At 38.4% G+C, this 140,045-nt stretch overlaps 1 long non-coding RNA gene across 1 annotated transcript; it reads right to left on the bottom strand.

The window, feature by feature from the left end:
* Positions 1 to 40,475: 40,475 nt before the first annotated feature.
* On the bottom strand, positions 40,476 to 114,718 carry LOC121489775. The gene is made up of 3 exons (XR_005987419.1): positions 114,660 to 114,718; positions 96,596 to 96,802; positions 40,476 to 42,124 (listed from the first exon to the last, which is right to left on the bottom strand). It is a non-coding gene; the product is annotated as an uncharacterized LOC121489775 (long non-coding RNA).
* Positions 114,719 to 140,045: the final 25,327 nt, after the last annotated feature.

Here is a 140,045-nt window from a genome sequence, read left to right as displayed (position 1 = left end):
TTCTGCACTTCAAAGAATACCATCAATAAAATGAAACTATCAACCACAGACTCAGAAGAAATATTTCTAAATTATGTATCTGATAAACAACCAGATTATAGAAAAATATGGAGAACATCTGTAAATAAATAATAAGACATACAATCTAATTTTAAAAGGAGCAAACCCGTGAATTACCATTTAACCAAGAGAGGCATACAAATGACTAGTAGTAATATGATAATGTGTTCAATATCATTAGTTATTAGGAAAATTCAAACTACAACCACTGATCATTTAAAGACAATAGTAATAGTTTTATGCCAATTTTACACACATGCAGAAATAAAATATATGAGAACAATAGCAAAAAGTATAAGAAGAGAATAGCGAAAAACTAATGTTGCATCTTTCATGGTTTGAGATACAAGTTACTATAATAGGCAAGAAAGCATATGGGAATTGCTAAGGTAGCCACTAAAAAATACAAAGAATCTAAAGCTAATAAACTAATAGAGATAAAAAATCAAATGATAAAAATAGTAGTTGATTAATACAAAAGAAGGTAGAGAGAATAAAAGGATAAAGAACATATGGCAAAAATAGAAATCAAATATCAAGATGATGGTCCTAAACACACCTTACCAGTAATTACTATAGGAAATGGAATAAATAAACTAAGTTTAAAAAACAAAAAATAGGGGATCCCTGGGTGGCTCAGTGATTTAGCGCCTGCCTTGGGCACAGGGTGTGATCCTGGAGCCCCAGGATCGAGCCCCAGGATCAAGTCCCACATCAGGCTCCCTGCATGGAGCCTGCTTCTCCCTCTGCCTGTGTCTCTGCCTCTCTCTTTGTCTCTCATGAATAAATAAATAAAATTTTTTTAAAAAAGACAAAAAATAAAATAACATTCGAAAACATGTTGTTATCAAGAGACACACTTAAAACATAAGGGTACAATTACGTTGAAAGAATAGAAACAAAATAAACCCAAGAGAACCAATCAGAAGGAAGCTGGTTGGGCTCTTAAAATAGACTTTAAGAAAAAAGTAACACTTTGTTACTTTAGATGAAAATTTTTAAAATCTTTTAAGCTTGTTCTTTGTATATAGCAGTTGTCTATGGATTTTTTGAATTAGGGGTCAGATGGTAAATGTTTTTAGCTTTGGGAGCCACATGGACTCTGCTGCAACCCACTTAACTCTGCTGTAAAACAGCCACAGAGACCTAGAGACCATAGGTAAACAATAAAACTTGACTGGCAAAAATTGTGGCAGGCCAGGTTTGGCCAATCTGTAGGCTACAGATTGTTGATCCCTGGTACATAAGAAGGCTATGGGTTTTGGTTCAGTAAAGTTACATTTTTTGTCAGTCAAAAAAGAAGGAAAGAAAGAAGCAATGCTACAGAAAAAGGGTGACCTTCATGATACAAGATAATTTTAAAAGGGAGCATAATCATGAATTCATACATAGGTAATAACACAGCTTAAGTGAAAATTATTTAGCTTCAAAACACATGAAGACAAAAATTTCAGCAAGAACATATAAGATTTAAACAATATAATTACCCTATTTGATCTAAGATAATAGATAACCTAACAATTAAAGAACGAATACTCTCACTTTTCAAGTGATATCATCAAGGTGGTACAGACTCTGGCCTCCAGCCCCCCACAAAGATCACCAATTAAACAGTCAATAATGAGCAAAAACAGAGCCTTGTACTCCACTCAAGAAACTTAAGAGAACACAGTTAAATGAAAAATCTGAGAACAATCACACAAAAACAGGAGAACAGATTCATTTTGCCTGCATCATCACTTCTTCCAAGGTAGCATTGCTTAGCACCAAAAAAAATAAATAAATAAAATAAATAAAAATAAATTTTAAAAAAGTTCCTCTAACTGGGAAAGGAAGAATAAAATGAACAAGGAGCTTCCCCAGCCTTTTGAGGCACCAAGCTTCAGTTTCACCCACTCAGACCAGAAAACCAGAGATGGTGTATAAAAATGTCTAAGAACAAGGAAGAAAGCAGGGACTACCAGTAGTAGCCATGTAGCAAGAGCAATCAAAGTTCACAGTGGCCTGCTCTATAACCAAATATAGCAACTTTTGCCACTGAAAACCAACTGCCAGCACAGCTACTACAGACCCCCTGCAGATCTCACCAGCCAGGTATTCTCTTTTGCTGATGTCAGCCTTCCTTATCCCTTCCCATTCCCTCCCTTCAGCCCCCACTGTAAATTCAGAACTGCTCCAGCAGCCAGCCCAGGTTCCTGTGGCTTCATAAGTACAAGACATCATCCTAGACCCCTGCAGCTAACCCCCATCACTGGGCAAACACTCAGCACCAACTGGCTGTGCATTTGCATGTCACTCTCCTGAACTCCTCACAGTGCTCATGCCCAGGGGGCAAATGACACCCCCCTACCCCCCCGCATAGCTATCAGTGCATCCATAGTTGGCCCTGTCCCCTGCCTCTACACAAGCACCTTGGCCTACACACCAAAGTATGTGCTTATCACAGGGTCTGGCCACCACTGCTACCTGTTCTGGTCCCTACCTACTGAACCTGAAGGCACCGCTAAGGCACCTGTAGCCATGGCAGACACCAGAGAGCACTCACAAAGAACTACAGAGCTACTGATGCTGTAGACCCCAGTGGACTGAGCTAAAGAGACATTATGGCTCCCAGGCCCAGTGCCACCCCACACCGCCACACTGAATGCCCTAGATACTAGACCCAGTATCACTACATGATCCCACATGCTTCCACCCATAAGTGAAAATCTTCTCTTACCTAAGTGAGTCTTTGAAGTCTGGAAGACATGACTGCTTTTTCAAATGTGTAAAACACCTAAGCAAGGCAGTAGGAATTATTAAGAATCAGAGAAGTATGACTTCACCAAAGGATGAGAGTTAACTTGTAGTAGCTGACCCCAAAGAAATGAAGCTGCAGGAACTGCCTGGCAAAAAATTCAAAATAAATATTCTGTGGATGCTCAAAGAGCTACAAGTAAACAATTTAATGGTATCAGGAAAATATTATAAGAAAAAATGAGAAGTTCAACAAAGATATAGAAAATATTGAAAAAAAAACAGAAATCTTGGAGCTAAAGGATACAATGACTGATCAGAAGAATCCAGTAGAAAGCATCAAAATCAGACTTGAACAAGCAGAGGAAAAACAAGTGATCTCAAAGACAGATCAATTAAAATTATCTAATCAGAATAACAAAAACATAAAAGGATGAAAAAGAGTGAAGAAAGCCTATGTGATCTATGGGATACCACCAAAACAAACATGCACATATTATTGGACTTCAAGAAGGAAGAACAGGGAAAAAGGGGGCAGAAAGACTATTTAAAGACAGGCTATAGTCTTTAAAGGCTATTTAAAGAAATATGACTGAGAACTTCCCAAAAGTGGAAAAGGCACTTACTTGACAGTACTAATCATCAGGGAAAAGCAAATCAAAACTGCAGTGAGAAATCACCTCATGCCTGTTGGAATAGCTATCAACAAAAAGACAAGAAATAAGGAGTACCTGGGTGGCTCAGCTGGTTAAGCATCTCACTCTTGATTTCGCCTCAGGTGGTGACCTCAGAGTCCTGGGATCAAGCTCCCCATGGGGCTCCTCACTCAGCAGAGAGTCTGCTCATCTCCCTCTCCTTCAGCATGCGCCCATGCACTATCTCTCTAAATAAATAGATAAATATTTAATTTAAGGACAAGAAATAAAACAAAAAAAGAAAAGAAAAATAGATAAATAAAAAGACAAGAACTAACAAGTGCCTGAGAGGATGTAGACAAAAGAAAACCACTGTGAACTGTTAATGGGAATGTAAATTCATATAGCCACTATGGAAAACAGTATAGAGGTTCCTCAAAATTTTAAAAATAGAACTACCATAAGACCCAGCAATCCCATTTCTAAGCATATAGCCAAAGAAAATCAAAACACAGTTTTGGGGGCGCCTGGGTGGCTCAGTCAGTTAAATGTCTGCCTTCAGCTCAGGTCATGATCCCCGGGGTCTGGGATGGAGTCCCGCATTGGGCTCCTTCCTCAGTGGGGAGTCTGCTTCTCCCTCTCCTTCTGCCCTTCACCCTGCTTGTGCTCTCTCTCAAATATAAACATATGAATTTATGTATGTATGTACGTATGTATACATACATACATAACTAAATCTTTTAAAAAAAAAAGCCCACAGTCTTAAAGAGGTATCAGTATCCCATGTTCACTACAACATTATTCATAATGGCCAAGAAAGATATCAAAACAACTTGTATCTATCAACAGATAAATGGATAAAGATGTAGCATATACACAATGGAATATTAGTCAACCACGAGAAAGAATAAATTCTGCCATTTGTGACAAGGATGGCCTTGAGGGCATTATGCCAAGTAAAAGAATTTAGACAAAAAAAGGCAAATATTGCATGATATAACTCATATGTGGAATCTAAAAAAGCCAAACTCATAGAAACAGATAATAGAATGGTGGTTACCAGGAGCTGTGGTGTGGTGGAAACGGGGAGATGAAAGGGCTGTCAGAGGGTTCAAACTTCTAGTTATAAGATGAGTAAATTCTGGGGATCTAATGTATAGCATGGTGATTATAGCTAATAATACTATATTATATACTTGAAAGTTGCTAAGAGACCAGATCTTGAATGTTCTCACTACAAAAAGGAAGTGGTAATTATGTGACGTGATGGCTGCATTAGCTAACACTATGCAGTATACAAGTGTAACAAGTCAGCAAGTTGGACACGTTAATTTACACAATGTTATATGTCAGTTATATGTCTCAACAAAGCTGGGTAAGAAAGGAATGCTTTTCAAATGCACATGAACATTTCCCAAAATAGATCGTGGGTCCTAAAGTAAGTCTTTGACAAATTTTCAAAAAACTGAAATCATATCAAATATATTCTCTCAGCACACTGGAATTAAACGATTAAAATGAAGTAGGGGCAAGTAGCATGTGCCATACATCTAAAGCAATACTTATGGGAAAATTTTTGTCTTTAAATCGACATTTTAGGGAAAAATTTGAGAATAAATGATCTAAGCATCTAACTCAAGAATCTGGCTAAAGGTGGGATGTGTGGGTACCTCAGCGGTTGAGCATCCGCCTTCAGCTCAGGGCATGATCCTGGAGTTCCCAGGATCAAGTTCCATATCGGGCTCCCTGCAGGAATCCTGCTTCTCCCTCTGCCTATGTCTCTACCTTCTCTTTATGTCTCTCCAGAATAAATAAATAAAATCTTTAAAAAAAAAAAAAGAATCTGGCTAAAGAACATCAGTATTAAATCTAAGGAAGCAGAGGGAAGCAAATAGTAAAAACAAAAAACAAAAACAAAACAAAGCAAGAAACAACCAGCAAAAATCAGTAAGTAGAAAGTAGACATACAACAGAGAAATTCAACAAAGCCAGAAGTTGCTTCTTTGTAAAGATTAAAAGTGATAAATACCTAACAAGGTCAGTCTAGGAAAAAGAGAGACTACAAATCACCAGTATAATTAAAGGGACTTCACAACAAATATCAGATATTAAAAGTATAATAAGGAAATACTGGGAGCAACCTTATGCTAATAAATTTGACAACATAGATTAAATGGGAAAATTCTTTGAAAAAACAATATTTACCAAAACTTCTATAAATAATAAGAACTCCATTAGTTTGATATTTATTAACAAAATTAAATTAGTAATCAAAAGTACTCCCACAAAGAAAATCCGGGCCCATATGGCATCACTGATGAATTCCAAAATACATTTAAGAAAGAAATATTACTATTTCTATACATGCTTTCCAAAACCAGGAGGAAAAACTTCCTAATTCATTTCATGAAACCAGCTTAACCTGGACAAGAAAAGGAAATTACAAACTAATATCCCTCAGGACTATCAATGAAATATACTCTATAAATTATTAGCAAAGTGAATCCAGCAACAGACAAAATGGACAATACATCAGGATCAAGGGGGGCCCCCAAATTGTAGCCCTCTCTACATGTTCTAGACTCTGGTTTGCTTCACTCTTTCCTGCCAACCTTAGAGTTTCCAATTTCTATTTCTAGATTATTTCAATATTACATTTTTTTGTTTCTTTAGAATTCTAATGCCTGGGAAGCCAATCATCTATGCTAAGGATACTCTCTTTAAAATACTCATTATTGCCTGTTTCCTAACTAAATCCTGACAGATGTACTTTCTTTTGTCTTTGACACTTGGCATATAATTCTCCCTCTACCTCAAATACCACCCACTCCCTGTGTTCACCAGCCTCCTCATACACAGAGCTCATCAGCTAATACCTACATGTCCCTTTGAACTCAGCTCCAATAGCACGTCCCCAGGAGTCCTTCCTTCCTATATTCCACAGCACCATGCGTGTGCCCCTGTCATAACACTTACCATACTGAATTACTATTACTTATCAACTTGTTAATATAGAGTCTGTCTATCTATAAATAGATACGAGATGGATACATATTTATAGGTATGGGCAACTCTATATATAATATCCATTATATACAACATATAAAACTTAATATAATAATGTACATGTACATTACATATATTTACATACATATTATACAGACATTGTACATATATAGAGAGAAAGATCATGTATGTAACATAATTATATACATAATACTATAAGCCAGGATACCTCAAAGTCCTTCAAGTACCCTGGCATTTAGTAAGGCACATGCCATTGAATAAATAAATGTGTAGCAGGAAGAAAGGAAGATTTGTTCCCAATGCTAATCCTCAGCCCAGTGGACATAGGATTCCCAAGCTTTAATACTGAATACCTAGATTAATGAGTTATATGCCTTCTATGGCTAATTCTAACAGCTGACTTCTGGAGACACAGAATTATTAATTCATTAACTACTGTATGTTAGCATTTGAAATGTGCCTGTTCATTTCATGGAATTTTGTAAAATGTTAAAATACCTACAAATACAAATTATTTTTCTTAATTTAAGTTCAATTAGCCAACATAGAGTACATCATTAGTTTCAGATGTAGTGCAAATATAAATTCTTAAACATAAAGTCCACAGTCACCATGATTTCACAAGCAATAAAGTGAATGAGGTCAAAATTAATTTCTCCTCACCCAGCACACATTGTTAATCAGTCTGGACAAATGGAGAGGTGCTGGCTATTTCCCAGGCTGAGCTAATCCTCTCCTGTAGCACATGCAGTGACTTACCACTGTGAAATGTGATTAAGTGTATTACATTGCCATGCACCTGCCAGGGATCATCAGATGAGTTCTCTGGCAGTGACCAGTAGTCAGGCCACCCTTAACAGCACATTTGCCTTGCCACATGGGAGAGAGAAGAATATACACAACTAGAAGGGTTCTGGACTTGGCGGCTGCTGGTTCAAAACATGAAGCTGGGTACAAAAAAAATTTATTGGCCCAGCCCAAGTCCTTCTCTCCATGAAGTCCTCCTTAGCCACCTCAACTCACTGACCTCACATATCCTTGCCATCTGTACTGTTCCCTTGATGTGCGGATGCCCTCGGATTGTTATTTTCTTGCTGGGTGCCTATTTCCTGCTCCCAAACCCTCCCCATTCATCTCACCTTCCTCAGAGAAGAATCTACTAAGTGACTAAAGACAAAAACTGATGAAAGAGCATGAAAGGGCCCCCATAGAAGTGCTTCACAGAGATGACAACAAAGGCTTAAAGAAACAAGTTGGGGAAAAGCCCCAAACCAGAAGACATTGTCTCTCCAACCCATCCTGCCCACACATTTCAGACTCAGTATTTGTATCTTGGGTGTAGAAAACAATGCCTATGAATCTTATGCCCAATATAAATCAAGTCTTACCCCTATTCTTTTTCACAGAAATCTCATAATACTTACTGGAGCCAATTATTGTGTAATGAGTTCTGTGTCTGCCTCTGCAATAGCTTTCTACTAAACTTGGAGTTTCATGAAGGCAGACTTTGTTGGTACTACACTCCGCAGAGCCTGGCACTTAGCAGGTCTGCTCTATTTCCTGACTATATGAATGGATGCATGTGGGGCGGGGAGGGGGGTGGATTCTAAATGAGAGTACTGTAAAATCTAAAGGGCCTTTGCAGCACAAAGTCTTAGTAGGGCTTTTGATGAGGAGTTCTGAGAGGCTCTTTAGGGCAGAGATGTGTTGGAGGGTCACACTGAGGGAGACAGTTTTCCTAGCAACAAGAGTGTCCAGGTTAAGAATGAGAGGAGATAAGTCAAACATCTAGCTGCTCAAGGATTTTTCCCAGACTTGAGACACATAAGGACTTAAAGCAGGGATATTTAAATTTCCTTCTAGTTTATACAGCTCAGTTAACAGTATAGGGAAAAAAGATAAGGATTCAGGGCAGAAGCTAAAGTCAGGAATAAAGAAAGTGCATGTGGTTAGAACAGTCCTGTATATTTTAAGATTCTACATTTTGAGCATGGAATATAGGAAACTTTACTATCTGAATACATTTTAAGTTTCTTCAGGGCAGGAACTCTGTTTTACACTATATGACCTTCCTTCAATCATTTTGTTTCAATTCACTTCTTATTCCCATAAAGTTACCTATCTATATAACATATGTATTATAATACGTTATATATGTGTATCTGTGTGTATATACATATATACACGTGTGTGTATATGTATATATACACACATATATATATATACTAATTTAAACATAGCTTAAATACTTCAACAATCTATATCTCAAAATATCTCTCCAGGCTCAGAAGTCACTTGTGCCTAAATTACCAAAGACTCTAGAGGAAGAAGTTAGCCAGCACTCAGACAGGAGCTCCCCCATTTTATTAGAAGCGCCTGACAATTCAGGGGCTGCCTGCCACTGCTGTTCCCATGGAAACAGACCCTGGATCTCAGAAACTCAGAGTGTGGGAGCCTAAACTAATCATTGTGGCAAAAAAAATTAAAAAATAATGGCCTATTTTATTTTCGCAGTGTGGAAATGGTGATTAGGTTAATAGACCCTGTTCCTTTTTCCTGTGGATATGTTTTTATAGAAATAAAGATAGTAGTCCATCCTATTAAAACTTTTTCTGCACCTGTTCATTCCAAGCTGCATCAATACCATTTCCCCATCACCACTTCAAAATTCAATAGGATCTCAATCCAAGAGTTAAGTAAGGTTTAGAATATCAAGCCACACAGTCTGGATATATATTAATTTATATTGTAGCACTTCACTAGACGCACTGTTCAAAAGCGAAGTCTGGTACCTAATGAGCCAAGTCTTTAGGCTGTTTGCATTCAGCAAATCAAAACTCTTTTGGAATGTTCATTTTTATAAAGCACATAGAATCTCTCTATATCTCTACATGCTTCAACCAAGCCATTAAGATACAGATAAAACTCTGATCAGACTAAAAATCACAACTACTCTAGATTTAATGCATATTAAGAGTTTGTATTTATTAGTTTTTTACTCTACATAGAATATGCTAGAGTTTGTGGATAAAATATGATTTATAAGCAAGCTTAACCAGCCAACATCTGCACTGCATAAAATGAAAGGCTAGGCATTCGTTTCTGTTAATGCTACTTGTGTAATGAGTAAAATAAGTCATGCTGACCACCTGGCTGACCCTAATTTCACAGGGAGAACAAGGGAGAAATCATAAATGTGTATCTCAATCAAGGGAATAGAACTCTCCAGAATAAAGATACTGCAAATTTAAGGATTATTCTTCAATGAATTGTGGAAAACAGACCAACTTCTGGTGTCTTGAGTGAACAAGAGAAAACTAAACACAAAGTTTCTAAAATTTAGATAAGAAAACTCATATATTTACTGCTTTACTCACCTCATGTCCAGTTCATTCACATGTCACATCCCTTAACCACCAGCAACCAACTTTCACTAGCAGACTTTGAGTGACTATGGATGGTCTCCATCTCTCTTTACCACTCAACCTCATCCAGACAGCCATTCAACTGACAATTATATAGTTTGTAAAAAAAATTGCCTTGTTGGTTTCCATTTTACCAAGTATTATTTTCAATCCTATGTATCCTTAACATATTTATTTGATTTACATTATAGTACATGCTCTTTGCAATATAGAAGAAAGAATTTATTTTTATCCAAAACTATATAGCATTGTCTCAAAAAAACATACAAATATACCCACATATGATTTTATCAAGTATTCAATAGGTACTTAGTGCTTTAAATACTTTAAAATGCTGGTCTATTTCTCAATAGTTGTTTGAGAATATTTTAGTAATATTTGAGTAACTGCTTAGGGCTTTTCTACAGGATAAGAATATGTTATTACTTTCCCATTTAAAACAATGAGATGTGTGCCCCTGGCATTCAAAAATTTACTATCTAAACCATTTTTAAGAAAGATAAATATTCCAAGATACTCACAATGATAATATATGTTATCAGATTATAAATAATTTTTGTTCCTTGTGACTTTTCTATTTTACAACTCTTCCAAACTAAATATTCATTTCCTTTAGAATTGGAAAAATAGAATTTTTAAATGTATAGAACAAAAGTTCTTAAATAATTTTCACTTTTCATACTGTTGACAGTACATATGGCATTTTTATTCTGAAAATATTGTGTGTATAAGGGAAAGGAGTTGGAAATGTGAGTTTAACACATTTGTGTAAAAACTCTAGCCCTGAATTTAAATTTGAAGCATGAGTAGAAACGCTAGTCTGTTCATGAAAAGGCCTAGAAACAAAGATAAGCAGGGAGATATGAGTGCCCATAGGGCCAATATTGCAGTCTCCAAATATTCCAATAAATCAATTAGAAAAATACAACCCACAAATACAAATAGTTCCAAGATGTGAACAGGAAACTTGCAGAAGCCATATAGACATGAACAGGAAACTTGCACAAACCCAATTGGCTAATAAACACAAAAAGATGCTCAACCTTAATAACAATCAGGAATGTACAAAATTATCATATACAAGTTTTGGGGGGGGCATATTTTCATTTGTTATGCATATATCCAGAGGTGGAATTGGCTAAGTATCTCTATGTTTAATCACTTGAGGAAGTATCACACTAATTACAAAGAGGCTGCAATGTTTTATATCCTTACCAGCAATATAAGTATTCCAATTTGTCCACATCCTTGTTAACACCTATGATCTGACTTTTTGATTCTAGCCATCCTAATGCATGTAAAGTGGTATCTCATTGTGTTGGTTTGTATTTCCCTGATGACTGTTGATGTTGACCACTTTTTCACATGTTTACTGGCCACTTGTATATTTCCTTTAGAGAAATGTCTGTTCATACCCTTTATCCATTTTCAATTAGGCTATTTTTCTTTTTTTTTTTTTTAGGCTATTTTTCTTTTAATTATGAAGTGGTAAAAGCCCTTTCTGTATTCTACATAGAAGTCCCTTACCAGATATATGATTTCCAAATATTTTCTCCCATTCTATGTATTTTCCTTTTGCTCTTGCTATTTTGAAGCACAAGTTTTTGATGAGATCCAATTTATCTAATTTTTCTTTGGATGCTCATGATTTTGGCCATATCTAAAACTCCTTTGCTAAATCCAACATTATGGAGATATACTACTATGCTTTCTTCTAAGAGTTTTATAGTTTTACATTTAGGTCTTTGATCCAATTTGAGTTAATTTTTATATATGATGTGAAATAAGGGTCCAATTTCATTATTTTACATGTTTATGCAGTTGCTCCAACACCATTTGTTGAAAAGACCCTTCCTTCCCAGGGACCCCTGGGTGGCTCAGCGGTTTGGCGCCTGCCTTTGGCCCAGGGCGCGATCCTGGAGTCCCGGAATCGAGTCCCGCCTCGGGCTCCTGGTGTGGAGCCTGCTTCTCCGTCCTCCTGTGTCTCTGCCTCTCTCTTTCTCTCTCTACATCTATAATTAATTAATTAATTAATTAATTAATTAATTAATTTTTTAAAAAGACTCTTCTTTCCCCATTGAATGATCCTGACACCTTTTTCTTAAATCAGATGACCATAGATGTATGGGTTTATTTTTTGCACTCTCAATTGTCTTCCACTGATCTCTTTAACTAGCCTTGTTCCAATGCCAATTCTATTACATTGATCTATATTTCTATACTTATGTCAGTACCATACTCTCTTGATTCCTATTACTTTGTAATAAGTTTTGAAATCAGGAAGTATGAGTCCTTCTACTTTGTTCTTTTTCAGAATTGTTTTGGCTATTCTGATTCCCTTGTAACTTGTATGAATTTTAAAATTAGCTTATCAATTTCTGCCCAAAAAGTCAGCTAAAATTCTGATAGGATTGCAATAAATCTCTAAGATCAGTTTGGAGTATATTACCATCTTACCAATGTTAAGTCCTCTGATCCATGAACATGAGATTTTTTTCCATTTATTTAGATCATCTTTAACTGCCTTCAATAATGCTTTAAAGTTTTCAGAGTATCCATTTTGTACTTCTCTTATTAAATTTATTTCTCATTATTTTATTATTTTTGATGTTACTGTGAATTGGAATTGTTTTCATAATTTTACTTCAGTTTTTTCACTGCATGTGTATAAAAGTATAATTGATATTTTTATGTTGATCTTCTATCCTGCAATATTGCTGACTCATTTATACTGTTAATATTTTTTTTTAATTTTTATTTATTTATGATAGTCACACAGAGAGAGAGAGAGAGGCAGAGACACAGGCAGAGGGAGAAGCAGGCTCCATGCACCGGGAGCCCGACGTGGGATTCGATCCCGGGTCTCCAGGATCGCGCCCTGGGCCAAAGGCAGGCGCCAAACCGCTGCGCCACCCAGGGATCCCACTGTTAATATTTTTTTAGTGGATCCTTTAGGATTTTCTATATGTGACATCATGTCATCTACATTTTGAGCGAAAAAAGCACTTATAATGCACATACTATATGATGAGAACTCACTTCAGAGATCTCAGCATCTACTAATGATAATATTTAGCCGGCTAAAATTCAGCATATAGACTAATACTTAAGAGTAAGGCTTAATTATAAAAATAAATACTTGGGACTACATTAAAATAAAAAGCTCCTGCACAGCAAAGAAAACACTACAATGAGCACTGCATAATGTACAGAACTATTGAATCACCACTGTATTGTATACCTGAAATTAATATTATAGTAGAATTAAAATTAAAATTCACACACACACATACACACACACACAAAGAGAGTAATGCTTGATCATTTCAACTACTGTTCGGAAGATGAAAACTCAGTGAACAATTGTTAGTTGGAACTCTTCATTGCTGAGGCAATGTAGTAACAAATCATTTAAAATGAAGAGATTTATTTGTGTGGTTTTTTTTCTCAGAAAAGATCAGAGTCCCTATCACTGACACACAATTTCTTTTGCTAAGACCTTTTCATAGGTTTACTTCTGACCAGGTTTTCTATTGGTTAAATTAATATTGCCAGGTTCCTATGTAGATATTGAGAGATTAAATCATTATTGCAATTTGTCATTTTAGCTGATTGGCTTTTGAGTCTCTCAGCTGTAGTGATGGTGGGTAACTGGATTTCTGCATTCTACATTCATAGAACTTTTCTTTGGGTTGTAGTTGAAATCTCTGAGCTGGCACCAATAAATACCCCTCTTCTTCCTAAACTAGGCTCTGAACAATTTGGAAAAATAAAAATAAAAGACTACAGATGGAAATGAAAATATCAACCTTTATAGGGAAACAGCTGGCTAGGAAAGACATGCTCACTGAATCCTAGCATCAGACACACATTTGACTGCATCCCAGTGAGAAATGGACAACAGGGTAGACATATCCCAGTGGAAAGAAAGAACAGAAGGGAACTTTTGCCCTATCAGTACAGCCTCCCTCCTAAGAGGAAGATGAGCTGGAAAGAGTATACACAAAATAATCTAGTTACTAATTACAATTAATCTAATTTGCTAATCACATGCTATTCTACATACTACCAGGACAGAATGAGGGAAGGGGCAAAGTTAACCTAACTGCACTTTATCAAAAAAACAAACAAACAAAGCAAAACAAAAAACTTCAGAATGAGAGAAGAGGCACTCCCCTCTACGAGCTACTAACAGGAAGAGTGAGAAAAGTCCCGTGCTACAAAAGCTACCTCTCAGAAAATAAACACACACACACTGAGAGCTTGATTTTTCTCTGCCTACTTGCAAACATGATTCAATATATCTAATAAGATAAATCAAACATAGAGCAGCAAGCAGAAATATGTTCTGTGTCTTGTTACTTGTCACTTGTTTTAACCCAAAAGTGTGAGAGTGAATCCCACTGTGATCCAGGACCTCCTCCCCACACCTGCACAGACCCTCCACTCCAGGGCTTTCCATTTCTTCTCATGAGTTTTAAATGCTCAGTAATAAAAAGGAGGCATCCTCTTGACTGCATTCAGCAAAAATCTGAAAGCTATGAGTTTTGGCAATCTCTACACAGCCAAATAAAGCGCTGAAGGGATTGCCATACATTTTCAAAAACACTCACAAGGGAATGTCCTATTTGCAGCTGAATTGTGACAAATAAATCCTTTTCTAAATGTCACAAGCCTAGACTTAATGGAGTGAAACACATGCAAAATGGGTAGCTTAAACGACCAATTCTGCAGCCCTCCAAACCAGTACTTTTCCCTCAACAATTGAAACAAACATTTGGAAACTTTGTGGTATAAATAAATGCTTTGGAAAGATGATTTAGAAAGCTCAGATGCACACAGATAAAATGTGGTTTGTCATGCAAAGTGCTCTTTGGCAAACTTGATGCTGGGTAACACAAAACAGCCAGAAGTTGTTGTATGGTTGAACAGTCAGTGATTCATCACAAAAGACAGACCAAAAATTGCCCGCCATGAAATATACTAAATTTAATTCTGAGGGAAGGGTCCAAATTGGCAATGTAGGAAGATCCTCAACTTAACTTCTCCCATGGACACACGAAATTAACAGCTACCTATGGAACAATTCCTTCTAGAAAAGACCCTGAGAGCCACTTGAACGGCTCCTCCACAACAAAGGACCAAAGGGCCACAGTGAGATGGACAGAAAAGTCAAAGTTGCAGTCTGGCCAACATCCCCATCCCCAGTGCAGGGACCCACAGCTGGGAGGGGTCTCACAAAGTGGGAGCTTCTTCCAGAGGAACAATAAACTTATGACACCAACCCGGCACCCCAATCCTTGGGATCTGCACCAGGAAAATGAATCCCCAATACATTTACCTTTGAAAAAACAATGGTGCTCACATCCAGGAAGCCAAAAGTACAAAGTACAGTAGGGAAATGACAGACCTCTCTTAAAGGGCATACATGCAGACTCACTTGCCATGACTTGGGGCTCAGAACAAAGCAGTAGTTTTAAAAGTACCTAGCCTATTTGTGAAAGAGATCCATCTGCTAATCTTAAAGTGCTGCCAGAGGGGCAAGGGCCTATTGGGACTCTCTAGAATGGAGGCATGGTCGACATTATTTCTGCACTCCTTCTCTACCTTATTGGCACAAGCATGTACACAAAATTCATGCACCCCCCCCCCCATTGATCTGCTAAATCTGGAGGGTGAAAACAGTGCCTGCACTCTCCATCCTCCTCACTAAAGCCTGTAGGTGTGCACAGACCACAAAAGGGACTCTCCTAAAACACCTGGCTCTGGTGGTCAGGGAGGCTTTTATTCCTGCATCCCACAGGACTGTAACAGAGAGATGGTTCTTGGCAGGTTACTACCTTCAGGGCACTATGCAAATAGCAGACTACACACACCCTGTTTTCTGGGAAAAATGCCTACTTACAAGGCCCTTATCCTGAGAAGCAGGCTTCAAGTTTGCCTTGCCTTCAAGAAGCTATGGAGGTTCAGGCCAGGGTACACCATTTTCGTACTTTTCCTTGGCCTCACTACAGCTTGCTGATACCTCTCAGAAAGGAACTTACACACTCCTCTGGAGCCCTGATTTTTATAACTGTCACTTAGGAGACAACTTCAGATAACCTGGTCTGGTGGCCAACAGGGTTTATGGTTACAGTCCTACAGGGATATATATATTGGCATACTTTGAAAGCTGCAACCTATCCAATCAGGCTGAAACTAGGTACTGCCTAAGACCCTCCCTTTGAAACATTGACAGGTCTTGGAACACTTGCAACACCTAGGACTGATCAAAAATAAACCAGGCTGCTTATACAATTACAAAGGTTCAAGAGACAATCAAAACTGTTGAACAACAAGCTTCACCTCCCATACAAAGCTACTCCCTCCACACTAGGAGAGGTAGGTGTTTCACTTAATACATAGAAACAAACACAGAGAGTCAAGCAAAATGAGGAAACAGAGGAATATGTTCCAAGTGAAAGAGTAAGATTAAAAACTCAGGAAACAAACAAAAAAAAAAAAACTCAGGAAACAAACTTAATGAAACAGATAATTTACCTGATAAAGAATTCAAAGTAATGGTCATAAAGATGCTCACCAAACTTGGGAGAAAAATGAATACAGTGAGAATCTCAACAAAGAGAAAATATAAGAAAGTATCAAAGAGAAATCATACAAACTGAAAGTGAAATGATGTTCCAGAAATGAAAAAGATGTTGCATGAAAATGCAAACCAAAACTGATGTAGCTACACTTATATAAGACAAAACAGACTTTAAAACAAAGATGGCAATAAAAGACAAGGAAAGGTATTGCATATGTATAAAGGTGTTAACCCAATAAGACGATATAACATTTCTAAATATTTATACATCCAACAGAAGAGCACCTAACTATAAAAACCAAATATGAACAGAGCAAAAGTGAGAAACTGACAACAATACAATTATAGTAGGGGATTATAATACCCACTTACATCAATGAATAGGTCATCTAGACAGAAAATCAACAAGAAAACATTGGCCTTATAGGACACATTAAGCCATATGGACTTAATAGATATATACAGAATATTCCATCCAGAAGCAGAATACACATACTTCTAAAGTGCACATGGAAAACTCTCCAGAATAGATCATATGTTAGGCCACAAAATAAGTCTCAATAAATTTAAGAAGACTGAAATCACATCAAGCACTTTCAACAACAACCACAATGATATAAAACTAGAAATCAATTATGAAAGAAACCACAATTAGATAACACTTTATACCTATAAGAATGGCCGGAAATCAAAATATAAAAAATAACAAGTGTTGATGAGGATATGGAGAAAAATGAACCCTCACACACTGTTGATGGGAATGCATACTGGTACAGCCACTATAGAAAATAGTATAAAGTTTCCTCAAACAACCAGAAACAGAATTACCATATGACCCAGTAATTTCACTACTGGGTATTTACCCAAAGAGTATGAAAACATTAACTCAAAAAGATATATGTACCCCTATGTTTACTGCAGCATTATTTACAATAGCCAAGATATGGAAGCAACCTAAGTGGCCTTCCATAGATGAATGAAGATGTGGTATGTGTGCTGTGTGTGTGTGTATACACACACATATTGGAATATATATATATATATATATATAAATAAATATATATATTATATATATAAATATATATAAATATATATATTATATATATAATATATTTATATATTTATATATTATATATTATATATATTATATAAATTTATATATATTTATATATATAAATAAATATATATTATATATATATAAAATATATATATATTCCACACACACAAGCACACAATGGAGATATATATATATATCACAATGGAATATTAATCAGCCATAAAAAAAGAATATCTTGCCATTCGCAAAACCATGTATGGCCCTAGAGGGTATAATGCTAAGTGAAATAAGTCAGTCACAGAAAGACAGATACCATATGATTTCACTCATATGTGGAATTTAAGAAAAAACATAAGGAAAAAGAAACAAAAAATTTTTTAACGATTATCATTTATTTTATTTGAAAGAGCATGCACACCTATGTGAGTGGGAGGAGGGACAGAGGGAAAGGAGAAAGACCAGCTGACTCCCCTCTAACCACAGAGCCCAATGTGGGGCTCAATATCACAACCCAGGGATCATGACCTGAGCCAAAATCAAGAGTTAGATGTTTAAATGACTTAACCACCCAGGCATCCCCCAAAACAGACTCTTAAATACAAAGAACGAGCCAGTGGTTGCTAGAGGGGAAGTGGAGGGAGGGAGATGCTGGATTAGATAAAGCAGATTAAAAGAAGTACACTTACCATGATGAGCACTGAGAAATGTATAGAACTGTTGAATCATTATTTTGTACACCTGAAACTACTACAGCACACTATATTAATATACTTCAATTAAAAAACTGGAAAAATCACAAATATGTAGAAATTAAACAACCTGCTACTGAAGAACCAATCAATGTAGAAATAAAAAAAATACCATGAGATAAAAGAAAATGGAAATGCAACATACCAAAATCTATAGAATGCAGCAAAAGTATTTCTAAAGGGAAGTTTGTAATAATAAATGCCTACCTCAAGAAACAAGAGTCTCAGTTTAACTTTACACCTCAAGGAACTACAAAAAGAAGAAAAATGAAGCTCACTGTTAGTAGAAGGAAGAAAATAAAGATCAGAGTAGGAAAAAAATAGAAATTGAGATTAAAAAATATAGAAAAAAATGAATAAAATTAAGAACTGGCTTTTTGAATAGATGAACAAAATTAACAAACCTTTAGCTAGACTCACAAAAAAGAAAGAAAAAGAAAGAAAGAAAGAAAGAAAGAAAGAAAGAAAGAAAGAAAGAAAGAAAGAAGAAAGAAAGAAAGAAAGAAAGAAAGAAAGAAAGAAAGAAAGAAGGAAGAAAGAAAAGAAAAGAAAGAAAGAAAAGAAAACAGCAAAGGATACAGTCAACAAAACTAAAAGACAACCTACAGAATGGGAGAAGATATTTGCAAATGACATATCAGATAAAGGGCTAGTTTCCAAAATCTATAAAGAACTTATTAAACTCAACACCATAGAAACAAACAATCCAATCATGAAATGGGCAAAAGACATGAAGAGAAATCTCACAGAGGAAGACATGGACATGGCCAACATGCACATGAGAAAATGCTCTGCATCACTTGCCATCAGGGAAATACAAATCAAAACCACAATGAGATACCACCTCACACCAGTGAGAATGGGGAAAATTAACAAGGCAGGAAACAACAAATGTTGGAGAGGATGCGGAGAAAAGGGAACCCTCTTACACTGTTGGTGGGAATGTGAACTGGTGCAGCCACTCTGGAAAACTGTGTGGAGGTTCCTCAAAGAGTTAAAAATAGACCTGCCCTACGACCCAGCAATTGCACTGTTGGGGATTTACCCCAAAGATTCAGATGCAATGAAACGTCGGGACACCTGCACCCCGATGTTTCTATCAGCAATGGCCACAATAGCCAAACTGTGGAAGGAACCTCGGTGTCCATCGAAAGATGAATGGATAAAGAAGATGTGGTTTATGTATACAATGGAATATTACTCAGCAATTAGAAACGACAAATACCCACCATTTGCTTCAACGTGGATGGAACTGGAGGGTATTATGCTGAGTGAAATAAGTCAATCGGAGAAGGACAAACAGTGTATGTTCTCATTCATTTGGGGAATATGAATAATAGTGAAGGGGAATATAAAGGAAGGGAAAAGAAATGTTGGGAAATATCAGGAAGGGAGACAGAACATAAAGACTCCTAACTCGGGGAAACGAACTAGGGGTGGTGGAAGGGGAGGAGGGCGGGTGTTGGAGGGGAATGGGTGACGGGCACTGAGGTGGACACTTGACGGGATGAGCACTGGGTGTTTTTCTGTATGTTGGTAAATTAAACACCAATAAAAGTTAATTAAAAAAAAAAAAAAAGAAAGAAAAGAAAAGAAAAGAAAAGAAAAAAAAAGACAGGACTCAAAGAAAATTGAAATTAAAGACAAGTAACATGTGACAGCATGAAATCTTTAAAAAAAAAAAAAAAAAGACAAGAAATAACAAGTGTTGCAGGGTTGTGGAAAAGAGGAAACCTCATCCACTATTGGTAGGAATGTAAATTGGTGCAGCCAGCCACTACAGAAAACAGTTTAGCAGTTCCTCAAAAAATTAAAAACAGAAATATCATATGACCTACCAATTCCACTCCTAGATATTTATCTGAAGAAAATAAAAACTGTAATTAGAAAAGACATATGAACATCTATGTTCACTGCAGCAGTATTTACAATAGCCAAGATATGGAGGCCCCAAGCTACGGTTGTTTTTGTGACTGTGATACTTCATAGAAGATTCAGCAAAAGTTCTAAGAAAGCAAGACCTGTATCTGTCTTCTACATTTTGTATTTCCACAACTGCGTACCAAATGTGGTACAAAATAGGGGCTCAAAAAATATATTCCTCCAACCATTTCCTTTTCCATTTAAAGCCCTACACCATCTGTCCCCGGCCATTCTCTCCCCAACACCTCCTCCTTTGTCCTCTCTGCTTCTGCCACATTACCAACCTGCTGCTGCTCAAGCACACAAAGCACAATCCCATCTCATGGTCTCTACATTCACTCTGCTTTTAGATAACCGCATGCTTATTCTCTCAATCCATTCAGATCCCATTTTCTCATAGAGGCATCCCTGAACAGCCCATCTGAAAGGTCAGGGCCCTCCCATCCACTAAATACTCTATATCCCTTTATTCTGCGTTATGCTGCGTAGTACTTATCACTCTCTAACATATTATATGGCTTCTTTGTTTATTGTCAATACCCCCCCACTATAGCATGAACTGCATGAGGGCAGGGACTTTGATTTTCTCACTAAAAGTCTTTAGAAACTATCTGGCACAAACATCAGCTCAATAAATTAGTGGATAAACCTTTCTCTATCACTTTACTTCAGGGGTACTCTTTAAACGGCTTGTAGTTGGATTGCATTATTTTATCTAACCAAAGAATCTCTTCTTCTTTATAGCAGGTTTAATAATAAACATTGTGTTGTTATTGATATACATGAATTTATTTCTACCATATTATTTTATTTTTTAACTACACAATTTATTTATTTACCCTTTTCTCCTTTTCTAAATTTTTGGATGTACTGAACTTAAAAATTTTCTTTCTTCTACTTAATTTGGATGCTTAAAGTCTCTGGCTTATTTTTTCTTTCTAAATTTTATTCTTTCAAAGTTGGTCTTTGACAACATATGATTATGTAATTAAATAATATAATACCAAGATGAGGAAGTGAGCAGATTTCTAAAATAACTCGCAGACTCCCACCTCTTGGTGTATATGCCCTGTGTGATCCCTTCATCTTGAGTGTGGGCAAGAACTGTGAATATGATGGGACAGTTACTCCTTGGATTACATTTATTGAATGATGAAGGTAATTGGATAGTCACTACAGTAATTATGTGACATTATATTAAAGTCCATCTTAGCAGACTGGAAAATATCAAGCAGGGGGCTCCAAGAAGTAAGTTGCCATTTTGTACAAAGGCCACATGGTTAGGACCTGAGAAAAGCTAAAGAGCTAAGAGTGAGTAAACTACAGCAAATGTCCAACAAGAAAATAGGGACTTCAGTTCTATAATCACAAGTAACTAAATTCTGCCAACCACCTGAATGAGCTTGGGAGAAAACTCCAAGCTCTGGATGAGAATGTAGCTTGATTTTGGCCTTGTGAGACTCTGAGGAAAGAGTCTATATATACCATGCCCAGATGTCTGATCTACAGAATTGTGAACTAATGAAAGGGTCTTGTTTTAATTCAGTAAGACTGTGGTGATTTGTTATGCAGCAATAATAAACATACAGATTTCTATAAGGCTTTTGGCCTGACCAACTGGAAGGATAGAGCTGTGCTGGACCAAGATGAGGAAGACTGCAGGAGATGTCATGGTGTACATCTTCTTATCTAGTAGGAGAGATTAGTGGGCAACCCTAAGAGAGATGACATAAAATCCTCACAGAACTAAAAGATACAATAGAAACAAATGGGTCTCTCCTAGAGAATTCTACCCATAAAAGCTTTCAGAAATACACTTGGCTATCTGTTCCTTCACTGTTCACTCAAAAAGTTGATTCCTAGCTAAATAATGGAGGCGTTTTCTCAAACAAATGGAAATATATTAAGGGCAATGTAAAATTGATATTACTTTTTTCTTAATCCTTAAGCAAATATACTACTCTGTCCACAGAATTAATTTACTCTAATGTGCTCTCAGACAGGTTTCTTTTATTGTCTTATAAATAATGTATGTATGTTGTATGCTTTTGATGCTTAATGGCAACCACCCTCATACTGGCCAAAGGATAAATGCTTCCTGTTGGTTGTCTCAAAACTACCTACAGATCCAAACAGCAGTTGGTTCATCTTAACATACACACAAACCACAGTCCTGTCACCTTCCTGAAATGAAAGATCACTACTCCTACCCAAAAGACATGGGAAGCATCCTTCACTATCCATTAAAGTACTTGAAAAGGTAGCTGTTAAATTTGGTACCATGTAGTAAAAAATTTAACCTTGCCCAATGAGAGGTCTTGCCTTTGCCCTTAACTCCTGGGAAGCAAGTTCTAAACCCTTGGCATGTCCTCTCTGATAAGAGTGTCTGTGTTTATCCAGGGCCCTGGGACACTGCCAATAGGCCAGCACTGTGACTTATGGTATGGGCTTTGGGTCATGTGGTATCAGCTCAAACTCCACAGGAGCTGAAGACTGATGTTACCCAAACACATTATATAACCAAGCCCCAACGAAAACCCTAGACACTTAGGCTCAATGTTGTAGATCAATGTGTAACAATATGCACATAATTGACAATACTATATGTGCATTTTTACACATCATCCCAGGTGGTATTAATGCTGCCCATAACTCCATTGGGAGAGGACAATGAGCAGCTCCACATTGTGAGCTCTCCTGTACTCTGCCCCATGTGTCTCGTCCCTTTGCTGATGTTTCTTTTTGCTGTGATAAACTCTGAGTATAATAGCTTTCAGTAAGCTCTGTGAATCCTTCTAACAAATTATCAAACCTGTAGATGCTCCTGCATTCCCCTAAACTTACAGTTGATGTCAGAAGTGAGGGTAATTTTGCAGACAATTTTGCCAATTCTGCAGGTATGTACATGTAAACCACAAATTATAAGTAGAGAAAACATTTAGTCTTTATAAGGAACAGGAAATGAAAATACTCTCTTGGCAAAAGTTAAAAACAGAGACCTCTTGGAGTAGAGTGCCTGAGTGGTTCATTTGGTTAAGTGTCTGGCTCTTGGTTTTGACTCAGGATCCTGGGATCAAGCCCTGCCTCAGGCTCCATGCTCAGCAGGGAGTCTGCTTGAGGATTCTCTCCCTCTTCCTTACCCCCTCTAAAATAAATATATAAATCTTAAAAAAAAAAAAAACCCACAGACCTCTTGCTTTTTTAATTTAGAACTTAACCTGTAAAGATATCACACTTTGGCTAGTTTTGAATCAGTGTTTATAATGCAAATTCTTATAACAGTTTTTTATTTCTAAAAACATTAAATATATATAATAGAAATAAATAGTAGACATGACTGGGATATAAACAATACCTTCTGAAGCTACATATTTGACTAAACCATCTCAATTTTTAAAGTTCATCAATTTGGGGCACCTGGGTGGCTCAGTGGTTGAGCATCTGCCTTTGGCTCAGGTCGTGATCCTGGGGTCCTGGGATTGAATTTCATATCAGGGTCTCTACAGGAGCCTGCTTTTCCCTCTGCCTATGTCTCTGCCTCTCTCTGTGTGTCTCTCGTGGATAAATGGATAAAATCTTTTAAAAGAAAGGAAAGAAAGAAAAAGAAAGAAAGAGAGAGAGAGAGAGAGAAAGAAAGAAAAAGAAAGAAAGAAAGAAAGAAAGAAAGATAAAGAAGGAAGAAAGGAAGAAAGGAAGAAAGAAAGAAAAGAAAGAAAGAAAGAAAGTTCAACTATTTGAGACACAGAGCTATTTTTTGACTAGCTTACTTCTTAACCTTAATAAGTAAATAATCTTAGACACAATCTAATAGTGCAAAAGCACAATATGACTAGATCTTTCCACTATTCATTTACATTTTCCCAGTATGATTTACATTCCTACACATTATATACCCAGAAAACTGTGTTCAGAATGTTTTCAAGAAGTGGAATAAAATCCCCCAAGAAAAGACACTTTCCGGGATTTTCTGATTCCAAAGATGAATCCAAAGTCACTCAATAACCATCGTCTAAGACTCAGGCAGGGATGAAATGTTATGATCAGTACAGACAAAATGAAGGGCATTGCTGAACTAAATTCACAAGCTTGCTGTGACGTTCAGTCCTTCAATATTGTCAGCGTACACTTAGATCTGAAACTCACATGATAAAAGGCTTTGATGTTGCCTTTTAAGTTTCAAAACAGTGAGAAGCCTAGAGCAAGAAAGAGTGCCTTGCATAAATAGGGACAAGAGATACGAAAAATGCAAAGAAAACAATCTAAAAAGACAGGTAGGGAAAAAGGCAAAATCAATATTAACTTTGTAGTTACCTTCACTTATGTTGGTTCTACTGCACCCTAAAGCTTCCCTTCTAACAGCTGAAAATAAAGATGAAAATATTGTCTTAGTAGTTCATAAACAGTTTGGGAGAAAATTGTTAGTTTAAGTAAGAACCAATATTGTGATCACAGGTATTAGTTTTTAATACTGTTAACTGAGCCACCTTCACCCTTAGTATGAAAGAGAAGTCCTTACATGGCAATGTATCTGTAAAAATGTCATGAAATATCAGTAAAAAATCTCTTAACTCAAACCATGCTATTATTCTTAATAATAATATAAACTATATTGAATTGTTAAGCTACTTCTCTTTATGAACATGGGTTTAAATGTCACTTTGATATCTAGGCTTAAGAAAAATAAGAAGAAAACAGGAAAGTAATTAATGAGATCTAAGTAAGTTGCCAAAGTAAGTGATTCCAGCCCTAAAATATTTTTTTACATTCTAATATCATTTTCAACCATGATATTTAAGTAATTACTTCACTCATTAATGTCCCTGTCAAGTGAAAATCTTAGTAAGGTCTCATGGACTCAGGAACAAAACAAAAATAAAAACAAAACAAAACAAAAACTTAAACACATGGCAATTCACAAAATAATTCTTTAAAACTCAAAATATATGTTAAAAATATAGAATTCTCATAGGTACTATAGAAGTCAAGGAAGAAAGGACATGTCATTTTGAGAAATAAAGTAAGTAGAGACAGTAAATCCATATGAAAGATTAATTAAAGGAACTCCTACTTTAAATAGCAATGCTTCCCAAACTTCATTGCTAAAATACCAAAGAATCTACACTTCTAGTAAAAATAAAAATTGGTAAATATTTTCTGGAGTACAACTTTGTGATTTTTCCATTTCAACTAAAAATACACTGGCCATTAGTCCAAAGTTTTTGCTTCTAGGAATTTTCTAAAGAAATAATTATAGAAATTTTTCTAAAATAATACTAATGATGTGGTGGCAGGTCATTATTCGAAAGAAAAAATAGAAACAAATTAATGCACAAAATGGGGATGATGATTAAATACAGAATAATATCCAAATGGCTGAATTTGTTGGAGCAATTGGTAATACTGTTGTGACAGGATATTTTTTTTTTTTGACAGGATATTTTAATACACAAGAATATATATGCAATATAGTGAACCAATGAAAGCAAGCATTTCGTAGAATGGTGCTGTGGTTAAAAGTTCAGCCTTTGGAACCAGAGAGTCTATGTTCAAATCCTGACTCCACACTTACTGGCAATGTGACTTTGGGAAAGCTCAGTTTCCTAATCTATAAAATGGGGATAATAGTCATACTTACTTCATTGGGTTATTTTGACAACTGAATTATTTAAAGCATGTATAGTGGTCAGAAAATACCTGATACATAATAAAGGATAGTAAATTTTAGATGCCATTCTTATCAATCTAGTGAAATATTTTAAAAGGATGGCATAGTTGATTAAGCATCCAACTCTTGGTTATAGCTCAGGTCATGAGCTCAGGATAATGAGTTCGAGCCCAGCATTGGGCTCCATGCTCAGCACAGAATTTGCTTGAGTTTCTCTCTCACTCACCCCCTGTCCCTCTCTGCTGTGCTTCTCTCTCTCCCGTAAAATAAGTAAATCTTAAAAAACAAAAACCAGTCAGGCGAGAATTTGATTAGAAGAGGAGTGGGGAATTAGCAATGGTATAAACTGTGACATGAGCATGTAACCCAACTAAATATTCTGTATATTACGATACCTTTGTTTGCAAGTGTCCAACAAAACACCATGTGCCAGTTACCAATCCCAGGAGAGGACTCCAAACACTTCTGCACACTGTATCTGGTATCAGACATCCCAAGGAAGACACAATGCAGCCAAGCATTGGATGGAACAATGCTTACTTACGTAGAGAAGAGACAGAGCAATACTGGGTTTAATTGTAGGTCTCTTACAGTAGCTAATACATAGCTACTGATACATAGCTACTAATAGCTACTGATACATAGCTACTAATACATAGCTACCTCTTGAGCTGCAACATAAGGACCTCACCCTTTCCCTGTGGAGTCTGAAATACTGAAGGAATCTGAGGGCATGACTGAAGGCCACTGACATACATCCTGAAGCAGAACAAAGGAGCAAACACTGAACTGGAAATGGAAAGATATTCCCACACAAGGCTCAAGGCCCGCACAGGCTGTATGGGCTCTTTATCTCTTGGTAGGGAAATGTCTCAAGCTCAAGGCCCATTCTTGTATGGCCAAGTGTTGAAAGACTGCATGCAGAAGACTGCCTTTCCCGATAGCAAAGTAACAGAAAATTTGAAATGTTTTAAACAGTAAAGTAGGAAAATGACTACTGTAACTTCAAAAATCCCAAGAGAGGATGCATTTCAGGGTTAATTTGAGTCATCAGTGCAATGGTTTGACTGGATGGAATGTAACCTCAATGGTTTTTTTTCTATAAGAGTCTGATGTATATAGTAGGTACAAAACAAAGATTTTTGTATGAATTAAAATAGGATCCCATTTTCTACTATCTCTATCATCATTCTACCTACTATCATCATTCCATATTTGCTGAAGCAATATGAAGGTGTAACATCTTCAGACATTAGCCAGAAAGGGAAAGTCTTACTTCATAGCTCTCGAAGAAAAGCAATGAAATTTCCCTCTGTATAAAAAGAGGATGATCCCTGACTGCAGAACATACTGGGCCACAGTGTTTCATACAAGATTTATTCAGAATGCCAAAGTTCTAGATCCGTGGTTTATAACATTTCAGTAGTCAAGCTCAGCAATATTAGCTGTGAAACAAGGAATCACTGAGACCTTCAGTAAGAATTTTGAAGTCCATTTGCTGTGTAACTATATATATGAGAAGTGGTTTCAACCATTCTTCAAAAAACAAAGAGTAGTACCACGGGAAACCACTTGCCTAGACTCTTACACACACACACACACACACACACACACACACACACACAGTGGAAATGAATCATTTCTTCTCATTTTAAAAATAATTAAATAAAAATTTTATCTTTAAAATAGTTCCTGAAAATACTACAGTAAGACTTCGCTTCCAGACATGATGAAGTAGTGGTACCAGGCTAGGTTTCCAATAGATGTCTGGACATGTGTGACAACTATTTTCAGACATTGGCTAACAAGCATCAAAGGACTGTGATCTCTGGAGGAAGGGAAATAAACCAGGTATGCCCTGACTCTGTAGCTTTCTATCTGGAGACATTTTTTGGACCTTAGAAATGGGAGAAGAAAACCAGGCAGAGATGAGCTGGCTCTCTGAGTTGAGGAAATGGAGATCAGAGGTGAAGGAGACTGGGACAGCTCATACCCAATGGTGTGGAGCAGTGAAAAGTAAGGAATTATACAGGCTGGGAACTGTAGAACTCCACAGAAAAGCTTCCCTGAATCTTTGACTTCACAATGACCTAACATGTACAAGGAGGATACCAGGAAACTTTTCCAGGAGAAAACAACTACTGGGAAGCAGAGAGCTGAACAATGGGAACATTCACAGAGACTCCACAAAGTCCATACCCCGGGTAAAGCTAAAAACAGCCCCAGAGGAAAGGTTATTCTGCAACTACACTAAAGAAACTTAGAAACACATTTTAAAAGTAGGAAGATGATCTAGAAAGTAAATTAACCTCCTGACATAGGAAAACTCTAAAATCTTTAAAGAAAGGCCCAGGGGGTGGGGTGTCCAGACACTTGGGGGGTGTCCAGACACTTGGCAATGTCCAACACCCAAATGAAAATTATGCCACATGCAAAACAGCAGAAAAATGTCACCATATCCAAGAGAAAAATCAGTTCACAGAAATGGAAAAAGAAAAGACAGAAATGACTGTATAAGCAGCCAGGGACTTTTAACAGTGATTATAAATACTTGCAAGGACTTAAAAAGTAAACATGAACAAAAGGAGGCTGATATATGAATGCTTGTAGCAATTTTATTCCTAACGGCTGCAAATTGGAAACAACTCAAGCATTCATCAACAGGAGAAATGTCTTAGTCTGCTGAGGCTGCTATAACATAATAGCATAGACCAGGTTGCCTAAACAACAGACATTTATTTCTCAGCATTCTGGAGACTGAGAGGTCCGAATCCAGAATGCTAGCATGGTCCAGTTCTTGGTGAGGACCTTCTTACTCGCTTACAGATAGCAACTTTCTTGCTGTATCCTCACATGATAAAGAGAGGGCTCTGGTCTCTACCTCTTCTTACATCAGAGGAGCCCCACTCTAACAACCTCATCTCAACCTAAATACCTGCCACAGGCCCACCTCCAAATACCACCAAATTGGAGTAAAGGGCTTCAACACATGAATTTGGAGGGGGAACATGAACACTCTATCTGTAGCAAGAATGGATAAACATATTGTATTACACGCATTCAGTGAATACTCAGTGATAAAAAGAAGCAAACTACTGATACATGTGACAATATGAATGAATTTTTTTAAATGTTAGGCTGAGCTAAAGTAGCTAGGAAGAAAAGCACATAGGAGATTATTCCATTTTTATGAAATTCTTGAATACACAAAGCTAATCTATAGTGACAGAAGTTATATCAGTGATTGCATAAGATAGATGTTGAGGGTACTGACTACAAAAAAAAAATACAGAGAACTTTTTAGGGAAGTATAAGTATTCATTTCTTAATTGTGGTGTTGGATATATAGATGTCTACAACAAAGACATGGAAGGTCATTTAAAATGAATACATTCTAACAAATGTAAATTATATCTTTATAAAGTTTATTTTTAACATACTGCAAAGTAAAGATCACCCAAAAAATACAAGAATAACAAATTTCTAAAAACGATTTGCTAAAAAAAGAGAAAAAAATTTTAATGTCAGTTTGTCACAGTGAGTAAAATGCATGACTTCTATGAAATAGCAGCATTGAAAGCCAAGATAAAGAAAAAAAAAGCTAAGAATAAAAAGCTAAGTAGAAAAAAAAGAAACACAAAAAGTGGGGTAATATAAAGGAAGATAAAATCATAATATTAGGATTTAAATGCAAATTGATTCAATGAAGCTTAGGATTAAACTTGGAAAAATCAAGTCAAATAGAAATAATAAATTTTTCAAAATACAGAACAAAAAAAATGTTGATGGAGGATAGTAGATAATAATAAAAGAAATAGGGATTGAAGATAAAAGTTGCAGGAATTCTTAGGAAGACACCACAACAACCACAGCAACTAGAAAGAGAAAAAAAAAAACCCAAAATTCTAAAGCTTAATTGAAAGACACCCTCTCAACTAGCAAGGGAACTTAGTGTAAAGAGCTTATCACAAACTGTTCAAAAGTTGAAAAGTCTGAAAAGAGACTCACATAAAGAGACATCTTAAAAATATATATATTATTTTCACTAGATAAAAAATCTTTAAAAAGATTTTTGTAATGGGTTTATTCACAAAAGGAATAAAAGTTAGATTCTCATCAAACTCTAAATGCCAAAAAGGTAACAAAATGAGATTATATTTATGGTTTCAAAGATATTATGTCCCCAAAATTCTGAAATCAGCTACATTGCAACTCATGCATGAATAAACAGAAAGATATTCTAAAATATGTACTATATAAAGACTCTTTCGCTTCCATTTGTCCAAAGACGTGTGCTCCCATCTAGAGCTAGAAAAGCCAGATGGAACACAAAAACTATATTTTGAAAGCAGAAGAGAGTTTCTGAGGCAACAAGATCTAAATGAACTAATATTTTAGAAAGAAAGAAAGAAAGAGAGAGAGAGAGAGAGAGGTTTACTGGCTTCTGCAGTTGCTTTTACCCTGCGCATACTGATGGATTTAAATATGGGCAAGAAGATGAAGATCTAGGACAGATTCCAGGACAACACCTGGAGGAGGGCTGTTCAGAGGAAGAAGAAATCGGTAGAGTTTTTAGTGGAAACTGGGCAAGTTTAATGGAAACTGGGCAAGTTTCAGGCATTTAACAGGCTTTTCCCAAAAAACAGGTATTAAATAAGCATTATAAGGCAGGAGACAAAAACATAAGTGGAAAGCCTCTGGAGAGCAAAATAGAGCTGTCAGTCTCATCACATAAAGATTAGAATCTGAGACCCACAAAACAGAGTGCCCCCTCATAAAAGTACCAGAATTCTAGATGGAAAATGGAAGATCAGGCTTGAGCTAGAGGTAATCTATCCCTCACAAAGCCACGACTCCTCACAGTTCCTTATTGACCACCACTCTGTCTAAAGAAGCGAAAATGAGCTTCTCTAAGAATCTGAAGCCTCTACACTTTTTTTCTTTCTATAAACAATGGCTGACATTCATTCAAATATCCCTTCACTTGTCAAAGAATAATGAGAAAAAAGTGACCTATGGAAACACACCTATAAGTGATCCCAATTTTAGAGTCAGGCAACAAGGACTTTAAAATGACTATGATTAATATGTTCAAAGAACCCAGAAGAACACATAGAGGTTTAAAAAATAGATGCAATTCATCAATACATTTAAACTATAAAGCTGGATCAAATAGAAATTCTAGAACTAAAAAACATATATAAAAATTAAAACATGAAAAAAGGATATCTAAAATTAAGAACTTATTAGTGAGTTCAAGAACACACTAGATAATGCAAAATTTAACATCTACCACATGGAAAACACATCAATAGGAAAAAATCTAACTGGAGCAAAAACGGTGGGGAGGGAGGTTGCAGGGAGCGGAAGAATGGAAAACACAGAAAAGAGCATCGACACAGATGAGACTTAAGAAGATCTAATAAATACATAAGTAAAACCCCAGAAGAAAGAGAAATGGGTTAAATATGTAAGTGAAGCCCCAGATGAGAAAATGGGTTTAAACAGACATTAGTAAAAAAAAAAAAAAAAATCTCAAAACCAATGAAACACTTTTGATAATTTATTATTTCCTGATAGATTGAGCCTTTCATCACTGTAAAATCTCGCACTTCACCTCTAGTAACATTTTTTTTTTGTTTTAAAGTCTATCTAATATTAGTATAGCTATTCTACCTTTCTTATGGCTGCTATTTGCAATAATATATCTTTTTCTATCCATTTACTTTCAATCTCTTTATATCTTTGAGTCTAAAGTGTGTTTCCTTTATAGTACATAGTTGGGTCTTAGTTTGTATGCATTCTTATATTTTTATTGGAGTATTTATTCCATTCACATGTAATGTTATTATATAGTCAGATTTATACCATTGTTTTACTTTTTGTTTTCAATGAGTCTACTGGTTTTTTGTTCCTCTCATTTTCCTTTACTGATTTCTCTTCATTAATCAAGTATTTTCTAATGATGCATTTAGTTTTTTTCACTATATTTTAAAGTTATTTCTGGGGCACCTGGGTGGCACAATAAGTTGAGCATCCATCCAACTCTTGATTTTGACTCAGATCATGACCTCAGGGTCATGAGATCAAGCCCCACTTGGACTCATGCTCAGCGGAGATGTGTACTTGAGATTCTCTCCTGCTCTGTCTGTTTCCCCCACACATGTGGGCAAGCTTGCTCTCTCTCTCTCTCTCTCTCTCTCTCTCTCTCTAAAATAAATAAATAAATCTTTTTTAAAAATAAAGTTATTTCTTTAGTGATTGCTGTAGAGATTACCATACATATAAGAGAAACAGCTTTAGATTTATACTAATTGAATTTCAGTATAGAAATGCTACTCTTATACAGGTCTTTCCATTTTCCATTTTCCCACCTTTTGTTGTATTATCGTTATATACATTACATCCGTCAATATTATAAACTCAACAATACGATGTTATAATAATTACATGATTTAGGGTTTTTTAAAAGAGCTGAGAGAAGAAACGAAAGCAAACCTATATTTTTAGTCTTATTACATTAACCTTCCTGTTTGTCATTTCTTGTTTTATTCAGTGTATTTTGGTTTCAAGTTATCATCTGGAATCATGTCCCTAGCCTAAAAGGTCTTTGTTCCCACTCACTTCTTTTGTGCTATTACTGATAAATATATCACATTTCTTTATGTTACAGGTCCAACGATACATTATACACATATTATTTCATACAATTGCTTTTTAAAGAGAAGAAATATTCATTTACACCATATAATTACCTATCCACCTGAACTCATGCTCTTTGTTTTTACATGTGAATTCAAATTACAATCTAGAGTCACCTGCTTTAACCCTAAAGAAATTCCTTTAGTGTATCTTGTGAGTTTGTTAGCATCAATTTCTCTCAGGTATTTGTTTATCTAAGAATGTATTTACCTCACAGGCTGTTACCTTTCACTGAATTTACCATTCTCTTGCCAACTGCCTTTCACCACAACCTCCACTGTTTTTGAGAGTTCCCTTAGGCTCTGACTTCTCCATGTTTTACTTCAAATGAAATTAATTCCTTTTGGAAAAGACAAAAAGATACCTGTTTTATGACCTTTTCTCTCTTCAGGCAAAATCTTTGAGACAGGGACCTCAGACTGGGGGTGGGGTGAATGGTGTGCTTCTCCCTGAGCACCTCAACTTTAGGAGCTGAGAATTTGGCAGGTACGCTCTGCAAGACCACACAGTAGGTTGATCTTCTCAGCTTACCCTCTGAGCCAAGGACCCACTGCCTTACACGAAGACCTGGGAAAATCAGGGCCCCAGTGCTTTCAATGGTGCCTCATTTATGATAGAGTCTCTGTTCTAAAAGTGAGGGCGAGCAGAAGAAAGAAGCCTCCTTTTCTCTGCCACACTCACTGAGAACTTATTTTCCACAACAGATAGCTAGAGGCATGGTGAGAAATGCTAACATTCTGCTCCTCACAGGAAAAAGGCCCTCTTACCGGATGCTTGGGAAAAAGAAAGCCCTATGTTCTTGGCTGCACCAGTCCAGAGTGGACTTTTCCTTTCACTGAGCTAGGAGGGAGAGGAAGAGAGGAAACTTGGTCCAAATACAGCAGAAGTTCACCTTTCTTACTGCGTGTTTATAGATTTTATTGAATGGATATTTCTTCATTTGCTGTATTGTCCTTAGGATCAACATCTAAATGGTTGGTTGTTTGATTTTTTTTTTTTTTTTTAATAATCTTCACCAGTTTCACCTGGGAGTAGGTCCATGAAGCTTCTCATGATATTCGTCAAAAGTTGGTCTTCCTGATAAAACCCTTTTTAACCCACATCAAAATCTATCAAACCATAAACAGAATAATGTCCAAGAGCGCAGAAAATATACTACCCAATGTGATCATTTTATGGTTATGTAGGACAATTTCATTTTTCAGGAGATACATGCTTAAGTATTTAGGCGTGAAGTATCATCATAACCCAATTTACTTTCAAATGGCTCAGAAAAAATAAATGTGTGTACATGCACATACTCACAAAGAAAGAAATAATGCAAATATGGTAATTTGGTGAATCCAGGAGAAATGTATTTATTCATTGGAGTACGCTTTCAGTATATCTGTGTGATTAAATTTTCCAAAAAGTAGGGGTGCCTGGGTGGCTCAGATGCTTAAGCATCTGTCTTAGACTCAGGTCATGATCCCAGGGGTCCTGGGATGGAGCCCCATGTTAGGCTCCCTACTCAGCTGGGGATCTTGCTTCTCTCTCCCTTTCCTGCTTATGCTCTCTCTCACTAACTCTTGTCACTGTCTCTCTCTCTCTCCCTCAAATAAATAAATAAAATATTTTTTAAAAATTTTTCAAAAAATAGAAGTTGGAAAAGTAATGTTTTTAAAAATAATTGCTTGAAGATCTATCTGTATTGACTGAAAGGTTAATTAAATGTACTGCTTGAGAAAAAAAGCTGTATAATGAAATAATCACTGTATGCTTTGAAACCAAACAATCAGAAACTCTGAAAATTGTTTTTAAAATTAATAGAAATATCCAAATATATCCTTAAAGGAAATTAGTATTTTAAAAAAATAACAACTCAATAATAACAGTTTTTATTTTAAACCAGATTTAGGAAATGAGGAGACAAAATAAAGAACAGTAATAACTCATGTCTTTCATGTTTTTCAGGGGAGACCAGAAATATTGTTTTGTTCCTAACTTTCATAAAATAAAAGTAGTTGAATTTTTTAGATTTCCCAACAACTGAGCCATTTCTCCTGCACTTAGGAAATCCATAGGTGGGAAGAAGAGGTCCTACTTCCCACTGCGGAAGATGTGAAGGGGAGCTGTCTGCTCTAACATGTAGCAGCTGCATTTTGCACATGTTGTCCAAACTGAGTCAATCATTTGCTCCTTCTCAGAGCATATTATAAAGTAGGCTCCATGCCCAGCATGGAGATCAAGAAGACCTTAGCCAAAATCAAGAGTCACATGCTTAATCAACTGAGCCACCCAAGGTCCCTCCTTCCCAGAACTTTAAATCTGCAGATACTAGTACAAAGAAGAAAGGACAGTTTAAAATGTCTTATGACACCTTCTGCGTTCAAGAAAGAGATTGATAATCTTTAACTTGTTGGATTAAGACCCTTATGACTGTGTTAAAAGAATCTCTTATTTCCTATGGCTGTGATACTGATGTAGTAAAACACAAAATACAGTTTGTATCCAAAAGCTGTAATTATAGTTATCGGTTGAATTCTTAGTTTTACTATCTTTTATTTAAAAATTAAATCATTGGCACAAAGTCATGCAGTCTCAAGAACTCTAATGGTGATGTGTAAAATAAATATTTTCAAATAGGTGAACTCTATACTCTGAACCCTCCACTTCAGCAACCCTTCTTTGCCAGTCAAAAAAACCCCAACTTTCTGGCTTAATCTAGCTCTGCATATATTACTTGAAAAATGGCATAGTTCCCTTGCCTTAGTTTCCCCAAGCCTTTAATAAAAATCATACCTAAAAATGTCCTTGGGATCCAATTACAAAGTCAAAATCAAGCTGAGGAGGAATTTGTTTGCTTACACACACATCCACACATATGCACATGTGCTCACACACACACACACCCACTGCAGTGTGTATGTACCTATTTAAATTGATTTTTTTTAATTAGGAATATATGTGGGAATGGATTCAGACAGTATTTGGACAAAGAAGGAAAAAGACATTGGATAAGGCTGTATTTATTAATATAGGAGACAAAATCATTACCGGAATTCTGTATTCTTTGTAATAGCTTGAGCTCTAACTAGTTTTATAATTATTTGTCAAGTGTGTCAACTAAATTCTAGGTTCACATATACCCTTAACAAATGAATTCTAAGGCCTCAAAAATTCCTCGGTATGATATAGAAGAAATCTGAGGACTTCAAAGGTGGGGTGCTGAAATGCCTTTATAATGGGCAACCTGCCTTTTCATTGCTTCATTATATCTACTGAGATCTCTGAGAAGACACCCTCTTTAACTCTGAAAGTTAGAGTCCATCCTTAGGATTTGATGAATGTTGTTTCTTCCAGAGCCAGAATGAAGGTCCAGAATGGGTGGCAGGGGTTGTGATACCGCCAAGAATTATATATAATAATATGTTTGCAAAAACTTTACACATTCTCATCTGTTATCCACAAGTGTTGAAGATTTGTTTGCAAGGAAGAAGATAATCATCCTGTTAAATTGCCTTCAGGCTATTTGTCCTCCCTACACTGAATAAGTAGGTAAAATAAGGTGTTAAAGTATTGCCTGGTAATGGACACTATGATACAAAGCAAATAAGGATGCTCTTTCTCCATAAGGGGAGAAAAGAATACAGTTGTATCCTTTCCCAACATGTTCAATGGTCAGTTCTAAGTGGATGACTACTAAGGCTCTATGTAGACAAGATTAGCCAACTTTCAGGGTTATTCTGAAACTGGGCAAAAAACTGGACTGGGACAGAGCCCAATTAATTCACTTGAGTATAGCTAAAGGGAAAAGAAACATAATTTTATTTACAGATTTGCTGTAATACTGTAGCCATCGGTCATGTATGGCTTTAATTCTCAAAGTAAACAAATTAGAATTAAATATAATTAAAATATTAGTTTCTCAGCTCTACTAGCCACATTTCAAGTATTCCCAGACTACATATAGCTAATGGCTCCTGTATTCCACAGAACAGATACAGAGCATTTCTGCTGTTACAGAAACTTAAATTGGACAGTGCTGAGCTACAGCCATATGACCAACTAAAGAAATGAAAAATCATAACCTCTATCCATATTTCCTTGCTATGAATATATTTTAACCAAGTCCTTTTTCTTTTTCTCTCTCTTTACCCCTGTATTGCATGTAGTGTTTATCAGTGGTAACTAACTTTTTAGTTTAGTCATCATTTATAAAATGTTGAGATTATGCTAAGACTAGAGAGAACTACCCCAGACATCTGGAACATGGTGACTGGTGGAAACAGGACCTTGCGCCACTACTGAGCAGAAAAAGCCAGAACTTTTCCCTCTCAAACATCTTTCAGCTCTGTGATAGGCCGGAGACTTAAGCTCAGCCCATTGTGTGTTCCCGTTAGGGACATTAATGACAAGCAAACGATGCCCGGAAGCAGAGGCCGCCCAGAAATTACCTGCCAGAAGCAGCTGTAGAGTCCAGTGTCCAGAGGGCAGTAGAATGGGGGACCAAGGAAGTGTGTGGTGGCAGAGTCCAGGAAGCACAGCATACCTTCTGGCAGCAGAGGCCTTCAGAGAGCTGCTGGTCCTGGGGTGTGGCCTGCCCTGTGGGCTGGCTGCCAATGGATTCTCTTTGTTGTCCTGCCCTCTTTCCCATCAGTTCTGTGAACACCTCCTTTTCCTTCTGAAAAAAATTCCTTTTCTGCCTAATTAAACCAGAGTCAGTTTCAATTGTTCACAAATAAGAACTCTGACTGAAACAAAAATTATTAATAATAGGTTAAGTATCATTTTCCAAAAACCAATGGACAAAAATTTTAAGAAGGATGTTGATCTTTCAGAACACTGGAAAAAGGTGAAAGCAAACAAAGCATAATACTCAAAATAGAAGCCATAAATCCAGAAAAAAATGAGAAAGAATAAAATGTAAAATTATAAAACAAGATGACAGAGGCCAGGCCAAATGTACAAGTTATGATAATAAATTTAAATTATTTAAATTCCCCATTAAAAAAGATTTTTAAAAAAGGATTTTTAAAATCTAGTCACATGTTGTTTAAGCTTAAAGAAACACATTAAGGTGACAAGAAATGTTTTTAAAGGATAAACAAAGGCTTATCAGATAAATGAAATAAAAAAAGAGCAAGTATGGCCCTTTTTATTTCAAACAAAATTTAATATAAGGCAAAAAGGTTTCCATGGAAAAGAAGGTCATTTTATATTCATAAAAGGCAAAATCTACATAAAATCTGTAATAGCCATGAACCTTTATGCTTCATATAAAAGCATCAAATTATATAAAACAAAAATAGAATCACTGTGTAAGATTGTAAAAATATCTTTCTTCATTTTATAGATCTATTAAGGGGAAAAGACAAAGGGAGAATGAGACTGGAAGATGGAGTACATCTGATAGAATTATGAGCACAGATCTGTCCATCCAGTCCTCTTCAAATCCACCAAAATAGAAAAATAAATAATTTTTAAATAATTTACAATGGTCCTGAAAAACACATAATACAGTGTTAAATCAGTGGACCAGAAATTTTGAATAATCTTGAGAAATGGAGCATCACTGATAGCAGAGTACGAGAAAAAGGATAGAGAAACTCCAGCTCAAAGCAACTAAGAAAAAATAAAAACTATGGACAGAACGCAATTCTAAATACCTTAAGTTAGGTTAAAGCCAACAGAAACAAAAAAAGAAGGGACTGTGGGACAAAGATGATTAATTAGAGATGTGTCATAAAGTGCTGTGCAGGCAGCCTCCTTTCTATCTGCTTCTCAATGAGCAACAGATAAAAAAGGCTTTTGCCCAGGGCACCTGTGTGGCTCAGTCTGTTGAATGTCTGACTCTTGATCTTGGCTCAGGGCTTGATCTCAGGGTTGTGAGTTCAAGCCCCACACCGGACTCCATGCTGGGCATGGAGCCTACTTTTAAAAAAGATAAAAAGGTTTCTACCCCAAGATAAGCATTAAGAATTTTTCCTACACTTATGTGGAAGATCTGCAGGACACCATTTCCTAACACTGTGGCTACCAATCTTGGCTGTAAATTAGAATCAGTTGGGGAACTTTAAGACCATCCCAACACCCATGCTGCTCCCCAGACCAAATAAATCAAGATCTCTGGGGGTAGGACAAAGTCTTCAGTAGTTTATAAAGCTACACAGGGGATTCCAGTGTGCAACCAAGGTTGAGAATCACAGTCTGAGTAAAAATGTTGGAAATTAAGAACAGAAGACCAAAATAATGCTAAGCTTCCACATAGACAACGATGGGAGAAGAAAATGGAAAGGAAGCAGATGGGTCTGGTTTAAGTAAAAGCAGTGAGCACGGTTCACTGGGAGATTTGGACCTCAGAATTCACGACTGGCTCAGTCGGTAAGTACTACCCCACCCCACCATAACTCTCAATTCCTGAGTGATGACACCCAGAAGATTATGGTCTCACACAACTTACCTGGCCACAGACTCCATCTCCCTCCAAAACACCTGAATACAGGTTTCTGTTCTCAAAATCACTAATGGGGGGGGGGGGGGGGCGGGGAGGGGACACGGAGAAACCCAAACCACCAAGAGAATCTCAAAAATACAAGCAACCAAATAAGAATCCCTGAATATTTGAGGAAAAATAATATCCATGAAAGAAAAAAGCCAAACTCAACAAATAGTCTAAAACACAAAGAAAAAGAAAAACAAATTTTTTAAAGATTTTATTTATTTATTTATGAGAGACACACAGAGAAAGAGAGACAGATACATAGGCAGAGGGAGAAGCAGGCTCCACACAGGGAGCCCGATGTGGGACTCGATCCCAGGACTCCAGGATCACACCCTGGGCCGAAGGCAGCCACTAAACTGCTGAGCTACCCAGGCATTCCGAAAAAGAAAATTTTAAAATAAAGACAGTTAATATCCTCAGAGAAATAAGAAAAGGCTTCTATGAAACCATAACAAATGGAAATCCTCAAAATTAAAAAGATTATACTTTAATACTCAATACATAGGCAAAATAGCATAATTAAGATCAAATTGAACCAAAGAATTCTTTCCATAAAGCATTAAAAAATAAACACAACCAAAAGAAGTGAAAAATATGAAATAAGGCTTGAGTTGCATGAAAAACAGATCTACAAGTTCTACAACAGCAGGTAGGAAATAAATTTATATAAAATATACAAAATTTTATAGGCATGTGGAAGGAGGTATGTATTATATTTACATGCATAGAAAGAAAATGATACATGTATATACTATTATATGTGTTGTGTTATGTATTTTATTTACATAAAGAGAATGCTATATATGTGTGTGTGCTATCTTATATGTGTGTATACACACAGAAAACTTCCAGAACTGAAAAAAGGCCCAAGTCTTCAGAATGAAATTCTTACTAAGTACCAAATGGGAAGAAAGAACAAGACTTCTATCTATAAAAAAAATTCTGTGCAATTCAGAACTCTACAGATAAAGAAAAAATCTAAAAGCTACTAGAGGGCAAAAGAAGGTTAACTACAAAGGAATAAAAATCATCTTGACTTGTTCACTAAAAATGAAAAGACAATGAAATAATGCCTTCAAATTTTGAAGAAATAATATTCTAACAGAGGGTGACATGCAATAAATAATACACATAAGTGAGTAAAGTGTATAGTATGTTATAAGGAGAGAAGTAGAGGATCCTTGGGGTGGCTCAGCAGTTTAGCACCTGCCTTTGGCCCAGGGCATGATCCCGGGATCCGGGATGGAGTCTCACATTGGGCTCCTTGCATGGAGCCTACTTCTCCCTCTGCCTGTGTCTTTGCCTCTCTCTCTCTCTCTCTCTGTGTGTGTGTGTGTGTGTGTGTGTGTGTGTCTATCATGAATAAATAAATAAAATCTTTTTAAAAATGTTTAAAAAAGGAGAGAAGTACTAGGGAAATAAAATAGAGCACAATTAAGGAGATTTAGAAATGCATGGGGATAAAGATGGAGGGCAGGTTACATTACCAGAAAATGAGGTCCTGGAAGGACTCACTGACAAGGAGAGTTTAAGGCAGAAGGAAAGGAAGCATGAGAGGATTACCCAGTGGACATGCAAAGAGGAGAATTGCAAAGAATACACTGTTTAAAAATGAACACTAAAATAAAAATAATGGCAGAGAAATGCGGTGAGTTTGAGGATTTGGGAGCTGATTACAGCAAAAATAGGACCACAAGATGCAGTGCTGCACAACACAACAAGCTTTATTAGTTAGTTCTTGGACCAGATAACAGAAGAGAGAAAGTTTCTCTCAGCAGGAAACCTTCCAAAGTCAGTGGAGTGGGGTCAATTCCCAGAAAGGGAAGAGGGTAACAGAAACGCCAAGAGAGGGGGAATCCAAGAGGGGCAGATGTGATTAAGTGATGCCACCCAGCAGCAAGGTGGGAGGTCTCTGGGTTAGAAGAGCTCAAAAGGGCATCAGCAGTTTGGGCTCTTTTAAAACTACATGGTTAGTCTTTTCTGTGGCTAGCAGACTCAGTGTAGTTTTACAGGATGTACAAAGTTGGCAGGTTGTAAATGGCTGAAAATATGCTTATTTATTTGGGCTACTTTAAAGCACTTAGATACATAAAAATTTTGAGTTGGCTTTGAATTAATAGTTCAAACCCACTGTGAAGAAGCAAACTATATGGAGGCCAATACACAAGGGCCATCATGGACTCATTTCTAAAGAACAAATATTCCCTCAGAGTCTTGCATTATCAAACCTTAAGTATAATATAGTACTCAATAAACTAAAATTGAAAGAAATGCACCATACTCAAATATGAGAAAAATACATTATCATAGAATAGAAAAGCTTTACCACAAAATAGCTTTTTATATTCCTAATTTGATATACATCAAATTAGTTTTTACCTCTCTGCATTTTAAACCATAGCATTTGTTTATACATCCACATCCCCTACTGGCCTGTAAGCCACTGAAAAGCAGCAACCATTTCTAGCTCATCTCAGTACAGTAAGTATCCAAAACAAATTTCTGGCACATAATGTATACCCTATCAATATTTTTGAATGGTAGACAAAGAAATGTAAAGAAGAGAATTATAACATTCCAAGTCCACAAAAGAACCAAAAGTAAATCTATTATATGCCATATTTCTTTCAAGGCTGTATACTCATTGTTTGGCTTTACTGTCCTAAAACATAAAAACACCAGTATTTTCCTACATGTCAAATATTTTAATCAACTATCAACTCAAACTTAGGAAACTAGTTTGAAATAAATTATCAACTCAAAATTAGAAATTTATAAAGGTCAGGGATTCCAGTTTCAGCTAACTTGCCCCTCAACGTGTCTGGGTTTCAATTTGGCTTCTGTATAATTTTTTTTGGTTTTTTCTTTCAGAAGTGCAAGATATCATGTCATGATACAACAGCATCCAATGGCAGAAAAGAAAAGTGGAATTTCTCCATGGATCTCTTTCTTTGTCAGGAAGAAATCTCTCTCCCAGAAGACTCGAGCAGATACCCCACCTTAGGTCTCCGTGTATAGATCCTGGTGCTGTATCACACTTCAATCATCAGCAAAATGAAACTGACTTCTTGGGTTCTAAAAAAAAAAAAAGGGCAGGATTAGTGGTTCCAATTCCACTGAGATGGAATAAGAACATTCCACCCTATCTCACAAATTATAGTAAAGATCCTTGGGCAGGATACATAAGCAAGCATCCTGGGACTATGACGACTAAATAATAGCAGGAATATTTAGGAGGGAATCAACTCCTGAAGGTGAATCCAGATGGCAGCAAATTTCCTGGCTTTTTAAAAATTTATTTATTTGAGACAGAGAGAGAGGCAGAGACAGAGGCAGAGGGGAAGCAGGCTCCTCACAGGGCTCCCGAGGCGGACTCCATCTCAGGACAGCATCACGCCCTGAGACAAAGGCAGATGCTCAACCACTGAGCCACCCAGGTGTCTCTTTTTTTTTTCCCCTGGTTTTTTCTAATCCATATCCCCCAGCTCAGACACTAGGGCAACCTGAATCCACTACCTGCACAGCAAGTGTGAAAGAAAAAGCTCCAAGAGAAACCCTCTCTCTCTGACTAGAAGACTGAGAAGAGGACCGCCTCTGGGATAATGTGAGAATACCCAATTTTTTTCCTCTTTTTATTCTCCCTATCCTAAATTAAAGCAAGCCCCACCAGTCTGGAAACCACACTCTCGGTACAGACTGGCCATGGCAGCAACGGTGTCTGAAAGAAAATACTTCCCTTAGACCAGGAGAACAGGGATAAGGGGGTCCTGTGGTCCCACGTTTTCTTCTAAAAGTTTATAGTTTTAAGTTTTACTTTTAGATCTACGATCCACTTGACTTAATTCTGGTGTAAAATTTCCTTTTCTTGCATATGAATGACAAATGGTTCCAACACTATTTGTTCAAAAGACCATCCTTTCTCCACTGAATCACTTTTATACTTTCACCAAAATCAAATGGCCATATTTGTGTAGGTATGTTTCCAGGTCTGTAGTCTGTTTCATTATTTATGTGTCTATCCCTTCACCAATTCCATGTCATTTTTATTATTCGCTTTATAAGAAGTCTTAAAATCTGGTCATGAGATTTCTCTAATTTTTAGCTATTCCACATCCACTGCCTTTGCATAAGAATCAGCTTGTCTACATTTACACACACACACACACACACACACACACACACACACACACAAAGTCTTTCTAGGATTGATTGGTATTTCATTAAATCTACAGATCATTTGAGGGAGAGCAGACATCTTTCTATGTTGAGTCTTTCGATGATGGTCACAGTATGCCCATTAAGGTTTTCTTTGATTTCTTCCATCAGTGTTTTACTGGCTTCAACAATAGGTTTTATACATGTTTTCTTAGATTTACACCTAGGTATTTCATATTTTGGAGCTTTAGTAAGAGATACCATTTTTATTTCTTTTTGGTTTTTTCTTCCAAATTTTTATTTAAATCCAGCTGGTTAATACACAATGAAATATTAGTTTTGGGTGTGATTAGTGATTCATCGTCTACACATATCTGATGCTCATAACAAGTGTCCTCCTTAATACCCATCACCTGTTTAACCCATTCCCCCCAACACTGCCCACTCCTCTCCAGGAACACTCAGTTTCATTTTCTATACTTGAGTGTTTCTTGGTTTGCCCCTCTCTCTCTCTTTTTTTCCCCTTTGCTTATTTGTTTTATTTCTTAAATTCCACATATGAGTGCAATCACGTGGTATTTGTCTTTCTCTGACTGAACTTATTTCAGTTAGCGTAATGCTCTCTAGCTCCATCCACATCTTAGCAAATGGCAAGATTTCATTCATTTTATGGCTGAATAATATTCCATTGTGTGTGTATACACCAAAACTTTTTTATTCATTCACCAATCAACAGACATTTGGGCTCTTTGAATAACTTGGCTATTCTCTGACTGACTTATTTCACTTAGCGTAATACTCTCTAGCTCCATCCACATCTTAGCAAATGGCAAGATTTCATTCATTTTATGGCTGAATAGTATTCCATTGTGTGTGTATACACCAAAATTTTTTTATTCATTCATCAATCAACAGACATTTGGGCTCTTTGAATAACTTGGCTATTGTTGATAATGCTGCTATAAATATCAGGGTGCATATATTCCTTCAAATTAGTATTTTTATATCCTTTGGGTAAATACCTAGTAGTACAGTTGCTCAATTTTAGGGTAGTTCTATTTTTAACTTTTTGAGGAAACTCCATACTGTTTTCACAACGGCTGTACCAGTTTGCATTCACACCAAGAGAGTTCCCCTTTCTCTGCATCCTTGCCAACACCTTTTGTTTCTTGTATTGTTAATTTGAGCCATTCTGACTTGTGTGAAGTGATATATTATTATAGTTTCGATTTGTAATTTCCCTGATGATGAATGATGTTGAGCATCTTTTCATGTGTTTGTTAGCCATCTGGATGTCTTCTTTGGAAAAATGTCTATTCATATCTTCCACCCATTTTTAATTGGCTTATTTGTTTTTCGGTTGTTAAATTCTTTATAGATTTTGGATACCAACCCTTTATTAGATATGTCACTTGAAATATCTTCTCCCACTCCGTAGGCTGCCTTTTAGTTTTGTTGATTGTTTCCTTTGCTGTGCAGAAGCTTTTTATTTTGATGTAGTCCCAATAGTTCATTTTTGCTTTTGTTTCCCTTGCCTCGGGAGACATATCTAGTAAGAAGTTGCTAAAGCCAATATCAAACAGATTACTGCCTGTGTTCCCCTCTAGGATTTTAATGGTTTCCTGTCTCACATTTAGGCCTTTAATTCATTTTGAATTTATTTTTGTGTATGATGTAAGAAAGTGGTACAGTTTTATTCTTTTGCATGTTGCTGTCCAGTTTTCCCAACATAATTGTTGAAGAGACTGTCTTTTTTCCATTGGATAATCTTTCCTGCTTTGTCAGAGATTAATTGACCATACAATTGTGGGTTTATTTCTGGGCTTTCTATTCTGTTCCATTGATCTGTGTCTGTTTTTGTGCCAGTACATACTGTCTTGAAGATGATATCATTTTTAAACTATGGTTCCTAATTAATTGCTGCTAGTGTACAAAAATATAGTTAATTTTTGTATGTTGACTTTGTATCCTGCAATTTTTATAAATTTATTAGTTCTAGGAGCCTTTTTGCAAATTCCTTTAGATTTTATAAATAAGCATGTTATCTGCAAACAGGGACAAGATTTCTTTCTTCCTTCAGTCTATATAACTTTTATTTCTTTAAAAGAATTGCTTTATAATAATACTGGCTATGACATCTAGCACTATGAATTACAGGAGTGGTGAGACTGACATTTTTGCTTTGTTCTTGATTTTACAGATTAAGAACTAGTCTTTCATCATCAATAATGTTAGCTATAGGCTTTTTATACAAGCATTTTTACCTATTACTAGCTTGCTGAGAATTTTTATCAAGAACAGATGAATTTTGTCAAATATTTTTTCTGCATCTATGGATATAATCATTGTGTTCTTCTTTAAATCACTAATACAGTGATTTAAAGTTGCGTAGATTGATTTTTGTTTTCAGTATTGAACCAGTATTGCATGCCCAGGATAAACCCCAATTGATTATCCAGTATCATTGTTTTAAATATTGCACATTCCATTTGCTAATATTTTGGTGAGGGTAATTACATCTATACTCATGAGGGTTTTAGTATAAAGCTCTTTTCTTGTAATATCTTTGTTTGGATTTGATATTAAGGTAATGAAGAACCCATAAAAATGAGTTTTATGTAATTGTTGAAATGGTTGGATTCAGGTCTACCATCTTGCAAACAATTTTAATCTGTTCCATCTGTTCTTTAGTTTCTCTCTCCTTTTTAGCTTTATCTTTTATTAATTAAGTATATTTTATTATTCCATTTATCCCCATTATTTTTGAGGGATTGTCCTAAGTTTTAGAATAAATATCTTTCTAAGATTTTTTCATTTGAAAGACAGAGAGTATGAGTAGTGAGGAGAATCAGCAGGAAGAGAGAGACTCTCAAGCAGACTCCTCACAGAGCACAGAGTTCAACACGGGGCTCGATCTTACAACCCTGATCATGACCTAAGCCAAAACCAAGATTCAGATGCTCAACCAACCAAGCCACCCAGGTGCCCCTAAAATATACATCTTTAATTAATAAGACTCTACCTTGAAATAATACTATTTCCTGCATAGCATAAGAACATTATAATACTATAGTCCCATCCTTTTCACTATTTGTGCTATTGCTATTGTACCTTCTACACTTACATATGCTATAATCACAGAGTACATTGTCACTATTTTTGCCTCAGACAAATTATCTTTCAGAACAAGGTTTTATCCACCTCAGCAACATTAACATCTCAGACTGGATAATTGTTGTGTGAGGCTTTCCTGTGTGCTATAGAATATTAAGCAGTATTCCTGACCTCTACTCACTAAGTAGCAGTAGCACCACCCCAGTGTCACAACCAAAAATGTCTCCAGGTATTGCCAGTCTCTGAGGGAAAAAAAAGAAGGGGATTCCTCCCAATTGAAAACCACTGTGTTAGAGAAATTTTTAAATTTTTAAATAATAAATTTAAGTTTATCATCATTATTTCCACTTTCAATACTCATTTCTTAGCATAAGTCCAAGTTGCAGTCCTCTCTCATACTCTTTCTGCATAAAGAATATCTGTTACTACTTCTTATAGTGTAGGTCATCTGGAAATGAATTTCCTCTTGTCTGAAAAAGAAACTTTGTTTTTCCTTTATTTTTTGAAATACATTTTCAGGGGGTACCAAATTAAGAACTTTTTTCAACACTTTAAAGATTTCCCCCATTATTTTCTGGCTAGCATAGTTGCTGACAAAAAGTTCACTGTAATTCTTTGTTCTTTATATCTTTGTTATTTTGTTGAGAGCGGCCACCCCCCACACCAACCATGTTCCTGAGACTCTTGGATCTGTGGTTTAGTTTCAATCATTCATTTTGGAAAATTCTCAGCCATTATTTCTTCAGCCATTTTTTTCTGGCCTATCTCTCTTTTCTCCTTCTTATGTGGATTCCAATTCCACATATGTTAGAATACTTGATATTGTCCAACAGCTCTTTAATGCAACAGGAAAAATTGTGATGTTCCAGATACAAATTATATAGCCCTCTCCCCAACACACACACACACACATTCACTTAGGGAAATTCTTTCACATCATAAGAAATATTAGTTACTTAGAAATACAAAGTAAGAGAAGAGCATGATTTTGAGGAAGGAAGGACTTCTCTCTTTATGTCATTGGATTAGAGCCAGAAAATATTAAAAGGAAAGAGTTCAGGTAAGGAACCCAGGATGAGTAAAGCTTTAGGGTAGTCAATATTTTAATTTTTAGAAAGCAGAGCCTGAAAAAAGAATTAAAAGGCTGATCCTTTAGTTGGGAAATGAAAAACCAGAATAGTGAGAGCAAAAGGAAAAAAAGCAGTACACCAGTGAGGCAGCAGTCATGTTTGCCCAACACACTGAACTTCTCAAGAAAATACACAAACAGAAATGTCATCCTAGAGCAATTCTTAGAGGAAAGGAGGCAGGGAGAAATCCTACCTCCCATTTCTTTCTGTTCAAGTTTACATGCTGGAAGCTGACTACCCTCTTCACACACACTTCTGGGTTATGTCATCCAATCCTCCAGAGCCTCTTAAAAAACCAGGTCCCACACTCCAGAATGTATCTTCCATTCACATCTAGAAGTAGACAGGCTACTTAGCACAGGTGTGACACCAAACCATAAAGAGAAAGGAGGATGGGAGGCAATCTGAAAAGTGGACAAGGTTTATATCTAATAGGGTCTATCTGCTTGATACTTGCATTGGCTCCAGATAGAGGGTATCCAATTCCTGGCTTGACAGACCTGTTTGGTTACTATTGTATTCTCCTTACCTTTCAATACAAGCTAGCCCTTCCAAATAATATTCCCCCAACCCCAAACCCTACCATGAGGTTGCCTTGTGCCAGCCTCCAGTTATAAACAACATATCACCAGTTACTTTCCTCTTCAAGGCACTTAAAGTTTTTTCCTCTAGCCAAACAAAGTTTCTAGGAGTAAAAGCTCCTGTGTTCAGGCCAGACAAAAGAACCCAAATTCTTTTTTTTAATATTTTATTTATTTATTCATGAGAGATACAGAGAGAGAGGCAGAGACACAGGCTGAGGGAGAAGCAGACTTTCTGTGGTGAACCCAATGTGGGACTCGATCGCAGGACTCCAGGATCCTGACCCGAGCCAAAGGCAGATGCTCAATCACTGAGCCACCTATGAGTCCCCCAAATTCATATTCTGAATATTCAGATTATATATTTAATTTGACAAACATTCATTGAGCATCTACTCTATGCCAGGAACTACTCTGCATTCTAAAGAATGCAAAAGAAACAGATTTATCTTTCTCATTTCTGCTGCTTCCATTTGGTCTATTTCACCACTTCTTAGCAGACCCAAAAGAGGGGGAAATGAAAAAGATTTATTTCAAAGCAATAAGACAGCTTCTAAGAGAGTTCTGAAAAAAGGTTGCAACTTTTGGTTAAAATGAGTGTCTTATTATCGCTATTTCATTGACCCCATCTCCCTTCACCAATGGGTAATTGAAAGTAAACTGCTATACATTGATAGGAAATTATTTGTGTTAATGATCTAAAGACATTTCATCTTCACTTCAGTGTAGAAATGACTTCAGATCTAGGACTAAAGAAGAAAATAATCTTTTGAATTACCTTTAGAGAAAGAAGGGTTTAAAATACAGCTGGTTATTATTTGTTCATCCACATTACTTGCCCTAATGGAGTAATTATCAAACTACTTAGAAGAGTGAGCTATATAGTTATTTCCCAGAGTCCCTAGCTATGGAAAATATAACCCAATGCTGAAAGGGTTGTTTTACTTGATTTTGACCAAGTCACATGTACAAAGCATGTCTTGATTGTTTTAAGCCTGGTTGTCTAAATTCCTTTCAGTCAGAGACCCAAATAACAACAGTGATTCACTTGTAAAAGTGCTTTGAAGTACAGGAGCTTGAAAGCAGTGAGACCAGATGTCAAATTAGGATAGCAGGTGGCTCACAGTTCCTGACTTTCCTGCTTACAAGTTGCTGAAGAAAGTTTAAAAAAATAAAAGTCACTAAATCACAACAGCATTGGAAACTAAGAATATCAAACAATATTCTGAGAAAGAATTATGTGTGGACTTCTAAGTGAGCAGAGACCAGCAAAACAAATAGTCATCTTGGTGACTAATGATGAATAATGTGAATATTTAAAAATTTAGAGACCACAAATCTTCCAGTAGGTAAATGACTTATTGCCTTTACAATGAGCAGGTCAAAATTCCACAAGACTCACTAGGGGTAACGAACTATCAGTTGAGATTCTAAAACTATAGAATTGAAAAGGAATTTCTTACCAGCTCTCTGGACAATGGAAAAAATTGAGAAGCACAATCTGTGGCTCACCTGTCCTATGCCACTAGAAACTAAGGAGGCTAGTTGCATGGTCTATAGGCAACCTCTTCATGGGGTAAGTGGGGACCAGTCTTACGGAACTGGTTAGACTTACATATCAGAATCCAGCATTTGGGTGAGCACATCTTTTACTTGATAACATCTAGCATTGGTGGGTTGTCAATATTCTAAATCCTCTCTTCCTCTATAATCTATTTCTCAGATGCAGCTAAGAGAATGCCATGCTACCCAAAGGTGACAAGAACTAGACCCTTCTGGAAATAAGAAAGAGAAGCTCCTGCTCCATCAGAGTAGCAACCTTTTCCAGGGACTGGGGGCTTTAGGTAAAGGAACATTAAAGTTCTGAAGAAGATGTAAGTCACCTCTTACAAGACCCACGGGGGCATGCTCTTTGAGACATACAAAGAGCAAAACCAGTGATAAGGAGACTTTGCGAGTGTGCTGGTCTGAAGACATACAGAAATGAGAGGAAAGCTTGGAGCTGGGAAATGCAAGGTCATGACAAATGTGGGGTACTTTGCCACCTATGAGAGAGTTAAAATCTGTATTGCTGGAAAGAGCCCACAATTAACTGAAGACTGGGAATATGGGAACACAGGAGTTAATAGAGTTGGGGAAAAAATGAGTAGGGAAGTTGTAAATATATGAGGTGGTCAATAGTAGAAGGAAGAGCTCCTCAGAAAAGTCCTTATGATTGTAGTTGCCTATCACGAATTCCAAGAGAGAAGGCAATTTGTATGGCAGGTGAATAAATGTTTTTCCAACACATGGAAATATTAGTATCACAGTTAACCTATTGATGGAAGAGTTCTCTCTATGAAGTTTAAAGGAGGTAGAACCAGAACAACATGGATTGCCTAGTAATGCTAGCCAAACCGATACCTTAAATTTTCTTTTTCTTTTTTGGTTGGCTCTTTTTTCTGCCCATTCCCTTCTCCAGACAATAGGAAGTCTTGGCTATGGTTACTGACTGGTAACAGTAGAAAGGTTCCAAATCAGTAGTTCCCAACTTTGTTGTTTTTGTGGCACATTTTTTGAATTAGATCATTTTGGCATTTAAAAAACACCAACACTAAGAAGCCAGGAATAATTATAACATAAATACTACTAGAGAATAATATCTCATACTCTTTGAAAGCATCTAGTTAGTGCACTGTTCACATGGTCACACTTCAATACTAGGTTACTTTTTAAAAATAATCCTCTTTACAGCCAGGACCACACTGTCAGAAGGCAAAGTCCTCACATGTTCCACTAAATGCCTACTCCTACTCTGACATCAACCTGACAAGGGGCTAACATTCACACCCCTAACTTCCAGCATGTAGCCCTATTCAAAAGCCCAGTATATGATCTGTTTAGCTCAGTGATTCACCCAATGAACAGCATCCTTTCAAGATATATCTGCAGTTGTAGCTGAAATAAGTCAATGGCTCATAATGTAACAGTTAATGCAGCACATGACTTGAGAATCTCCATCCTAAATTCACATATTGACTTGCTCAAGCAGAAAAAGATAAAGAACTAAGCAGAAAAGAAAGAGGCTTGAGATGGTCGACAGAGATCAAGAGCCCTAGGCATTAAGGAGAAATGTTCATTCACTTGATGTACCTCCTAAAGGATTCATCTTTCTATGGTATTGGCCTGGAATCAGAAGAGGACTTCTCCAGATATGGCCATAAGACTGGACAAAATAGGGCCCCAGCTCCATGTAGCCTAGCCTAGGGCCAAGATTCTCCATAGGTATTAAAATCTAAAGCTTTAGAGTAATAATAGGGAGAGTTTCCCATGAGAACCTGCAAGAACACTAGGTAGAGGCTGATTGAGGATGATGGGATCCAGGATCCAAGCCAATCCTCCATATTTCTACCTTGTGGAAACAATTAGTATAATGTGGAAAAATTGCCAATTTAAATCTTCTGTGACAAAATGCATGGTTTACATGCTTAATAATTTCCTATGTCCATATATACATTTTTAAACCATAATCACAGCATCTAAAAGCCCTCAAAACCAAGGCTTTGTCATGAAGCAGCAGTGAAAGGAAGCATGTACTAAATTCATCTAATGTAGGTAGAACTAAAAATACAGTATTTCTTTCTTGACTTGGTAACAAGAAAAAGTTTTTTAATGCATTTAAAAATTAGTAGTTAATAACTGAAAAGATTAAAAGCAAATACATATCTTCCAAATAATACAATACATAAATGCAGATAATACATGATGCAGACAGTCAAAAACATTACACAGTGAGAAAGCAAAAAGTAGTTTTTAAGAGAAGGGGAAAGAGTCACTAAAGTAAAACATTAGGACAAAAAAAGTATAGTATGACTCAAAGTTTGTTCTTAAAAATGTTATTTATGGATGTATATATGTATATATTTATATAAACATACGTATTCAGAAGAAAATAAACCAACTATTAGTCTCTAGTTGGTGGGACTATAAGTTTTATTTTCTTTCATTTTCCTATTGTCTACTATAAGCATGCATTGCATTTATAATTCAAAAAATTATCGCGGAATTTTTTTAATGACAATGGTTATAAGGCGGTATTCCCAGGATTGGGTGAGGGGGTACTCAGCTATGTGGTAGACTAGAATGAAGACTGACTTGGTGTTACAGATCGAGTATTTTTATCTCCCCCAGATCCATATGCTGAAGCCCTCACCCCCATGGGTGTGGTAGTGTGTAAAGGTAGAGCCTCTGGGAGGTAAATAATTAGGTCTAGGTGAGGTCATGAGGGTGGAGCCCCCATGATGGGATTAGTGTGATTCTCTGGGGAGGAGGAGACCGGGGCCCTCTCTCTCTGCCAGGTGAGGACACAGCAATAAGGAGTCTGTAAGACAGGAGAGAGCCCTCACTGGAACCTGACTGTGCTGCTGTCCTGATCTCAGTCTTCCCAGCCTCCAGAATCATGAGAAATAAATACCTGTGCTTAAGCCACCCAGGCAGTGGAATCTTAGTATAGCAGCCTGAGCTAAGACACTTGGCACTAGACAATCTGATACAGAGCTCAAATCGCTGCTAACGAGCTGCATGACCTGCAGGTTTCACTTCCTCTGAAAAATGCAGCACTGGATCCCTGGTCTCTAAGCTCAGCCTGTCTCAACAGCTGAACTTTACATTCTCCTGAAGCAAATGTGGTAAATGGCGTCCAGAGCCACGCTGTGAAGTAGATGAACCTGGTCTTCCAGAATGGCATCTGCCAGAACCACAGTTAGGCTAGAATCTTCTCCCGTGAGGAGGGCTAGTCCTCTCCTCTTTGGTGCTAGGCCCGCCGGAGGCAGAGCCACTGACGTTCACAATGTAGCTTAATGAGGAGACGGAGCTTCGTTCTCAAATGAAGACAGGGCACTATTTTAACAAGAATAGAGCTGTGTACCTAAAACTACACAAAACTTACTACAAAATGGCAAGTCATAGATGGGATAAAGCATCCTTGCAGTATGATTTTTTTTTTTTTTTTAATGATAGTCACAGAGAGAGAGAGAGAGAGAGGCAGAGACACAGGCAGAGAGAGAAGCAGGCTCCATGCACCGGGAGCCCGACGTGGGATTCGATCCCGGGTCTCCAGGATCGCGCCCTGGGCCAAAGGCAGGCGCCAAACCGCTGCGCCACCCAGGGATCCCCCTTGCAGTATGATTATAATGCAATGAAACAGTTTTTGAGTAATTCAGCCCTTGGACCTGAAGAGAGCTGAGTGGTCCTTCCCCTGGGGCCCTCCATATAATCCAAACTCCAGAACACTGGGTCATTGTTCTATTCTTCTAAGAAAAACTTTTTGGAAGTTTGGTAACTTGCAGACCAAAAGGACTTATAGGAGAGGGACATGGGACAAGCTGAAGGAGGTCTGGCAGGCCAGAAGAGGGTGGCTGACAGCTGGTAACTGTGTGCTAGGGGTGGGGATGCACAAGGGGGCAAAGAAAAGGCAGGATCCACCCCAGGGAAATGAGAAAAAGTGGTGCTCCGAATCACCCTGAAGTGGGTGTTGTGTTTCCAACATAAGAAGTTTGCTCCCTTCCATTTGCTCCACAAGTGTGTTATCTGAAGGCTGCCTAGAACTATCTGGAAGCTCTTTATCAGAAAAGTGACACGTGAAGGCAGGAAGTTGTGCCCTGCTCCTTGAGGCACCTGAGTCAGTCCATCCCATATTGAGAATCTGGTCACCTCCAAGGATCACAGGCTAGGCCCAGCTCTCCTCTGCTCTGACCCAGCAGATCTGGGACCACTTCCACCCTCAGGCAGTAGGGCTGGTCTAGAGCCACCCACCTGGCCCAGGCGGGACCATGGTTCAGGCCTTGGGCTGATCTTGACTTGTAACTTTGAAACATTTAGACATATGGGGAATGAGACTGCACTTAGAGTCTTGCCCGCAGGCCCCACAAATCAGTGGACCTGATTTTATGTACAGCTTATATAGAAACAAGTCTAATGTCTTTGTAATTGCATCACAAGGGCTCTGCAGTGTGGTGATAAGAGTTTGTGCTTTATAAGCCTACAAGCTCCATCTTAAATCACACCCCTGGGAAAGTGTCTGCTCCCCACAATTACAAGACCCCAATGCCAGGGTGACACACCTCAGCGCATGTTCTGGGACAGTGTCCTTCCAAGATCTACATCACTGAAGAAGAGCAGCCTGGGGGAATTTCTTTCCTCCATTTTTTTCTCCAGCCTGTGATTAAGTATTCTCTGTCAATCTATCCTCATATTTATCTCATGGATATATAGTTCCTTTTGGCAAAGGAGCCTTTAAAAGCACCCATAGAAAAAATAAAATAACATAAAATAAAAGCCCCAATAAAAGAGAACTTGCTAGAGTTGGATGGATATTTCTTTATGGCTTTACACCGAATTATGCATTATCTGGGCTTCTAAATTAGGATTAGTATGACGGCCTCTGTGCTGAGAGGCAGGTGGTCCTTGTGCTGGTATTGGCCATGTGACCTTGTGCTGGCTGAGTGATCTGTACTGCTACTTACTCAAACTTTCCTGGCCTCAGTTTTCTCTTCAAATAATACTACGTTCTCTGACTGCATCAAAAGGCAGAAATGGGAGTTAAATAATGTAGTGAAAGTGAGAATATTAAAATTAATATAAAGTACTTAAATACTTGTGAAGCCTTATTATTATTACTATATACACCAGTGCTGTCCAAAAGAACTTTGTCTCTATACGTGCCGTCCAATAGAAGCCACTAGCCACAGGGTATTTGAATATTTGAAACGTGTCCAATACAAAGGAGGAACTGAATTTTTAATTTTCTCTACTTTTACTCAACTTTAAGTTAAATTTAAATAGCCACATATAGCTAGTGGGTAGTGCAGACACAGACTGTAGTGGAATCTATTATCTGGATCCTCTCAGCATCTATTTCATATTTGTCTAGTGACAGTATTGACAGTACTATGTATCAACCTGACTGGATTAAGGGATGTCCAGATAGCTGATTAAACAGTATTATTGAGTGTATCTGTGGAGGATGTTTCTGGAAGAGCATTGGAACTGGTGAACTGCGTAAGCAGAAGACCCATACCAGTGTAGGTGGGCACCATCTAATCCATTGAAGTCCCAAACAGGATAAAAAGGAAGGGTAAATTTTCTCTCTCTGCTTGAGCTGTCCCTCCATCTTCTCTTGCCTTCAGACATCATTGTTCCTGGTGCTCAGGCCTTCAGATCAAATCTGGACTCATACTATCAGCCCCCTAATTATCCCCCTAATTACATTGCTAGTTATTCTTGTTCTTTAGCTTACAGATAGCAGATTGTGGAACTTCTTGACCTCCATAACCAGGAACCAATTCATAGAATAAATCTCCTCCTACAGATCTACTTATCTCTAACTGTGTCTATCCTACTGGCTCTGTTTCTTTAGAGAACACTAAGTGTCCAGGTATCCTTTGCACAGATTACCGTTCATTCACTGGGTGTGGTAAATCATCCTGTCTTGCTCTAGACAACTGCACATGGCCCAAATGAAGCCAGAGATCATCTGTCAGGACTCAGAATTTTGAGGGAAGTTTTGCAAATATGGGGAGAAAAACAAAAGGGATTAGAGTTGATTCAACCGAGTAGCAGTGGTACCTCTGAGACCCTTAATTCACTCCTACTACCTTGTTCTCCTGGACTTCCCACTGCCTTCAAAGGACAATTCTTCAACTACTGCTTCTCTGTGGGCCACCCCAGATTGTGCCAATTAAGTTAGCTCCCATTGCTTACAACCTAACCAATATGTATGACAACATAATTTTGAAGTATTGATTTCTTTTTTTTTTAGATTTTATTTATTTATTTATTTATTTATTTATTTATTTATTTATTCATGAGAGACACAGAGAGAGAGGCAGAGACACAGGCAGAGGGAGAAGAGGCTCCATGCAGGGAGCCCGATGTGGGACTTGATCCCAGGACTCCAGGATCACACCCTGGGCTGAAGGCAGGCACTCAACCGCTGAGCCACCCAGGCTTCCCTGAAGTATTGATTTCTAAGCAAATATCAGGCGAATTCAAAGAGCATGTTTCATAGCTCTTCCAAGATTCTTTGAAGGTGAGGAATCTCTAGATTTATTCCACTGCATCCAAATAACTATTTATGATGTTTGTTTTGACTTTTAATATGAAAAATGCCTCTTAGAGTAAAAATGTATAGAGAAGATGGTAGGAAAAATCTACACCCAGGTATCTTTGGGTCTTCTATCCAGGCAAGAAGCAGGTGTGCCTCAAGCCCTGTATAAAATGTTCCCTCAAGGAGAGGGGTGTAAAGAGGCCAAGACAGGAGGTGCTAACAAATGGGGCCATGTCCACATTATCATTTGTCATTTCTCTGTGAGGGCCAATGATTTTCTGCCCTTTTCCTCCCTTTCCTTCTTTAATCCCATCATATCTTTGTTCAAAACCTTCCAATGGCATCCCATCATACTCAGAGTAAAAATGTAAGTTCTTAAAAAGGCATAGAAGGCCCTATGGGTTTGACCTGGCTTACCATATATATTCTAAGATTCCTCTCTGACTCCAGCCCCTTTTATTCTAACTCTCGCTCAGCTACTTTAGCCACATGCACCTCCTTTGCTACCCATCTAACATGATGGTAGGATCTCAGGATATGCCACCCCCAGAATATGCTGCACTGGCATATTGAGCTGTAGGCACCTGAAAAACAGTGAATGCAGGAAAAGACTTTCTCTGAACTTAGCTTATGTGCCTAGAGACAGAGCTTCCAAAAGGAACTCACTTATCAAAAATCATCTCCTGAGGAGTCTCATCACAGGTGAGGAGACTACACGTCAACACTACACCTAGATAAGTTTTGTCACAAACTCTCATACCTCCCACCTATTTTCTTCCAGGACCCCATTCATCTTCCTAAATATCACTGACTCTCCCCTAAAAGATCTATATTCTCTCCCATCCCCTTCCCTATTAAGATGATATTTAAGCCTGAATTCTCAAGTCACCTCTTTGGTTACTCATTTTTCCTGGGTTCTGCTTGTTTTTCTCTTGCTATTCTGTTTTATTATAGACGTTTCAGCCAAGAACTCAGAAGGGTAGTGGGAAAATTATTTCCCCCTCCCCCCAAAGGCATGTTCCTGCCTCAGGGACTTGTATCTGCTGCTCCTCTACCTGGAATGTTTCCCCCTAGATACCTTCAGGGCTCCCTCGCCCACTTAGGTCACCTTCTTGGTGAGCCCACCTTGCCCAGCCTTTTTAAAATAGGAACCCTTCCCAGGCCCACACCTCTTAGTCCCCCTCTGTGCCATATTGTTCTCCATAGTACTCACGATCATCAAGCACACTGTAAACTTATGTATCCTATGAGTAGTCTCCCTGCCATTAGAATAGAAACTTCATGAAGGCATAGAAGTTTGTGATGTTTACACATTGCAACTCAGAGCAGTGCCTGGAACACAATAAATGCTCAATAAATATATTTGGAATGAACAAATCTTTTCAACCTATAGCAATACACTTTCTGTTCTTATTTTCCTCTTTCTCTATTTCTTCTGTTCAACAACTTCTGTCTGGGGCAGCCCGGGTGGCTCAGTTTAGTGCTGCCTTCAACCCAGAGCATGATCCTGGAGACCCGGGATCGACTCCCATGTCAGGCTCCCTGCATAGAGCCTGCTTCTCCCTCTGCTTGTGTCTCTGCCTCTCTCTCTCTCTCTCTCTCTCTCTCTCTCTCTCTTTCTCATGAATAAATAAATAAAATCTTTTAAAAAAAATGAAACTTCTGTCCAATCAACTGATCACCCTGTTTTAAACTGCTTTAGTCAGGATCCCTGGGTGGCGCAGTGGTTTAGCGCCTGCCTTTGGCCCAGGGTGTGATCCTGGAGACCCAGGATTGAATCCCACGCTGGGCTCCCATGCATGGAGCTTGCTTCTCCCTCTGCCTGTGTCTCTGCCTCTCTGTGTGTGTGTGACTATCATAAATAAATAAATAAACTGCTTTAGTCTACATTAAAATAAAATACCTTTATGTTGTTTAACATAATAAATATTTCTTGATTTCCCTACTATTTAATAATAGTATTAGGTCCTTTTCTAGGGACAAAGCTGTAGCAGCCACAGTTAGTGCCTCAGCCCATAACCAATGTATCAGCCCACAGTTAGTGCCTTGACCCAGACGAGTTCAGCTGCAGATGTGGGCCAATGACTCCTCACCTGCTGACAGCTTCCAATCTCTATTTAGCTCCTGGGTCTCCTCAGCCAAATGGCTTTTCTGACTTCAAGATAACTTACCCTAATCCAGTCAACCAGAAGTGTGGGATCATCATGGCTGGAAGCAACCTTCACCCAACGGTAGGCTGAAATGAACAGATCAATGTTCCAGGCTCCAATTCAAGGGACACACAATTTGAGGGCCCCAGAGGGACTGAGACCCAACTACCTACAGTAGAAATACACCTATTACTATGCCTTTAATGGACAGTCTGTCTTTTCTACCTCACTCTGTCATTTCCTCACTTGTGTTTTTTGAGGTTCATCTTCAAACTCAACTACCTGCACATAAGACCTGGTCTTAGGCTCTCAGGAGTAGAGAAGGGGAAGGTAAAACCTGGTCATTTACTGTCTTCAGTTAAACTAGAAGATCCATAGGTCCTAAGAAGTACCCAGGCCCCTTTTGCTAAGCAGGAGACTCATGTTTCCTGCACTAGAAAGCCACTTAGGACCTGAGAAGCAGCTGAACATCAGTCCTGGGGAGGTTTCCTGGGTAGCCCTGCAGCAAATTTGCCAAACACTTAGTGTATTTATCGTTTTAGCTGAATGGAAAATTCTAGGCCAGAGAGAAGAATTCAAAGTACCTAATTGTAGCATTCTTATCAAATGCTATGGCTCCAGACATGCCTGACATCCCACCATGGCCTTCTCCTCCTCCTCCTTCACACTGTCAGTTTCTCCTTTGCTTGTTCTCACACTTTCATTCTTCCCTTAGAAAAGTAGGGTCAGGAGCGATGCACAGACTGAGAATATTTCCTTAACTTCTCATGGCTGCAGAGGAGGATGATCCCCAAAAGCACTGGTGGCTTGATCATGGTTTATGCCTGAGGTGGACCGCATGTCAGCTTAGCAAAGAGAACAACAACAAAATCATTCAAAGCACATCCAAGTAGAATTTGCCAGAAATGACACAATACTGGGTGACGTCAAGCCCAGCACCCATAAGTGCAGTGGCTTCCATTTACAAAATGCAGCTAAGACTGATCAATCATCCTACCACAGATCATAAATCCAAATTGTAATTAACATGCAAAAGAGAAGAAGCTATCTTACCAGTAATCTCAACAAAAAAACTGCTTTTACTTAGGGTTTATTCTTTTATCTTTTTTGGTCCACTGCCATTCTGAGTAGATAAAAACATAGGTTTGAGTTGTGCTTTTTGGTTTGTTTTGGGTACTTTGACATTTGCTTTTTTTCTCTTTATTTTTTAGCTTCATCCAGTACAACTTGGAGGTAAAAAGGGGGAGAGTTAAAAGGCTCAATGCATCAGAAATCCAAGATCTGACTCAAAAAAGTCATTCTCTGAGTAGTTTTCAAACAATGGTCCAGGAGTCCTAGGGCTCTGACAAGGCATCTCATGGCCACTGCAAACCAGAAAGGGAAGAATCTGGACCCCCTGCCTGCTCTACCAGACCATTTCTATTTGATGCATCAGAACTCTGGAAAGGATTCTGTTTGAGAAAGAAAAAAAAAATCCCACTGCTAACATTAAATTTGAAAAAGTAATCTTATATTTTTATACCACCCTTATATTTTCATTGAGTGATAATTAAGGAAAAATTGCTTCTCCGTTTGCTGTACTGGGGAATCTAAGCTTTTCAAATGTATCCTGGTTTGCATTTTTGGCAGTTTTCATTGTTTGCTAGTTAGTTGGCTTTCCTTACGAAGATATCTCCTCCTCCCGTTTTCAGGAAATTCTCCCACTCCATTGCACGCAGAATTAGTTGGTAGGACAAAGTGCCCTGATTTCCCTCAATGAAAGCTAAAGGAAGGAATCTTCCTTCTTCCCCCACCCCTGGTGACCACATGTGACATGGGTTCACCCAGTTAGGTGCAGAGATAGTTTCTGTTGCTCACAATCAAGAACCAAGCTGAAGCATTCTAGGTATAAAAATAAAGACACTTATGTTTGGTTTTCCCTATTATAAAAACTTAATTTAGATGACAATATTATATAGTATTTATAACATATAATATAATCAACCAATAACCATATGTTTCATTCTTGCTAAATTTAATTATAAATACTAAACCTGTAAGTCATGCTTCATGGTCAATAGGCTTTGTTTCTGAAATGCATGAGAGAGACAATTTTGTAGAATTTACAGGAACAAACTTTGGATGCAAAGTAAATAGCTGCTTAACTTCTTCAGTGCAATAACCTTCCACTAGGAATTTTGAATCTGTATAACTCTTCTGAAGTTTCTAAAATTTACTTGTAACAATATGACCATAAAATTCCCCAAACACTCCTATCTTGACAAAAGTACAATGAATGACAAATGTTTTTGACTAGAAACAACTTAGCCATGGCATTTCCAGTGATAAGCTTGTGAGAAAAATTAATAGCAGAGATACGAGTGATATATATTAGTTAGGACAGGCTATATCACACTAATGTAACAAACAAAACCCAAAACCTCAGTGGCCTAACACAACACTTATTTATTTCTTACTCATGCAGTTCTGAAGTAGGATGGGTAACTCTCCAAAGCAGCTGTCTCTGTCTTTCTGTCTGCCCTTCAAGAAACACCCTTCTCATTACTGCTTGTCAAGTCCTTGTGGCCAAGCAGCACCATGTGATCCAAAATTCTTATAAGTCTCCTCAGTTATTTTGTTTAAATTCTTTAAATAAGAGGCTGAGCAGCATGAATACCAGCTGCTGCAGTGCTATTGTTTTATATTATTTATGAGTGCTATTATTATTATGAAAATTTATAGCAATCATTAGGCAACAGCCACTCTGACATGCTCAGCCAGCAATCTGTCACTCTTCTCCTTGGTTGAAGGGAGTAGAAAGGATGTGAGCAGTTACAGAATATCCAAAGCTCTGGGTCGTCTGGTAAGGATGATGCAATCCTCCTCCCAGAGAGCTGATGAGCCCTTGATAATGGAGAATGAGAGAGCACGAGTACATGTGTGTGCACAGAGAGAGAGAAACAGGAACTAATGAAGGAGATCTGGCACCCTGTCAGAATTCTAGAAGCCAAAACATCAAAGATGAAAGGGAGCCAGATACAGCAGAGCCAGGGTCGTTGCAGAGAGGTTCGTTGCACCTTGAGCAGCCATAAAGGGTGCCTTCGTTCACAATAAACAGCAAAAATAGACATCCCAGAAAGGTTCTTTTTTCAAGGCCAGAAGCAACTCCAGCTCCTTGATCCTGATTTAGCATTCACAGTACAACACCCATGCTTGCCCTGTGACTCATAAACTAATAAAAGGAAGACCTCATCTGGTCAAGAACATAACTGCATAAAGCTGAAAGCCATCCATGTCAGACACCGTAATTAACTTCGCAGGTTAATTTTAATGACTGTCAATTTATGGGAAACATTCTTTAGGAATACAAATGCTCTAATCTTACCTGAATCACTTACATCTTCCTCTTATCCCAAATGCCATGAATAAAAAATGCAGAAGTTAATTGCCATCCTGGGGTTGCAACAACACTGATATCGATATTAGTACAACCCCTTACATTTGAAGAGTGATTTTTCATCTTTTTCAAAGCGCTTATAATCCATTATCTCATTTGATCTTTATGAGAACTCCCTACAATAAGACATTACATTTCATTTTCAGGACCATGAGCTAGCTCTCTGAGAATAAGGATGTCTTAGGTAGGCTACAAATCTCTAGCCCTAGCACAGTGGCTGGCACAAGGCAAGCACTCAAAAAATATTGATGGAAATAATTAATAAATAAATAAGTGAATTGTGAAAGTTATTTCTATTTGAATAATGAGTTAACTAAAGTCCACAGAAAGTGTTACTTGCTTAGGATCATAATGCTATTTGGTGGCAGCACCCAGGTACTGTGCCTCCTAGCTTTGTATTGTCACTATTGCAAATCTAAGTGTAGAAACAGTGCATTTTATATATGACTTCAAATAAGAAAACCTGATCCAAAGTACATACAGCAGAGACAAACTAATCTCCTAATGTAAAACATCATTCTATTTTGTTAGCCCTATTTCCCATCAGCTGATATGAGCTAAGCTAACCATAAGCTAACTTTACTTTTCATAGTTGAAACCAACATTTTTTTTAATTTTTATTTATTTATGATAGGCACACAGTGAGAGAGAGAGAGGCAGAGACATAGGCAGAGGGAGAAGCGGGCTCCATGCACTGGGAGCCCGATGTGGGACTCGATCCCGGGTCTCCAGGATCGCGCCCTGGGCCAAAGGCAGGCACCAAACTGCTGTGCCACCCAGGGATCCCTGAAACCAACATTTTAATATGCCCATAGGAAACTGATGAACAAACTGCCATGGACAGATTCCCAGAACTATTCTTAGCCTTTTGAAGAAGCTGCCTTTAGTTAAAGGAGTGTAGAGGAATTAGGCTGACATAGAGAGAAGAGAGATGAGGTGGAGGGGGTGGGAGATGGATGGATGGATGAATGGGTGGATAATGGGTGGATGCAAGAAAGGAAGGAAGCCAACAGGCTCTTGTGGGCTTGCACCTGCAGCATGAAGTGACCATGAACATTTGAGACACCCAGTGGTGTTCACTCCCTGCAAGTTTCAGTGGGACCTCTCCATGGACACCTCTTCCTAATAAACTAGAGGACCACTTCCCAGTGCACCACTCTCATGGGTTGCTTTCCAGCAGGCTCCAGGGTATAGAACCTCACTGAGTGTATCTTCTCCAGGTATACCAGAGTGTGGTTTCTCACAAATATTACCAGTATATCATCTCCCCACAAAGGGCCTTTCCCAGGGCCATACAGGGCAGCTTCCCAGGAACTTCTGCCAATATGGCATCTGAGAAAGTTTTTCTGCCTCTCAGTAAGCCATATTCACACCTTCTCCTATGATCTCAGCCTAGGAAAGAGGGTGTGTTTCAAATGTTTTTCTTTCCTCAGATGCTCTAACTCAGCCCGAGGGTAGTAGCTGTTCCCTATATATACTGTACCTATATTCCTCAGAGTACCTTTTTATCCGTTTGTAGGTAATCTCTTGTTGTAATTAATAATCATTTATATTTAACTTTCCCTGTTATGGTTTCTGTGTTTCCTGATGGGACACTAACAGACACAGTCCCAGGAGACAGACCTTTAAAGCTGGAATTTGGTCATTAGTTTGGGGATATCCTTGAGCTTAAGCACAGTGCTGAGAAGCTTGCCAAAGGGAAACAAGATATTGGTAATCTGAAGCATGCAGTGGCATCACAATTAGTCACATTATCACCTGTGGTTGACTGTGATGTGTCAACTAAAGCAGTGGCTATGGCACTTGACTGTTATTGACTGCTACAGTCACGATGACTGCCATACCTGTGGTGTGGGATGGACTGTTAACTCCTGAGTGGACTGCAGTGATCACATAAATCACTTAGCAGAAAAATAGCCAAGAAGTCCCTAACCTTTAACACTGTCACTATTATCTGCTGGCAAAGACACAGTATCATCTGCATCCTTTCTATAAGTCCCTTCACTTTCTCTTGCAACCCTTCTCCATTTGCTGTTAGTATTGTAGTTCCAAAAAATTAACATATGAAAAAAATTTTGTCCAAATTTTTCACAAATGCACCATATCTCTCTTTTTACCAAAGGAAATTGACAAAAGAATTATTTATTACTGGATAACTGATACAGACATTATAAGAAAAGGAAACAACTATCACCATGCATCAAATACCTTTCAAGTTCAAGTAATAAGCTATCACATAAAATATCTCATAGGACAGAAGGAAACAGAGAGATTTTAAAGTCCAAACTATTGCTAAGGGCTAAAGCTGCTCTTCTTCTGGCAACAGTTATCCCACAACTTTTAGATGTTTCAGACTCTTGAAGAATGGTTAAAGTTAAACTTCTCCATCTTTAACTTTGCCTCTTGTTTTTCTACAGTATAAAACATTGTTATCCTAATATTTTATAATTATATAGAATGGGAAGAGTGAACATTCAAGTGGGTAAACAGTTTGCTAAACATCATCTAACTAGTGAGTGTCATTCTAGATATTTCCATTGCCCTCGAAATCCATTCTCCATTCTTCTCCATCTTGCTGTGCATTTGGGGCAACTGACCTCCATGGACCATATACACATTGTCTTTGTCCTCTGGATTCCAGTTGCATTGAGTCAATGGGAGATTTAAAAAAAAAAAAGACGAAGAAGAAGAAATTACATGTCAGGAGAAACAGGTTATTCCCTGGCTCTCTTACTGCTATACCAGAGATTGACAATAGCTGCTTTTCCTCTACTGAAGTTCAGAAGTGAAGGTCCCAAATTCCTGTCATGAAGCACTTTCCTTTGGTCACAGCTAGACCACAGCTTTTTCTGGTTTCTCATAACCATTCCCTTTCCTTACTCCTTCATATGTAGTACTGATAATGGCTCTATGCTATTGCTCACCTCAGGATTTTTTTACCATCTCTAACTAGTATACTTCAACCATTCCTGTAATTGCCAGGACCTTCAGAGATTTAAAGGGAGAATGAGATTTGAATCCAGGAGGTTGGTTTGTTTGTTTTTTAAGCCAGGAGGTTTAATAGTATTTAGACCAATGCTCTTTCTACTGAACCACACTGTTTCCACATGCATCCTCCACTCTAGAAGGACTACAAGTAGGTGCCGTATACTTTCACACTGCATTTATTCATAGTAATTCCCTTTTACATTCTCTATTCACTGCTCCTACCTATCCAAATTATTTACAACCTCAAAGATTGTCCTCAATTTTTACCTTCACCATAAGGTTTTCTTCACCCCTTCATACTTTATGGGTCTATCTTTACTGATAATCACAGCTTATAATACTTAGCTTGACATCTAGTTATGTTTATCTTGAAGAGTTTCTATTCATTCAAGTATGTCAAACTCATACCCAGCTACTTTATATGCTACGTGAATATGTATTTCAAATGAATTCACTATTACCCTCAATTTGCCTAGCCAAATCAAGAACACATAGGATGTAGTGAAAAAAAAAAAAAAGTAATTGAGAGGTCACTTCTGGAATGGTGACATAAGGAGTCCACAGACCAACTTTCCAGTGAAACAACCATACCTGGTGCCCAAAAAATCTTTAAAAATAATAAACATTTAAAGTCTTTTGAAATTGCTCTAAAGCAATAAAAATCTGAGGCATTTGCACTGCTCCATCCCTCCCTCTGTGCCAGTTCAGCTTGCTAGCTTAATGATGGGTATAGTATGGCTAAAAAGACAAACTCCTTCTATCCTCATTTTCCAATAAAGAAATATGATATTGGGATGCCTGGTGGCTCAGCAGTTGGGCGCCTGCCTTCGACTCAGGTCGTGATCCCAGGATCCAGGATCAAGTCCCACATCAGGCTCCCTGCATGGAGCCTGCTTCTCTCTGCCTCTCTCTCTCTCAGTCTGTGTCTCTCATGAATAAATAAATAAATCTTTTTAAAAAAAGAAATATGATATCTCATTAGGAGGAGCATTTCTCAACACCTCCAACTCCAAGCTGCAATGGCTAAATTCCTTATCTGTTCTAAGGGCTTCCTTCCTCCATCCAGCCCTTACTCACACTCACAGACCAGGCAGGTTCAAAATACTGTGTCCCAAGTCACCCTTAGCCCAGCTCATTCACAGAGCAGAGGCCAGCAAAGAAGGCCAGAGGCTAATATCCCAACCAGCACCCTGCTCATATGTGGGCGATACACCACTGCCCCTCTCCCCTGCTCTGGGACACTGACTTAGAGATCTTTCCCAAGGACAAAGGCAATCAACAAGAACAGGAAGCTCTGAAGCTGTCCCCAAAGTAACTGATTTTATTTGAAGCAGAGTGGGGTATTCAAACCTAAGGGTCTCAAAAACCACCGATTTCTGGTAATAAGCAATTAAGAGAAAGCTTACAGCTCTATGTGAACAACAAATGAAACTGTAGGTCCAGCTAGTTTACCAGAGAGAACCAGAAAAAGAAGAGCCACAATGGGAACAGAACCAACCTCAAATTTGGCCTCAAAAAATACCCCAACCCACACTTAATTGGATCAGATCATAAAGCAATTTATGCCCCAGAGCACTAACACAATAAAGAAATAAGCCATAAGTCAATGGAAACTAAAAGCTGCTTGTGATACCAACTGAGACAGATAAATTAACAAAGAAATCAGAAGAGAAAGTCAGAGAGAGTCCCAACCATTACAAATATGTTCTAAGAACTAACAGAAACCATGCTTGAAGTAATAGAAGCTATGATAACAATGTATTATTAAATACAGGCTATCAATAAGTAAAAAAAAATTATTTTAAAGAGAACCTATGGACCCTCCACTCTATGGTAAACTTATCTTTGACACAGCAGGAAAGAATACCCAATGGAAAAAAATATCCTCAACAAATGGTGTTGGGAAAATTGGACAGCCACATGCAGAAGAATGAAACTGGACCATTTTCTTACACCATACACAAAAATAAACTCAAAATGGATGAAAGACCTAAATGTGAGACAGGAATCTATCAAAATCCCAGAAGAGGGGATCCCTGGGTGGCGCAGCGGTTTGGCGCCTGCCTTTGGCCCAGGGCGCGATCCTGGAGACCCGGGATCGAATCCCACGTCAGGCTCCCGGTTCATGGAGCCTGCTTCTCCCTCTGCCTGTGTCTCTGCCTCTCTCTCTCTCTCTGTGACTATCATAAATAAATAAAAAAATTAAAAAAAAAAAAAAAAAAAAAAAAATCCCAGAAGAGAACATAGGCAGCAAACTGTGACCTCAGCTGCAGCAACTTCTTGCTAAACAAGTTTCTAAAGGTAAGGGAGGAAAACAAAGGCCAAAATGAACTACAGGGACTTCATCAAGATAAAAAGCTTTTGCACAGGAAACAATTGCTAAAACCAAAAGACAACTGACAGAATGGGAAAAGATATTTACAAATGTCTTATCAGATAAAGGGCTAGTATCCAAAATCTATAAAGAACTTCTCAAACTCAACACCCAGAGAACAAATAATCCAGTCAGAAGGCATGAACAGAATTTCTCCAAAGACATACAAATGGCTAAGAGACACATGAAAAAATGCTCAATATCACTCAGCATCAGGGAAATACAAATTAAAACTACAACAAGATACCACCTCCTGCTGGTCAGAATTAACAAGACACAAAACAACAAATGTCAAGCATGTGGAGAAAAGGGAACCTTCTTACACCACTGGTGGGAATGCAAGCTGGTATAGCTGCTACTCTGGAAAACAATATGGAGGTTCCTCAAAAAGTTGAAAATAGAGCTACTCTATGACCCACCAATTGCACTATTAGATACCCCCAAAGATACAAATGTAGTAATCCGAAGGGGCACTTGCACCCCAATGTGTATAGTAGCCATGTCCACAATAGCCAAACTATGGAAAGAGCCCAGATGTCCATCAACAGATGAATAGGTAAAGAAGATGTGGGAGATATATATACACACATACACACATAATAGCCATTAAAAAATGAAATTTTGCCATTTCCACATGTATGGAACTAGAGGGTATTATGCTAAGCGAAATAAGATAATCAGAGAAAGAATTATCATATTGTTTCACTCATATGTGGAATTTAAGAAACAAAACAAAGGAGCACAGAGGAAAAGAGGGAAAAATAAAACAAGATGAAATCAGTGAAGGAAACAAACCATAAGAGACTCTTAATTATAGGAAACAAACAGAGTTGCTGGAGGGAAGGGGGTAGGGGAATGGGGTAACTGGGTGATGGACATTAAGGAGGGCATGTAATGTAATGAGCACCGGGTATTATATACAACTGATGAATCACTGAACTCTACCTCTGAAACTAATAATACACTGTATGTTAATTAATTGACTTTAAATTTTAAAATATAAGAAAAAAAGAAGAACTAAACAGAAATTCTGGATTGAAAAAATATAATTGAGATTTTAAAAAATCAATAGAGTGCAACAATATACTTGAACTGGCAGAAGGAAGAATCTGCAAACTTGAAGGTAATAGAAATAATCCCTCCAAATAAAGAAAGGAAAAAAGAATAAAGACAAATGAACAGAGTTGCAAAGAAATGTAAAGCACCATTAAGCATGTTAATATACACCTAATGGGAATACTAGAGAAAAGAGAAAGAAACGAGAAAAAATTAGAAATAATCACTGAAAAATCCTAAATTTGATGGTAAACATTAATCTATACATCCAAGAAGATCAACTCCAAGTAGCATAATCACAAAGAGAGCCACACCTGGACATATTAGAAAAATACTGATTCCATTATATACAAACACACACCCCACATCTTCTATATTCATTTTTTATCTGGATATTTGGGTTGTTTCCATATCTTGGCTATTGTAAATAACACTTCAATAAACATACAGGTGTATATATCTTTTCCAATTAGTGTTTTTATGTTCTTTGTGTAAATACCCAGTATTGGAATCCTGGATCATATAGTAATTCTATCTTTAATTTTTTGAGGAACCTCCATACTGTTTCCCACAGTGGCTGTACCAATTTTCATTCTCCCAACAATGCATGAAGGTCATGGATAAAAAAGATATGGTGTGAGTGTGAGTGTGTGTGAGTGTGAGTGTGTGTGTGTGTGTGTGTGTGTGCATGTGTGTATTACTCAGCCAAAATAAAAAATGAGATCTTGCCATTGACAACAACATGGGTGGACCTAGAGAGTATAATGATAAATGAAATAAGTCATCAGAAAGACAAATATCATATTATTTCAGTCATATGTGGGATTCAAGAAACAAAACAAATGAAAAAGATAAAAAAAAGAGAGACAAACAAAAAACCCAGACTCAAAGACACAAAACAGACTTATGGTTTCCAGAGGTGAGGGGGGATGGATGAAATCAATAAAGAGTTAGATTAAGATTACATTTACGATAAACACAGAATAGTGTGTAGAATTACTGAGTCATTATAATGTACAACTCAAACTAATATAACACTGTATGTTAATTGTACTCCAAGAAAACAAAAAGAAATAAACTTAAAAACAAAGAATGTTTGAAAGCAAGGGAAAATGACTCATCACATAATTACATACAAAGGAGCCCTCAAAATATTAACAGCTGACAACATCAGAGCAACAGAGGCCAGAGGAAGTAGAATAACATTCAAAGTGGTCAAAGAAAAAGAAGAATCTTATATCTAGCAAAAGTATCTTTCAAAAATGAAGGTGACTTTTGAAAGTTTCTTGTTGGGATAATGAAAATGTTCTAAAATTGATCGTGGTAAGGGCTACACAACTCTGCATATACTAAAAACCATTAAATATACATTGGGAGGTATATTGTATGTATGTGAAATTATATCTCAATAAAACTGTTACAAAAATACTTAATGATCCATGAGATCAGATACCCAGTAGTGTCTATGATACAGTCTTTTAGATAAAGGCCTATTTAAAATATACCTGAAGAGTTCCGGCTCCATCATAAGAGTAAAAGACCACTATCACTCACCCCTTCTGATAATTACAATTAAAAATTCTTGACAAAATATGAACAACTACTTAATGACTCTAAAAAGTACATAAGGAAAAATAAGAAAATAGCAGAGAAGAGTCAAAACCTGAGGAAACAACCTTCATGTGAGTACATTTCTTTTTTCTTTTTCTTTTTCTTTTTTTTTTTTTTTTTTTTTTTGCTTGTTTGCTCTAATAACTTTGCCTTGAAAAGTAGATTCCTGTTACCGACTGGCACAATGACAATAGTGGTAGCAGCATGGGTGGCTTATACTCTGAGAGAAACTCCAGCTTTCCAGCAAGAACCAGAAAAAAGAAGCCCCCAAAGACCACATAATGTTGAGTAAATTTCAAAAGGGAGAGCCAGAATAAAGAATCCCTTAATTCTGGGTATGTACTCACCCAATCAGGGCCTTGCATGTGAAATAAGCATACAAAACAAAGATACAAATTAAAATGGAATCCTAAAAATGAAGTTGATACAGAAAAAGTACAAGAAAAGCAGAGGAACATTAAGAAAAAAAACTTAAAGAACAACCAACCAAATCAAATCAATGATTATATTAGATGTTTATAGGCTAAGCAACCCCAAATAAAAGACATTGATAGAATGAATAAAAATCAACACCCAGCATATGCGTCCTACAGACATACTTTTTACATTATAAGAAATAGATCAATTAAACATAAGTTGATTTTTTAAAATAATACTAAGAACACAGCATAAGAAAGGTGTTATGATTATTTTAATAATGTCTTGAAGATAGATTTCAAGACAAAGGGATCCCTGGGTGGCGCAGCGGTTTGGCGCCTGCCTTTGGCCCAGGGCGCGATCCTGGAGACCCGGGATCGAATCCCACATCAGGCTCCCGGTGCATGGAGCCTGCTTCTCCCTCTGCCTGTGTCTCTGCCTCTCCCTTTCTCTCTGTATGACTATCATAAATAATAAAATAAAATTAAAAAAAAAAAAGATTTCAAGACAAAGAGTATTGCCAGGTATATAAACATTTCATAATGATAAGAAGGTAGACTTTATCAAAAAGACATGACAATTATCAATGTGTATTCAACTAATAATAGTGTCTTAAAATAACACGAAGCAAAAATTGGCAGCATCAAGGGAAAAAAAATCCAAAATCATAGTAGTAAATTTTGACAGCCTTTCTCAGCAACTGATATAAGAACTATTCCAAAAAAAAATCATGAAAGAGTAGAAGAGCTAAACAATATGATCAGCCACCATGATATAATTGGCAATTATAAAAACATTACATCTAATAACTGCATAAGGCACATTATCACAAGGGTAGATTCACATTTGCATAATAGATCATATTCTGGGCCATAAAATAATTCTTGATAAATTTTAAAAGATCAAAATAATACAGAGTGTATTTTGTGACCAAAGTGGGTTGAAATTAGAAAAGCATACCAGTGCTAAGAATATCCTATATATCTGTAAATTAAAAAACACACACACACTTCTAAATAACCAATGAAAACATGAAATCACTAAAGAAATCAGAAAAGGAATTTAACCCAATGATATCAAAACATATCAAAATTAGTGAGGTGTGGCTAAAGATATAATTTATAGCTTTATATGCTTATATTAGAAAAGAAGAAATCTAAAATCAATTATCTAAGTATCCACCTTAAAGAGCTAAGAAAAGAAGAGCAAGGTAAACTAAATGTAAATAGAAGGAAGAAAATAATTTTTTAAAAAACATAAATCAATGAAAAACAAAGATAGAGCAAACTAGCCAAACCTAAAGCTGTTTCTTTGGAAGGATCAACAAAATTAACAACCCCTTAGCCAGAGTAATAGGAAATAAAAGAGAGAGCAAAAATCACAAATACCAGAACTATTTTATCACCACAGATCCTATAAATGTTAAAAGGATAACAGAATTTTATGGATAGGCCAACAAATTTGACAATTTACATGAAATGGACAAATTTTCTGAAAAATACGTATCACAAAATTGGCATATGATGAAACAGAAATACTGAATATATTTATAGGCATTAGAGAGATTGAATTTGCTATCAAAAGCATTCCCAAAAAAGAAAACCACAAAACCAGATGATTTATTTATTCAAGAAATAAATAATATCAACCTTACAGAAACATATTCAGATATAAAAGAAGGACCACTGCCCAGCAAATTTTGTGAGACTAGCATATTCCTAATACAAAAGTCAAACCAAGCCATTACCAATACCTTTCATGAATATAGATGCAAACATCCTTTGCAAAATATTGGTTAATCAAATCCAACACTATATGAAAATAATGCATCATTATCGATTAGGTTTTATCTAAGAGTGGAAAGTTGGTTTAACAGTCAAAAATTAATGGATGTAATTAATCAAATTGATATAAATGGAAAATCCATTTATATCCATATATAAAATCCATATAATCATTTTAATAGATGCTACCTACAATTAGGCAAACACAAGGTCTAGGGTGCAGTCTTCCAAACTAGCAAGTCTTCTCAAGACTTCTAACACCACCTGCAATAAGTTTGGCAAACTGCAAAGTCTGAGAAGGCAATCCCTACAAGACCGCCCTCACTTTAGAGACCAGGCACAAATACTGGCATCTCCAGGGTTGCTTTCACTTCAGACTATCCAGATACAAATTTGAGGGTCCCCTTGGACCCCCTCAGGTTTCATAATTCACTAGAATGGCTCACCAAACTCAGTAAAGCACTATATTTAATATTACAACTTCATTATAGCAAAAGGAAACAAATTAGAACCAGGCCAAAAAAAAAAAAAAAAAGAGATGCATAGGACAAAGTCCAAGAGTTTCCAAATGCAGAACTTCTAGCACCCTCAAGGATACATTACACTCTCAACATTGATGTATAGTAATAAGAATGAAAATATTGTCAACCTTTCCTGAGCTTCAGGAAGCTCACCTGAACTTTGGTGTCCAAAATTTTTACTGAGGTTTCATTACCTGGGTATAATTGATTAAATCATTGCCCATTGGGTTGATGGACAATGCTGCCCTCCCTTCCCCAGAGGTTGGGTTGATATCACATGGCTCAAAATCCCAGCCTTCTAATTACCTGGTTGGTCTTTCAGGTCAGCCCCCATCCTGAGTCACCTCATTAGCATAAATTATGCTAACAAAGACATTCCAATCACTCTGAACACTTCAAGGACTTGAAGGCTACTTTCCAGGAGCTGGGACAAAGGACAGATCTCTCTTAAGATAAAGCAAAACACCTTAATAAACAGCTATAGAAAAACCATTTGGAAAAAATTCAACACTCATTCATGAAGAAATCTCTCTGTAAACTTAGAATGACAGAAATTTTCAAATTGCTAAAGGACATCTACAAAAATCTACAGCCAACATCACATTTAATAGTAAAAGATTGAATTATTTCCCCTATGAGATTAAGAACAAGGCTGGGATACTTGTTTTGTCACATCTATTCTACATTGTACTAGAAGTCCTAGCCATTGCAACTAACCAAGAAAGAATAATAAGAGGTATACATCTCTGAAAGGAGGACATAAAATTTTCCCTATTTGTATATGATACAATTATTTGTGGAGAAAATACCAGGAAACCTACAAAACAACTGCATAAATAATTTGAACAGTCATTTTACAAAAGAAAATATACAAATGGCCAATAAACACATGAAAGAATGTTAAATATCATTAATAAGCAGACAAATGCAAATTAAAATCACATTATACCACAAAATATATATATATCACATATATCACAAAATACCACCACATACCCATTAGATTAGCTAAAATTAAGAAGCCAGACGATATCAAGTATTAGTGAGGATGTGGAAAAACTGAACTCTCATACACTACTGATGGGAAAGTAAAATTCGACAATACTTTGGAAAATAACTTATCAGTTTGTTAACATTGAAGAAACCTCCCCCCTTGTAAGTAGGGCGTGCCCTAATCCAGAGGCAGCCCATCCAGGCGTCTTCCTGAAATTTTAGCAACTAAAAGCATTCTGTTTACAATAAGAAAACCATTTCCCCCCACACCCTGATTGGAATGTCCCTGAATAGGTTCATGTTGACCCTCTGTGAAATCAATAACCTGAATGCTATGCGACTCCCGAGGTTCTTTTGTCTTTAGGCGGTTTTTTTTTCCCTTTTGCCTTTAAAAGATACCTGTAATTGCTAATCGGGGCTCTCTCTTCCTCTTCGGAGGCGGAGAGCCCGTTTGCGCAAACGTCCAATAAACCCTCTTGCTAATTGCATCTGCCTGTCTGGGGTCTGAGTCTCTGGGGCGTCCGCCGGGACACGTTGGCACCCGTGAGCCAGGGTCCAACATTTGGGGGCTCGTCCGGGATCCGAGACGCCCCAGGCTCAATCCTAAGACCGGTAGGAGGTAAGACCGAGCTCGCTAAATGTCATATCTGTCTCGTCCGTTTGTCTGACTGGCCGGGTCTGTGCCGGGTCTGTATTGTGCCTGCAGGACGCTGTACTCTGTATTTGGACCAGCGGGGGAGGCAGACGTGCCCTGAGACCCCTGGTCCCCCTCCGGAGTCGGACTCCGGAGTGGTCTGGAAGAGGAACGGAGCCCCGGCACTCCCTCCTCTTCAGGGACGGTCGTTGTTCGCGACCGCTCCCATCTGAATCCGCCGTGCCAGTCCTGTCATTCGTGTGCGTCTGTCTGTTCTGTGTCTTTCTTCCTGTCCTCTTCCTCACCGCTCACCTCTTTTCTCCACCCGCGGGGCAAACTGTAACCACCCCTTTAAGCCTCGCTCTAGATCACTGGAAAGAAGTCGCCGGCGAGCACACAACCTTTCGGTCGAAGTCAGAAGACGAAGATGGGTCACCTTCTGCTCCTCAGAGTGGCCGACTCTCAACGTCGGGTGGCCCAGGAATGGAACTTTTAATATTGATATTATCTTGCAGGTGAAGGCCCCGGTCTCTCAGCCAGGACCCCATGGGCACCCTGATCAGCTCCTGCAGACTCTCCTCACCACGGAGGAGAGACCCCGCGTCTACAGAAAAACGTCCCCGGGGCGGATGGGAGGCCGACCCAGCTGCCTAATGAAATTGAGGACGTTTTCCCCTTGGTTCGCCCGACCTGGGACTACGACACTGCTGCTGGTAGGGAGCGGCTCCGTCTCTATCGCCAGGTACTCCTAGCGGGTCTCAGAGGGGCAGGGCGACGCCCCACCAATTTGGCAAAGGTACGTGCTATAGTGCAGGTTTTCTGGAAAGATTAATGGAAGGCTACCATATGTATACTTAGAGAGAGAGAGGAGAGAGAGAGAGAGACAAAATAAAAGAGATAAAGGAAACACAATAAAGAACTGACTGGGATACTGGCCACCATAGTACAGGGCTCAGGGCAGAGTAAGTCAGGACAGAGTAAGGACCTGGGAGACAAGAAGACCACGGGTTGAACGAGACCAGTGTGCCTACTGCAAGGAAAAAGGACATTGGGTTAAAGATCGTCCAAAGAAGGGCCAAACGCAGGGACCTAAGAAGAAGCCCATTCCCGTACTGTCCCTAGAGGATGAAGATTAGGGATGTCAGGGCCAGGAGCCCCCCCCCCCCCAAGCCTCGGATAACCCTTAAAGTGGGGTCAACCAGTGACCTTCCTGGTTGCTACGGGAGCTCAACATTCAGTTTTAACTGAGGCAGAAGGACCCTTGAGCTCTATCTAGAAGATGCATTCTTTTGCCTAAAGTTAAGCTCTCAAAGCCAGCCTATTTTTGCCTTTAAATGGAAAGATCCTGAGACGGGATTCTCAGGACAACTCACTTGGACAAAGCTACCACAGGGATTCAAAAACTCCCCCACCTTGTTCAAAGAAGCCTTGCATCAGGACTTGGCAGACTTCCGAGTTGGCCATCCGGACCTCGTTCTCCTGCAGTACGTGGATGATTTGCTCATAGCGGCTAAGACAGAACAGGATTGTGTAAAAGGTACGGGGGCCCTGCTCAAGAGACTGGGAGGACTGGGGTCTAGGGCCTCCGCCAAAAAGGCCCAAATAGGCCAGAGACAAGTGACCTATCTGGGATATCTCCTGGAAGGAGGCCAGAGGTGGCTGACGGAGGGCCGCAAAAAGGCTGTAGCCCTGATCCCAGCACCCACTGATGCCAGAGGGCTACGAGAGTTCCTCGGCAGTGCCGGGTTCTGCCGCCTCTGGGTACCTGGGTTTGCAGAGCTGGCGGCTCCCCTATATCCTCTCACGAAATCCAACACCCCCTACCACTGGGGAAAGGAGCAACAATTGGCTTGTGACAAAATAAAAAGGGCCTTATTGACCGCCCCTGCCCTGAGCCTCCCAGATGTAACCAAGCCATTTGCGCTATATGCTGATGAACACCAAGGAATAGCCAAAGGGGTCCTAACTCAAACTGGGACCCTGGAAAAGGACCATGGCATACTTTTCAAAAGAAAATTAGACAGGGTGGCTGCAGGATGGCCCCCATGTCTCCGAATAATAGTGGCTGTGGCAGTCCTGGTAAAAGACTCAGATAAGTTGGCCTTCAGCCAACCCCTCACTGTGGTGGCCCCCCCACGCCGTAGAGACAGTCATCTGCCAGCCCCCTGATCGATGGCTCTCAAACGCCCAGGTCACCCATTATCAGGCCATGTTACTGAATTCTGAGCGGATACGGTTTGGAACGGCTACATCTCTAAACCCGGCCACCTTGCTTCCAGAAACCGAGTCCCCCTCCCTAGTAATGCATGATTTCCACCAGATCCTAGCCGAGGTCCATGGCACCAGAGGGGGCTTGACGGACCAGCCTTTGCCAGATGCTGAAGCAACCTGGTACACCGAGGGGAGTAGCTTTCTACGAAATGGTGAACGTAAAGCTGGGGCGGCCGTGGTAGATAATTCACTGTCCGGGGCATCAGCGAGGCAACGACCCAGTAGCAGAGGGGAACAGGATGGCCAATGAAACAGCACGAGCCGCTGCACTAGGCCCACAGGAGGATGGACAGAAGCCTTCCCCACCAAACGAGAAACTGCCCAGGTGGTTGTCAAGAAAATCCTAGAAGAAATTTTCCCCTGGTTTGGACTGCCCAAGGTAATAGGGTCGGACAACGGCCCCGCCTTCATCTCCCAGGTAAGTCAGTTGGTGGCCAGATTACTGGGGATAAATTAAAAATTACATTGTGCATACAGACCCCAGAGCTCAGGGCAGGTAGAAAAAATGAATAGAACAATTAAAGAGACCCTAACCAAATTGACATTGGAGACTGGCACTAGAGACTGGGTCCAACTCCTCCCTATGGTTCTGTTCCGAGTCGGGAACACTCCTGTGCGCTATGGGCTAACTCCTTACGAGACTCTCTATGGAGGTCCCCCACCAGTAACGGGCTTACTAGATTCTGCTATTGACCCTCTTGCTAACACTCCCGGTTTACAGGACAGACTAAAGGCGCTCCAGATTATCCAGCGCCAGATCTGGAAACCCCTTGCGGCTGCTTACCGCCCCGGAGACACAACCGGCCCACACCCGTTCCAGATCGGTGACTCCGTCTACATCAGGAAACATCAGTCCAGGACGCTTGAGCCCCGCTGGAAGGGCCCATTTACTATACTACTGACCACCCCAACCGCCTTAAAGGTAGACGGCATTGCTGCTTGGGTCCACGCCTCACACGTCAAGCCCGCCCCATCACCGAGCACCGCTGACGCCAGCCAGGACGGACCTGACGAGCCACTCCAACGGAAGCTCCACTGCACCCAAAACCCGCTCAAGATAAGACTTTCAAAAAATTGTTCAATGACAGTTATATTCCTACCTCTCCTAGCGCTCTTTACCTCTGCCAAAGGTGACCCTCATGCCCTCAAAAGGTTAACCTGGCAGGTACTAACGTCTGGGGGTGACGAGGTCTGGTCTATAACTAAGACCGCCCCTGTGGGAACCTGGTGGCCTAACCTATATCCTGACCTATGCAAGCTAACCATAGGGGCCCTTAGCCCATGGGACCTAGAGGGATACTTGGACACCTCTAGAGCCCCTAACCGAGAAAGCCCTCCAGGGCGACTGGGATTAGACCCATGGGGAGGATGTGGCACGCCTGACAGAAGGGCCATGCTCAGCACTCTTCCCTTTTATGTCTGTCCCGGGTACCACAGAGATCGCAGGCTAAATCCCACCTGTGGAGGAGGGGAATACTTCTATTGTAAAAATTGGGGGTGCGAGACTAGGGAGACACAGGATGAGAGGCCCTCCTCCTCCTGGGATTACATCACTGTCAAGGCTAACTATACTCACCCAGGGCTACCAGGAACTCTGCAATACTACCGCCCCGATTTTAGGGACTGACTCTTACCTGGAGCCCCAGCCGGGAACTTGGTGGGCATGCAACAAAGGCCTCACCCCCTGTGTGTCAGCTAAGGTTCTAAATAGCTCAAACGACTTCTGTGTCATGGTGCAGATCATACCCAGGGTGTTCTATCACCCTGCTGAAACTCTAGAAAATCAGTATAATGAACATCCCACCCGTTTTCAGCGCGAACCTGTCTCCCTAACCCGAGCCGTTATGTTGGGACTAGGGGTCACTACTGGGGTGGGTACTGGCGCGGCTGCTCTGATCCAGGGCTCACGACATTATTTAGAACTCCAGGCAGCTGTAGATGAGGATCTACGGGCACTAGAGCAGTCCGTTTCTAAGTTAGAACAGTCCCTCACCTCACTTTCAGAAGTAGTACTCCAAAACAGGAGAGGCTTGGATTTACTATTCCTGAAAGAGGGAGGACTGTGCAGCCCTGGGAGAGGAATGCTGTTTCTGTGCAGGCCATTCTGGAGTCATCAGAGACTCCATGGCCAAACTCAGGGAAAGGTTAAATAAAAGACAAAGGGACCAGGAGGCCCAGCAGGGCTGGTTTGAAAGCTGGTTTAATCAGTCTCCCTGGCTGACCACCCTAATCTCTACCATTATGGGCCCTCTAGTTATCCTGCTCCTGCTGCTAACTTTCGGCCCCTGAGTCCTCAACTGGCCGCTCCAGTTCGTCCGAGAAAGATTGTCTATTACCCAAGCTCTGGTATTAACTCAGCAATGTCGGGCCCTCCAAACTGAAGAAATTAATGTTCCCTAAGATTTTAAGGTTAAAATCAGCCCAAACAAGAGGAGGGAATGAAGAAACCTCCCCCCTTGTAAGTAGGGCGTGCCCTAATCCAGAGGCAGCCCATCCAGGCGTCTTCCTGAAATTTTAGCAACTAAAAGCATTCTGTTTACAATAAGAAAACCATTTCCCCCCACACCCTGATTGGAATGTCCCTGAATAGGTTCATGTTGACCCTCTGTGAAATCAATAACCTGAATGCTATGCGACTCCCGAGGTTCTTTTGTCTTTAGGCGGTTTTTTTTTCCCTTTTGCCTTTAAAAGATACCTGTAATTGCTAATCGGGGCTCTCTCTTCCTCTTCGGAGGCGGAGAGCCCGTTTGCGCAAACGTCCAATAAACCCTCTTGCTAATTGCATCTGCCTGTCTGGGGTCTGAGTCTCTGGGGCGTCCGCCGGGACACGTTGGCACCCGTGAGCCAGGGTCCAACAACATGTTAAACATACACTCCCCAAGATATTTATTCTGGAGAAGCAAAAACATATGTCCACAAAAGCAGTTTTATTCATAATAGCCAAAAACTAGAAACAATCCAAATGTCCATTAACAATATATAAACAAACTATGATATATCCATACGGTGCCATATTATTAAGCAATACAAAATGAAGGAACTAAGGTACACACAATAGTGTGAATGAATCTCAAAATCATTGTTCTCAGCTAAAAAAAAATATCAGGCAAAAAACGTACAAGCACTATCATTCTGTTTATAAAAATGCTAACAACACAAACTTATCTATAATGACACCAATCAAATCTGTGTTTGGTAATGCAAGTGGAGGGAGAGATTTATTACAAAGGGCCCCAAGGAAGCTTTGAGGGATGATGGAAATGTTTATCATTTTTATTATATTAATAATTTCTGCAGTCAAATGACATATGATTTCTCCAGCCAATAGACATATGATGATTTCAAATGTCAAAACTAATCAGATTTAGACTTTAAATATATGCACTTCAATTACACATCAATAAATTTGGAAGAATAGGACAAAAAATACATAAAACTTATTTTGTCAGATCTGTCAATATTTTCTTATATATAATCTTTTGTTTTCAAACTAAAGTATTTCTTTGCCATCCAGAAGTGTGATGGTTGTGCTTTGTTTTGTTTTTTGCATTTTACAAAATATTTAACTCTTTACTCCTTTTAGAATTTAAATGAGGACTTAAATGAAAATAAACTAGCACAGTGGGAAAATACAGGGACTACTGGGTTGGACTCATTTTTACCTAGCATTTGGAAATAAAATTCCTAGCAAGCTAAAAATGATTAATGAAAGAATATACTCCTAAACACCTAATTAAAAACACAATGAACATGTTTCACCCTCAAAATGAGAGAGAAGTGTCTCAATTGCCCTGCAAGTGCTTTGAGTATGCCACAATTGAGGACATGATTTTGGTGTTTGATTAGTCAGGCAGTCAGTATGAAAGAGAATGCTAGCCTCAAAAATCCAAATCTAGAATTTCTATAAGTTAGTTTTAGTTTTCATGTTTAAATAAAGGAAAGAAATACAGATATTGGGAAAGGTATATATTTCTAGTCACCAATCACATTTGGTTTAGGAAACTTTTGAGTTAGGAACAAAAATCATAGATTTGGAATCTTCTTTATTTCAGATATTCTGTTCTATTTCACAAACCATCAAAACTTTTCCACATTTTAAATTCTTTCCCCCAACTTTTTCTAGCACCAAAAAGGGCACAAAAATATAAGTGAAAAGAGATAACATTAGGGGTGCCTGGGTGGCTCAGCAGTTGAGCATCTGTCTTCAGCTCAGGGTGTGATCCTAGGGTCCTACAATCAAGTCCCACATCAGGCTCCCTCCAGGGAGCCTGCTTCTCCCTCTGCCTGTGTCTCAGCCTCTCTTTCTGTGTCTCATGAATAAATTAATAAAATCTTTTTTAAAAAAAAGATAACACTAAATGTAATTCCCATGTTAAAAAAAATAATGGTGACTATTAGACAAAACAGTTCTAAGTTCTGTTAGAAAACTCCTTAACAACAATCTATTACCTGACATTTCTTAAAGCTATGATGTTTCCAATCTTATCACTGGTCATTGTTCCTGGTGATAGCATTGGATCTTGAAATACTGAAATTAGAGGTAGTTTGAACTTTCTATGATAAATTCAGTCTCCCACTCACTTGCACTATCAGAAAAAAATGGAACCTAAGAAGACCCACGACAAACCATAATGGGAACATTTTAGGATTTGGCATTAGACAAAACAATTAAGTTCACAATTAAGTCCTTTGTCTTTCAAAATAAATGTAATTGTTCAATTCTCAGAACTACAATTTACTTGTCATGAAATGGATATAGAAATGTCTGTTTTGAAGTATAAGCATTCAAACTATGATAGTTGTCCATCAATGAAGGTTTACTATATTGAATTTCATGGACAGATACCACAGCTTTGTATGTTGCACATCATCCAGCATTTGGGGATCACTGACTACTTTGCTATTTAAAAAAAGAAAAAAATGGCTCAAGATCCTATCCTATGTACATACAGAAAGCCCAGACCCATATCAAATATTTCTGAAAATTCCCTACAGGGAAGCAAGGGCTTCCATTACCCCTGTTGCTGCCTACAGTCATTCATTTGAGTTCCCACTCCCAGCTTCCTCTTGACTACTTCCCTCTTTCTCACTTCCTACAGTTAATGTCCTTTCCCTCCAGCCTTTACCTTTCATCCAAGCATGGAAACACCCCCTTCTCACTCACTGCCACTAAGATGCTGACACGGTTGTATGTCAATAAACTTTCAAGTTTTAAGTTTTCAAGTATTAAGTTGTTAATCTTATTAATATAATTCTCATTTGCAAATACCATTAGCTGCTAATTCATAATCATCATTGGAAAAATACTCCTGGTTGTTATTGACCTTGAACTAGCATTTTTTCCCAAAGACAATTATAATAGATTAATTTTCACCCCATGCCTGCTCTATTGTGTTACTTTGGTAGCATTTACCCCATTCCCGTTTATAATGAGGAACAGAAAAATTCTAAGACATAAGCCCAAGTCATAAAAATCCGCTTTGCAGTAAAAATAATAACCCAGTTCATGGTTCCCTCCACTAGATGAACTTCAGTGCAACTATGCTATTCATTTATACAACAAATTTATTAAGGGCCTACAATGTACTGGGTACTATGCTAGGTTTTCGAAATAATGGCTAACGAAAGTCGTGATTCCTCCCTCATAGAGAGGAATCTAGTGAATATAGTCATAGAAAAATAAAACTGGAAAGGGCCTTGGAAATCATACGACAAAAGCCCTTCTTTTTGCCAATAAAGCCCACAGAAATGAAATTACTTGCTGAAGGCCAGACAAATTGGTGGCTAAACCCAGATTTCATTATGAAGGACTTACTTCTTCTTTGATGTTGTAAAACCGCATTTATATGACCTCCAAGTTACATAAAGTGATCTTTCTAGAACTCTTTCATGCATATACATGATATATTAACAAAAAAGCCGGTGGTGGTGGTGGGGGTGGTGGTGGTGGCAGTACTAGTAGTAGCAGCAGCAATAGTAGTAAAAACAGCAGACAATGGCATGTACTAAGAGTTTGCTGAGTTCTGAGCACTTTTATTGCATTAGCTCATTCAATCACCACAACTTTTCAAGGTAGATATTATTACCATCCGCACTTACAAAGAAACTGAGGTTCAGAGAGGTAAAGTAACTTGCCAAGGCGCAAACTCAAAGATAGTAGTTCTCAGAGGTCTCACGCAAACCTACTCAGGTCTTCCTTATGACAAAATCAATGCTCCAACCTCTACACAAACATTATACAAAAAATAAGTGAATTAAAGATTTCTCTGAACTTCTGGTCAGGATGCAGAAAATGTATAGTATAATTGAAAAGAAAAGAGACACCATAGATGATATAATAGAACAAGCTTTGTAAAAGCTCCCAAACTCTTGGGGAGGTTGAAAATCATGATATTTCTGTAGGTATTTGAGTAGTTCTGGACTCTGAAATATACATATTGGCACTCATAATTTTTTTGTACTTTGTCAATTACTATATCATTAGACCAGCTGAAAGTAAATTTCAATGGTTTTAGTTCTTCAGAATGAGCACAAAGGTCTACACTACTCCTTCATAAATGATTCATTCTACAAATTTTTATTGAGCGCCTACTATGTATTAGGCAGTGCCTGTAGTGCTTGGAAATGTACTGGTGAATAAAATCAACATGATCTCTATTTGCAAGATTATGCTTGAGCAGGTAGTAATGATTTAGTCTTTCCTTCTAGTGAAAGCTCTATTGGCTCCTTCTCTTTTGTCTACAGAGTCTGGTCTTCCTCAGCCTGAAATGGCTACTTTTCTTACACTATCTATTCACTACCCACCCCCAAAAATGGTTTTCTGGAGATCTCCAACTCAACTTCAAACTTCTTCCCACTTCTGCCTCCAAACATTCTGTTGAGCTGGGCCCTCAATGACCTTTTGGTTGCAAGAGTAAACCAAGCAAAGGAGGATACGGTAGGCTGAATAAGATCCCCCCTAAAAACATCCAGGTGCTAATCCCTAACACCTGTGATTGCTACCCTACATGGTAACAAGAACTTTGCAGATGTGATTAAAGGATCTTGAGATAGGGTAATTATCCTGGATTATCCAGGTCAGCCCTAAACATAAGTACCAGGATTATTATAAGAGGGAAACAGAAGGAGATCTGAAGATGAGAAGGCAATGTGAAAATGTAGCAAAAAGAAAGATTTGAAGACACCACACCACTGACCTTGAAAATAGAGGCAGGGACCATGAGCCAAGGAATGCAGTTCTAGAAGCTGAAAAGAAAGAAAGAAACAGATCTCCTCCTTGAGCCTCTAGAGGGAACATGGCCATGCTGACAACTTGTTTCTGATTTCCAGAACAGTAAGAGAATAAATGTGTGTTCTTTTAAGAGGCCAAATCTGTGGGTTGTTTTTGTTTTGTTTTGTTTTGTTTTTTTGTTTTGTTTTTTGTTTTTACAGCAGCACAGGAAACTAACACAGAGGGTAGGTTTCCAAGATTCTTAACTATGGTCTCTTGGTCTTCCTTGTCACACAGCTAGATGATGCTTCTCAAGATCCCTTGCAGTTTCTCTTCCTCTGCTTTGTTAATACTCTCTACAGACCTTAATAAAGATGTCACATATCTTGAAATTCACTCTCTTGTGGATTCCTTGATTCTTCACTACTCTGTGTATTCACTTAGCTCTAGAATGACATGATTTCTGCCTTCTCTGACAGGGTCCTCATCCCTTCCTTTCTGCATGGTTTCTGCTCCATTCTTTGCACATCTCTTCCCTGACAATCTCACTCTCCCTGAAAGTTTTACCTATAACAATGACGCACATACTAGCCAACTCTATGGACCTAGCCCTAGACTTCTGCTTTTCCAACTAACCTGTCTGACTCTACACCTATCTTACTGACAGATATTCACATTTATATTTGTGAAAAAATTTAACTCTCTCCTTCTTCCCTATGTTTGTACCTGGCACCATCATTCTCTCAGTCAGCTGGAATCAAGACTTAGAGTCTTCTTTGTCGAAGAAGGAAGCTTTGCATTCATTTTTGATACAGTATGTTATAGTCATTCAATATAGTTATTAAATCAATATTTACTGAATGTTTACCATATTCCAGGTACTCTATTAGGCTATGGATACACTGATGTACCAAATAAAGTCATTTGCCCTTGCAGAAGTTACACTCTAGTAAAGAGGGTACACAATAAACAAAGTAAACAAACAAGTAAATATAAGTACCTCAGAGAGATATAAGCAAGGAAAGAGGATATGGCAGAGAATGCTAGCTGTTTCCCTGTATCAATATTCCAGAATAACATTTCCCAGCCTCCCTTGTGGTTAGATTTACCCATGTGACTAAATGCTAGTAAATGGAATATGAACAGAAGTGGAATGTGTCATTTTTAGGCCAAAGATTTTAAAAACAGATGTACTCTTATGTTTGCTGCAGGTTTTCTATATATAAATACTCTTGAAGGAATCCAGAATATACCACTGTGCATAAGGATTATTTTGAGCTGATGACATTTTAGAATCAACAGATGCAGGAAGAATTTTTTTCTGAGCTCCTCTTAACAGCCTAAAAGCAAAGTCTCCTGAATGAAGTCAACTGTCATAAAGCCCTTCCCTAAGAATTTTGCAACCAGGGGTGTTTAACTCCTATCACCAGATAAGAAATCAGCAATGAGATAAGAAATTGCCGAAATACACAATTATCACAAAACTATCACATCTCCCATCTGTTCTCCTAAAGGCCTATTTATCTTTCCTAAAAGTCATTTGTTTTCCCATGCCCTTCCCCTTCTCCTATCAAGATGGTATATAAGCCCCAAATTCTTACTGTCATTTTGAGCAGTATTTTCTATGAGCTTCCATGCATGGATAAACTTTGTTTTTTCTCTTGTTTATCTATCCTTCCTCAGTTTAATTTGCAGGCCCTCAAGTACCTAAACTAAGAGTGTAAAAGAAAAGTTTCTCCTCCTCAACACTATCAAGATTCTTGGTGCTGTTTGTTACTGAATATATCATATACCTGTGTTAAATTTTATTGGGTACATTTTCTACATCTATTGAGACAATCACATGTAATTTATTATGTAATTTGCTCTATTTTATGAGACTTTTCTATGTAGATCATTTACTTAGTGGGTATTTATCTATCTCCATGTTTTTAGAATGAAACCTACTTGGTCATTATGTGAAAAGCTGCTAATTATCCACCAAAATTTATTTCTTAATCTCCCACCCACTGTAATAGAGTTAAAATTGAATGTGGTGACTGAATTATAAACAGTAGAGTCTGGTGAATGTTTAACAACTGCTCTTTGCACTGGGGGAGCTCTGATTTGCAGTTTCTATGCTGTATTTACACAATAGCAATTTCAAGCTACCAGTGTGCTATCACCAAGTACAGAATTAGAAGTGATTTTTCCAGTACCCCATTGTCTAGAGACTACATTTTCCAGACCAACATGCAGTTAGATGTAATCAGGAGACTAGGTTCTTACCAGTAAAATAAGAAGGAAATTGATATGTGCAATTCCTTTTACCTTAGGATAGTAATCGGACATATTCATATTCTTTATTTTTACATTTTCTGTGACCTGGAACCCATGGTTACCCAGCTTGTAAACACATAGATGAAAATAATTTCAGTAAAAATATGATCCCAGGTTAGTAGCATCATAATCACCTGGGAATTTTTTTTAAGAGGCAAATTCTCAGGCCCCACTCATAATCTACTAAATCAGAAAGTCTGAGGGGAGGACTCAGCAGGCTGAATTTTTTTTTAACTCTCTAGAGGATTCCAATTTGCACTAGGAGATAATGAACCAACATCATTGATGAAACACTGATCGAACACATGATGCGGCCAGCTAAAGCAGAGCACCCACCTGGCAACATTCACATAAAAGAATAAATCCCAACGCTCTCTAAATCACTGAGGCCTTTTATGTGTAACAGTTTTAATTTCACTTTAATTAATACAGCTCTAGTTTTTTATTAGCACTGAATTTGATTTAATAATAGTTTATTTAGGATTTAATTTACTAAGATTTCACTTTGGATTTTTCATTTACATTCATAATTGAGGCTGATGTATATTTTTCCTTTTTACCTATCCTAGTCCAGTTTTCATGTTAAGGTTATACTGGCCTTTATAGGTTCATTTTTTTTCTTCTCACTCTCCAGGCATTTCACTCCCTGTACAGGACACTTCCTGTGACTGTCTCCACCTCCAAGTCTTACCTCAGTGGGAAGGGGTCTTTGCTCTCTGACTATATGTGAATTGGACAGACCTCTTCCCCTGCCAGTGGTCAATTTCGTTCAGTTGCTGGTGATGGGACCAGGCCACAAGTCTCCCAGGTCCGCTGCCTGCCCTAAGCTGACAGTAGCCAGCAGCACTTTTCTTGAGAGAAACATTTTAATAATGTTAAAGTGAGTGATCAAAATTCCCTATAGTAGCCATGATTTAGAAATGTAAGTTAGTTAATGTAAATAGTACATGTGTGTATACACACACACACACACCTGATTCTCCTTAACTATCATCAAACTTACTTTTTTTTTTTTTTTTTTTTTGAGAGAGAGAGAGAGAAGAAAGGGGGAGTAAAAGGCCAGAGGGAGAGGGAAAGAGAAAATCTCAAGCAGGCTCCATGCCCAGTGTGGAGCCTGACATAGGGCTTCATCTCACAACCCTGAGATCATGACCTGAGCTGAAATCAAGAGTCAGATGTCTTTAACCAACTGAGCCACTTGGGTGCCCCAAACTCAGAGACTTTTACATCAAGCGAAATACACTTAGTTTAATTTTGAGATGTTTGCCCTAGCTGGCTCCTTCTTTATAGTACCTCTGTTTTGGGTTTTTTGTTTTTGTTTTTGTGTTTTGTTTTTTTTTTAACATTTTATTCCTTAACTGAGAAATGTTACGGCCAGTTCAGTATATTGGATTTCACAAAATTTTTACAAAATACGATGCATTCTTAATTATCCATATATATGGACAGACTGAGAAATCAAGGCTTATAAAGTTTTCTTCCAACATCTTGAGCCTATCCTCTGTCTCCCGTATTCAGGCATTTCCTTAGCTAGTCTCTTCCATAATCTGTCCATCATCTTTCACCTTCCCACTGCAAAACTTGTGATGATCTGCAAACAGGTGTTCTTTTTCCATTTTATTCTCTGCAAATGATGTTATATTCTGCTACACTAGTCACAATCATAATATTATGATCTAATAATATTAGAAAATGTCCCATTAACATATGCCTGAAGAACACATTCTTGGTGTCAGATCCAGGTCTCTCAAATGTCTAGAATGTCTTTTAAATCTTACCTAGATACATGGCAGCCCAAGAGGATACTCTCCCATTTCATACCTTTCACCCCCTGCCTGGCTGCTCACCTATAATATTCTTGCCCGGCACTCTTGGTATGTATCAAAGTCCTATCTGTCCTTTGAAACCCATGTCAAATCCTCTGCCTGACATGAGCCTTTTATAAATGTTCCAGCTGGCAGTTGTTTCAACTTCTTCTGAAATCCTCCAACATTTTCTCTCTCTTTTGGCAGTTTTTAATGTTTTACTTTGTATTTTGGCTCTGTGTCACTTCTGCTTTTGTACACCCAATTTGGGTCTCATTATTGTTTACACCGTGCTTGCAGGAAGTGCTCGATAACTGAGTGTATAACTCATGTATATTTTTGGTTAAGATAGAGGAAAAAATCACCACAATCGCCACCTCTAACCAGCATGGTGGTTTGCTTAATCATATGGAGGACTCTGCCTAAGAATTTGATCCAGTATGTGTTTTTATGAAATTCAAATTTCATAGCTTCTGGCAGTTCTTTATACCACTAAAGGTATCTCAAGGTTAATAATCAATTTAGTTAAATTTAGCGTAGCACATCAGCGAGTTTTTAGACATGCAAATGATCGCTATTATTGAAAGAATATTTACCTAAGGCTGATTTTTAATGGATCTCTGTTACTCAAACCATTTCTGTCTTACTTTTACTGTTTTGGGGTCCAGGAGAGTAGACTTTTTCAAGCTTTCCAAGGTATTTGACTCCTGTGCTTTCTCCATTCCCAACGATCTCTCCTTCCAAACCCGCCATCTTTCCTGAGCTCATTTTTTTCATTGGCTAGTGGCAGCCAATTTCAACCATACTATTTCTCAGCCTTGTATCCTGGAGCTAGAGTCTAGTAGTCACAAGATCTGATGTCAAGTTTTCTCAAGCTCAGGCTTTTACCAAAAATATTGTCACTACATAAGATAGAACTCCAGTGTTTCTGTCTCTGATATTTAACTGCTAAGCCAATGTCACACATATTAAGTTTTTGTTACAATAGCACACCACTTGACGTTTAATACAGGAATTAGTACTGTGAAATCAATGCTAGCTATTCTCATCTATAAATTCCAAAATCTCACAATAAATTCTTCTCACTCACATAAAACCCAGTTTTTGCCAGGAGGGAACTCCACTCCGTGTAGTCATGCAGGCACCCAGACCAACAGAGACTCTCTCACCTTCCAAACATCCAAACATGGCCTGCACAGCTTCTAAGGTGGCCGTGGATGTTGCTGTCCCCTGGAATATGGAGGAAGAAAATACAGAGAACCACAGAGAAGATTTTATAGACCAGGCCTGTAAATTATGAATACACACACACACACACACACACACACACACACACACACACCCCTTCTCTCTATATAGTCTATCAACAAAAACTCCACATTACCTGGCCATAACTAAGTCCTTGGCAAACTTAGAAATATATTGTTGCCATGGCCCAGAAGGAAGGGAAGCCAGATTTACTGAATCCATCACTCGTTTCATTCAATTGGTGATTTGTGGAGTTGTAAGAAAATGTATAACTTAATGACTGGAGAAGCAATGTCTTAAAATGGAAAGAGCTTGGTCTTTGACATGAGACAGATCAGGGTAAGATCAAGGCTCAGCCACTTATTCCATATGTAATCTTAACTGATTTTATTAACCTCTCTGAGACTGATTTCCTCACCTGTAAAATGGAGCTAAAGTACCTACTTCATATAGGAAGATGAAAAGCAAGTGAAGTAATATATTTAAGAACTTAGGGCAGCCCTGGTGGCTTAGTGGTTTAGCACCTGGAGACCCAGGATCGAGTCCCACGCTGGGCCACATTGGGCTCCCTGAGTGGAGCCCACTTCTCCCTCTGCCTGTGTCTCAGCCTCTCTGTCTCTAATAAATAAATAAAATCTTAAAAAAAAAAGCTCTTCTCTTAAAAAAAAAAAAAAAAAGAACTTAAAGTAACTGCCAGAAATGTTTAGTATTTATATCAGAATAACTGAAATAATTTTGCTGAGAAATCAGAAGTATAACTTGATATTAGCTTTACTTTCCTTATTCAAACACACATACAAAAAACCAACTTAGAGCTGATGAAACCTGTGTCAAATAACTCCTTCCCACTCTGAATAATTAAGCCTCCAAAAATCAGTTAAAAGGAATCTGAAAGAACTTATATAAATGTTGCTTCACAGATGTCCCCAATGGAACAAAACAAACCACTAAAAAACACTTGCATAGGGGTCAGACTTTGTAACTTTGCGATGGTGTACCTCAAAGGGAGCAAGCCAGTTTCCTCTTGGGCAGGATAGGAAGGGTTTGTTATCTTGCTTATGTCAAGACAAGATTGCTTTCAGAATCAAAAAGTAAAACATTTTCCACCTTCCATTTGCAAATAGAAAATTGCTCCCTAAGAGCAAGAATAAGTCCTGAAACAATGCAGTCAGTCTGACTAAAGCTTTGGGTATCTTCATGAATCACAAAAAAAGACCTCTGACCACATTTTGCCCAGGAATGTCACTGCCTCTTCACATCAAAGCAATAAGCCATCAATATTTTTCCTCATTTTGACACACTTAACCCAAAAATCCTCATTTTGTTAAACATATCCCAAAAAAACCAAAACTCCATAAAACTAGAAAAAATGCTAAAAAATTTTAAGCAATCAAATAAAATGTAATACACATGGGGGGCAGAAGGAAAAGACAGTAAGTGAACTTCCTGGAAAGTAAATCGAAATTATCAATTTAAAAGTATATTCATTTATGAGGTGTCTGAGTGGCACAATCATTAAGTGTCCGACTCTCAATTTTGGCTAAGGTTGTGATCTCAGGGTTGTAAGGCCAAGCCCCTGTCAGGCTCCACACTCGGGGGATTCTGCTTGAGTTTCTCTCTCCTTCTCCCTCTGCCCCTCCCCCACCCCTCTCTTCTCTCTAAGATAAATGAATTAATTTTTGAAAAAAGAATAAAAGCATACTCATTTGGACTGTGGGATTACATGCATTCCAGATGTTGCTATGCATCAATTTTATTATTCATACTGAGATTTCAGAAAGATTGCTTTCCAGAACCCATTGTATCTCTTTCCTGCCTGTAGTCTGAGCCCACATTTAAGTCTTGATGCCCAGATGCTGGCTTTATTCCATTTGCAGAAGTAGATAGAGAAGGGTGGTTAGGCATAAGGGAGGCAGAAGATGTGGTACTATTTGCTTTCTTTCTCTGTTTTGGTGATGATGTTGATATGAGGTTACTAAATTTATGAAACTACTATTTTGGCTCATGAAAATCATAGTTTTATCCCGCCTCCTGCTTCCTTCCCATTGCTCTAAGAATCAAAGTTTAAGGAATAATTAGGGTTATCTACTGACAATAACTGTCTTTGAATAATCTTCAATACCAAATGTCTACATGCAAAGTCAAGCACTGATATCTAAGCAGTGTTCTGGCCAGAGTGGGAAATGTGCCCCACCTGGAAGTGAACACAAATCATGACACAGCTGAGGAACAAGATATCATGTCATTTGTCCTCATTATGGGCATTTGGGTTTTTTGTTGTTGTTGTTGTTGTTGTTGTTGTTGTTGTTTTTGAAGACCTTTAGGAATCCCACACATTCAATTTGGCTCATTTCAACAAATATATAAGAAGAAATAGTCTTGCATCCTAACACCTAACCCAGTCAGGCACTGGTACACACGTAAATATATTCAGAAGAGAGAAAATCTTAGGATATAATATTGTTTGTAAGCCATCTGCAGCAAATTGTATTTTCCAGAGATGATCACAATAATATCTCCATACCAAATGCTCTTCTTCCCAGGTGTTATGGACTGAATGTTTGTGTCCCCCCCAAAAAAATCCCTAACCCCTTAATGCTATGGTATTAGGATATGGGAACTTTGGGAGCTAATTAGGTTTGGATGAGGTTATAAGGGTAGAGCCCCATGATGGGATTAGTGCCTTTATAAGAAGAGGAAAAGGGATCCCTGGGTGGTGCAGTGGTTTAATGCCTGCCTTTGGCCCAGGGCGCAATCCTGGAGACTCGGGATCAAATCCCACATTGGGCTCCCGGTGCATGGAGCCTGCTTCTCCCTCTGCCTATGTCTCTGCCTCTCTCTCTCTCTGTGACTATCATTAAAAAAAAAAAAAAAAAAAGGAAGAGGAAAAGACACCAGGGCTTCCCCTTTTTGCCATACGAGGACCCACAAGATGGTGGCCACCTGCAAGCCAGGAAGAGGACCACTACCATAACCTGCTGATATCTTAACCTTAAACTTCCCAACCTCCAAAACTGTGAGGAATAAATTTCTACTCTTTAAGCCACCCAGTCAATGATATTTTGTTATAGTAACTGAGATGATTAAGATACCATGTAACCTTAACAGTGCTCCTATCAATTGGCAGTCTGTAGGTTACCATTCCCTTGAATATGGGTAATACTTTGGCTTCTACCAATACATCTGACCAAAGTGAAGTTATATGGCTTTTGATGCTAGATCATAAAAATGCCATACACGTCTGCCTTGCTCTCCTGAGATGCTCACAAAAACCCAGCTTCCATGAGTTCCTGGAGGAGGAAGCCCAAACTATAGCAGAGAGACACTCAGTAAGAGGCCATGTATATGTATTCTGGTCAGACCAGCTGAGGGTTCAGCTAATAGTAAACATAAACTACAGATCTGAGCATGGGATGCCTCCAGATAATTCTAGCCTCCAGCTATTGAACCACTCCCAGCTTTGAGTTTTGCCAGCTTAGACCCCAGAAAGTGTGGAGCAGAGATAAGCTCTGTCCAATTTACTAACCCACAAAATCCATCAATATAATGTTTTACACCAGAGAGTTTTGGGGTGGTTGTTACAGCACTTGTAGCAGGAACACTGACCCTAATGTGTGATTTGAAAATGGTTCCCCACCTTCACATCTCTGGCATGCACATACGTGGGTACGTGAATCGGGTGAGACAGTGCTTAGTAGAGACCAAACAAGCTTCTGTCAGACCTCACACAGAAGACTGTCCCCTGTATGATACCAGCATATCCTGTTGCTGCCCATAAGTCACATTGTGCATTATTATAACCAATGCGAGCAATCCCTTCCTCCCATTCTGGACTTTCCTCCATTTGATCAATAACCAAGGAAACCTTTGGTGTTCCCCAGAGCCATGACCTGGGAGCAGACCTTTTGAGTAAATGACTGCAGAAGCAGAATTTCTTCACACCCCAGGGGCAGTTGGATTCACTCATTATGTGCCAAATAACTAATGAATCTTGAGAATATGAGGGAAAAACATTGCCAGAGACAATTCTTAATCTTTTCCCTACAAAATGACATAATAACATGTAAACTATAAAAACATGTGTTAGACTGGGTTCCCTAGATATAGAATCTGAGATAGAAATATGCACACAGGTTTATTGGGAAATGAGCTCAAGAGAGATGCCAAAGGCAGGCAAGAACAGGCCAAGAGAGAAGCTGAGCCATATTGTGAATGCAACTAATGCCTTAGCTGATCTTACACAGACAAGTGGACCTAGGATGGCCTTACAGATGTGTCCCAAATAGAAGCAAAGAACCTGGTCTTTTGTCACCCTGCAACTACCACTAATTTCTTGCTCTACACTCATAGGGAGCATAAACCTTGATGAGGCAGTTCCTTGCAGATGAGAACAACTCCCAGTGAGAGAGGAGCTGTGAGTTGTCAGCAGCTGCCATCTCCAGCATCTGAAGAATAAATGTCTCAGTCCCAAAGAGGGAATGCGCACAGCATATTACAGTATCCACCAGAGTGCACACTTTATACCACCCTCATCCCCTTCTTCTTGTGTAAGTCTGCCTCATCTGGGAATGCCATCGCCAGGGCTCTGGGAGGTCTTCACTATTGGGGAAGACTACAAGAGAAGGTTTACTGTGACAAACTAATGCTGCAGTTGATCTTGAAGCCACAACCAACAGTCATCATCCCTCTCCTCTTTCATCCAGTTTAGGCTCCCCTCACCTTTAGCCAGCAGAACAGCTGGTCAAGGCAGCTTGGTGAGAGCCTGGTGAGATCGCCCGGGCTCTCTGTCCTGAGGGGTCTGAGAACCTGGTTTATGAGGCAGTTCTCTGGCCATGGTTACTCTACTAATCCATTTACTATTAAAATTGGGCACAGGAGCTTCAAGAGATGACCTAATGGATCATCTGCATGATAATGAGCCTTGCCTTCTGCTAATCATAAGGGTCCAGTCAGAAGACAGTAAAACAGAAGTACTAAAAAAAAAAAAAAAAAGTTTAACATAATTATCAAATACTAGTGTGGAATTGGAGCAACAGAATTGGCTTATAAGGTCTAAAAAGAGCTTCAAAGAATGCAGAAATAGCAGATATAGTGAGTAGCCACTACCTCTAGGACTGAGGCAGACCATCCAAAAAATGAAAAAATTAGGGAAGTGATGCCCTACCCCCAAAGCAGAGACTGAGAGGGCCCTGGAGTTGGTACGGCTCTAGCTCATGAGATGGGGTGAAATTCACTGAGGTGCTGTAGGCTAACACTACCAAGCAGGAACCTCCTACTAGTGTGTTAGCAATGATACTTGCCAGAAAGCTGCATAACCGGAGTGCCATTGAACTCACTGGAAAGCCAGTGTGAGAACCAAGAGAATTTACCAATAAGCTGCCTATGGGGAGAATCTCAGGTGAGATGTCGAGAAAACTTTCCCAGGAACAGGCTGTTGCTTTCCCAGAAAATCACCCCCCAGTGAGTTCCACTGGGTGCCCACCAGGAGAGCGTGGGTCACAGGTCAGGATCAAGACAAAAGGGAAATTACATAGTTACATAGGAACTGGGGCTGTGGTGGGGGGTGGGGAAGAGGTTTCCTTCCATAGGGTTCCTCTAGCACCCTTTATTGACAAACTTGGCCAGCAAAGGAGAAATATTTACTGTCCACCTCCACTATAATAAAGCAGGGTAAGAAAGGCTGGATTTGGTGCTAAGAAGAAATAAATTGATAACTAGTACAGTCGATACTAGTACAGTCACTATATGGTGACTCTTATCCTTGCTTAATGGTCTCCAGGCATAAGGAACACACACACACACACACACACACACATAGCTTAGATACCAGTGGAAATCTTACTGCGTGCCCCTTGGTAGTAAGCATTCCTCTTCTGAGACCATGATCTCTAGGAGTACCTGGCTTGACTCAGTTGGTAGAGCATTCAACTCTTGATCTCAGGGTTGTGAGTTCCAGCCTAACACTGGATATAGAGAGTACTTAAAAAAAAAAAAATCTCTATACCTGCACAGCCTATAATTGTGGAGGCAGGAAATGCAAATTTTCCAAGTGCATTTGGGATAGTAAGTGACACCACTCCTACTTCCACTCTATGATTCTGACTCATGTATTTGGGGCATGGTACCAGATAATTGTCTTTATTTAGGGTATATGCCATATCCTGGAAAATGGTGCCCTGTCCCCTAAAGGAGTCATCTCCAAGCAGGCACCTCAACTGTGTCCCTAAGAGATCATCCTCGGACTCTATTAGGTAAATTAGCTTCTAGGTGACACAGCATGTGATATGGCCAGTGGATTCTATGGTCATAAGTCCACTTCCATACCTCCTTCACTCTAAAGTTGTCCTCTTAGTCTAAGGCAGTCTCATGTGGATCCCATGTCAGTGGATTAAATACTCTCCTGGATGGAGAGCAGGGTTGTCTGGAGCTCTCATCAAGGAAAGGCAAATATATACTCAAAATGTGTGTTAATCCCAATTGAGATAAATCACTAACCCTTCCAAGATAGAAATCCAAAGCAGTGAACTTGCAACCTAACGCCTGATTAGTTTTCTTAAGGGTTGTTACCATAGAACAGCCATGTCTCTATTGCCAGCAGGCTGGGCATTTGACAACAGCAGTCCACCTCGGGAGCCAGGAGCCCATGCTGTTGGGCCCATGCATAGCCCCCATCTCTTCCACAGTGGAGACTCTACTAATGTATCCAATTTGCCAGTACCAGTGGAGCTAATGACAGAGGCTGACTGACTTTAAATGATCAAAGCATCCTGTCTACTTGGTTACCTACTTAAGTGCCAGGTCTGTGGTTGATGCTCTGTGGTAAGCAAAAAACAAGTTTGCACACTTTATGACTATTTCAATCAATCCATTCACATCCTTCCTCCTCAGCCCTCCTTGTCCCCGACCCTCTCAATACTTTTTCCTTTCAGGATCATGACCAACTAGCAAGACAATTTGTTTCTGTCCATTAGTCCTTAGTCTTGTGTTATCTCCTTTAACACAAAGTGAATGACCACCTGCACAACGTGAGGCTTTCCCCACTGGGAAGATTTTCCTCACTGATACCCATCAAAGGCACTCCTCAATGGGGTTGTAGAGTAACATCAGTCCATTTCCAGCTCATACTGACACACAGAGCTGACCCAAAAGTAAACCAAGCTCAGTCTCCAGTATCATCTATGATTGCTTCCAAAGGTACATACCAAGTAGCTGTGGGTCTGAGCCGAAGGAGAGGCATCAGTACAACGGTAGCAGATGGCATTCAGTGGTCTAGGCCACTTATCCGTGAGGCTAACTCATGTCTACTAGCTCTACTCACACCCAGACAGGGATGGATGACTTCCACCATCTTACAATAGAGTGCTACTGACCCCACTCCGATTTATGACTCCATAGATGAGAAACCCCAGCTCATGAAGATTCGTTCTGGCCACACATCACTTACCGCCCATGGTCAGATACTCTAGCTCTCTACCAGGTCCAACCAGCATCCAGGAACTGCTTTCTGAACAGATCTGTGCTGCAGATGAAATGGACTTGCTCTAGAACTGCATTGTCCAATACGATAGCCACTGACCACATGTGGCTCCTTAAACTTGAATTTAAATTAATTAAGATTAAGTAAAACGAGCCCGCACCCTCCATGCTGGTCTTCCCTGCTCACCGCGGGTCCCAGGACACCAGGCACAGGAGGTACGGGAAGATGGCCGACACGGTTGCCGAGGAGACAAGAGCAGGGAGCAGCGGCGCAGGTTCCAGGTTCCACATCCGGGTCATCACAAAGAGCTTCCTCCCAGGTGTTCACCAATGACCAGGAGTCCTGCGTGCGGACGCCCAAGTCTACCCAACTCTTCGTTCAGTATCTAGCCACCTATTCTTAGATGGCAGTGGAAAAGAAAAGCACTCAATGATTTGTCAAATACTGCCGAAAAACCAGAAACCTTTTAGTTTCTTGCAGATTACCCAAGACAATTTTAGCTAGTAATTATCTGAAAAGGCTTAAAGAGGGGAGAAGACAAGGCAGAGAATGACAACAATGATGAAAGTTATGGGGATGAAGCAGAATCCTAAACCAAAAAGGAGGTACTTTAAAAATCAGCCTGCTGAGGACCCTCCTGGACTGGCACCATCGCTTTGAAGAAAGCACAGCACGGGGTGACTTTAGACTCCTCACTTTTCAGAAACTTGAAATAATATCGTGTTTCTTCCTGGCTGAGAGCAAGCACCGGATACGTCCGCACCATAAATGGCCAGAAGGAAAGTAACTAGACCGCAGCCCCTCTCTGAGGAGCCCATGCTGCAGTTGGCCTAGCAAGGACGCTGCCTCCACAGTCAGGCACTGCCAGGTGACCTGCTGCAGCTGCAAGCTGTAAAGGCAAAGACAATGTTGCTTAACTTTTTAATTTACAGATAGATTTTGAAGAGCTGCTAAGTATCAATGTGTAAATTCATAAATTTATATTTGGAAATTAGTTCTTGTTAAACAACCAGCTCTGGTTGAGCTAAATGTGTAGCTTATGGGTAGTATGTTACATTTTAGTTTTCCTCTTTCAAGAAAACGTGGCTATTTTGCCCAGATACTGCATATTTTTAACCATAAAGAAGTAAATTTTTCTTTTTCATTACAAGCGGTACATGTTTTTGCAGTAAATGCTTTACGGAGCTAGTTTTACAGCCCTCTTTTGTTCTAACGCCTTGTTTGTTACCTGAAACTTGTGAGATTTTAAAATAAGCATTTCTAAAAATTTTATTCCCAGAAAAGAACAGCAAGTTAATTAAATCAAATATAAAAAGAAGTATTACCTCTACATGAGCATATTTCTCTTAAAAATATTTTTTAAATTTTGTATATGGAAGATCTCACATTTTACTATTTCTTTATTTATGCCCAAAGTAATTGTTTTTACTGCTCATGAGAGAAAACCTATATTGTTTCCTCATAGAGTAAATTTTTGGTTCATTAGTCTCTTTTTTTTAAAAAAAATGAGTTATAATTTACATCTAATAAAATCATCTTTTATGTCTGATCTGTTGGTTGTGTAAGCCATCAACATATAGGACAGTTCCATCACCCCAAATATTCCCCTGGATCCTCTGGAGCCCCTTTCCTTAGCCCCAGAAAACCACTAATGTTTTCTGTTCTTTTTTTAAATCCCCCAAAATTAAATTGAGTAAAGATTAGATGATAGATAGATAGATGAAGTAACACTAGCTACACTTCAAGTATATGGGAATATATGTGGCTGGTAGCCATGATATTGCATAGAACATTTCAACAATGCAGTAAATTCTATTACATAGTGCTGTTCTAGAACCCTAGAGTTCCACATAGTAACTCCTCTTTGGAGCTTGCTATAAACTCTATGCAGTGTCCTTACCCATTACAGATACCTTTAGTACTATAGGATCTGCCAGGTTGTATGGTCTAGGTGCAGGACTGTTTACTTCATAGCGTACACCTGCTTCAGACTCTCCTGATTAGAGCTGCCAGTTTATGATCTTTATTTAGGGCATTGGAGCAGTATTCTCAAATATGGAATGTATTGCCTCCAGAAGTCAAAGAGGGTATCCTTAGTAGTGGGAGTGAGAATATGTCTTATTTTGAATTAGAGGTTATGGTATGCCCCCAAACTCCAGATCCCTACAGATTTCACTGAGAGTCCCTGGATTTTAATACGTTTATCACCTACCCTCTGGAGCACGTGTCTTAGGTACTTGTCATTTCTTGCTTCTGGTTCAGTTACCACATCATCAATATAGTAGAAGAATGTGATATTCTACAGATATCCAAATGATGTGAGTTCCTTCAGACTATATCATGACCGAAAGGTGGAAGAGTGAACATTGACCCAGGGAAAGATCCTAATTAAATATATAGTCTTAAATATATCTTCTCTGTCTCCTGGGAATGCAAACTGCCTCCTGTCTAAGAGGTATGGAAAATAATACATTTGCTAGATGAATGGCTGTGTGCCACAGCCAGAGGTTGTGTCATTTTGCAGAAAGGAAAGAAGGAGAGGGGGAGGCAAGGAAGGAAGGAAGGAGGGAGAGAAGGAGGGAAGAAAGGAGAGAAAGGAGGGAAGGAAGAAACAAATTACATCCAGCGGAGCAGCTGAGGCTAGTACTTGATTGTTTACAGTATTTGCCCGGCATTTGGTATGAAACCTCTACTTTCTGAAGGGGTCAGACTAGTGAACTAAATGGGGATTTTGGAAGGATCCTCATCCCTGCAAAGTATTTGAAAGAATGGCATTAATCTTCCCCACGGGACATGGTATTTATTTTGCTTTACTATCTGGGTTAGGGATAGGAAGTTGGGAGGAAGGGCAAGATTTAGAGTCTTCAAATTGAACTTCCTTTAAAAAAATAAAAAAAAAAAGATTTATCTATTTCAGAGAAAGAGGTAGAGCACGAGTGGGTGGGGCAGGGAGAGAGAGAGGGAGACAATCTAAAGTAGACTCCACACTGAGCACAGAGCCCAAGGTGGGACTCTAGATCTTATGACCCTGAGATCATGACCTGGGATGAAACCAAGAGTCAGATGCTTAACTGACTGAGCTATCAGGTGCCCCTGACCTTCCCTTTCTGAGATCTCTGACCTCACAGATCCAGAAACCAATGTGATGAGGGTTCTCCAACTACCAAATCTATCCCTTCCAATTATATATTGGAAGATCAAGGAAATAACATCGATGTAGACTCATGGACAAGGTGGTAAGCCAGTCCTGAGGCAAGACTGCTTTTACCATCCACGGGGAATCATGGGGCACTTTGGGTCCCCAGGTACCAATGAAAATCAGTCTCTGTGCTGAGCAATCCTCAAAAATCTGGCTGTTCTCCTTTTTCCCAATGCAAGATATCCTAGTAAATGTCTTTACATCCATTTGGGCAAAGACATAGAGAACTGCTACTGATTAAATGTAGCATGGTGTTCCAGGGTCCTTCCTCGTAGGGCCCTGGCCTTTCCTTCAATCAGTGGGTCTAGAGTCCGAGAACTAGCATAGGTCCAAAGACTAAGCAGTGGATCATACCTTTTGTTGGGGCTATTGCCCTTAGCTTCCTGATCACCTGTCCTTGGTTTATTTAGATTGTGTAAGTTAAGTAGTATCCTTAGTATCCTTATTGACTGCCCATCTGTCTCGCCTCTAGGAATACTGTACACCATTCAGCATCTCCATAGCTCTCTGCAGGCAGAGGCCCTTGGCTGCCACTCTGATGTCACCTATTGTGATAATTGTCTGTAACTTTCCCCTGGTGGTTAAACTGTTGGCCATCTAGATTCCAATGTTTTAGGTTTCCACCACCCCCTTTGCTACCAGGAGCTCAATTCTATATAAGCATCTTCCTTAGCCTCTCTGTACTTCTCAGTGATCCTGGTGCCCCCTCCTACAAGCATGTTCATTATCACCTGGGAAAATAGTCTTCCATTCTCTCTCACAAAATACTATCAGGTGTTAGGGTTCCTGGCCCACTATTACATTCGTACTTCTCGGAACCTTTTGACCCTTTCCTCCACCATCTGCCAGTAAGTCTTAACTTTTATTATCATTAAGCAACTCAACATATCTTCTAATTCCTATTAGGAATTGAGATGAAAGGACAAAGAAATAAAGGCAAGTACATTGGAAGATAAGCTGATAGTATCGGGAGACACAATTAAATTTCCTTAAGAGAACTTAGTTTCTCTTTCAACTCACATTGCTTGTCCTTTTATCTACAATTTGAGGAAGATGCCTACCCTCCCTGAAATCATGAAAATCAGATTTAATATAAACAAAGTGGTAAAAAATCTTCAGGTCCTCAGAGAGCAAGAATATATCTTGGAAGTTCTACCAAATGGGTCCTTTATATCGGGAAATTGGGTCATTATTTACTAATGTCACAATTATAACCTAATAGAACTCCACCTGCCATCTAGAGATTCCAATAATCAGAGACTTTATAGATATGCAGCTAATGTTAGAAATTTACTGTAAAAACTAGGAATATTGTGGAATATCACCTCTAGTCTGCAAAATCAATGAAATAAATGTTTGTTTTTATCCTGGAGCAAAACTGGATAATTTACCTCCTTGTCTCCATTGAATCTACTACCAAAATAGGACCTGATCTCACCCTCATGATTGACCCACTGCATTCTGGCACTTGATTAGATATTGCCCAGCAAATTCCATTTTTAATCTTCATGGGCTATCAGTCTACAATGTACACAGAGCAGTCTACCACAACCACAACCCCCTTAGCCTAAATAGAGAATATCCAAAATTGTAAATGTTTCATTCTGCTTTAACCAAGCGGAAAAACGGACTCTCATAGGAATATGCTGCTTAGGCATGTAAATCAGATTTTAAAATTCGGCCATTGTTAACTTTTCTTGAAAAGTAGGCTAGTGAAAGATGGATTGAGAGAAACTTTGGTCTAAAAAGGCTGCATCCTCCATGACCAGATTTGAAAATTTTTCGATACTTAACATCCATTTTTTTAGCACATTTAACACAAATTTCATGGAATAATAGGCCATTTGCTGACTTCCTTCCCTAGGGAAATAAACTATGTATCTAGATTAAAGTACTTTTCCTGCCAAAAATGTAGAATCATCTCTCTTAATGTAGTAGCATCTAACCTTCAGGTAAAAAAAAAAAAAGACAAAAATGTGTATTCTCTTTTACTGTTTAGTCTGTTTTGCTGACGAGTCATCAAAGCTGAATCCAGCTGTCTGATATAAATGGAAAGACACTCTTATCTATTCTCACAGATTCTGCAATCGTTTTGGCTTAATTTTGGCAGGGACTGGTAAGAGCAGAACCAGACACAAGAGAAGCACTGATCATTTCCTGTGAGGTCCTCAGTGTAGTTAAGAGATGGAGGGAACCCTTTGGAAAAACAGGGTAAACAGATTTTTTTTTAAATTACTAGCCTGGTGGACTCCATGGAAATATGAACCTCAGGAAGGCAAAGGAGAATCTTTCAAAGGATTGTGTGTTTCCCAAATTACTTTTCTCTCCCTTTAAGCTTCAAGAAAATGACATTCTGATTTCTGGCAAGGTTCAAGTGAATTCTATTTGGGGTTAGTTTGCAATACTCAAATTGCTTGAGGGCTTGCTCTGAATGAAATTCTGTTTCCTCAGTAGCACTGCAATAAAATACCTATTCCCTTAAAATAGTTATGATCAGAGAATGAGGACTTTGCCATCTAGCCAGCACTACGGGGGGGGGGGGGGCGGTGTATAAGTATCTTAGTCCTCTTCTACCACTCTCACTAACACAAGATAATCTGGGGTATTTTGACTGCTAGGGGAAAAAAAAGACATCTTTGGGTAGTCTGTTTATCTCCTATGCCAAGACATCCAAGTGGGTCTTTGGAGAGGGCTTAATTAGTAACTGTGGAACCTCAGCTCCATATGTATCCTGATGACATTCAGATTTATCTTTTCCCTCCCTTAAGACATTAGTGGAGAAGATGAAAAATGAACAGACCTTGCCAAATGCACAGTCCTTAGAGTTCTCAGAAAATAAATGCTGTATTTCCAAAATAAGAACTCCTTCTGATGAAAGGAGATAAACCTGTTGCTTTCCCCCACTACCTGAATCATCATTCTATTCACACTTTCCTTTTGTGTTTCTGCATTTGCATATAGTATCCATGAATGAGAAATATTAAAATGATTGACTTGCCGTCACCAAAGGACAGTAAGCTGCATGCCAAAAAGAGTTTGATTCCCAGGCCTAGCACAAATGACTAATCTAAAATTTTTTTTAAAAAGAAAACGCATGCTGTATATTGGGAATGATTTTAGCTGCAAGTAACAAAACCAACTATAAGACACTACAACAAATAGAGCTATAATTTGTTCTCAGATTAGCTGACTGCTGATATAGATCAGTGGAGCCTATACTGGTAGAGTTTAGTCTCTGAGATATTCTTGGCCTTTCACTCAAGTTTCAAGGTGACTCTTGCAATTCCAGGTATTATGTCCACACTCATAATAGGAAGAAGAGAAAAAGCCAGTACCAATAGCTTTTTGAACTTTCCCAGGAAGTTCTCATTGACCCAAACTGTGTAACATGGCCAATCCTGGCTGTAAACCTGAATATTTCACTTTCCTGGCCTCTGTAATGAAAGATGATAAAAGAGAATATGGTTGAGAATGACTGTTTCACACACTAATCAATACTGTGCCACATCCACTATTGATGTTTTACCCAACAGTTCAGCCATAAGAAGAATGCCAAATAGTTATATTTCAGGATACTTTCCAGAGTAAAAGAGACTATTAACAGCTATGCCAAGAAAACAGCAGCTAACTAGGACTCTCTTGAGAAACTTGGAATATGTTATTCACTCTAGTCATAGACAAAGTACTCTGAGAAATCAGCCTCACTTCCTTCAACAGTTTGACCAGGGAACTGAAAATCTGCTTCTCAGGTGAATAGAATCTTCCAGGCTAGGCGCAGGGTCTTTTCTGTTTATGCCACACCTGCCTCACTTTGGAGTAGACCAGACCCCTTTTCTATGGGAGGCTTTGTTAAGATCATTTGGAAATAATACTCAAAGGCCCTTTCTTCTCTTATTTCTGTGCAAAGTCTTTTTAGAGTACTTGTTATCCATGTCTTTCTCTCACCAGCCATCCTGCCTGTGTGAATGCCATCTTTAAGTCAAGGAGAGTCTCAGAAATCAGACAGTACTATTTACAGAGGGTCAGGATAGTATCCTCCTGCCATCAAGATAAAAAAGAAGTTTACCAGCAGTATAAATTGAAACCTGTCCAAGAATTTGATTTTTCTATCCTGACTTTATACTTTTATACATCCAAAAGGACAACAAAATTACCTAGGAGCAAAATTTGGGCCTGGCACCGTGATTATAAGATAGTATAAGGTTATTTCTAATTATAAGATTAGAAATGTTTTTTGATGCCAAAGTATGTTACTGGAACACTAATAAGTGTATGACTCTACTGCCTTGAATTCTAGTTGTTTGTATGTCATATCTTCCCAACTTAAGATTTCTGTTTCCGGGATCCCTGGGTGGCGCAGCGGTTTGGCGCCTGCCTTTGGCCCAGGGCGCGATCCTGGAGACCCGGGATCGAATCCCACATCGGGCTCCCGGTGCATGGAGCCTGCTTCTCCCTCCGCCTGTGTCTCTGCCTCTCTCTCTCTCTCTCTCTGTGACTATCATGAATAAATAAATAAAAAATTTAAAAAAAAAAAAAAAAAGATTTCTGTTTCCTTCTCTGGAACTTCCAGCTTTCCAAACTTTCTACTATAAACAAAACACAACATATTACTTTTATTTTAAATTAGTACGTGTCTTTTCCTTGATTTTGGAGGGAATACATACTTGTTGGGAAAAAATCAAACACCACGAAATAAAAGTATAAAAAGCACATCTTCAATCATAAATCTCCACCACCACCCTTGTCAACTCTCAGAGAAAGGCACTATTAACATTTTGATGTCTGTATATGTATTTATATTTTTTATTCCAAGAATTGAAATATACATAAAATTAGTGAGCATACATATAACATTTTTTTTCATGTAAAAGTCTATTGGTATATTTCACTACATCATTCTTTTCAGGCTGTATTATGTGCCATAATATCTAATTGTGTGAGAAATGCTTAAGAAATATGGAAGCCACTGTGGATTGTGGCAGGTCTTTTGGATAGAAAAAAAATAGACAAACTATATATAGCTATACTGGAAAAACATCAGAAAACCATACTATGATGTAAAGTATAAAATAGGCAGCAGTATTCTCACATGAAATATTATGAACTAAGATTTTTTTCTAATCATATCTTCTATTTTCAGAGTAAGAGTAAAGATAACTTTGTATGAATGTCACACTCCATGGCTTGGGGAAGTTCTAAAAATAAATTTAATTGACTGTTTTAATAGGGTGGATGTCACTTCAAGGATATTTTCTTTAAAAAAAAAAAAAAAAATGACCATTTTTGAAGCCTAGACTCAATACAAACAAAATAAGTCATTCTTTTAAATAGAATTTCAACATTCTCCTCATATTTGACATTTTTTCTAATGAACACACTGCTATATTGGCATACTCTCATAATGTGTTATTAATAGCCTTCTTTTTTGCCAACATTGTGAATGTCGACCAGCATACACTAATTTAACCGGCATACACTAGTTAATGAGCATAAGTTAATCTTCCTTTCCCTCTAAATCTTAACTATTCATCCAAATCCTTCTAGTTCATTCTTAAGATTAAGACATCATAGAATTTAGGACATTTTTTTCCTTCACTGCACTGTTATTATTTACCTACTTATTTTTTTAAGTTTTTATTTAAATTCCAGTTATTTAATACATAGGGCAATATTAGCATCCAAAGTACAATATTCAGCACTTCTATACAACACCCCATGATCATCACAAGTACACTCCCTAAGCCTCATGACCTCCTTACCCCATTCCCCACCCACCTCCCTTCTGGTAACCATCCATTTGTTCTCTATAGTTAAGAGGCTGTTTTTTGATTTACCTCTCTTTCTTTCCCTTTGCTCATTTGTATTATTTTTTAAATTCCATATATGGGGACACCTGGGTGGCTCAGTTGGTTAAGCATCTGCCTTCAGCTCAGGTCATGATATCAGGGTCCTGAGATCAAGCTCCCTTTTGGGTTCCCCACTCAGCAGGGAGTCTCCTTCTCCACGTCCCTCTTCCCCTCCCTTATGCTCATTCTCTCTGTCTATCTCTGTCTCAGATAAATAAAATCTTTTAAAAGCATTCTACATGAGTGAAATCATATGGTATTTGTCTTTCTCTGACTTACTTCACTTAGCATAATACTCTCTAACTCATTCCATATCATTGCAAATGGGAAGATTTCATCCTTTTCTACGGCTAAGTAATATTTCATTGAATATATACATTACATATTCTTTATCCATTTCTAAATCAATAGATACTTGGGCTGTTTCCATAATTTGGCTATTATACATAATACTGCTATAAATTTCAGGGTGCATGTATCCCTTTGAATTAATATTTTTGTATCTTTGGGTAAATATATGTAATGCCACTGCTGGATCATAGGGTAGTTTTATTTTTAACTTTTTGAAGAACCTCCATAATGTTTTCCACAGTGGCTGCACGAGTTCACAGTTCCGCCCCCCCTTTCTCCACATCCTTGCCAACATCTGTTGTTTCTTGTGTGTTGATTTTAACCATTCTGACAATGTGAGGACATATCTCGTTGTAATTTTGATTTCCCTGATGCTGAGTAATGTTGAGCATCTTTTCAGGTGTCTGTTGGCCAACTGTATGTCTTCTTTGGAAAAATATCTATTCATGTTTTCTACCCATTTTTAATTGGGTTATTTGTTTTTCGGATATTGAGCTTTATAAGTTCCTTATATATTTCGGATACTTACCCTTTATCAGGTATGTCATTTGTAAATACTTTCTCCCATTCCATAGGTTGCCTTTTAATTTTGTTGACCATTTCCTTCAACGTGCAGAAGTTTTTTTTTTTATTTTGAAATGGTTCTAATACATTATTTTTTCCTTTTATTTCCCTTGCCTCTAGAAGAAGCAGATAGATAGAAGACCTATCTTGAAAGAAGTTGCTATGGCTGATTTCAAAGAGATTACTGCCTGTGTTCTCTTCTAGGATTTTCACAGTTTCAAGTCTCATGTTTAGGTCCTTAATTTTGAGTTTTTGTGTATGGTGTAAAATAAATGGTCTATTTTCATTCTTTTACATGTTGTTGTCTGGTTTTCCCAACATTATTTGTTGAAGAGACATTCTTTTATCAATTTCATATCCCCTCTTCCTTTGTCAAAGATTAACTGACCAGCAATTGTGAGTTCATTTCTGAGTTTTCTATTCTATTCCATTGATCTCTGTGTCTATTTTTGTACCAGTACCATATTGTCTTGATCACTACAGCTTTATAATATAACTTGAAGTCCAGAATTGTGAAGTCTCTAGCTTTGCTTTTCTTTCTCAAGATTGTTTTGGCTATTTGTGTGGTTCCATACAAACTTTATGTTTGTTTGTTTGTTCCAGCTCTGTGAAAAATTCTGGTGGTATTTTGATTGAGATTGCATTAAATGTATAGATTGCTTTGGGCTATATAGACATTTTAATGATACCTGTTCTTGCAATCCATGAGCATGGCATGTCTTTCCATTTCTTTGTGTCATCTTCAACTTCTTTCATATCAGTGTTTTATAGTTTTTAGAGTATAGGTCTTTCCCCTCTTTGGTTAGGGTTATTCCTAGGTATCTTATTGGTTTTGGTGCAATTATAAATGGGATTGATTCCTTGATTTCTCTTTCTGCTGCTTCATTATTGATGTATAGAAATGCAACAGATTTCTGTACATTGATTTTGTATCCTGCAACTTTACTGAATTTGTTATCAGTTCTAGCAGTTTGGAATGAAGTCATTTGGGTTTTCTATATAGAATACCCTGTCATCTGCACATAGTGAAGGTTTTATTTTTTCCTTACTAATTGTTATGCCTTGTATTTCTTTATGTTGTTTGATTGCTGTGACTAGGACTTCCAGTACTATGTTGAATAAAAGTGGTGATTGTGGACATGTCTGTCGTGTTCCCGATTGTATAGGAAAAGCTTTCAGTTTTCCCCCATTGAGAATGATATTAGCTGTGGGTTTTTCATAGATGGTACTTATTATGTTGAGGTATATTCCCTCTAAACCTACTTTCCTGGGGGTTTTTTATGATGAATGGATGTTGTACTTTGTCAAATGCTTTTTCTGCATCTATTTACATGATCATATGGTTCTTATTCTTTCTTTTATTAATGTGGTGTATCAAATTGAGTAATTTGTGATTATTGAAGACCCTGGCAATCCAGGAATAAATTCCACTTGATCACGGTGAATGAGTTTTTTTTAACATATTGTTGCATTCAGTCTGCTAGTATTTATTGAGGATTTTGGCATCTATGTTCATGGGAGGTATTGGCCTGTAGTTCTCTTTTTTTGTGGCGTCTTTATCTGGGTAATGCTGGCCTCATAGAATGAATTTGAAAGTTTTCTTTCCTTTTCTATTTTTTGGAATAGGATGAGAAAAATAACTATTAACTCTTTTTTAAACGTTTGGTAGAAATCCCCTGTGAAGCCATCTGGCCCTGGATTTTTGTTTGTGGAGAGGGGTTTTTTTTTTATTATTATTAGATTCAATTTCTTTGCTGGTTATAGGTCTGTTCAAGTATTCTACTTCCTCCTGTTTCAGTTTTGGTGATTTATATGTGTCTAGGAATTTATCCGTTTCTTCCATATTGTGCAATTTGCTGGCATATAATTTTTCATAATATTCTATTATGTTTGTATTTTTGTGGTATTGGTTGTTACTTCTCCTCTCTCATTTGTGATTTTATTTATCTGGGTCCTTTCCCTTGATATATCAGGCTAGAGGTTTAACAATTGTATTAATTTTTTCAAAGAACCTGCTCTATTGTTTTTTTAACTTTCTATATCATTTATTTCTGCTCTAATATTTATGATCTCCTTCTTCTGCTAGCTTTAGACTTCATTTGTTGTTCTTTTTCTAGCTCCTATAGGTGTAAGCTTATGTTGTTTACTTGAACTTTTTCTTGCTTCTTGAGGTAAGCCTATATTCTTATTTACTTCCTTCTTAGGACCACTTTTGCTGCATCCCAAAGGTTTTGGACTCTGTGTTTCCATTTTCATTTGTTTCCATGTAATTTTTTATTTCTTCTTTTACTTCCTGGTTGACCCTTTCATTGCCTAGTATGATGTTCTTTAACCTCCATGTATTTGTGGTCTTTCCAGGCTTTTTCTTTTGGTTGACTTCTATTTTCATAGCATTGTGGTCAAAAAAGGTGCATGGTATGATTTCAATCTTCTTGTATTTGTTGAAGCCTGTTTTGTGGTCTAATGTGTGACTATTCTGGAGAATGTTCCATATGCACTTGAGAAGAATGTGTATTCTGCTGTTTTAGGATGAAATGTTCTGAATATATCTGTTAAGCCTACTGGTCCAGTGTGTCATTCAAAATCATTATTTCCTTGTTTATTTTTTGTTTAGATGATCTGTCCATTGATGTTAAGTAGGGTGTTAAAGTCTCCTGCTATTATTGCACTACTATTGATTAGTTCCTTTTTGTTTGTTATTGTTTTATATATTTTTTGGTGCTCCCGTGTTAGGTGAATAAATATTTATAATTGCTATATGTTACTGTTGGATGTCCCCTTTATTACTATATAGTGTCCTTCTGTATTTGTTACTGTCTTTGTTTTAAAGTCTAGTTTGTGACAGGATGAGCACTGGGTGTTATGCTATATGTTGGCAAATCGAACTCCAATAAAAACAATATACAAAAAAAAAAGTCTAGTTTGTCTGATGATCCATGAGAGACTCTTAATTATAGGAAATAAAATGAAGGTTGCTGGAGGAGATGTGGGTGGGCAAATAGGGTAACTGGGTGATGGGCATTAAGGAGGGCATGTGATGGGATTTTTTTTTAATTTATTTTTTATTGGTGTTCAATTTGCCAACATATAGAATAACACCTAGTGCTCATCCCATCAAGTGCCCTCCTCAGTGTCATGATGGATTTTATATGCAACTGATGAATTACTGAACTCTACATCTGAAACTAATGATGTACTATATGTTGACTAGTTGAATTTAAATTTAAAAAGATTTATGCACATAAAAAATCAATGGAAGTAAAGTCTGGTTTGTCCAATAATAAGTATTGCTACCCTGTCATTCTTTTGACATTCATTTGCATGCAAAGTGTTTCTCCATCACCTCACTTTCATTCTCCAGGTGTCTTTAGGCCTAAATTGAGTGTCCTGTAGGCAGTATATAGATAGGTATTTTTCAACCATTCTGCCTCCCTATGTCTTTTGATTGAAGAATTCAGTTCATTTACATTCAAAGTACTTATTTTAGATATATATTTGTTGCCATTAATTATTTGTTTTGTGGTTGTTTCTGGAATTTTTTCTGATCATTTCTTGTCTTTCTCATGTTTTGTTGGTGATATATTTGGATTTCTTTCTCTTTATTCTTTGCATGTTTATGAGTGGTTTTGATATATAGTTATATCAGGTTTGTATATAACCTCTTCTATATTAAGTTGATGATCATTTAATTTTGAACCCATTCTTTTCTCCTTTCCAACCCAAATTTTAGGCATATGTTATTATATTTTACATTGTTTTTTGTGTTTCTTGATTGTTTTTTTTTTTTTACAGAAATATTCATTTTTTACTGCTTTTGTGTTTTCTGCCTTTATACGGTCACTTTTGATCTCTTGTTTCCACTCAAAGAGTCCCATTTAATATTTTTTGCAGGGTTGTTTAGTGGTCATGAGCTCCTTTAGTTTCTGTTTGTCTGGAAAATTCCTTATCTCTCCTTCTATTTAGAATGATAGCTTTGCTGGATATTCTTGACTGCAGATTTTTCCCATTCAGGACTCTGAATTTATCCTGCCATTCCCTTCTGGCTTGCAAAGTTCCTGTTGGAAAATCTCCTGCTAGACTTATGGGTCTTCTTTTCTAAGTTAAGGACTACTTTTGTCTTGCTGCTAAGATTTTTTTTCTTTATCATTAGATTTTTTCTTATTTAATTATAATGGGTCTTGGTATGGGTCTGTTTCTGTTGACTTTGTTGGAAGGCCTATGTGCCTCCTTGATCTGGATGTCTATTTTCTTCCCCAGATTAGGGAAGTTTTCTGCTATTATTTCTTCAAATAAATTTTCTGCTCCCTTTTCTCTCTCTTCTTCTTCTGGGATTCCTATATACATATGTTATTATTTTTGATGGAGTTACTGAGTTCCCCAAGTCTATTCTCATTTCGCAGAATTCTTTCTCTCTTTTCTTCAGTTTCGTTGCTTTCTATTACTTTGTCTTCAAGGTCATTAATTCATTCTTCTGTTTCTTCCAGCCTACTGTTCATTGCATTAAGCATTTTTCTAATTTTATTTATCACACTCTTCATCTCTGATTGTTTCTTTTTAACTCTTATCTCTGTGGTAAGAGTCTCTCTCTGATGTCTTCTTTTCTAAAGTCCATTGGGTATCCTTATCATTGTTGCTTTAAAGACTACATCAGGTATGTTACTTATATCTGTTTCACATAGATCTCTGGCCATAGCCTAAACTTGTTCTCTCATTTGGGATAAATTCCTTTGTCTTGGCATTTCTGTCTAAGCCTCTGTTTTCTTGTGTGTTAGAAAAGCCAGTTATCTCTCCTGCTTTTGGAACTAATGGCCTTATGAAGAAGAGTCATGTAGTACCCAGAACCTGAGGCTTCTGGAAGTATCTCCAGTGTGTGCTGCATGCACTCTGCTGTTGTGTTCTGTGTTATTCTTCAGTCCTGCAGAAGCTTTCCTTGCCTGCTGCTGTGGGCAGTGTTTGGTCTCTGGCCTGAATGAGGTGAGTTTTAACAAGGTGTGCTTCAGTCTGCTTGTGAAATGAGACCTGTCACCTCCTCCATCAGAACTGAGGCCCTGTAGAACTGGTCAAGAGACACAGTATGGGCAAGGGTTTGTACTGGTCTTCTAGGGGATGGGCCCACCATCCTGGGACTGAGGTAAGTGTGTCTGAAAAAGGCAGTTCCACTGGGGTGAGGCTTAGTGTATTTTAGGCAGGTACTGTCAGTGCTACACTGCTTCCTGCAGGTGGCTCTGTGTTAATGAGGAGAAGTGGACAAAGAAAACGGCGCTGGAAATCTCCTTTCTAGAGAGGCTTCTCCATGAACACTGTCATCTCAGGGTCATGCTCTCAGAGGAGCAAATACTCTCCCTGCTATGTGCCCCAGGCATTCTTCAAATCAGTTTCTATGCTGTATGCCACAGGGTTGTTTGCCAGCCTCCTCCCCAAGAGCAGTGCAGTGCCCTCTAGGTTTAATCCCAGCCAAGCCCATTAACCTTTAAAACTCCAGGCTTTAAGCCCCACTTGCAGTAAGAACTTATGAAATTCAGCCCCCCCCTGTTTTTCTACCCAATGGCTATTGGGTGTGCTCCTCTCTCTTACCCTTCTCCATGACCATGGATCCCTCTGCTCCACAGTAGCCAGGATCTCTTTCTACCTTAAACCATATCTTCATATTTTCTATCTTCTTTGATAGAGCCTCTTTTCTCTCTTTAGTTGTGAAGTTTGTTCTGTCAGTCTTTAGGTCAATTTCTGGAGTATTTAGGATGATTTGATAGTTATCTAGTGTATTGGTGGGATGCCACCATCATCCTCCCTCCTAGACTCCCTATTTACCTACTTATTCTAATAATACACCTTTTCTAGTAATACTTTTATAGCACAAAGTCACATTTTCTGTAATTCTGTAGTTCTTTTTTTCTAACCTCCCAAAATATAAACTGTATGAATCTGAAATATATGTATTTGTTTGCAATTGATTCTAGTTATTTCATTGAGACATAATCTTTCTCCTAAGTTCAGGATGCCATATTCCTTAACCATGGAACACTTGACATGATTTTGACTTAAAATTACATGGTAAGAGTTTAGGGTAAAGATCAAAACAAAATCCTCAAGGAAGTCTAGTTAGCCTCTTAGCATCTCTTTTAACTTTTCAATAAAATGCTTTCAAAACAAGCCAGTGCTTTTTTAATCTCTTCACTTCTGCTATTCAATCCTTAGTAATTGAAAATGTGATAAAACACAAAAGCTTAAGGACCAGTGTACTAAAACCTATTCTTAGCCTGTAGAGTAGCAGTTCTCAAAGTGCAGCCCACAGAACTCTAGGTTCCCCAGGAAACTTTCATGGACTCTGTGAAATACTTTTAGAGAATCTACAGAGTCAAGACTATTTTCACAATAATACTAAGGCATTATTTGCCTTTCCTATTGTGTTAATATTTGCATTAATGGCATAAAAGCAGGGGTAGATAACAGTGCTGGTGCTTGGCAATCAAAGCAATGAGTACCACCAAATGATACTAGCGTCATTGTATTGTTCACCAACATGCATTTGTGTTAAAAAAAAAAAATGTCAATTCCGCTTAAGAATTTTCTTGTTGAAGCAATGCTCCTAATCTTATTAAATATCAATTCTTGAGTACATACTTTAATACTCTGTGTGCCAAAATGGGAGATACCTATAAAGCTCTTCTGCTGCATATCTAATTCACTGGTTGTCTTGTGGAAAAGCACATGTGCAACTGAATTGCAATCTAACTACTTCTTTCTGGAAACATATTTACTAGAAATAACTGACAAACAATGATTATTTAGACTTAAGAAGAGGATGCAGAGAAAGGGGAACCCTCTTGCCCTGTTGGTGGGAATGCAAACAGGTGCAGCCTCTCTAGAAAACAGTATGGAGGCTCATCAAAAAGTTAAAAGTAGAACTACCCTACGATCCAACAATTCCACTACTAGGTATTTACCCAAAGGATACAAAAATACTGATTCAAAGGGAAACATGCACTCCCATGTTTATAGCAGCACTATCACAATAGCCAAATTATGGAAAGAGCCCAAATGTTCACTGAATGATTAATGGATAAAGAAGTTATGGTATATATATATATATAATGGGATATTATTCATCCATAAAAAAGAATGAAATCTTGCCATTTGCAACAACATGGATGGAACTAGAGAGTATTATGCTAAGTGAAATAAGTCAATCAGAGAAAGACAAATACCATATGATTTCACTCATATGTGGAATTTAAGAAATAAAACAGATGAACATGGGGTGGGGGGAGAGAAACAAACCCTAAAACAAATTCTTAACTACAGAAAACAAACTAAGGATTGATGAAGGGGAGGTGGATGGAGGTGATAGGTTAAATAGGTGATGGGTATTGAGGAGGGCACCTGTGATGAGCCCTGGGTGTTGTATGCAAGTGATGAATCACTAAAACCTAACCTGAATAATTATACTGCATGTTAACTAATTGGAATTTAAATAAAAACTTGGAAGAAAAAAAGTAGTTTGCAGATTTTTTTTTCAAACATGAATAAAGTAAGCCTACCACTTTGAAGAAAACAGACTGTATTTATTGCTAATGATAAAATTTTAGCTTTCCAAAAAGAAAATGGAATTATGGAAAACATGTTCAGAATAATAACAACCTCCCAATACTTAAAGACTTTCCTGTTGATATTAATAAACATGACTTTTCATATTTTAGAATGAAACATGTCAATATTTTAAAGATCTGAATAACCTGATACCAATATTTTCCAAATGACCAAGATGTAAGGTTACAAAATTATATATAGATAAAAAAGGTCTATTCAAAGTGCAATATAGACTAATGGATTTAATACAACAGAGTACAAAAAAGTCCACTGATACAGTTCTACAGTCTATTCTGCAACTAATTTTTAAGAAACTGCCACTTGTCAAACTTTGGTATAATATCAGAGGAGAATATCTACAACTATCTGAAAAAACTGTTAAAATTCTTTTTTCCACCTTTGAGCTATGAAAAGTTGAATTTTCTTCACATACTTCAATCAAAGAACATATGGTAACAGATTGAATATATATATATGTGAGAATCTAGTTGTCTCCTACTATCAGACATTCAAAAGATTTGCAAAAATAAAATGATGGTGCTCTACCCACTACTTTTCTATTCTAGAAAGTATGGATTTTTCATAAAGAAAACGTTTTTTATATTAACATATAATGGGTTTATTATTTTTAAATATATTAATAAAAAATATGTATATTATCAGTTTTAATTTCATACAGTAAATATTGATAAATACAACTTACCTAAACAAAAGTTCTTTGGGGCTCTCAATAACTTTGAAGAGTATAAAGAATTCCTGAAATCAAAAGTATTAAGAAAACAATTTTACCAACCAATGCAAGAACCAAAGGTTAAGAAATCAAATCAATTTTTATTATATATTGACATTGCTTAATCTAGATTAGATTAGGTTCTTTTGGTTTTTTTTTTTTTTTAATTTTTTTTTTATTTATTTATGATAGTCACAGAGAGAGAGAGAGGCAGAGACACAGGCGGAGGGAGAAGCAGGCTCCATGCACCAGGAGCCTGATGTGGGATTCGATCCCGGGTCTCCAGGATCGCGCCCTGGGCCAAAGGCAGGCGCCAAACCGCTGCGCCACCCAGGGATCCCGGTTCTTTTGGTTTTAAAAAACCCTCTCAAGGGAAGGCCATACCAGTATGATCACCAGCCATTTCAGCTCCAGCAACCATCAGCTGCTAACAACTTCCCTATGGATTAATTGGTTCAGATTTTTAAGAGATCAAGACTATTTGTCTCAGCTAACATTATATTATATTATAATTATATTATATTATATTATATTAACATATAATAAGGTCATCTCTGAGAAGATCCCTCCAACTGAAAGTCGGCCATAGGTCACTGGTCAGACTATGGATACCACTAAGTGGTTCAATCAGGGCCACTCCAGTTAGAGTGAACCTCCTAACACTGTTTTGGAAAGCAGAGGATGGATTTTGAGTGAGGCCAGTTAAAGGCAGAGGAAAAATCAAGTGCTAACAGGAAAATGAAGTAGAATGTCCAAAAACTCTATTTCACAGACTAATGCACTAGAGACATGACAAGTTACTGTGACTCAGACCAGGCCCACAGAATTAATCCTAGGACTGAGAATAGAATCCAACTCTCAACTTGCATTCCAGAACCTTTGCAATTAATTCATGTTTTTACTTTTTACTCATTTTTTCAGTCTTTAATGCATGAGGGGTCATCCTCCTACTACTGCCCACTATGGCATCTACCAGCCCTGCCATGTTTTGACCCTAAACCAATCACCTTAATCTACTTTGAATTATACTACTCTTTATCTTTATATAGAAGCAAGCCAGTGCTTTGCATTCCTCTCTCCATCATAACTGGGAGAAGGAAATTAAAGAAATACAGGGAATCTCAACTCGCCAAAGCTAAAAGATGCTGAGATTGTACAGAATAAAGCTCAAGACCTCATTGCAACTCCTTTCTTTGAGGGGCCATTTGATCTGCATCCTTCTGCTCCCTACTTTTATCTTCTTCTTTTTTTTTGTTTTTAATTTTATTTTTATTTATTTATGATAGACAGAGAGAGAGAGAGAGAGAGGCAGAGACACAGGCAGAGGAGAGGGAGAAGCGGGCTCCATGCCGGGAGCCCGACGCGGGACTCGATTCCGGGACTCCAGGATCGTGCCCTGGGCCAAAGGCAGGCGCGAAACCACTGAGCCACCCAGGGATCCCCCCTACTTCTATATACTTATAAATAACCTGGACTTTCCCTCAAGGGTGCTGAAGAGTAAACACATGTTGACAAATCCATACTGGCAAAGAAAAATGTATTAGTGAGATTGTTATCTCTTTTTTTCCAGAAAAAAAAAATCTTACTATATTCAAATTGTTTCCAAAGAGCTTTAATGGCACCATTAACTGGCAGCACAGAAAAATCTAGTCAAAGCAGAACTTTTCAAACATTCCATGATCGACAATCTACGTCATAGTTGTTAGGGGAGGGAGACTGAAGTGCTTGACCTTTAGAGTTTCCTCTCCTTTCATTCACTCCTTTCTTGAAACATAAAATTGTTTCAATTTGATGCTAAGGCTTACAAAGGCAAAAACAGAAAAAATAAAACAAAGGTCTTCTGAGGACTTAAAAATAACACCAAAGCTTTCCAAATGCACTTCAGAGTGGTGTATTAGCTCTGTTGTGACTACAAGTTCCTCTCCAGATTCTCTCACACTTTATTCTCTTACTGCAGCAGAAATTACTTATGTCAAGTGTAAATCCATTCTCAGTTTTTGCAGTGTTGTTGAGCTGAGGGGCCTCTCTTTCCCTGACCAGCACTTAGCCCAATGCCTGGATGTAGTGGATACATATGTGGATGATGTAAGAATTCAATGTATCACTCATTCTGATTTACCCTAGATTCTACTTACAAAAGAAATATTGAAACTATAAGACATAATTCTAAAGAAGAGGAGGTGAAGAAGTGCTGAAGAAGTTGTCTTGTGTTTGTGGAATCTCTCAAAAAGGACAGAAATAAATTTTTAATTAAAAATAAATCACTTTAGGGGTGCCTGGGTGGCTCAGTCAATTAAGCATACAACTCTTGATTTTGGCTCAGGTCATGATCTCAGGGTTGTGAGATCAAGCCCCATGTCAGGTCCCACACTGGGTGTGGAGACTTCTTAAGATTCTCCCTCTCTCTCCTCCTGCCCCTCCTCATGATGCATTTGCATGTGCTCTCTCCCTCTCTCTCTATTAAATAAATAAATAATTTTTAAAAAAAATAAATTACTATAATCTGCTAGAGCTCAGCATTCTTTCTTAGACAAGCTACCTACATCTTTGTACATATCAGCTTCTCTAGGCCAAAACCTGTCTCAGTACACACAAAAACCTCATGTCCGAGATTTTCTAGGGCTTTCCAAATTTCTTCTAATTGCATTCTTTTCTGCAAAGTCAATATACTTAATATATAAACAAGTTTTCATTTTTATCTTTCTTGGACCTTTATTGTAACTGAAAGCCCCTAAAAGTATCCTTCACTCTGTACATCTATCACTTTATCCTCTTTTTCTCTTCCAAAGTAACTAACACAGAGACCTGCATAAAACAAAAACTATGTTTACTGATTACTAAATTAATCAGTTAATCAATTAGTGGTTTAATTTGTTACAAAAGTGACCTCCCTAAAAACTCCTCCCTGACATGGAAAGCACAGAAATTCAATTTTTGTTTCATTTTAAAATATCCTTTAGGAAGATAGTACTGTAAAATGACTAAGAAGCTTAGCTCTTACCTAAGAATTTGAAAGAATGTATTTCTTCTCTATGTGCCACCCTACCTAGCTGACAAAAAAACTCAACACTCATTTTCCTATACGTAATAAAATGTGGTTTCCAAAGAGCCCAAAGTAGAAGGAAGTAGAAGAAAAAGTCATTTTGAAATTTTGGCTTAAGCTTCTGCACAGCAAAGGAAAACAGTCAACAAAACTAAAAGACAACCTACAGAATAGGAGAACATGTTTGCAAATGACATATCAGATACACAGCTAGTATTCAAGATCTATAAAGAACTTATTAAACTCAACATCCAAAAAACAAGCAATCCAGTCATGAAATGGGTAGAATACATGAACAGAAATTTCTCCAAAGAAGATCTACACATGGGGGATCCCTGGATGGCTCAGCGGTTTGGCACATGCCTTCAGCCCGGGGTGTGATCCTGGAGTCCCAGGATCGAGTCCCACGTCAGGCTCCCTGCGTGGAGCCTGCTTTTCCCTCTGCCTGTGTCTCTGTCTCTCTCTCTCTCTGTGTGCCTCTCATGAATAAATAAAATCTTTAAAAAAATTTTTTAAAAGATCTACACATGGCCAATAAGCACATGAAAAAATGTTCCACATCACTTGTCATCAGGGAAATACAAATCAAAACCACAGTGAGATACCACTTTACACAGGTGAGAATGGCTAAAATTACCAAGACAGGAAAGAACAAATGTTGGCCAGGATGTGGAAAGGGGAACCCTCTTGCTGTTAGTGGGAATGCAAACTGGTGCAGCCACTCTGGAAAACAGTGTTAAAGTTCCTCAAGAAGTTAAAAATAGAGTTACCCTATGACCCAGGAATTGCACAACTGTGTATTTACCCCAAAGATACAGATGCAGTGAAATGATGAGACACTGCACCCCAATGTTATAGCAGCAATGTCCACAACTACCAAACTGTGGAAGCTGCCACAATGTTCTTTGATAGATGAATGGATGAAGAAGATTATATATACACAATGGAATATTACTCAGCCATCAAAAAGGATGAACACCTACCATTTGCTTTGATGTAGATGAAACTGGAGTATTGTGCTGACTGAAATAAGTCAATTGGAGAAACACAATTATCACATGGTTTCATTCATATGTGGAATATAAGAAATAGTGAAAGGGACCAGAAGGGAAGGAGGGAAAATGAAATGGGGAAAAATTAGAGAGGAAGACAAACCACGAGAGACTCCTAACTTTGGGAAACAAACAAAGGATTGCAGAAGAGGAGGTAGGTGGGAGGATGAGTGACAGGCATTAAGATGGGCACATGATGAGATGAGCACTGGGTGTTGTACTATATGTTGATAAATTGAATTTAAAATAAAAAAATAAAATCCTATATTATCTCAAAAAAATTCTTTAATAAATTTTGGCTTAAGGATTATTATCATTGTTTACAGACTGATAGCAAGGCGGCAGGCAGAAAGGACAGAAATAAAAAGGGGGGGAGAGAATATGATGGACTTATTCTCTAAAATGGTATTTAACATTCCTCCATGCACTGATCCCCAGATTTCCACCAAAATACCTATGAAGACAGAGAAAGTGCTAGAACTTCCCAATAATCAATTTACAAAGCTTACAGTCCATCTATTGCCAACTCTGGGAGAAACTTTCACAGCTTAGGAGGTTGATGGTATTAGAGTTGACCCTGCAGCCTCCATGGCTCCCTTCCTAGTCAGAGGAAGCCTCTCTGGAGCTGCACTGTTCAATATCGCAGCTATTAAAATTAAATAAAATTTAAAATCAATTTCCTTGGTACCCAACAGCCACAGTGAGTAGTTGCCACCACATTAAATAGGGCAGGTACAAAACATTTCCTTCATCATATAAGGTCTTACCAGCCACACATACTTTTTAATCCAGGATTAGGGTGGGTTCTGCCTTTCTAATATGATTTTTCCCTCTTATCTACTTTTTTAGGCAAAACTTTTTCTTTAGATCTCATTCTTGGCCTCACTGTTTCCCTTGAGCTGGACCTTAGAATGTTCTCTCCATCTGCCTCCATATGGGAAACTAACTCCAATTCCCAGCATTCATGCCCTGCCCATTGCCACACAGAGCACAGACTGTCTCTGCCCCCACTGCCTGCCCACTACCTCCTGGGTGAAGGACAGTTAGACAATAATTCATACAGGATACAGAGTCTGAGACTTCCACTGGATCCTGACTCAGTTTCCTTCCCTGTCCAGGTACCTGCCCCTGTCCTATTGGGAGACATGTGCTTAAAAGCTTTGAGGTGAAGTTTCCTGTACAAACAAGTAGCTGCAACTAGGTATCTACAGTCCTGGAGTAGAAGTTCTCAGAAACTTGCTATTAAAGTAAGAATCAGAGGGTCACCTGGGTGGCTCAGTTGGTCAAGCCTCCAACTCTTGATTTCGGCTCAGGTCATGACCTCAGGGTTGTGAGATTGAGCCCTGTCTTGTGCTCAGGCTCAGCAGGGAGTCTGCTAGAGACTCTCTTTCTCTCTTTCTGCCTCTGCCCCTTGTCCCACTCATATTCTCTCTCTCTCTCTCTCTACCCCCCCCCCCTTTCTGGGTGGCTTAGTCGGTTCAGCATCCAAGCCTTGATTTTGGTTCAAGTTGTGATCTCAGGGTGGTGGGATGGAGCCCTGCAGTGTCAGGCTCTGCAATCAGCTGGGAGTCTGCTTGAGATTCTCTCCCTCTGCCCATTACCACCTCTCACTCGCTCTCTCTCACTAAAATAAAAAAATCTTTAAAAAAAAAAGTAAGAGTTAGAGATATTAGAAGGACTCTACACATCCCATAAGACAACAGGGGATATAAAAAGTTCTGAAAGAAAACATTAGTAGAAAAGCCCACCACATATAAAGAAAAATTAATGAGTAAATGAACCATATTCAGATATTTCATGATTGGCTGATATGGGAAAATATTTCAAGCACCTAGATTTTTAGAAAAAAAAAAGGTAATCTGAAAAGAAATAAAAATTAAATTGGTCTCAGACTTCTCTGAAATAAATACTGGACTTCAACAGAGCAATGTCAACATGATTTTAGCAGGAAAACATTTTAAACTATTAAATTCTTTCCTAGCCAAGTTCTTATTCATGGGTAAATAAAATGAAAACACAGAAAATAAACTCTCTGTGTTTCTGTTTTAAATAAGTATAAATAACTAATGGTTATAAAGCTTTTTTGGAAATAAACACTGTCAATAATGTATATATGTCTGTATATATAGTGTGTGTGTAAACATATATTTTGTATTATGTAAACATTTATATGTTAATGTTTTTTCCATATCCTATCCAAAATATAAGGAATAAAAATAAAATTGACAAGATCCTATGTTACAGAAATGAATTCCAAGTTTGGCTTAAGAAAACAAAAGCAGTATAAACTTGCCTCCAGGGGAAAAGTCTCAAAAGGTAACATTTTATGGTTTACCAATAGAAAATATAGAGCAAAGTATGCTTCTGAAAAATTAAAACTAATCATTAAATTTAAATACTAATAAAAGTACAAACTGTATATATAACATCAAAAATACAGGAGAAAATACATGCAAGGAAATAGAGTCCATATACATACACATAAACATCACACAATCACACACATGCATGCACACACACACAAACTAAATAAAACAGAAACAAAGAGAATAGCACTAAGAAAAACATGTAAGTGAAACTATTGACAAACCTTTCTTCATTGATCTGAAATGTCAACTTATCTTAGACTATGTTTCTATACATAGTAAGTTTGTGTATATATTCTTTACAATGCCCCATTATACCTACTGTTTCCTTAATATCTGCTTGAAAAGTCATTTCTCAACAAAAAACTAAGTTTTTTAAAAATTTGGAATTAAATAAAGACAAATATTTAAATGATCATGAGACACAGAAAAAATTTACACGTGAGAAAATACCACAAAAGAAAAAATGTTTGGACTATGTGAAGAATAAAAAATCTTGTATATTGAAAAAAAATGAAACGACCACTATAAACTGGAAAAAATGCAATTTATCCATCAGTCAATAGGTTATTTCTTTTCTTTTTTTTTATTTTTTTAGCTTTTATTTATTTATTTTTTTAATAAATTTATTTTTTATTGGTGTTCAATTTGCCAACATACAGAATAACACCCAGTGCTCATCCCGTCAAGTGCCCGTCTCAGTGCCTGTCACCCATTCACCCCCACTCCCCGCCCTCCTCCCCTTCTACCACCCCATAGGTTATTTCTGTAAATATAATTCACAAATCAAAAATAAAAGCAGTAGTGCATTAATAGTTAAAGGGACAAAGAAGGGTGCCTGGTTGGCTCAGTTGGTTAAGCATCTGTCTTCAGCTCAGGTCATGATCCCAGGATGTTGCAAGCCCCATGTCAGGCTCCCTGCTCAACCGAGTCAGCTTCTCCCTTTCCCTCTGCCCCCCCTTCTCCTGCTTCTGCCTGTGTACTCTCTCTCTCAAATAAATAAAATCCTTAAAAAAAAAAAAGGGCCAAAGAAAATTAAGAAAAATTGTTCCTCATTATGAACCAGGGATATATATTTTTTAATTGTTCAATTTGCCAACATAATTATGCTGAGTGAAATAAGTCAATGGGAGAAGGACAAACATTATATGGTCTCATTCATTTGGGGAATATAAAAAATAGTGAAAGGGAATAAAGGGGAAAGGATAGAAAATGAGTGGGAAATATCAGAGAGGGAGACAGAACATGAGAGACTCCTAACTCTGGGAAACGAACAAGGGGTGATGGAAAGGGAGGTAGGCGGGGGGTGGGGGTGACTGGGTGACAGGCACTGAGGGGGGCACTTGATGGGATGAGCCTGGGTGTTATGCTATATGTTGGCAAATTGAACTATAATAAAAAAAAATTGCCAACACCAGTGCTCATCCCATCAAGTAGATATATACATTTTTAGATGCTACTTTTCATTTACCAAATTATCAATTTAATAATACTAATTATACTTTTGGGAGTGCTTGGGTGGCTCAGTCAGTTAAGCATTTGACTCTTGATTTTTGGCTCAGGTGATGATCTCAAGGTCAGGAGATCAAGCTTCATGTCTCTGCTGAGCAGAGTCTGCTTGTCCCTCTCCCTCTGCTCCTCCCTCTGTGCCTCCCCCTGCTCACATACTCTCTCTAATAAATAAATAAATATTAAAAAATAAGTAATGAAAATACTAATTATACTCCTGTATGGGGTTGTGCAAGATGGGCTTGCTCATGAATTGTGCCTGAAAGAAATGCCCTGGTACAACTTTTCTGGAAAGGAATTTAGAAATTCATACTAAGAACCTTAAAATCTTCATGGACTTTAACTTGATCATTCAATTCCACCTCTAGGACTCTGTTCAAAGGAAATGATCTCAAATACCAGCAAAGATAGAATATCAGAGATGCTAATTGGAAATAAAAGAGAAATCTTTCTAAATAGATCAAGAGAATAAATTAAAATAATGTCGTATATCCAAAAATGAAATACTCTGTTTTGTATCTATTAAAAACATAGTGTTACAAGAATTTTTTAAATAAGAAATTTCTCACCAGAGAATGCAAGTTAAACCCAAGCAAGATATAAAAAAACAGGATACATACAGGATATGTACACATTTTTAAAAATATTAATACAGTTATCTCTAGAAGTGAGTTTTATAGTTGATTTGATTTTAAACATTTCTCTATTGCTCATGTTTTTCTAGTGTATCTATATTGTTTTTAAAATCGGAAAAAATTTAAATACTTTCCATCTGATGTAAAACTAAAATTATGGATTCAGCATCTAAATGGCTGCATCCTGTGACTGAGGCCATGTGAAATTCATTACCCCAATGTGACAGCTAATTTTTCATCAAGCCCACTTGTGAATAAACCTCCATGACTTCCTCCATTGTGTTCCACACAATTTAGCGCTCGATTATAGGCTGTTTTGTGTGCTCTTTGGGGTTCTCCACTATTAATGCATACGTGTTAGTACGACTCAATTTGATAAACATTTAAGAGCATCAGACTTCAGCCTGTTCCAGGCTCTGTGTTGTGCTCTTTTTGCTCTTTATTTAATTACCACAACTCAAAAATATTCTCAGGATTCGCCAATTTTTAAAGATGTTAAAAGGTTAAGTGACTTACTCAAACTCAGAGGAGCAGAACTGAAATTTAATCACAGATCTCTTTCCAGTGCTGCACGGTTGTTCCACTAAATACTTTTTTGCACTCCAAGAGGGTCAGCGTTCCATCTTTTACTGTTTCTTTTCACTTGAGGTGACCAGACGGTTATTTAATTTCCTAATGGAGGTTTCTGTTCAGAAGTAGCGCCACAATCTACTTTTCCATCTCTGTATAACACTGAACAGTGCTTATCAAATTCTGGATGTGTGCTAGTTTTCCATGCACAGTTCAGACATTTATCCTGAACATTCGCCCATGTGTTGAATGCCTGGCAGATGCAAATGGAAGTTTGAGAGGATGGAGGAAAGCAAACAGCACATCACACAGGACAGGTGTGAAGTGATGCGTAGGGAAACTTACAAGCAGGAGTGTGTAAGATGAGGCACACAGTCCTCCAGATTGTCAACATCCCATGAAGAGGAATGCAGAGGCCAGGACCTGTCATGGGATGTGCTCCTGGAGGGGTTGGCCACCACCCTGGAACTCCACCATCTTATAGAGGGCAAGCAAGACAGCAGCCATGCAAATAGTTTGCATGCCAGCCACTCATGTGGCTGTGCTCATATCACCTGGATTCTTAAGAGAATGTGAGACTATGTACATCCCTACCCAGCGGAGGAAGGGGGGCGGTCACTGGCACCTAGGATCACCTAGAGGATAATGTTTTGCCACTCAAGATGCTATAGGTGACACAAAATTCTTAATCTTTTCTTCCTCCCACCGTAAAATGAGAAGGTTATACTAGCTGAAAGCCCTCTCGGTCTAGACAAATTGGATGCCCTCCCCCCTTCAATGTGCATCCACACCCTCTCTGGCTCTCCTATCCCAGCTCTGTGAGTACCTGTGTTTTTGTCTGATTCCCCTTTCAAGAACACAGTTCTTCCTTCAACTGGTTCTAATTTTGACCCCAGCACCCAACACAGGCAAATAATCAATACATATTTATTTATTAAAAATGAACATGTAAGTAAATGAATCCCTTCCAGCTCTTACATTCCTACTTCAATTGAACATTCTGGTGAAACAAAGTTTGTTGGCTGGAGGCAGTGTAGAAGGCAATTTAATCAAGGAACACTTGGACAGGCAACTATGTCCCTAGTCCTAATTACCCACCTGTACCTTCCCCGCTCCTTTAAGGTCTCCCCAGCTGAAAGCTCATCCAGTCTCGGGATCTAGACAAACTGCACTTGAACATAGTAGTGTAATGTTCTGTTAGCTGTAGCACAAACCACTCACTTGGCCCCCTCGGTCTTTACAGCTTCTGATGACATCCAGTGTTACAAGCCACACTGAAGGTCCCTGGACTCCCAAGTGGTCTCTTGGGTTATTGCTTTTCTGCCCCCATATGCGCATTCCAGGATCAAACTTCTGTTGAGGTATATGATTTTTCATACTCCCGCTGGTCTCTGAACCCTTCCCTGTTACCCTAACACCAGCCACCTGGCTGTTGAACAGATGTCCAAATAGCCCATCATCCTTCTCCAGTCTCCATGTCCTCTCCCTGGGCTTCCTCTACACCCACCTGTGGGAATACAGCTACCACCCCCTTAGAAACTTCAAAGCTGGCTGTCACCTGACTCATCACTGGCTTGAGATATACCTTTAAGACATTGGCAGGCCTGATGTGCTGATCCGTGTTCACTTCCTCTCACACCCCCCTGGATGCCACACTGGTGCATCTCAGACTGCCTGCCTCATGCTAACAAGAGCTCCCGTACATATACCCAGGAGAAGCTACCTGGGCTTCCTTCAACAGCCTAAAATTAAACATGGCTTTAGTAATCTGCTAATAGTTTTCATTTCCAGCCTCACTTCTTAATCCAACTTCAAACATTATTATAATATAAACTGAATGGGTATTGCTTTAACACATGTGTATGTCCAAGTTTGAGATTTCTTTTAGGATTCAGATTAAAAGTTATTTTGCAGTAAGATATTCTCCTAAATTACTCCAGTTGCTCAAAAAATTGATTACAATTAGCTTTCTGGACCAAAAACTTCTACAATCAGAGGGAAGTTTTCACACGTGTGGCAGCCACTTAACTTGCAATAGATTGGTTTTTGGCCAGTTTCTAATCCTACAGTGTGACACCAGCTCCTTTTCCACACATTAGTTGCTATGTGTAATAGAAACAAACTATCTACCATTATTTCTATAGTGAAGGAAAATATTTTGTAGTTTTGTACTTTCACATGTGGTTTCCTTCTGAGTCATCTATTTTTCCTTCCCCTAAAGCCCTTTGGCCACTAAAGCTTGGCCATTTAGTCCATTTATCACAGGTAGAGTAAGCAACCGTCAGTGTTTGCCCAGGATCAAGGGATTTCCTAGGATACAGGACTTTCATTCTAAAACCATTTCAGTCAAAGGCAAACCAGGATGGTTGGTCACTCCAAGTCTACAGGACATGAGAGGATAAGGACAACAAGAACCGCACCAGTCTGCTGTGATGTGCAGAAGGAGGATAGAGGGTAGCCCCTATATAGGAGCAACAGAAATCCCATCAGTAGGAAGAGAAATGTCAGAGCGGACCTGAGGATTAGGACTATGCCAGGTCCCTCCAGGATCTAATAGCCTCAACCCTAAAGCCTTTGCTCTAAGTCCTGAATCAAAGAGGCATTTAAGAATACAGAATCTTGTAGAGGAGCTCGTGCCCTACTTCGCATATGGTTTCTCAGGAGGAGACCACCTTCCGGGGTCCTGTGGGCCAGCTGGCCAGAACCAGCTGCATCACAACAGACATAGCAACTTGGCAAGTGTAAGACAAGGCCTGGAAATCCCCCACCTGCCCACCCCCCAACCCTTGTTGAAGCAGCGAGGTAAGGACCTATACATCAGGGGCTAAAGATAGGACCTGTTGAGGACTCAGAGGCTTTATACTAATAAGAACCAAGGTGGGCTCGTAAGGACAGCTGGATGGGGCCGAGTAGGTTGTATCTAACCACACAGAGAGTACAGACCTCAAGCAACAAGAGCCCCAGTCACTTCAATAGGGGATGAAATACAGACAGACACCAAAACTGAGAGGCGAGAGATCAAGCAGGTATCAGCAGAATTCAGCAGGGAAGGACGCCACTTGCATGGAGTCCTCCCTCTACAGGCCATAAGGCTTCTCTGCATCTGATGCCGAATGGGAAAAGCAAATGAGGGGAGACTTTTTTGGAGAAGAGAAACAAAAGAGAAATTGACTTGAAACTGTCTGAAGACCATTAGGAATAGTTTTAAATTATTTCTTTTTCTATAAGCAGCAAAACTAAGGGTTCTTGTGGCCTTTCCCACCATCCCCAACTGCAGGCATACAAAGGACAGTTCCCTTATGCACATCTGAGTTGTCATGTAAAAATGGAATCCTGCCATATTTCTATGGCATTCAATTCCCTCTAACTACCTATCTATTGTTCTCTTTATTGTTTCCAAATATGTCCTTCACTTCAAATCAGTATATAAATTTCTATTTAACAACTGTGAATTATTGAGATTGGAAAATGATGCCATGAAAACAGTAACACTGAAGACTTGCATATCAGATTCATCATGAAACTGGAAGTCATCCCCCTTTCATCTTTTAGCTATATCATGACTCCCATTCTCTCTGCTAACCCTAAAAAACTTTTCCTGAGGCCTCTTTCTTTATTTTCCTTTTAATCAGATGCCTTTGTTTTGCACATTTGAGATACAGAGCTTTAAAGACTAAGTGTAGGGGATCCCTGGGTGGCGCAGCAGTTTAGCACCTGCCTTCAGCCCAGGGTGTGATCCTGGAGTCCTGGGATCGAGTCCCACATCGGGCTCCCTGCATGGAGCCTGCTTCTCCCTCTGCCTGTGTCTCTGCCTCTCTCTCTCTCTCTCTCACTCTGTCTCTCTCTTGGTGTCTCTCATGAATAAATAAATAAAATCTTAAAAAAAAAAAAAAAAGACTAAGTGTAATTTTGGAAAGCTCAAGCAGGTCAGTAAATTTTAGGGAAATAAGTTCTTCAATAGGTGAGCTGATGTTGCTCAAATCTTGTAACATAGGACCTTACCAATTTGGCTTCCGCTCAGGCCAAAACGTACGATTATCTTGGCAGGAGACTAGAATTTCCTTTTGACTATGAACGGATTAAAGTTCCCTTTCTAGAAAGTACACTCACAATGGCACTCTGTTCAGAGTCAGGCCTGTGCAGGTGTGACTTGGCAGGATTTGGGAGGCATAATAATAGAAGATATTGTAATTGGAGTCATTTCATTCAGGTTGTACAGGATGAGTTTCTAATCTACTCAAGCAATAAAGATTGAATAAACTGCATAAAATATCATTCTCAAGAGGCACTGATCCTGTGAAAAATATCATACTTTTGAAGCTCTTAACTCATCCCACTGTTAATTTTCTTCATCCTGCTGTCTCACTTTAGTCGTTCCTTGGGGCTTGCATTCCTTCCCAACTACACCTAATTTTATGCTCTGACAGGTCCCCTAGAAATTTGCTTCCAATGTAGCCAAGGTTGTACACTTGCATTTCAAGTAGTGCTGCCTAAATACTTCCTTTGACAAAGCATCAGTGTTTACTGTAACATAGCTTTCTTCCTCTGCAGCATTTACCCCTGAGAAAGTGCATTGTCAGACAATCTCAGTGGAAGCACTATAGATTCTGTAGTGGGTGAAGCAGTGTCTGGAAAAATACAATGGCATTAGCCAGGAGCTACCAACTCTGACTCTGGTAGGTCTTGGTTAATAGTCTAAAAAAAAAAAGGCATCAGCAACTATTGCTCATAGGCCAAGCCTGGCCCACTGCCTGTTTTCCTAAATAAAGTTTTATTGGAACACAGTCACTTTCAATTGTTTTCATTTTCATATTGTCTATGACTGCTTTCACACTACAGTGGTAGTGCTGAGTAAGTGACTGTACACCCTGCAAAGTCTAAAATATTTACTGTCTGGCCTTCTCTAGGAAAAGTTTGCCAATCTCTGATCTAAAACCTGAATAGCAAACATACCACACTGCCATTACCCTTCCCTTCTGGCTTCACAAATCAACCAAAGCCTTCCTTCCCATTGAAACTGACCTCAGAAAACCTTCCCAATATAGGCAAACACCAATATTCACTCCAGGTTGCCACCTTCAGCTTGGGTAAATAATTTTTAGGGAAATGTAGGGCCACAAATAGGAAATCCCATTCCTTATAAACCATATACCCTGAAGATGAAACCCAGGTTGTTCTTTAGTTATTCTTTTTTCTAGACTTGAATAAAGTTAGTTATACTATCTTCCTATGTCTGGTCTTCCAAACTAGATCACTGGGCTGGTAGAAACCACAAGGGTCATCTATCTCTCCCTTTGTGTCTTTGAGACTCCCTAGAACTTGGTAATTGTACCATCAATAACTTAACTGAACCATTTCTAAGAATTGCTAAGAATTTTTTTAATCATTAGGAAAGGATAAAGTCACCTTCCATAGCAACCTCAGACTGTCTAATGAATCTATTTATTTTTCTTTTTTTTAACTTCAATTTCATCTTTCTCTGTCATTGTACAAAGGTCATCATTCTCTGTACTTTCCTTCTTAATCAATTGCTTTGCCACAAAACCCTTTGTTTTTAAGAATCAGGCTTACCATAAAGCATTCACATTGGTGCTTCCTAGCCAAGGAAAAAAAATATCATTATATTTTTCATTAACTATCTCCCTCTCCCTAAGCATATGCCCAAAGAAGCTACAGGGGAGCAATAATTTATAGCCAGGTCTTAAAATGAGGATTCTTCAGCAGCTACTTTACTCTTCTCTAACTAAATGAGAAAGCACTTAACAAAAGCACTTAAAAGTACCATGGAATACCCATGATGTGGAAGGAATTATTTATCCTCCACTTAAGGACCACATAATGAGATATTATTAATAAATGAAAATTGATCTTCCTTGGAAACCATAAAGCTCAAATCTCTTTCCCACCAATGGTGAAGTCTCTTTCTCCATGCAACCCACAAAGGAAAAGCAATTTCACTCCAGATAGCCCCAAGATGTAAATCAAAGGTTTTATGGCTTTGCTGCTCGTTTCCTCTAGTGATGCACTTCGCTGGTATCAAATTATAAGCATCTGAATCAGTAAGCATTGAAGGTTATTAAAGGTCCTCAGAGTGCCCAGCATATGTGAACAGTAAAATAATCACCAAGGAATAGATGTTGCTTCATTTAGCTTATTTCCACAAACATAATGTTAACAGTACTTATCAGGATAAGCTATTCTCATTTCTTGATATTCTTTATGTCTTTGGCCTTTAATCAGAATTTCTAAGCTTCAAGCTTAAGAATGCAAGGTATACTCCTAATATGTAGAAAATAGTACCAGGAAATGGCTAATGCTCTGAGGCTTTGAGATGCTTAAACTTAACACGGTATAGAAATTAGGATTAAGTTTTTAAAAGCTCCAAAATACCTATTTCCAGGCATCTCCTATACACATATATGATCACTGAATAGCCACTCTTCCATAGTTGAAATCTCAACTTGAAGTCATTTTTCTTTTAAGAGGGGAGCCGAAAAGAGAGGGAATCCCCATACCCATGCAAAAATGCTCTTAGAATAGCTGTTCTATCAAGTGAGCCAAACACTAGACATCTTACACCTAAAGTCCTGCCATGATTACAAGACAGTAGTGTCCTAAGAAGGGCAAAGTGTCAAGAACCATTAATGTGGGAAATCAAACAGGAATGTGAACACATAGATAAATCTAAGAGTGAATTGGATGGATTGCTCAGCAGGAAGATTCGATGACTTGTTGAAGGTCACAGGTGAGGCTATAAAGAATGGACTGTATTAGAATATTTTAGGCATTTGTCTTCACTCTCCAGTATTTCCTATGGAATGTCAATTCCATCTCCAGCTTCTGGTAACTAATGACCACAGAAACCACCAGCTCTTCAGAGTCACCTCTGAAGGTGACTTCTACACTACAGCAAATGACTGCTCTACATTTGACCAGAGAAAGCAGACTCTTCTTGGCCCTTCCAAACCTCCCTAGAACATCAAGGAATACAGCCTTGTTATTTTCATGCTTTCTAGAATGTCATAGTAAACTTCAAACTCTAAATCCTTTAAAAGTATACATTCATGTTTAATGAAAATTTGTGAAAATCTGAAGTGCTTCATCTATTATCTGCTGTTGGTTTTTCATAGAGTCTTCTTTTTACAATTTAAATCATTTTTGCTCTATTATGAACAGAAGTCCTGATGGGTGACATTCCAAAGTCTGTGTCACCCAGATAAGCCAAGTAACAAATGCATTTTATGGAGAAACAACCCGAGGAAATAAGAGTGAAATTCAGGGTAGAAAAAGAAACTGAAGGAGGCATGGAACACTCTTCTCTTTCTTCTCCATCCTCAAATTTTCCCTCTCTGTTGGCTTATTCTCTTTGCCTACTCTTATTTCTCTCTTCTTAATAACATACAAAAACAGCCCCCAAATTTTCCCCTGCCATGAGGATTCTTCAGCAGCTACTTTACTCTTCTCTAACTAAATGAGAAAGCACTTAACAAAAGCACTTAAAAGAACCACGGAATGCCCATGATGTGGAAGGAATTATTTATTCTCCACTTAAGGACCACATAATGAGATATTATTAATAAATGAAAATTGATCTTCCTTGGAAACCTTGGAAAACAGACATGTTTCTTGCAAAACTCTTCAGAAGAGTAGTCTATACTTCTAGCTATTTCGCTATGCCCAATTTCTCTCCTGTTTCTCCACAACCCCCTTCCCTCAGGCTTTCAGCGCCTATTGCACCAAAGATACTGCCTTTATTAATCAAGGTCACCAGAACCTCCCCTCTCAGGTAAACTGAAGCCCCATTCTCAATCCTCTAGGTACTTGACTTCTCAACAGCTTTTTAAATTTAATTTTATTTATTTATTCATGAAAGACACACAGAGAGAAAGGCAGAGACATAGGCAGAGGGAGAAGCAGGCTCCAGACAGGGAGCCAGCCGGGTGTGGGACTTCATCCTGAGACTGGCAGGACCACACCCTGGGCCAGGGGCAGGCGCTCAACTGCTGAGCCACCCAGGCGTCCCCTCAGCAGCTTTTAAAACAATGGAGTTCTCTCTTCACCTTGATATACTTCACTTGGCTACCAGATCCCCACGTTCTCCTGAACTCTGTCCTACCAGCTTGGTCCTTCAGTCTCCCATCCCTTCTGCTGGTTGCCCTTTGTCACTCTGAGATCCTAACCCCAGGCACTGAAACACCCCTTTTCTATCCCTACCCACTCCGTTGGCCATCTCAATCAGACTCCCAGCTTTGAATGCAATCAGTATATGTCAGGTCTTCCATATAATCTCCAGCCCAGGGATCTCTGGGTGGCGCAACGGTTTGGCGCCTGCCTTTGGCCCAGGGCGCGATCCTGGAGACCCGGGATCGAATCCCACGTCGGGCTCCCCGTGCATGGAGCCTGCTTCTCCCTCTGCCTGTGTTTCTGCTTCTCTCTCTCTCTCTCTCTCTCTCTCTCTCTCTCTCTGTGACTATCATAAGTAAATAAAAATTAAAAAAAAAAAAAAGAATCTCCAGCCCACACCTCTTACTTCAACTCCACCTAAATTTCTAATAGATAGCACAAGTTCTAAACAGCTAAAACCAAACTCTTGGTTTCCCCTCCCATCCCCCCAAACCTGCTCTGTATGCAGTCATCACTATTTCTATCCATTATAACATTCCTGCACTGCTCAGAACCTCGATGTCATGCTTGACTTCTGTCTTTCTCTTAAATCCTAAATCCAATCTGTCAGGAAATCTGTCTACTTCCATTCTTTCCACTGTTTGCCCCTGGCCACAGCCAGGAACATCTCTGCTTGGCAACACAACAGCAACCCAGCTGGGTTCTCTCCTTGCTCACTTGCTCCCCAGCAGTCTGGGCTCACCCATTTAGGGTACCCATAGGTATCTCTTTCACTTGGAGCAAAAATGTATGTTCTGTAGATGACCTACAAATCTCAAAGAGCCTGCCTTCCTTCAACACTTGACCCTCCTCCATCCAGTCCCAGCCATTCACTCTCAGAATTCACTCCCTATCACTTTCCCTTTCCCCTATGCTCGCTCCACTCCAGTCAGTCTGGCCCCTTTCCTGTCACTCTGTGCACCAAGCATGCTTCTGACCTGGGCCTTTGCACTGACTATTCCCTCTCTCTAAAACACTCTTTCCAAATATCAGCCTGACATACTCCCTTGTTTCCTTTCATTTCTGCTCAGATGTTCCCTTCCTGTGCCAGCCTATCCCGAAAATCCTATTCAAGCTTACAACTACCTCTTGTCAACAGTCTAATATCCCTTATCCTGCTCTATTCTTTTCCTCTATGGTATATAGCAATTTCTGACATTCCATTTAACTCACTAATTCATTATATGTATTGTTTATTGCCAGCCTTCCACCATTATAATTCAAGCCCCATGAAGACAAGGAAGGATTCGGGGAGAAGGGCCTTTCATCACCAGAATATAGTTTTTATTTTTATTTTTTATATATTTTATTTAAATTCAATTGGCCAACATATAGCACAACACCCAGTACTCATCTCATCATGTGCCCTCTTTAATGCCCATCACTCATCCCCTACCCACTTCCCCTTCTGCAATCCTTTGTTTTCCCAGACTTAGTAGTCTTTCATGGTTTGTCTTTTCTCCATTCAGTTTCCTCACTCATCAACCCAAAGAAAGTTATAGTAGCTTCCCTGCCAGTTTCTTTATATTCTTTTTAATTAATTTTTTAAGTTCAATTTGCCAACATATAGTATAACACCCAGTGCTCATCCTGTCAAGCACTCCCCTTACTCACTCACTCAGTGACCCCACACATGTATATATATACACATCATCTTCTTTATCCATTCACCTGTCAAAGGACATCTTGGCTCCTTCCACAATTTGGGTGCTGTGGACATTGCTGCTATGAACATTGGGGTGCAGATGTCCTGTCGTTTCACTACATCTGTATCTTTGGGGGTAAATAATAATTGTGCAATTGCTGGGTCATAGGGTAGCTCTATTTTTAACTTCTTGAGGAACTTCCACACTGTTTTCCAGAATGGCCTCACCAGCTTGCATTCCCACCAACAGCAAGAGGATTTCCTTTTCTCCACATCCTCGTCAACATTTGTTGTTTCTTGTCTTGTTAATTTTAGTCATTCTCACCTGTGTAAAGTGGCATCTCATTGGTTTTGGTAAAGTGATTTTGATTTTTATTTCCCTGATGATGACGGATATGGAGCATTTTTTCATGTGCTTGTTGGCCATGTGTAGGTTTTCTTTGGAGAAATTTCTGTTCATGTCTTCTACCCATTTCATGACTGGATTGCTTGTTTCTTGGTGTTGAGATTAATAAGTTCTTTATAGATCTTGGATACTAGCCCTTTATCTGATATGTCATTTGAAAACATCTTCTCCCATTCTGTAGGTTGTCTTTTAGTTTTGTTGACTGTTTCCTTTGCTGTGCAGAAGCTTTTTATCTTGACTAAGGCCCAGTAGTTCATTTTTGCTTTTGTTTCCGTTGCCTTCATAGATGTGTCTTGCAAGAAGTTGCTGTGGTCAGCTTCAAAGAGGGTGTTGCCTGTGTTCTTCTCTAGGATTTTGATGGATTCTTGTCTCACATTTAGATCCTTCATCCGTTTTGAGTTAATCTTTGTGTATGGTGTAATAGAATGGTCCAGTTTCATTCTTCTGCATGTGGCTGTCCAATTTTCCCAGCACCATTTATTGAAGAGACTGTTCTTTTTCCAGTAGATAGTCTTTCCTCCTTTGTTGAATATTAGTTGACCATAGAGTTGAGGGCCCATTTCTGGGTTCTCTATTCTGTTCCATTGATCTATGTAACTCCTTAATTTCTCTTTCTTCAGTCTCATTGTTAATGTATAGAAATGCCACTGATTTCTGGGCATTGATTTTGTACCCTGCCATGTTCTAGCAATTCTGGGGTGGAGTCTTTTGGGTTTTCTATGTACAGTAACATGGAAAACAAGGATTTTTGTTAGTTTTGTTCACTAATGTGCCACAAACATCCAGAGGGTACTTGGCATGTAATTGGCTCAAAAATCTGTCGAAAGCTGAATAAATGGTGAACCAGAAAAAGAGCAGAATATAGAATTTGTGAATGTCGGAAATTACAGGATATAAAACACAAAGAAAAACTAAACTATGTACAATTTTGACTATAAATCATGCATTACAATGTTTTCTCCTTCTGCAACTTCTCCATGACTTCATTGCACTTTTCCCTTGAAAATAATTAAACATTAGCAGTATTCCTTTGGAGCTTGTAAGTGACAACATACACCTTTATTCTCTGGAACTAATACATCTGTCTGAGAGGCAGGGGATTTCCCCTTTTTCAGGGTCCTCAAGCAAAAAGATGAGGTACTCCAGTGAACTTGAACTCCTTGAGTAAGCAAATATTATTTGCTCTATTTCTTTTCATAGCCGAGTCAGAATTTTTGCCCTTAACAATAAAACTTAAGTGGCTGTGATTGTGTCAGGCTTGTGTCAAAACTTTAAGTATTGGGGTATAGTGCTATGAACAGATTATTCACATATAGAAAATTACAAATAGTAGCACAGAAAACTAGTTTCCAGGAATAATAATATAACTTGGGTGTGTTAAAGGCCAGACGCATGAATTAATAGAGTAAGCCAAATAATTATCTTAAAGTAAGTCTCTCTATTGTTAAAAAGCAGATAGCTCAAGATGTACAATTGTAAACTTGATGATTTTTTAACAAAAGGATCAATTTCTTTTTTTCTCTACTGAACTGAAAAACATGACTCGTTCAATTGAGATAAAAGCAAAAATCAGGAACTGACCCACTTGTGACTTTCAAAATTACATTTTACTTACCAGCCTGTCCTGCTAAGCAGTAGATAAAAAAGATAAAAATGGCTAATGAAGAAGAATGAAAGGAGGAGTGAGGTGTTCAAGACTAAAAAATAAACTTATTTATAAAAAGGAAGCTAAAATCTCACATTTCTCCTGGGTTCTAACTATTGATATAAACATGATATTAAAATTTTTTCATGTTGTCTGTATTTACTTTTCTGTGAAATGTGAGATAGGGCTTTTGCCCATTTTTCTAACAGACCACCTTTTCTTACCAAATCATAGGTAACATCTATCAACTGTGGGTATTAATAAATTAGTTATTTTTGCAACAAATATCTCCTTTCGATTTATCATTTATATTCATATCTCCATTAGGAATCCTTTGATCAACAGGGATTCTTTGTTTTAACTCAGTTGATTTTATATGACTTAGCCTTAATATTTAGCACTTCTGTTTATTGATTCTTAAAAAATCCTTTCCTACTCTGAGAACACAGAGGTACTCTCCTTTAGTTTCTTCTAAACGTTTTAAAGATTTGTCTTTCCCAATTGTGTCCTCTATCTAATGGGATTGATCTCTATGTGTACATGGCGGTATATACAAATCCATATCATAGTTTTCCCTTATGGGTAACTCTCCCAGCACCATTTATTGCATAGTTCATCTTTGCTAAATATTGTAGAGTACCAGCCCTGCCATAAATCATGTTTCCAGACCTTCAATCTATTCTCTCAATCTGCTGTATGCCTTGTGCCAGTACCACACTATTTTAATCAGTGCAGCTTTATTTTTTTTTTAATTTTTATTTATTTATGATAGTCACAGAGAGAGAGAGAGAGGCAGAGACACAGGCAGAGGGAGAAGCAGGCTCCATGCACCGGGAGCCCAACGTGGGATTCGATCCCGGGTCTCCAGGATCGCACCCTGGGCCAAAAGCAGGCGCCAAACTGCTGCGCCACCCAGGGATCCCCTCAGTGCAGCTTTATATTAATCCTTACTCTCTGCTAGACCAGCATCCTGCCACCATGCTACCACCACAACTTGATTCATCGTCTTAAGGAGTATCTTTGCTCTTTCATACAAACATGAGGACCACCTTACTGAATACCACAAAAATTCCTGCTGGGATTTTGATTAATTGCTCTGAATCTCTAGATCAATTTGGAGAGAACTGACATCTTCATGATGCTGGATCTTCCTATCCATGTACCTAAAATATCTTTCCATTTATTCAGGCCTTCTGTAAGTCTTCCCACAAATTGAATATCTTTTATAGGAATTGTTCCTAATACTATGTATTCTTATCTCTATTATGTTAAAATTTTGACTCTAATACTTTGCATAAAAGTACAACTTGCTTTTTAAAAATATTGATCTTAGGGCCATTTGGGTGGCTCAGTCAGTTAAGTATTAGACTCTTGGTTTCAGCTCAGGTCATGACCTCAGAGTGGTGAGATTGAGCCTCCAGTCAGGCTCAGGAAGTCTGTCTGGATATTCTCTCTCTCCATGCCTCCCACCTAGCTTGTTCACTCGTTCACTCTCTCTAAATAGGTACATAATTCTAAGTTGATAGTTTGTCCTCTAGATACTTTCATGTTATAATTCCACTGTCTCAATCTACTTGTTCCTTTGTAAATTACTTCTATTTCTTTCTAGCTACTTTTTAAAAAAATCTTATCTTTGTCTTTGGTGCTATACTTCAGATTTACTATGATGCATCCAGATGTGAATTTCTTAACAATATTTGTTAAATTTATTTAAAAAAAAATAAATAAACTATTGACCTTATACTTAGATGAACTTATGTTTCTCAGTGTTTCATGCAGTTAGGTACAGACATGTTTGAGCTCTGGCAAATGAAATAGGGATGGAAGTAAAATAAGCCACTTTTAAGATATCTTATAGAAAATTCCTATATGATCTTCCATGCTTTCTTTTCGGTTAGAGTTTGATACTCAGAGTGATCTTGGAGATGATGAGTTGAGACCATCTGTTGACCTGAGTGCCTGAATGACCATACTGCACTGGGCCCCCACATGCCACATACACCTTCCTACAAATTAGGCACATAAATTAGTCTAACAGGTGTTAGACTATTTATTGAAACAAGAAATAAGTTTATATTGTTTTAAACCGTTGAAATGTTAAAATTCGTAACAATTATGTTGTTCAAATTGTCGGCTTTACATTTACAAAAGAGTGTAATAAAAAAAATCTCTCACTATGCTGTGGGCTTTTTTTTTTTAAGATTGATTGATTGATTGATTGATTGATTATAGACATAGAGAGAGAGAGAGAGGCAGAGACACAGAAGGAGGGAGAAGCAGGCTCCATGCCGGGAGCCCGACATGGGACTCAATCCTGGGACTCCAGGATCGTGCCCTGGGCCAAAGGCAGGCACTAAACTGCTGAGCCACCTAGGGATCCCTGCTATGGGCTTTTCAGTCTCTGTTTATAGTGTATAAATTTGTTTTATATATTTCAAAGCTATGTTATTAGAAGAATTCAAGCTAACAATGTTGCATCCTCCTGATGATTTGAAACTTTCTTCAATGGTGATTCTCTAAAATGTGGCTGTACCAGTTTGCATTCCCACCAACAATGCAAGAGGGTTCCCCTTTCTCCACATCTTCACCAGCATCTGTTGTTTCCTACATTGTTGGTTTTAGCTGTTCTGACTGGTGTGAGGTGGTATCTCCTGGTAACTTTGATTTGCATTTCCCTGATGATAAGCGATATTGAGCATCTTTTCATATGTCTGTTGGCCATCTAGATGTCTTCTTTGGAAAAATGTCTATTCATGTCTTCTTCTCATTTTTAATTGGATTATTTATTTTTGGAGGTGCTGAGTTTGGTTAAGCTCTTTATATATTTTGGATACTAATTCTTTGTCAGCTAGGTCATTTGGAAATATCTTCTCCCATTCCGTAGGTTATCTTTTAGTTTTGTTGATTGTTTCCTTCATGATGCAAAAGGCTTTTATTTTGATGGAGTCTCAATAATTTGTTTTTGCTTTTGTTTCCCTTGCTTCAGGAAACATATCTAGTAAGAATTTGCCACACCCGATGTCAAAAAGGTTACTGCCTGTGTTATCCTCTAGGATTTTTATGGTTTTAAAAGGTCTCATGTTTAGGACTTTGACCTGTTTTTAGTTTATTTTTGTGTATGGTGTATGAAAATGGTCCATTTTTCCCACCACCATTTGTTAAAGAGACTGTCTTTTTCCCATTGGATATTCTTTCCTGCTTTGTCAAAGAGTAATTGACAATGTAGTTGTTGGTTCATTTCTGGGTTTTCTATTCTGTTCCATTGATCTATGTATCTGTTTTTGTGCAGGTACCATACTATCTTGATCACTACAGCTTTGTAATATAACATGAAGTCCAGAACTGTGAAGTCTTCAGCTTTGCTTTTCTTTCTCAAGATTGCTTTGGCTATTTGGGGTCTTTTGTGGTTCCATACAAATTTTAGGATTGCTTGTTCTAGCTCTGTAAAAAATGCTATTCATATTTTGATAGGCATTGCATTAAATATATAGATTGCTTTGTGTAATATAGACATTTAAAAATATTTATTCTTGCAATCCATGAGCATGGAATGTCTTTTTACTGATTTTGTGTGTCAGTTCTAGCAATTTTTTGGTGGAGTCTTTCAGATATTCTACATGGAGTATCTTGTTATCTGCAAAAAAGCTTTACTTCTTGAGTTGTATGCCTTTTATTTGTGTTATAGGAAATTAACTCTTCCTACAATTCCAAGATTCTCATTTGGCCCCCAAGTGGCACCTTGGGATAGAGATCCTACATCCTGCCATGTGGAATTGCATCCAAGTCTGCAAGTGCAAAAATAGCTAGAGATACTAGGTATACAGTCAGTTAAGCCTGTTGACCCAACAGCAGACAGGAAAGCTAAATCATTAGCTATCCCCAAGCAGTAGAACTGCACAAGCCAGAGACAAACCCATTGGACACAGTAGTTGTTGAAGCAGAGCAAGTGACAGAGGGTCTGGGAAGCAGGTGGGCCATGGGAATATGCCATGATATGAAGCCACGGGAATATGAAGAGATAAATAAGACTTTTGTGATACACACCTCATTCCTTACATCCTGAGCCTTCTTCCAGAATCATCTTTCTTCGTTCTGAAATGTATTCTTCAAAAGTTCTTCTAATAAAAGTCTATTGTTAGTCTTAATTTCTCCCATTTGTTTGAAAAATATTTTTGATAGGTACAGAATTTTAAGTTGACAGTTTGTTCTCTCAATACTTTCATGTTATAATTCTACTGTCTCAATCTACTGGTTGTTCCTTTGTAATTCATTTCAATTTCTTTCTAGCTATTTTTTTTTAAAAAAAAAACCTTATCCTTGTCTTT

Source organism: Vulpes lagopus, chromosome 4 (assembly GCF_018345385.1).
Source record: "Vulpes lagopus strain Blue_001 chromosome 4, ASM1834538v1, whole genome shotgun sequence".
NCBI lineage: Eukaryota > Metazoa > Chordata > Mammalia > Carnivora > Canidae > Vulpes > Vulpes lagopus.
Note: the sequence above shows the minus strand (reverse complement) of the source record. Positions and strands in the feature narration are given on the sequence as shown.